At 46.5% G+C, this 144179-nt stretch overlaps 2 protein-coding genes, 1 long non-coding RNA gene and 1 pseudogene across 3 annotated transcripts; 2 read left to right on the top strand and 2 right to left on the bottom strand.

Moving 5' to 3' along the window:
- Positions 1-50366: 50366 nt before the first annotated feature.
- On the bottom strand, positions 50367-65499 carry LOC103655476 (leucine-rich repeat extensin-like protein 1; the record flags this gene model as incomplete). Its single annotated transcript, XM_023302301.1, has 2 exons — positions 50367-50370; positions 64856-65499. Coding segments are annotated over 2 exons (648 nt in total), but the record flags the coding sequence as incomplete, so codon positions are not given.
- A 131-nt stretch (positions 65500-65630) lies between these two features.
- LOC103653633 (uncharacterized) lies at positions 65631-68961 on the top strand. Its single transcript, XR_002268765.1, has 4 exons — positions 65631-66222; positions 66459-66528; positions 66651-67103; positions 68233-68961. It is a non-coding gene; the product is annotated as an uncharacterized lncRNA (long non-coding RNA).
- Positions 68962-113565: 44604 nt separating this feature from the next.
- On the bottom strand, positions 113566-114585 carry LOC103655474 (light-regulated protein, chloroplastic). Its single transcript, XM_008682227.1, has 5 exons — positions 114503-114585; positions 114235-114387; positions 114041-114132; positions 113872-113939; positions 113566-113598 (listed from the first exon to the last, which is right to left on the bottom strand). The coding sequence occupies exons 1-5, from the start codon at positions 114583-114585 to the stop codon at positions 113566-113568; spliced, it is 429 nt and encodes a 142-aa protein (XP_008680449.1).
- An 11989-nt stretch (positions 114586-126574) lies between these two features.
- LOC103655475 (uncharacterized) lies at positions 126575-128316 on the top strand (annotated as a pseudogene).
- Positions 128317-144179: the final 15863 nt, after the last annotated feature.

The following is a 144179-nucleotide window of genomic DNA, read 5'->3' as shown; positions in this document are numbered from 1 at the left end:
AATTTTTGATCCCAAGGTTAGAAACCCTAAACTCTAACCCCCCCTTTTAACTCTCTTAAGACCTCATATCATGAGCATTTCATTCACCATATGCATACACCATGACTTCTAGTAGTACTTCACATTTAATATTTCATTTTGGCACCTAGAAAGCATAAATGAATATTTGTATAGAAGAGAAAAGGAATTAAAGAGAAAAGGAAAAGAGAAAATAAAAAGAAAAAGGAAAACCCTCTCTCCCCTCCTCGGCTGGGCCGATTTCTGTCCACTTCCTCCCCCTCCCTCTCGTGCCCGTGTCCCCCCCGCCCCCTCACGGCCCAGCTCGGCCCAACCGCGCGCGCTCCCTTGTCGCGCCCTCCGCTCTCTCGCTGCCGCCTGGCCCCACCCGTCAGTCGCACCCGCTCTCGCTCTCTCACAACCGCTCCCTCTCTGGCACGTGGGCCCCAGCCATCAGTCCCTTCTCCCTCACAGTGATCGGCATCAACACATTCGTCGCCGACCGTCGTCCGCCCCTTCTCCTCGCCATTACTCGCTCACCAGTGAAGTTTGGCACCGATTCGTCCCTGTACACTATGACCGGGTGAGTGCCCTCCACCGTCTGCACCGAGCCATCCCATCGCCACCACTGTGCTGCCATTATCGCCGCCGCAGTGCGCCTCGCCGGTGCCCTCCAGCCTCCACCCCTCCCCTCCTCTGGACGCCTATAAAAGGGCCGCCCCGAGCCCCTCATCTCCTCACACCAGCCTCGGCCATCCCTCACCCCTCCCCCGAGCTCAATCGAGCCAGCGCCGCCGCCCTCTCCCTCCGCTCCGTTAAGTTCCCCCTCCCCTCTCTAGTAGCCAAAGGTCCAATTGAGTTTGCTCACGAACTTCACCACCTCTCCACAAACACGAGGCACCACTTTCGCCTCCCTCGTCACACCCAGTGGCCTCACCGGCGATCACGGTGCCGCAGAACCCTCCACCTCCTCGTGGTCCATCCCTCCCAGAGCGCCACCAGCCAAATTGGTTACGCCGACGTGTTCGCCTGGGTCTGGCCGCGCTAGCCCACCTCCCCGACCCCTGAGAACCAGAACCACGACGAAGAACCACCGCGGAACCTCGTCGGCGGTCGGTATTCCCCGACCCCGCCCGGTCCTCCCCTCCCCCGTCAGCCGCCCGACGCCGACGACCCTCCCCATTTCTCTGACGCATGGGCCCACACTCGCCCATTCCGTTTCCTCGCTCGTGGGCCGTCTGGGTTGACTCGCCCGCGCGCCCACGCTGGGCCAAAATCCCCCCCGGCCCGACTAACCGAGAATACTTTATCTTTTTTCCATTTCTCTTTTTCCTTTTCCTATTTTCATATATATGTATATATGTTGATATTTATGCACCAAAAATAGTCCAAAAATTTTTTAAGTCAAAAAATAATAATACTTAGAACTTGACACACTATATTAGCCAGAAATGTTTGATGTATTGTTATTGCCTGTTTTTGCAAGGCGAAGAGGGGTCCGATCCTCCGGAAATCATAGCTCCCGAAGAAGGGCAGGAGCCCGACCTCTCAGAAATAGATCTTTCATGCCAAGAGAGCTTTGATGAAGGCAAGTCCATTCTTCCCTTGATGCATAAATTACCTACTCTTTCTACCACTACCTAAGCCAGGATATGGGTTGGGTTCTATGCAGTGTGAGTTGAGTGATAGCCTGCAATAAAGAATATCTTTTGGGTACAAAAACGTGGGTTGAGGCAATGGTTTTTCTAAAAAGAGAATTTTTTTCAAAAAGTGTATGATGGAGGGTATTCACCCTTACCACCAACCGAGAGGGATGATCAAGGACTCCCTGGTTTAGGGGAGGGCCTCAGGTGTTGGCTCACCCGGGTTAGGTGTGAGCATGAAGGATCGTCCCCTCAAATAAGGACCGGTTTGTCATCCTTCACTACCTGTACTCATGGCAAGTACAACCACTCGAGATTTTATGGGTAGTCCACTCAATCTGAACTTGTACAGTCCGAACCCCAGGGTTATGATGGATGGGGAGCACCGGGAGGATAAGGAAGGGGAAAGTTTTGTCTAGTTTGGGCATGGTGGTGGCCTGACTCCTTCCGGTATAATTGTTAAGGTAAGGACGTGCAAGGAAGGAAAGAGTTTCGGATTCGGGTCTCATTGGCCATGGGACCGCAGAGCCGGACTAGTGGGTAAAGTGTACACCTCGGCGCAGAGTTTGAAACCTATTCGAATAGTCCGTGTCCACTTGTATGGACGAGTCTGGTGTGGTATGACGATTAGTGTTTCTTGATCTTGGAAAAAGGAAAATGTGTGGGTGTTTTTGGAAATAGAAGAAATGCCACGGGAGTGGGAAACTCCGTGGTGGTTGAGTGTGAAAATGTGCTACTCCTCTCCTTTGGGTGAAACAACAAAGTATTGCCTTTCTCTGAAAAAGAAACGAGTGACTTCAACTCCACCATACCAAGAATGTACCGTATAGGTCCCTCTCTCTTTACGGGCGGGATGGGCTTGCGGAATACCTAGTGTATTCACCCAGATTTATTTATGTTTTTCAGCTGAAGACTGCTTTTCTGCTATGTTCGACTAAAAGGTGGCTATGTCTGCACCCAGTCTGCCTGTGGTTTGGGCAAGATGATCTTCCACTGTGCTATGTTTCCAGGCTCGCTAGAGCTTGTATTTTAGTATTGTAATAACTATTATTCGAGACTCGGTACTATTTGAAGAAATGAATGTGTTTACTAGCCTCCTGTGACTAGTAATTATATCACATTTGAGTCCCAAAGTATCGGGACGCTTCAGTTGGTATCAGAGCCATAGAACTGGCCGTAGACCGCAGCCCTGACCTAAAAAGCTTTCCTCAAAAGAAAATACCTCTTAACCTCTTAAAGAACCTTCTCTCCTTTCCCCGATATTAAAAACCCTTCTTCTCTTGCTACCAGATGGAGGGCACCTTTGTCCTTAAGACATCTTATTGCTCGGAGGTGGAAGGATTCCCTCACCTTCTTCGGAGTTGTGCGCTTCGCATGGGGATCCGCAAGAAGCCGGAGTATGTCTGGTAGGAATACCGCGAGAACGGGATTGAGAAATGCTCTATGGCAGTCTACCTGGGATAAAGCCAAAGCTACCCGAATCACCCTCCCTTTCAGATCACCGCTACTGGCCACCGCTTCCCAGATACCTGCCAGAATGCTGCCCAAAAAGCCATCCACCAGCTATGCCAAAACTACAACAGGGAAGTCTCTGAGACCCCCCTCCACTACTTTCCACCCAGCAACAAAAATACCCCTACTTGGAGGAAAAGACTCCAGGCTTTGTCAGGAAGAGATCATAATGAAGATGACCCTACCGTAATCTACATGGCCGGATATCTCCACACCCTTGACAACCACTTTGACGACCTTTTCTCCCACTGCACCCACCTAAACTCCTAGGTGGAAAGCCTAGAGCAGCAAATCAAGGAATTGAAGGAGGAAAAGGTCGCTCTTTAAGACAGTCTCGAGATGGCAGAAGGCGAGGAAGCCAACACTCGTGAGGCATACCGGACCCTGAAGATGGACTATGCTAGGAGGCTGAAGAAGCTCGCCCCTGTCAAGAACATCCGAAAGTGTTTCAAGAGCCAAGGATGCTAGACTGACCTGAAGGAGGAAGCCCTGCCCACACTACCTTCCCTAGGGATAGAGAACTTTTTCGACATCGAGGAAGTGTCCATGGCTAGCCTTGATGATCTTCTCAGAGAGTTTGGGGACACTTTAGTGGATAACGCTCATGTGTAGTGTAATCTGTGGGGGTTGTTATGCTTGTAATGAACTGGAGTGCTGAATAAAATAACATGTTTGAGAAAAAATGATGGCATATGCATAGTAGTAATCCTTTCTCCCCTCTGGTAGATGGCCTCAGATAAAACCACGCCTACCACATCAGGAATTGGAGCAAGGACTCCCCTAGGTATCAAAGGAGAAGTCGATGGACAAGGGAGTGAGATCCACCTCCCCGCGCCTCCGGAGCTGCCACTAGACCTAGGTCAAGTTCTGGCCAATCAAACCCGACTCATTGAGGTCCTCACTAGAAGCCTCGAGAACCAGTGCCCGATTGGAGGAAAACCTCAGGGCAGAATGGGGGATTTCCTATGGCTCAAACCTCCCACGTTCGCTGGATCTAGCAACACGCTCGATGCTGATGACTGGCTGCGAACAGTAAAGAGGAAGTCAGAGGCCATTGGATGCCCTGAAAACCAACGTGTTCACCTAGCTGCACATGATCTCTCCAGGATGGCCCTATCCTGGTGGGATACCTTCAGCGCTACCGTAAGAGATGCTACCTGGGCAGAATTTGAGGCTGCTTTCCGAGAGCATCATGTGCCCTTGGGAATCGTCTAGCTCAAGGAAGAAGAATTTCGGGAGTTAACTCAAGAATGGAGATTCATCAGTGAATACATCCACAAATTCACAGAACTTGCTCGCTATGCACCTGATGATGTCAGCACGGAAGCCAAGAAGATGGACCGTTTCTTCAAAGGGTTGAGACCGGAACTCAAGACCATCCTTGCCAGCCAAGACTTTCTCAGTTTCTCGCACCTCTCGAACAAGGCCATCCAGGTGGAAAGAGCACGACAAGAGGAAAAAGGTCACCTCAAGAGAAAAATCCAAATTCTCTGAGCTCAACAATAGGACAGACACCAAAGGGTTCGATCTTTTGGGTTCCCTTCCAAAGGGTCGAATTCAACAAGCCACCAGGATCTGCTCCATCATGACTCAACTAGCCTAGTCAAAGTTCTTTCCACACCCAATCCGTTGCAAGCGACCAACCTCCAACCAATGATTGTTGGCACTGCGGAGACCCCAGTCATTTCAAAAATAATTGTTCGCAGTTGAAGACATCCGTACCTGCCTTCTCTAACTCGGTAAATGGCCCCAAGAATGTTTCGGCATCCGCCTCCAAGGCACCCTCCACCAACAGCCAGTTAAGCAAGACCCGGTTCCATGACAGGAATCGAGTGAATCACGTCGATGCCCAAGAAGCTCAACAAGCCCCTAGAGTAGTACTCAGTGAGTTCCTAGTCAAATTTACCCCCGCTACTGTGCATTCTGGAGCATCTCATTCTTTCATCGCCACTAGTTTTGTGGAAAAGCATGGCATCCCCACTGCATCATTAGAAGTCCCTTTGGTCACCCAAACCCCAGGGTCAGACCTTCTATGCCATCTCAAAAGCTCCCAAGTCAGAATTCTTTTAAGTGAGGTAGTGTTCTTAACGGATCTAGCCGTACTACCATCCCACGGAATTGATGTAATCCTAGGAATAGATTGGTTGACCCAGCACAATGGCATCATAAGCTGCACAGATAAGACTATTTTTCTCACTGACCACTAAGGAAAATCAGTTTTGTGTAAAGCTCGACCACTGACCCAAGATCCAATGGTGTTTAGCCTAGCAGCAGAAAGTATATCTTTGGTAGAAGGATTCATGGATGTATTTCCTGAAGAGTTGCCAGGAATGCCTCCGTGAAGAGAAGTAGAGTTCTACATTGATCTCCTTCCAGGCATCGCACCAATCGCAAAGAGACCATACAACATGGCCCCCACAGAGTTGGATAAGTTTGTCGTAGTCTTTATTGACGACATCCTCATCTACTCCAAGAGTCGTGAGGATCATGAACATCACCTCCGGATTTTCCTCGGAAGACTCAGAGCACATCAGCTCTATGCCAAGCTTAGCAAATGTGAATTTTGGTTAGAAAAGATAGCCTTCCTTGGGCATATCTTGACTGCAGAAGGGATCGAAGTGGACCCATCAGAGGTAGAAGCAGTATCCAAATGGAAGCATCCATCCAATGTTAGTGAAGTTCGAAGCTTTTTGGGAATGGCGGGATATTACCGCCGTTTTATCAAAGGATTCTCCAGCATTGCAAAACCCATGACCGAACTCCTCAAGAAAGACAACAAATTTGTGTGGACCCCGAAGTGTGAAGAAAGTTTCTAGGTCATAAAGAAAAAACTCACAACCGCACCAGTACTGACATTGCCAGATATCCACCAAAGCTTTGTCATCTTCTGTGATGCTTCAAGACAAGGTTTGGGATGCGTGCTAATGCAGAATGAGAAAGTCATCGCCTATGCATCTCGCCTACTCATGCCTCATGAATAGAATTATCCAACCCATGATTTGGAGTTAGCAGCCATAGTGCACGCTCTCAAGGTATGGAGACACAACTTGATTGGGAACAAATGTCACATATTCACAGATCACAAGAGTCTGAAGTACATCTTCACCCAACCAGATCTTAACCTCCGCCAGCGAACATGGCTAGAACTAATTAAGGATTATGACATTGAAATCCACTACCACCCAGGAAAGGCAAACATAGTGGCTGACGCCCTCAACCGGAAACCTTTCGGGAAGAAAGCAACAAACTTCCTGGAAGACTAGGAGAGAGAATCAGCTCACCTGAATGCTTGTTTGGGAGAAAATGGCAGTATAGAAGTTAAACCGATGCTGGAAGACCTCATTCGCAAAGCTCAGCGTTTGGACGCCGAGATGGCAGGACTTGCAGAAAAGGCTAGCAAAGAACAACTCCCGGATCTCAGGACAGATGAAGAAGAAACCCTTTGGTTCAGAAACTGTTTGTGTGTACCGAAGGGAGAGGCACGAGAAATCCTACTAGATGAAGCCATAACTCAGCCTATTCTATCCACCCAGGGTCTACCAAGATGTACCTAGACCTCAAGACCAGATACTGGTGGAGAGGAATGAAAAAGGAGATAGCTCAGTATGCGGCCCAGTGTGATACTTGTCAATGAACTAAGGCAGAACATCAGAGGCCCGCAGGCCTACTGCAACCCCTCCCAGTGCCCAAATGGAAGTGGGAAGAAATAGGCATGGACTTCGTAATCGAACTGCCCAAACCCAAAAAGGGAACGATTCTATCTGGGTTATAATTGACCGTCTTACCAAGGTAGCTCACTTCATTCCAGTAAATACTACCTTCAGAGGAGCCACCCTCGCCCGGATATACCTCAAGGAAATAGTCAGACTTCATGGCATTCCGCGAAAAATAGTGTTAGACAGGGAACACAATTCACGTCAATGTTTTGGTTGAGTCTTCAGCAAGCTATGGGCACCAAGTTGGATTTCAGCACCGCCTACTACCCCCAGTCAGATGGACAGACGGAAAGAGTCAAAAAAGTCCTCAAAGATTTGTTGAGAGCCTGTGTGTTGACCTTTGACAGAGATTGGGCGTCCAGTTTGCCGTATGCAAAATTTTCGTATAACAACATTTACCAGGCCAGCATCAAGATGTCACCTTTTGAAGCCTTGTATGGAAGGAGATGCCAAACCCCTCTGATGTGGTCAAACGTAGGGGAAAAGACCCTAGAAGGACCTGCCTTCATCAAAGAGGCAGAAGAGAAAGTTTCCCTGATCCGCAAGAGACTACTCGAAGCCTAGAGTCGGCAAAAAAGTTACACAGACAACGGGAGGTGAGAACTCTATTTCGAGGAAGGTGATTTTGTCTACCTCAAAGTCTCCCCAATGTGTGGAGTCAAAAGATTTCAAACAAAAGGGAAGCTAGCTCCGCGATTCATCGGCCCCTACCCTATCATCGGCAGAATAGGGCCAGCAGCTTACCGTCTTCAGTTGCCAGAATCCATGTCAGATTTTCATGTATCCCAGCTCCGAAAATGCTTAAAAGTACCAGAGAGTCATATCGTAGAGGAATCAGTTCAGATTCAGAAAGATCTGGAGTATCGAGAAAAGCTAGTGAAGATTCTCGATTCAGCCATTCGAAAGACCCGAAACTCAGAAGTAAGGCTCTGTAAAGTCCAGTGGAGCAGAGAAGAAGAGGAAGTTACCTGGGAGAGTGAGGACTCATTGAGGAAGGAGTACCCTTACCTTTTCCCAAACCTAGCCTGAATCTCGAGGGCGAGATTCTTTTAAGTGGGGTAGGCCTATAACATCCCAATTTTTTATCCCAAGGTTAGAAACCCTAAACTCCAAACCCCCCCTTTTTTAACTCTCTTAAGACTTCATGAACATTTCATTCACCATATGCATACAACATGACTTCTAGTAGTACTTCACATTTAGTATTTCATTTTGGCACCTAGAAAGCATAAATGAATATTTGTATAGAAGAGAAAAGGAAAAGAGAAAATAAAAAGAAAAAGGAAAACCCTCTCCCCCTCCTCGGCTGGGCCAATTCTAGCCCACTTCCTCCCCTCCCCCTCGCGCTCGTGTCCCCCCCGCTCACGGCCCAGCTCGGTCCAACCACGCGTGCTCACTCGCCGCGCCCTCCTCTCTCTCGCTGCCGACTGGCCCCACCCGTCAGCCGCCCCCGCTCTCTCACACCCGTTCCCTCTCTGGCACGTGGGCCCCAGCCATCAGTCCCTTCTCCCTCACCCATGATCGGCATCGACGCATTCGTCGCCGGCCATTGTCCGCCTCATCTCCTCACCATTACTATCTCACCAGTGAAGTTTGGCATCGATTCGTCCTTGTACACTATGACTGGGTGACCGCTCGCCACCGTATGCATCGAGCCATCCCATCGCCACGTCTGTGCCGCTATTATCGCCGCCGCAGTGCGCCTCGCCGATGCCCGCCAGCCTCCACCCCTCCCCTCCTTCGAACGCCTATAAAAGGGCCGCCCCGAGCCCCTCATCTCCTCACACCAGCCTCAGCCATCCCTCACCCCACCCCCGAGCTCAATCGAGCCAGCGTCGCCACCCTCTCCCTCCGCTCCGGTAAGTTCCCCCTCCCCTCTCTAGTAGCCTAATGTCCAATTGAGTTAGCTCACGAACATCACCGCCTCTCCACAAAACACGAGGCACCACTTTCGCCTCCCTCGTCATGCCATTGGCCTCACCAGCGATCACGCTGCCGCGGAACCCGCCACCTCCTCGTGGTCAGTCCCTCCTAGAGCGCCACCAGCCAAATTGGTCCTGCAGCCGTGTTCGCCTGGGTCTGGCCTCGCTAGCCCACCTCCCTGACCCCTAAGAACTGGAACCACGGCGGAGAACCGTCGGGGAACCTCGTCGGCGGTCGGTTTTCCCCTACCCCGGTCGGTCCGCCTCTCGCCCATCAGCCGCCCAACGTTGTCGACCCTCCCCCCTTTCTCTGACGCGTGGGCCCGTGCTCACGGCGTCGTCCCCGCGCCCGTCCGCGTCATTTCCTCGCTCATGTGCCGCCTGGGCCGACTCGCCCGCACGCCCGCGCTGGGCCAAAATCCCCCCCGACCCGACTAACCGAGAATCCTTTCTCTTTTTTCCATTTCTCTTTTTCATTTTCCTATTTTCATATATATGTATATATGTTGATATTTTATGCACCAAAAATAGTCCAAAAATTCTTTAAGTCACAAAATAATAATACTTAGAACTTACCACACTATATTAGCCAAAAAAGTTTGATGTATTGTTATTGCCTGTTTTTGCAAGGCGAAGAGGGGCCCGATCGTCTGGAAATCGTAGCTCCGGAAGAAGGGCAGGAGCCCGACCTCCCAGAAATAGAGCTTTCGTGCCAAGAGAGCTTTGACGAAGGCAAGTCCATTATTCCCTTGATGCATAATTACCTACTCTTTCTACCATTGCCTAAGCCGGGATCTGGGTTGGGTTCTATGCATTGTGAGTTGAGTGATAGCCTGCATTAAAGAATATCTTTTGGGTACAAAAACGTGGGTTGAGGCAATGGTTTTTCTAAAAAGGGAAATGTTTTCAAAAAGTGTATGATGGAGGGTATTCACCCTTATCACCAACCGAAAGGGATGATCAAGGACTCCCTAGTTTAGGGGAGGGCCTCAGATGTGGGCTCCGCCGGGTTAGGTATGAGCATGAAGGATCGTCCCCTCATATAAGGACCGGTTTGTCATCCTTCACTACCTGTACTCATGGAAAGTACAACCACTCGAGACTATATGGGCAGTCACTCAATCTGAACTTGTACGGTCCGAACCCCAGGGTTATGATGGCTGGGGAGCACCGAGAGGATAAAGAAGGGGAAAGTTTTGTACAGTTTGGGCATGGTGGTGGCTTGACTCCTTATGGTATAATCGTTAAGGTAAGGACCTGCAAGGAAGGAAAGAGTTTCGGATTCGGGTCTCATTGGCCATGGGACCGTAGAGCCGGACTAGTGGGTAAAGTGTACACCTCTGCGCAGAGTTTGAAACCTATTCGAATAGTCCGTGTCCACTGGTATGGACGAGTCTGGTGTGGTATGACGATTAGTGTTTCTTGATCTTGGAAAAAGGAAAATGTGTGGGTGTTTTTGGAAATAGAAGAAATGCCACGCGAGTGGGAAACTCCGTGGTGGTTGAGTGTGAAAATGTGCTACTCCTCTCCTTTGGGTGAAACAACAAAGTATTGCCTTTCTCTGAAAAAGAAACGAGTGACTTCAACTCCACCATACCAAGCATGTACCGTATAGGTCCCTCTCTCTTTACGAGCGGGATGGGCTTGTGGAATAACTAGTGTATTCACCTAGATTTATTTATGTTTTTTAGCTGAAGACTTCTTTTCTGCTATGTTCGACTAAAAGGGGGTTGTGTCTGCACCCAGTATGCCTGTTGCTTGGGCTAGATGATCTTCCACTGTGTTATGTTTCTAGGCTCGCTAGAGCTTGTATTTTGGTATTGTAATAACTATTATTCGAGACTCTGTACTATTTGAAGAAATGAATGTGTTTACTAGCCTCATGGGACTAGTAATTATATCACATTTGAGACCCAAAGGATCGGGACGCTTCATGAACAGACCTAGAAATGGCTGATCACGGGAGGATGCCTCACGGCGGTGCGAGTGACCTGATTTGGGGAAAATCCGATGACTGTGGGCTATGGTGCACGACAGAGGCTAACTGAGGGTGGTATGAGCACGTAACAGAGAGGTGGAGTGAGGGTAGTGTTCAATTTAGAGGAACCGGCTACGTGCTTCGCCAATTTGAGACTGTTAGAGTATATGGCTAGGCCCAGTGGCCCAGTAAAACACTATATAGCTACCCTCTAGGGTTAGCCCTAATAGTCAATTATTACCGTCTAACATGGTATCCAGCTAGGTTTTCTCGCTCCCCTCCTCTCCTCTCCAGCCGCCACCATCCAGGCGCCGCCTAGGCAGCCCCAGCCCAACGCGTCGCCGCCAGGGCCACGCGCCCCTGTTCCCCAGGCGCCGCCCAGGCCGCCCCAGCCCGACGCGCAGCCAGAGCCGCGCGCCTTCACCAGACCCAACCGGCGCCCTACCAGGCCGTCGAGCGCGACACCCTCTGCAGCGTCAAGCCAAGCCCCGACCGACGCGTGCAACCCCGTGCCAGGGAGCCCCGCGCCCATGCACGTGCTACCGCGACACCGAGCGCCGTGCCCTGCGCAGACCCACCCACCAGGAGCTGCGCCTGCCCCCCACCCATGGACGGCGAGCACCACTTCCCTCCCCTCTCTTCCTCCTCTTGGGCGCGCGCGTCGCCGCTGCCGCTGCTGCTCCACCCGGCCGCGCGGGCGTGGGTCTGGCACCGCTGCCGCCGGCGTGGGGGGGCACCCCCCAGCAGCCGTCGCTGCCTCCCCTGCCCCTAGTACGTGACCCCCAACCACCGCCGCTGCCTCCTCTGAGCTCGGGACGGTGTGGGGGGCAGGGCCTTGTGCCGCCGCTGGGGACCTCACCGTCGCGAGCGCCACCTCCGCCCTTGTTGCTGTGGCGGATGCGGTTCCTGTGGGAGTTGCCGGTCCGGAGGACCCTCCCCCTTCGATTCCCCTCCGTTGGTCGTCGATCCACATCCTGTCATCGACGAGCCGCCTCCTCCACCGGTTGCCCACCCGAGATACACCGTCGCCGTCCTCACCGCTGCCCGCGCGGAGCACGCGGCGCGACAAGCACGTCTGCAGGACGCGGCCCTCGTGTGGGAGCGCGAGCGCGAGGCCGCTGACGCTATCACTCCTCCGATTGCCGTGGCAGAATAGCTCCTCGCCTCGCCTGCGGCCCACGACGGCGGGGCCACCTCCTCTAACACCATGGGCGGCATGTACGGCGTCCCGATCGCACCGACCGTCGGAACCGAGCCCCGCACCATCCCCACGATGCTCTGGCATGACCCGACTGACCCGCTCGTGACTCAGCTCCACCTTTAGGCTGGGAGTGTCCAGAACATTCGCCTCATGGTTCCTATCGTCCTGGAGCCAGAGTCGCCGTCCTACGCACGCTGGTGGGACTTACTCCTCCTTACCCTTGGCCACTACGCCCTGGATGACCACGTCCTCTGTGACCCTACCGGCGTGGCGCCGACTGCCGCGTGGGTCTGCCTCGATAGCATCGTGCTCACCTAGATCATGGGGACAATCTCCGTCGACCTCCACAGCCTCCTCCGGAACCTTCCTCACGCTCGGGCTGTTTGGCTAGCCATCGAGGGCTAGTTCCTGGGCTACGCCGAGGCCCGGGCTCTCCACCTCGACGCGGCCTTCCGCACCTTCGTTAGGGGGACCTCAGCGTCAGTGAGTACTGCCGCAAGATGAAGACCATGGTGGAATCACTTGGTGATCTAGGCTGCCCCGTGGAGGACCGCATGCTCGTCCTCCACGGCCTCAGCGATCGCTACACCCACCTCTGGTCGTTGATCATGCGCCAGTGCCCCTTCCATACCTTCCTCTATGTCCACGACGACCTTGCCCTAGAGGAGATCACTCTGGGTGCTCAGGCTGCCTCGATCTCCGGCCCGGGTTCCTCGTCCTCCTCGATAGCACTGGCGGCTATCACCTCGACCCGTCGACCTACTCTGTCACAGTCTGCCCTTGGCCCTCATCCACCTGGGCCGAGCAGGGGCGGCGGGGGTCAAGGTGGCGGAGGCGGCGGTGGTGGTGGCCGTCGCCGCCGTGGTGGCCGCGGTGGTTGGGGTGGTGGTGATTCCGACGGTGGTGCCCGTGGCAACGCACCGACGCCGGTACCCCAGCAAGGTGCGCCTTGGCCCACTTTCCACCACCCGTGGTCAGGGCACATCTCCATGTGGCCGTTCCAGGGGCCAGGTTCTGAGGCTCGTCCCCCGGCGGCCCTGTTCGCTGGTGCGTAGCCGGGGTTCACCTCGCGCAGGGGTTCGCCTTCGCCTCTTCGTCGCCCTGGACCTCGATGCTTGCCGCTTTGTTGTGGCCCACGCCGCCGTCTGCTCCACCGTCCGGGGTGGTTGGTTGGGACGCAGCCGCCCTGGCTGCCTTCCAGACTCCCACTCTGACTCTGCCGATGGGTCCCGAGTGGATTGCGGACACCGATGCTACCTACCACACCACTCTCGCCCCTGGTATACTCACCTCAGTTCGCCCTCCTTCTTCCTCTCTCCCTTCATTCATCATGGTGGCAAATGGCTCGTGTCTTCCTATCAAATCTGTGGGTGCCGCCGACCCTCCTGGCTCTTTTCGCATTCCCGATGTTCTTGTCGCTCCTTCTTTGGTCCACAATCTTCTTTCCATTCGCCGTTTTACTGCTGATAATTCTTGTTCTGTCGAGTTTGACTCTTCTGGTCTTACTGTGAAGGACTCGACAACTCGGCGCACCCTCCTCAGATGTGATAGCACCGGCCCCCTCTACACCCTTCGGCTTACGCATGCCACCTCTTCTTCGTCTTCGTCACCTTCCACAACTGCAGTTTTTGCTGCCACCACGTCTTCTACCACCTGGCATCGTCGCCTTGATCACCCCGGACACGATGCCTTGATGCAACTTACTCATAGTGCCACTATCCCATGTACTAGATCACATGATGAGCATCTTTGTCATGTGTGCCAGTTGGGCCGCCATGTTCGTCTTCCTTTTTCTTCTTCCTCGCATGCTACTCATGCTTTTGATCTTGTACACTGTGATTTGTGGACTTCACCTATTACCAGTATGTCAGGCTACAAATACTATCTTGTGGTGCTTGATGATTTTTCTCATTATGTGTGCACTTTTCCTTTGCGTGCCAAGTCTGAGGCTTTCTCGCCCTCCACCACTTCTACGACTGGGTGTCCACTTAGTTCGGCCTCACCATTAAGGCCGTTCAGTGTGACAATGGTCGGGAGTTCGATAACTCCACCTCCCGCGACTTCTTTCTCTCCCACAGGATGTAGTTGCGGATGTCTTGCCCGTATACCTCCTCCCAGAACGGCAAGGCTGAGCACATGATCTGCACGACCAACGACACCATCCGCACTCTTCTCCTCTAGGCGCACCTACCGGCACGCTTCTGGGCCGAGGGCCTCCACACCTCTACCTACCTACTCAACTGTCTCCCTTCCACTGCGTGCCCGGCCCCCACTCCTCACTAGGCACTTTTCGGTACCCCTTCGCGCTATGACCACCTCCGTGTCTTTGGGTGTGCTTGCTACCCGAACACCGCTGCCACTGCTCCTCTCAAGCTAGCACCACGTTCCACCCTCTGTGTGTTTCTCGGGTACTCCCCGGACCACAAAGGCTACCGCTGCTTTGACCTCTCCTCTCGCCGGGTCCTCATCTCTCGCCATGTGGTGTTTGATGAGTCCGTATTTCCCTACTCCTCCACCACCACACCACCCTCCTCCGACCCTGACCTAGACCTCTTCACTCTTTTTCTGACTGACGCGGTGGTCGAGCCACCTATCCTTCCTCTCTCTACAGGTACTCGCTCACCGCCTGCCGGTCCTACCAGCCCGGTGCCTTGCCCTGGTCTGGTGGTGTCGCTTACGGTGGTGTCGCCTTTCCGCGGGCCCCGTCTCCGATCGCCCCCTGGTCGAGCGGGGGTGGTGGGACAGCACCGCCTGCGGGGCCGTCGGTATCGACCCCTCTGACCTGCTTCGCCGAGCCGGTGCGCGTCTACCAGCGCCGGCTGCCGGCGCCGGGGTTCGCACCTCCACCACCGTCGTCGCCACCACCGCCGCCAGGGACACCTACACCTCCGCCTCGACCGCCCGCGGCACGTGTCGAGTCGCCGGTGTACCACCCACCGCTCCTTCACCGCGACCCGCGGCACGTCCACCCGATGGTGACGCAGCACGCGGCTGGTACCCTGCCGCCACGAGTCCTGGCGTCCACGACCGGAGACTCTCAAGTTTCTTCGGTACCCTCCTCCGTCCGCACCGCCCTGCTGGACCCCACTGGTGTCGGGTGATGGAGGAGGAGTACGCGGCGCTCGTTGCCAACCAGACTGTTGGGGCGAAGGCGAAGACGCCACCCTTCGCTCCAGGCCTTCGTCAATCTTCACTGCACCAACGGAGGCAAACCGACCGGCGCGAACCACCCTTCGTCCTCTACACTGCAAGACGAAGGCCTACGACGAGGTCGCCCCGACCCACGCCCTCACCCAACCTGGAGGCCCATGTGGGATTCGACCCATTGTAACAGGCCCCGCACGGAGAAGTGTGTTACAGGCCCGATTTGTAATGGTTTTTCTATAATGACAATCTGTAACCCTCCCTTATGGGAATATTCCGGGGATAGTCCAGGTGCCTGAGGGCACATGCGTCCTTACATCGAGACGTTGGCACACAGGCACCTATAAATACCCCCGTACAGTGCCCTTGAGAGGCTAGATTAACAGAGCAATCGCCATCTCGAGTTAAAACCTTGTTTGCATTCCCTTCACTCCCCTGTTGGATCATCTTGCCCAGGAGAGCAAGTTCCAACATTTGGCGCCCACCGTTCGTGCTACGAACAAACCACCCGCGATGGCACCCAAGAGAGCTAGCTCGAAGGCAGCCCCATCCGTTGACGAAGCAGCGAAGGCGGCGCTGCTAGCCAAGAAAAAGGGCAAGGCCCTTGCAGACACCACCCATCAAGAAGCCTGCGAAGACGACGTCGTCAGCAAGAGACAGCGCAACGACCAACCAACTCCCGAGGGCAGCCTCTGCACCTGCAGCTCTGGAGGACAGCCATAGGAACCCCCACCAGGCTTCGCTCTGCTAGAGGGTGAGGACGCCATAGAGGACGACGAAGTCATTGGCGTTTCAGCAGAAGAACAGCTACAGCTGTGGGCCCGCGCATCAAGAACCGCAACCTCCAGAAGCAGAAAGAAATCCTTGAGGCCAAGCACCAACGTGTTTCCGCGCAGGCCAAGGTGCGCCAGATGATACGAGATGAGGAGCAGAGGGCTTAGGAACTAGAGAAAGAGATTGCGCTCATGCAGCGCAAAGGCCAACCTGATCTGTAGCACAGCCCGCCCCTCCAACAGCGCGCGCCAATCGGAGACCTATTCATTCCTCAGCGCGGATCCTTCATCCTGCACGCCGCAGCATTCCAAGGCGTCAACTACCTTGATGAGCGGAGTCCCCTGACGCCGCAACTGCAAGTGTCACCATGGCCCGCCAACTTCAGGGTAGGGACCTACCCCAAGTACAACGGCAGCACTGACCCAGCACAGTACATCATGAACTATCAAGTCACCGTCGCATCATCCGGAGGGGATGACGCCACGATGGCCAAGTCCTTCAACATTGCCCTCGAGGGTCCGGTCTTGACCTGGTACACCAGGTTGCCCCTGTTGTCCATTGACTCCTGGAGAACTCTCCGAGACAAATTTCTGCTCAACTTCCAAGGGTATCGCCCAGACACCAAAGCCTTGGCCGAACTGTCACTCTGCAAGCAACTGGAGAAAGAAACCCTGTGGGAGTACTACTGCAAGTTCCTGACTCTCAAGTCACAACTGACTTCGGTCGACGACCAAATTGCCATTCACTACGCCATCAATGGCCTTCGAGCTGGCGTCCTTTACAGTCACTACATCAGGGACCCACCCAAGAACCTCCAAGAGCTCTATCAGCTGTTTGAAAAGTATGCCAGATCTGAAGAGCTCCACCAGCGTAAGGTTGAGTCCCAGAGGAAACCCAAGGACCCTCCGCAGTCCAGCCGAACATGGACAAGGCCTTCGTAGTAAGACTCCGATCGGGACAGCCGTAGTCAGCAGCAGGTGCATAACATTGCCAACCAGCACCCCGCCGGCGAGGCCTCTCGCCGTCAAGATTATCCCCCCTAGGGCCACAACAATGGCACTCGTGGTCGGGGCCGAGGACGGGCACAACAGCCGCGCAGATTTTACTGCCTGTTTCACGGCGAAGACTGCGCGCACCCAACAAGGGATTGCCTGGAAACGAAGGCCACCAGGGACCGGATGTCTCAGGCGCAACCAGCCGACAACCCAAGAGTTGTCGCGCACACATATCAACACCACCTCCCACAACCATATAACCATGGCCCCGCTCAGCATCCACCTAACCATGCGTACCAACACCACTAGGAGGTACAAGTCGTACCACCCCCACTCCCGCCTCCGCACCCGCATCAGCCAAACATCCACCACCCAAATCACCCCCAAGCACCAAAACAGGAAGACTTCGCTGATCAGCCGTATCGTGGAGTCATTCACATGATCACTAGGGGGTCCAGCATCGAGTTCGACACGAAGCGACAGAAGAGGGACCACTACCAAAGCATCAACCACGTCGCCGTCACCGGCCCAGTCGTGCAAATGAAGTGGTCCCACGTGCCGCTGACCTTCGACGCCAGAGATGTCGACCTGCACAGCGCACCCCACATTGATGCCATGGTAATCAACTGCAGTGTGGCAGACTAGGACCTGCAAAAAGTCTTAGTTGACAACGGCAGCCAGGCGGACATCATCTTCCTCCACACCTCGACCGCATGGGCATCAGCCACAGTTTACTTAAGCCTTCGGACAATCCCCTATATGGCTTCAGCGGCAAGGGCACCTTTCCTGTGGGCAAGATAGAGCTACCCTTGTCCTTCGGTGTAGCACCCAATGCATGAAGTGAGCAGGTCACCTTCGACATCGTCGACATGGTATACCCGTACAACGCCATAATGGGTTAGGGCTCCATCAACAAGTTTGTAGCGGCCATTCACGGACTTTACCTGTGCATGAAAATCCCGGGTCCGCAAGGCGTGATCACAGTCTATGGCAACCAGCAGACTGCGCGCAACATTGAAAGAGACTTCGTTCCAGGGCAACGAAACGTACACTGCCTTACGACGCAGCGCGAAGTCCCCGAGGCTACCCGCCCAGCCGCCAACGAGCATGAAAAGGCATAGCTGCAGAGCAACGATGGAATGAAGACAGTCCCCCTTGACCAGGCAACGCGCAAGCAAACGGTCATCATAAGCGAAGACCTGACTTCGCAAGACGAGGAGAAACTCATCTCCTGTCTCTCCAGAAATAAGGATGTCTTCGCCTGGTCTGCCCTTGACCTGGTCGGAGTCAGTCGCACTGTCATCGAGCACAGTCTAGGCATCGACCCTTCGGTGCGCCCAAAGAAGCAGCGGCTGCGCAAAATGTCCGATGAAAAAACAGAAGCCGCCAAAGCCGAAGTACACCGCCTGCTGGAGGCCAATTTCATCGAGCCAATCGCCTACCCTACGTGGCTCGCCATCATAGTTATGGTGCAAAAGAAAAGTGGCAAGTGACGGATGTGCATCGATTTCACCAGCCTCAACAAGGCCTGCCACAAGGATAATTTTCCTCTGCCTCGGATCGACAAGATCGTCGATAGTGCGGCCGGATGCGAAGTCATGTCACTCCTCGACTGCTTCTATGGCTATCACCAAATATATATGAAGGAGGAAGACAAGGCCAGTACCAGTTTAAAAATAGTAAACCCCTTAGTACACCAAATTAAGGAAGGTTTTACCAATTAAAATCATTTTTGCTCAAAGTTAAAGGAAATAGAAAAGGTAGTTTAAAATAGAAATCAGGGAGCAACCACATTTTTGTTAGCTCACTTATTTAATATAGTTCACTAGAAAAATTCATTAAACCCTTGTGTTGGGCACCAAATTGAGGTGCGGACAGTTCGGCCCTGAGGCCGGACGGTCCGCTCTTGTGGGCCAGACGGTCCGCGCGCGCGCAGAACAGATTAGGGTTCCGAGTTTTGTGCTACGGTTGTTAGCTAGATTCGCGGAATTAGCTCGGAATCAGTTGTGTAAAGAGTCTAGCCCCCCTCCTCTATAAATAGAGAGGTCTACGACCAATTTATTATCATCAATCGAATCAATACAACTTCTATTTTGCATTTATTTCCAGTACAATTAGGAGTAGTTCTAGTCTAGTTCTAGTTTAGCCTCTCGATCCCCAAATTCTCCGCTTCTCTTCGACTCTACGTCGATTAGAAGAGTCTAGGTCGGCCGGCCCGAGCCTAGACAACTCCTAGGATCTCTCCTCCCCGACGGGGTCCCTCCCGGTAGCGAGATCCAGACGCCGTCGGCGATCTTCTGCCGCCCCTGTGTACGCGCGGACCGTCCGGCCCTAGGGCGCGGATCGTCCGGCCGTCAGGCAGGAGCCCTAGCCTTGCACCAGGTCGCGGACCGTCCGGCCCCTGCACGCGGACCGTCCGCCCCTGTGTAGAGAGCACCGTCGCGCCTCACACCAGGCCGCGGACCGTCCGGCCCCTGCGCGCGGACTGTCTGCCCCTGTGCAGAGGGCACCGCCACGGTTCTTGTTGAGTGTTTGGCGCTCCAAAAAGGCGTCAACATACTTTTTGCGACTCCTCTGGGGATGACATATTTAGACCTATCAAATCGGCCATCGATGGCCGGTTCAAGGGATAGTTCTGAAGTCTCTCCAAGCAACATCATAGAGCCGACTTGGGAAACCTTGCCGGCTAACGAACAACTTCAGTTCGAGGAGCACAAGGAGCAGATGATCCAGGAAGCAAAAGCAAAGTTCTTGGCCAACTTCAAAGTGGATAGGAACAACAAGGTCGTCCGACATCGGGCGACGGATCCGGCTTCACTGCGACCCACGCCAGATATCCCCAATGTAAGTAATACAAACGAGCTGCAATCTCTTAAGAATTATGTAGTTGAACAGCGTGAACAAATGCAAAATATCATAGGGAATATGCAAAACGATTATAGGAGACTAGTACGTGCATTTGATAAATCTAGTATAGCAAATTTTCCTTCACACGAGGTTGAATTAGGGGATAACACACGTAATACATCGGCTAGAGGTTGTCACGACCAGTCACAACCCCTTTATGGGATGCCGATAGACACGTACCCTGAGCAACAGCAAAACGGCAGCAAAACAACCGATCTGCACATGTCCGGACCGTCCGCACGTGAGCGCGGACCGTCCGGGCCAGCCACGGCCGGGCCCATTTTTAATGAGGTACCCAGACACGCACCCGAGCCACCACATATGACACAGAATCTGAACTACCTAGTCGGATCGTCCGCATACAATGACGGACGGTCCGCACATAATCACGGACGGTCCGGGCCAATGCCCGGACAGTCCGCACATGACCTTTTTGAGGAGGATTGTTACCTGAATCCTCACCCATCCCAGCAACACTTCCCATCACACTATGCAATGCACCAGCCCATTAATTCAAGATCCAGAGCCCAGGAAAGCTTTCTGGCCCCACCTAGAAGGCCGGAAAGAAACGATCAAACCTATGAGCCATATAGGGCAAATGGAAATGCACCACGTAGCTCAAACCAATGGGGGGAAAGACAATATGCTAACATCCAACCAACCCCACCTATGTTTGACCAAAGAGCCGGTGGTCTCGCACCGGCTGCCATTGATAGTGAGGGAAGAAATAGCCGGGGCGTTCCGAGATAAGCTTGGAGTAAGCATGGTCCCCAGGGGGCAATCGTATCGGAAACCTTATGACAGCCGATTTGATCACCACCCATACCCACAGGGAACCAAGATTCCCGAATTCGCAAAATTTTCGGGTGATCAAGGAAAGAACACGCGCGAACACATAGGCCAATTTTAGCACAATTAGGAGAATTGGCCAACACAGAGGCATTTCACGTACGTTTATTTTCATTATCTCTAACAGGAACCGCGTTTGCATGGTATGCCACTTTACCTCCTAATTCCATTTCATCATGGGGGGATCTAGAACAAAAATTTCATGATCATTTTTTCTCCGGTGACTATGAGTTGGATTTGGTAGATTTAGTGTCATTGCGACAGGCAAAAGATGAATCGGTTAATGATTACATCCGGAGATTCTGAGATACAAGAAACCGATGCTTCCAAATTAATTTAGCAGAAAAACAGCTAGCAGGATTAGCCTTTAATGGTCTACGATATTATTTAAAAGAAAGATTAGAAGGCATCCATTTTTTTACACTAGCACAGTTACACCAGAGAGCTTTGGCTTGTGAAAGCCGAAGCAAAGAAACTGCTAAAACAATTCGTCACAACGTACATATAGTAGAATGCGACCAAAGTAGCTCAGATGATGAATCAGCAGAAGTGTATGCTGCTGAAATGGTTTGGCCAAAATAGGCCAAATCTTCGGCTTGTTCCTCCTTACAGCCGGTTCAAAAGAAACGACAAGAGGAGGTTAAGTTTATGTTTAATGTTGGTAAGTGTGAACAAATATTTGATGAATTACTCAAAAATGGCAACATTAAAATAAATCACACTGTTCCATCCACCGACGAGCTAAAACGTCGTGCATACTGCAAGTGGCATAACTCATTTTCTCATGCCACTAATGATTGTAATGTGTTTCAGCGATAGATTCAATCGGCCATTAACGAGGGACGATTGAAATTTCAGGAAATGCAGGTGGATACAGAGCCCTTTCCGATGAACATGATCGACTTCGAGGGCAAGAAAGTCCTGGTTCGGCCAAACACAGCCGATAAGGCAAAGGCAAAGAAACAATCATCAACAATGCTAAAAAGGCCGATGGGGATTGTAAAGTTTCTTGCAGGAAAGTGGTGGCCGAGAAGACTCCCGATGGAGGGGAGAACCTGAAGGTGACCATCACAGCCTCTAGCACTGGGGGCAAGCGCAGACAGGGAGACAGTTGCGGGAACCCGTGCTGCGCATCGCGAATAGTCCGCCATCCAGACGCGTGGACGGTCCGGAGAACTCAAGCGGACGGTCCGACCATGCTCAGGACTCGCAGCGGCCACGTACCTTCAAACCACGATGACCAGAGATAGGTACGTGGAAAACAAATACATTTGAAGCAGCTGGTCGGCTGGTCAATTCCGGCCCGACTTTCGATCAATTGCTGTCTACATACGTGGAAAAGAAGGGCGACCCCAGTGACTGGCCAGCAAAGCGACCCCGCTAACCCATTCATGAGCAACGTCAGGTCAGGCCGATTGGACCACCCCACCAATCGGAAGAAATGAAAGGTCATATTGTACAACTGAGACCTAACATACCGACATGGACACCTCCACCCCCTTATCCGTCTATGCCATATCCATACACATACTTACCTCCACCATATGTCCTAAATCAAATGTGGGGCATGCCACCATATTCATTTGGGATGCCACAGTACCCTGCCTGGGGGGCACCCCAAACATCTATTTTCGACAGGTTGGCGCCACTAGTACAAGACCGATTGAGCACCGCTCAATCCGGTCACCAGGCACAGACCCAATAGGATTGCCGGACTACTCGGCCTCCAAGGCCGACCAATCCGGTAGGGGGCATATGCCTGCGGCAACTGAAAGAACGACAAAAAAGGACATTACCAAAATAGGTACAGCAGATGTCGTTATACAAAAAGAAAGTGAAGGGCCAATGATTTTTGGTGAATCGGCCAATACAACCAAAAAAGAAGATACGACTACCATCAAAATAGCCGATCCAAAATACTCCATGCCTCGATGGTGCCTAGCGGGATTGACACGGTCCCAAAAGAGAAAATTACAGCGCCTAAGAGCAAAGGAGAGCCAGGAGAAGGAGGCAGAAAAGATATTCAATGACACACATCCACTATACCCGCCACCACAAAAGAAATGGAGACCAAAGGTCGTTGAGGAAAAACAAACGGCCACAAAAATAGAAAATAAAACAACACTTGTGCAGCACCCTGCAGGTATGGCAGATAGCCTGGCCAACAAGGCCGGACAAACTGCACCAGGCGCGGACCGTCCGCCCCTGGAGTCCGGACCGTCCGCACCACACCAGGAAGCCTCCAACGACATGCCAACATCAATGGAAGAGGACGACCTGCTGGGAGAAGACCTGGTCGACTACGAGGCTTCTCCAGAACGCCCAGGTATGGATGTAAATGTTATTACATTTTCCGCCGATTGTACTATTATCGACGACGATGAACCAGTTGTTGCCCAGTTTGATTTTGGTCCTAAAGAAGCCGCCTTTACTAAACCAAAGGAATCAGTAAATCATTTAAAGCCGCTCTTCGTGCGCGGTCACATTGATGGGATACTGATTGCTAAGATGTTGGTAGATGGAGGGGCGGCTGTAAATCTAATGCCTTATTCATTGTACAGAAAATTAGGTAAACAAGATGACGAACTTGTCAAGACCAACATGACCCTCAGCAGTGTTGGAACTGATAGTTCGATCAAAGCCAGGGGAGTCACGTCCGTTGAATTAACCATCGGGACTAAGACCCTTGCTGCTGCATTCTTCGTCGCTAATGTAGAAGGAAATTACAGTTTAATCCTAGGCAGAGATTGGATTCACGCCAATCAATGTATACCTTCTACATTACATCAAATGTTAATACAATGGGTAGGCGATGACATAGAACAAGTACATGCTGATGTATCGGCCTGCATCGCTGTGGCCGATGCCCCTGTACTCTGGACTTATGAGACTGCTACATGTCTCACAGGAGTAGATTTTTCTGATTATCAATTCATAAGTATAGATAAGAAAGGTTTCATTCCTGTAATGCTAGAGCCAATGGAGAATCGGCTAAATCCTAAATAAAGTTTAAACGATGAATACACACAAAGTTCATGAGTCTTTGGTCACGGACAGTTCGGCTTCCAAGGCCGGATGGTTTGGTCTTTCACAAAAAGGTTCGGACTTTAAGACCGAACATCTATCACAGCGAAAAGACAGTATTACGGATGATCCGGTCACCGAGACTGGAAAGTCCGCCGTCACACAAAGATCATCTAATTCCTATGTGGGGAACATGATAGAGGAATTCAGAGATCTTGATAAACTAGGACAGGGGTTTACATCGACCGATCCTTTGGAGGAGATTGACATAGGAGATGGTAAAACTCCAAGGCCGACTTTTGTAAACAAGACCCTGGAGACCGATCCTAGAGATAAGATGATCGGTCTATTGAAGGAATATTCAGATTTCTTTGCTTGGAATTACACTGAGATGCCTGGATTAAGCCGAGAGATCGTAGAGCATTGGCTGCCTATTAAATCTGGTTTCAGACCTTTCAAGCAGAGAGCTAGAACATTTCGTCCAGATCTTCTCCCACGTATCAAGGACGAAATCCACCGGCTGCTAGAAGCTGATTTTATCAGACCTTGCAGATACGCAGAGTGGGTCTCCAATATTGTGCCAGTGGAGAAGAAGGAGTCAGGTAAGCTTAGAGTATGCATTGATTTTCGCAATTTAAATAGAGCAACTCCTAAAGATGAATATCCCATGCCCATAGCCGACATATTAATCAATAATGCATCAGGAAATAGAATTATTAGCTTCCTTGATGGTAATGCTGGATATAATCAGATTTTCATGGCCGAAGAAGATGCGTCTAAAACGACCTTTATATGTCCAGGCTTCATTGGTTTATTTGAGTGGGTTGTCATGACATTTGGTCTGAAAAATGCTGGTACTACTTATCAGAGGGCTATGAATTTGATCTTCCATGAATTGTTAGGAAACACTATGGAAGTTTACATTGATGATATTGTAGTCAAATCGGCTGAGTTTAGTTCTCATATAGCTGATTTGCGCAAAGCCTTTGATAAAATGCGTCGGTATGGTTTTAAAATGAATACACGTAAATGTGCTTTTGGAGTGTCGGCTGGTAAGTTTTTAGGATTTGTCATCCATGAACATGGTATAGAGATAGACCCTGACCGAATCAAGTCTATTCGGAATGTGGGACCTCTGACCTGTAAGGTCGAGGTACAGAAGTTTCTCGGCAAGGTTAATAATTTACGAAGGTTTATTTCTAACCTAGCCGGGAAGATTGATGCGTTCACCCCTATTCTTCGGCTTAAGAATGATGTCGAATTCTCTTAGGGGCAGAACAACAAGAAGCATTTGATCTCATCAAAAAATACTTATCTTCGGCTCCCATATTAAAAGCACCACGAGTAGGAGTACCATTCCGATTATACATTGCAGCTGAAGATAAGGTCATTGGGGCTGTTCTGACACAAGAAACTGAGGGGAAGGAGCATGTGGTGACATATCTAAGCCGATGGTTGGTGGATGCTGAAACAAGGTACACTTTTATTGAGAAGTTATGCTTATGCTTGTTTTATGCATGCACCAAATGTAGATGTTATTTACTGTCTAGTCATTGCACTGTTTCTGGTCAAGCCGATGTGATCAAATACATGTTGCATAACCCAATTATGAGTGGTAGAATTGGTAAGTGGGCTTATGCACTCATAGAATATGACTTGGCCTATGAACCATTGAAATCTATGAAAGGCCAAGTCGTAGCGGATTTCATTGTAGAACATCGGATTAATGATATTCATAAACTAGACATGTCATACCCCAATATTACTCCTTGGACTTTATATTTTGATGGATCAGTTTGCAATGAAGGGCAAGGAATTGGCATCGTACTTGTTTCACCAAGTAATGTTTCCTTCGACTTCTCTAGCCGATTGAAAACTTATTGCACTAATAATCAAGCTGGATATGAGGCCCTCTTATTCGGCTTGGAACTTTTAAATTGTATGGGAGTAAAACATGTAAAGGCATTTGGTGATTCTCAGCTGGTCGTCTAACAAGTGTTAGAAGAATATCAATGCTTTGATGGTACTCTGAATAGTTACCTTGAAAAATGTTGGAGCATAATCCATTCTTTTGACGAATTCAATATTCAGCATATTTCGAGAGTTGAGAATCATAGAGCTAACAATCTGGCACAAGATGCATCAGGTTATCGGATAAAGCGAGGGAGATTCCACGACACTGAAAATCTGATAACCGGTGTAGGGCCAATTCCCCAGGTCGCGGACCGTCCGCGTCGAGACGCCGGACCGTCCGGGGTTACCAGAAATGTTCTCTTAATTGAATCGGCTGATAATGAAGCCGATGCAAGTGATTGGAGGATGCCTATACTTAATTATTTACGAAATCCCAATATCAGGACGGATAAGAACATTCGGTGTACATCTTTCAAGTATGTCTTGATGAGTGATGAACTCTACCGCCAAACAGTCAACGACGTCCTGCTTAAGTGCTTGGGCCCAGATGATGCTATATTGGCCATGGCCGAAGTACATGAAGGAATTTGTGGTACCCACCAATCGGCTCCAAAGATGAAATGGCTCTTGCAAAGGTCCGGTTTTTATTGGCCTAACATGATAGCTGATTGTTTCAAGTACTACAAGGGTTGCCAAGTGTGTCAAAAATTCGGCGACCTACAGTTGGTCCCTGTAGCCGAATTACATCCTATTATCAAGCCTTGGCCTTTCAGAGGATGGGGATTAGACTTTATTGGGGAAATTCATCCTTCATCATCAAAGGGGCATCGGTTCGTCTTAGTTGCCACTGACTACTTTACCAAATGGACTAAAGTCGTTGCTCTAAAGAACATGACATACAAGGAGGTAATTGAGTTCATAACTGAGCATATTATTCATAGATTTGACATTCCCCAGACCTTGACTACGGATCAATGGACTTCTTTTATGTCAAAGGAGGTACGTGAATTTGCTGAATTATATAGAATTAAGTTGCTTAATTCATCTCCATATTATGCTCAGGCCAATGGACAGGCCGAGTCTAGTAATAGGACATTGATTAACTTGATAAAAAAGAAGATATCTGATAATCCTAAGCATTGGCATAAGATTTTGTCCGAAGCTTTATGGGCTCACAGAATATCTAAACATAGTGCTACTAAAGTGTCTCCTTTTGAGCTTGTCTATGGGCAGGAAGCAGTGTTGCCTGTGGAAATAAGTTTGAATGCTGTCAGGTTCGCCAGACAAAATGATCTAACCGTCATGGATTATTATAATTCAATGATGGATAATATTGATGAGGTGACCGATAAGAGGATGATAGCTTTGAGAGCAATAGAAAAGGATAAGATCAAAGTAGCCAGGGCCTACAACAAGAAGGTCAAAGCAAAGTCATTTCAAGTAGGGGACCTAGTGTGGAAGACCATCCTGCCTCTAAGGAGTAAAGACTGAAAGTTTGGGAAATGGTCGCCAAGCTGGGAGGGTCCATATAAAGTAAAATAAGTAATGTCTGGTAACGCCTATTTATTGCAAACATTACAAGGCAGAGATTTACCCAAAGCCTTGAATGGGCGTTTCCTTAAGCAGTACCATCCTAGTATGTGGCAAGATGCCTAAGAGAACCGATGTAATCACATCGAGTTATTTGTTTTTGGTTTGCTCAACTCCACCAAAAGGCAGCGGGGCATATGTTGGGCACCAAATTGAGGTGCGGACAGTCCGACCCTGAGGCCGGACGGTGAAGGATTACGGGGAGGCTACGCTAGCGCAAAACAAAATTTTCAACCCCATAATACCAAGAACTACTGCGGTTATAGGTCATGGAATTACCACTAGACGCGCAGAGCAGCGGAAGACGTCTCGATGTAGACGAACGCGTCGAGCAGTGCCGTGCAGTCATCGGCGTCCTTCACGTCCTCACACGGTTCGTCCTAGTGCTCCAGATGCAGCACCTCCGAGGTATCCACACGTACAGGGAGGAAGCGCCGCGTACCGAACTGCTAGGTTCGCGACGACGGCTTGGCGAGGGCGAGAGGTGAGCGGCGGCTGCTCGTTTGCTGGTGGCAAATTAGGTTAAGCCTAACCGTGCCCTCGCCCCTCATTATATAGGCATTATGGTGGGCTTCTGACACCGAGGCCCATCATTAACCCTAAAGCCCAGTCTAATTTCGGATCTAATCCGAGTTAGGCTTCCTTCCCCTTAAGTGTGTGACCCTATAGGTTCACGTACAAATAGACATAGCCCGAGTACTCTTACTTGGCCCAATAATTGACAGCGGCCTCTAGCAAGACATGTCAACTCCTATGCGCACGTAAAGATCATATCAGACGAACCATTGCAACATTACATACATGCTGTTCCCTTTGTCTCACGATATTTGGTCTGGCTCTAAGCTGACCTCTCTTTCTCGATATTGTGAATTGGAATCCTTTCAATGGTTAACTCTTAACCCTAGCACGGCCATGCATTTCTTGATACAATCACTCGAGGGGCCCAGAGATATCTCTCTCACAAAGAGGGACAAATTCCATCTTGACTGACCATGCCTCACAGCATGCTTCCTGACAAACCCAAAACTACCTTTATAACTACCCAGTTACGAAATAGCGTTTGATAGTCCCTAAGTAAGTCAATTCACATCTTGAGAACATGCGACAATCTCAGGTCTAAGGATACAATATTCATGTTGCAAAAACAGAACTATATTACAATATCTCACGTTGGGTCGGTCCAGCCTCATGTCATACATGCGCCCACATTATTAGTTTAACATCTCCATGTTCATGACTTGTGAAATGTAGTCATCAACTAATACATGTGCTAGTCATCGACTCTGACTAGGGACATCATCTAGAATAACCATATAAGTAATGAATCTCACAAACAATTCACATAATTGCTAATCAATACAAGGTGCCTTCCATGGATATTCAATTAAGCAATATATATATCATGGATACAAAGAAATATGCTCATCTCTATGATTATCTCTAGGGCATATTTCTAACAGACGGTCCGTGGTCCGGACGGTCCGTGCCTGTGGGCCGGACGATCCGCGCCTGTGGGTCGGACGTTCCGCGCCTGTGGGCTGGACGGTCCACGCCTGTGGGCCGGACGGTCCACGCGTGCGCAGAACAAATTAGGGTTCGGAGTTTTGTGCTACGGTTGTTAGCTAGATTCACGGAATTAGCTCGGAATCAGTTGTGTAAAGGGTCCAGCCCCCCTCCTCTATAAATAGAGAGGTCTACGGCCGATTTATTATCATCAATCGAATCAATACAACTTCTATTTCGCATTTATTTCCAGTACAATTAGGAGTAGTTCTAGTCTAGTTCTAGTTTAGTCTCTCGATCCCCAAATTCTCCGCTTCTCTTCGACTCTACGTCGATTAGAAGAGTCTAGGTCGACCGGCCCGAGCCTAGACAACTCCTAGGATCTCTCCTCCCCGACGGGGTCTCTCTCGGGAGCGAGATCCAGGCGCCACCGGCGATCTTCCACCGCCCCTGCGTACGCGCGGACCGTCCGGCCGTCAGGCAGGAGCCCTAGCCTTGCACCAGGCCGCGGACCGTCCGACCCCTGCGCGGACCGTCCGCCCCTGTGCAGAGAGCACCGCCGCGCCTCACACCAGGCCGCGGACCGTCCGACCCCTGCGCGCGGACCGTCCGCCCCTGTGCAGAGGGCACCGCCACAGTTCTTGTTGAGTGTTTGGCGCTCCAAAAAGGCGTCAACACCTTGTTTAGTACCAAATAAAGTAGATGCCTTTTATTTCATGAAAACCATAAAAACTTAGGAAAATCTTAGAGAAATAATCCTGAGGAGAAAACACCCAAAACCTTGGGATAAATAATACTTTGTTATTATAAACATAGGAAAAATATGAGTTCTGTTGTTTGATATTTTTCAAATAACAAGTTAGTTATAAGTACCTTTTTGGCATTAAGCCTTAGAAAAAGCATAACTAAATAACCACTAAGTAACCCTCTGTTATTTTTGGCACAAAAGCATGTTATTACCCACAGATACCAGCAAAAATAACTCTTAGTACAGAACCCACACCTAGAGGAGAGTTGTAGTGCAAAGTGACCCCTCTGCCCCAACTTTTGTTATTTTTGTCCAGGGCATAATCTATTTATTTTTGACCTCAAATTTATAGGACAGACTACAGTGAGCAATAGTAACCAACTGTAATTTTTACAGAATTTTTGGAAACTTTGAAATCACTGTTGTAGTTCAAACCCACCTTAAGAGCATAAAAAGAGGATAAAAGGAGGAATTAGTAGTGGAGATAAATGTTACCCTGACCAAAGCAGCAAAACTCTTAAGTACCTACTAGAACCTTTAAGGGCAATCCAAGGCTTAATCCACTATGTTCACCTCTAAGCAAAACCTCAGACCTAAATTGATAAGCATAAACCACTAAGAGCTTCTTATAACAAGGAAACCCTAACTTATCAAATAACTTAGTTTTTTCTTCACTACGCATAATGGTTACTAAATCTTGCATATCATAGCATACATATTTCTTATTCATTGCATTCGATAGATTGCAACCTCGCTGACGGGGAGTACATCCTCGTGCCGGAGCAAGGAGTTGCTCAAGAGGTAGCCCCGGATCCAGCACCAGAGCCTGCCATCGAGGATCTGCCTGCCCCAACTTTGGAAGGCAAGCCCCGGTTTTATGCATAACCTACTTATTATGCTATTTTACTACACTTATTGTTTGTAGGTATGAATGTGCACTTAAGTGTAGGAGTTGGTTGGAACTTTAGTTGCATGACTCATGATTCCATTTGAGATGGATAATAGTATGCTAGGTCGAGTAGCTGCTTTACTAATTAGGGATCTCGGTAGAAGTCGAGTGAGATTTCTAGCACTCGCGCGAGGTCTGGAATTGGTTGTATCCATTTTTATATCATAATGATGTTGGTCTGTGGACAACAATCCATGGGGATTGGTTGTCTACGAGACGGAAAAATTGGAATAAGGATTAAGGTGTGGTATCGTGTGTCAAGCGTTTGAACGTACTAAACATATGCCGAGAAATATGGTAAATCGGTAAGCCTAGTACCTGAGTGAACCTGCCCACAGATTGCCCTTCTCACGCGACCTGAGACGTGGTCTCCCATTCCGGTTATGGTGGGTACAAGTGCGGTCACTGCATGACGGCAGTCGGGGTCAGTGAGGCATTGTACTCCATGGCGGTGAGCCCCTTTCTGTTGCCAGGGAATCGATGGGGACAGTTGATGTGTGTGGGGACGGAGTGCCTCGCCACGTCGTGTGTTTAGGTTTACCTTGCAAGGTTGAAACTCGATTCGAATCGTCTGCTTCTCGCAGCTAATGAGACTGCTTGATCCATGCTGCTACATTGAGTAACAAGTGGAAATGTGATGACTTGGCAAAAGTTGTTGATTGCTAAATGTTTGATACCATGTATGACTAGATAGGTACACATTTAGTCTTAAGAGAGTCACACTAAAACTTGACAAAGCTAAAACTTGATTTTTAGACTCAGCTAGTGCTTTTGGCAAACCAAACCCTTCAGCCAAACAGCTGCATGTTTAGAGGTAGAGGAGTAGACTCCTCACACCGGGTAAGTCTAGCTGAGTATTAGTATACTCAGCCTTGCTTGTGGCATAATTTTTACATGTTCTCTGGAGGACATGGTTGCTGGAGTGACTTGGCGGTCCATCTTGCCACCGGGTTGGACTGTCGAGTGGGACCCTACCTCGGCTGAGGAGGAGCATGAGGAGTAATGGGACAGGCTTCCCCGTCTCTCCGTTTACTTATCATTAGTTTTATTCTGCTGCATTCCGAACAATGATCACTACTTTTGCTAAAACTCTGATAATGTTGTTGTAATAAATTTAATACTCCTTAATGTATGGTTTTATGCTTTATTGTATTTGCTCTGTGCCTCACCATCGAGTGAGTACGTGGTACTTGATCCTGTTAGTGGCCTCGTCGGACTAGATCCGAGGGACTGACGGGTTATTCCTATTTAAGTGTGGTCTAGCCTCTAAGGTGGGACTTAGGCACTTAAGTTGGAATAATTCGGGCGGTTCCGCTACAGCGCGCAGCCTTATCATACAAATTACGGTTACATACACACAGCGAGGGCATCATATATTACATTGGCTCAACCTTCGGGATGATACCCATCTCCCTGTAGTTGAACAACATTATCCTCAATTCCTCACCCTCAAAAAGATTTCGTAGCTCCCCTCACCTACACTCGCCCCAATCGGCGAGGACAACAATTCCCGTTTACTAGTCCCGTCCACGCGAAGACGACCACTCTCCATCTCACTACGATGACGCCTACCACTTCGCGGAAATTCACTCACTCTCCATTTCGCCACCGCCCTTCGCCGCCTATACATAGTACTCGCACCTGGGAGCCCCTCGGAACCCACCACGCGCAGCGAAGGCTCCGCTGCAGCCACATCTAACGCAACAAAATAATCTAAGCCTTCGTCCGAGGACTCCTCCGTCCAAGGAAACGAACTCCCAGACTCACCGTCGGACTCAAAACACTCAGACACAGAGCCAGGCACATTATCATCGGCGGACACTACAATTGGAGTCTCCGCCGCAAAATCGGTATTGTCAGTAGTGGTTGCTTGCGCAGGCCCAAACGTCGGAACCTGCGCAGCAACCGAGGTTTAGTATCACACAGGCAAAAAATTCACATACAATCCCTAACCCCTATCCCGCCACCTGCGAAGGCTCGGCCGCCGTCGCGGGGTCTTCGGTAGCTGCCTCGACCACCGTCTTTGAGGCGTCCTCACACGTCGGCGCAGGGGCTAGTGCGGAGTCTTCGCCGGCTGCAGTCGACGCGGGGGTCGCCGAGGGGCCCTCGCCGGCATCAGATGGCGGCACCGGATCGACCTCCGCGGCCTCGGGTGGCGCCCCGTCTAGACCCCCAAGGTCCTCGACGTCTTCGGCATGCGCCATCTGCAGCAACAACACACTCCTTCAGCAAAACCACACATACCCACACATACAACCACACCAAAAATAGCCTTTACATGATCTATTGCCTGGTCGGACCGCTCCCTGACCGCCTCTCAGCCGTGTGGGCCCCACATCCTATCGAACAACGCCCCCGCCGACTGCTTCAGCACAGGGTCTTCGACCTTGAAGATTTCACGTTCAAAGTTCTCGTCCGCTTGGTCGAAGACCTCGTAATGCCTGCACCCCTCGTGGGACAAAGCATTCACGGCCCCCTCGCAGGTGACGAGGGAGGCGAAGGACATGAAACCCGTCACGATGGTCGGGAGCACCCCCAGCTCCTCCTGCAACCATTCAAGGAAGCGAAGGCCCACTTCTTGGCCGGGCACTTCGAAGGCAGCGGTCCGCACACCAAGCTCCCAGTACGCGTCCACAAACTACGCATGTGTCCGTCGACCTCCGCGCGCGTCGAGGCCTCGGCCTTGTCCACGCGGTTGCGCAGGGCGTTGAGCCTCGCCTCCAGCTCATCGGCCCGTTGGCGGGCGAGACTGCCCTCTGCCCGCGCCACTTTGGCCTAGGTTTGCGCAGCCTGTGCATCAGCGATGGCCTTGTTGGCCTCCCTCCTCTCCTCCGCCAGCTGGCGCCGGAGATCCGTCCTCTCGGCCTCCAGGGCAGCCACCTTCTCCGACAGCCTGCGGTTTTTGCTTTCCGCTACCGACTTCTCCCGCACAACATCCACATGCTGCGCCCGGAGACTCTCAACCTCGGCAGCAAAGTCCGCAGTCAAGGCACCCGACGCGACGTGGTCGGCGAAGTCGGTCGCCTGACACATAAACCCATGAGACTCGAACCCTCATAAGAACAACAACGATCGAAGTCCAACACAACTTACTTGCTTCAGCTGTTGTGACAGCTGTTGCGACGCTTGCCTTAGTTGCTGAGACATGGAGTCTGCCACGTCCTTAGCGGCAGCGGCCGAAAGAATCTTGCCGCTCTCGCAGAAGGTGGCCCATGAGTCCCGCGCGGCACCCTTCGCCCCAACCACCACCGTTGACGAAGTGGTTGCCACCGGAGGTGGGACAACAGCCAGTTGCCCCCCATCCGACCCTGCACCATGATACTTGTTAAAGACCTAGTCTTAAAAAAAACTTATCAACAAAATAATCAGCGACACTGATATCCGTGTCGAAGTCGGTAACACGCGACGTCGCCCCGCCCGTTCGCGCCGGCGAAGGTAGCCTTTGTACTTTCACGGGCCCGCCCGGGGGCAGCTTGCTCGCACCAGAAGCGGCAGCCTTCGCACTTGCCGACGCCTTGTTGTGCCCGGGGGCGGCCAGTTTCGCAGCCGGCACTGGTTTGCTACTGCCAGGGGCAGCAGCCTTCGCGCTCCCCTGCACCTTCTTCGCCTCGCGCATAGGATCAGCGATCCTAACGACCGCTCGGCGCTTCTGCGCAGCGTCTTGACGGTCCTTCTCCATCACTGCTGATACAACAGCAGCAATATTCCATCCGTAAGGAAAAACCTTCAAGTCACGAGCCATGCGAGACGTAAAGAAGTCTTCGCCAGCCACGCGGGGGATTGGAACATTCTTGGGCCATCAACCCCCGGTAACCTCCAGCATTCGCGCCGAAGACTCCCGAAGCTCGGGCGAAGACATCCTTCCCCCGAGGGCTGCGCACCTCCCCATCAACTCGGCAGCAAAACTATCAGAGACCCCCAATCCCCCACTGCAGTACCTATTTTTCTCTTCTTAGTGGTTGGGACGGCCTCCTGCGAAGGGCCTTCCTCAGTCACGGCCACTGGCCTCTTCCCGCGGCGGTCGACAGCGTCATCCCCGGGATAGCCGCCTTATGGCAAGCGATTCAGCTCGAAGACCCTATTCAGGCGGACGTTGGATCCACGAATATCTCAACTCTGCAGGGCCTCCGTCCTCGGCACATAACGCCCCACAATCCGCATAGCCCCGTCTTCTGCTTCACGCACGAATGCGGCTGGATCCCGGCCATGCAGATCCAGAGCGAAGGCCGGACTTCACACAAGTTGATCGCCTAGGGAGGGCATCTGGCGAGGGCATACTTCGCCCAACGCCCAGCCGTGCGCCAAGGGCCACACTCCGTAACCGATGAATTCCTCAACTAAATCGCGCCCGCTACTCATGCGGGCAGCACTACGAAGGGCCTCTTCGTCACTATCACCCTCCGCCACCTCATACTGCAGAAACGCCACATAGCAGTGACACTACTAGAAATATGCTTATTTAAGACATACATCTTAAGACAAATACCATTGCATTTTATAGAAGCGTCTTTTATCATATGGTGACGAGTAAGGTAAGACGGTTTGTTGGAGATCCGTCTTTAATGAAGAAGGTTTTTGAGACAGATATATAGTAGGAAATGTCTTATATTGATTTAATACAGATTGATTTTGAAAACCGTCTCAAATAAATATACCTTTTGAGGCATTAAGTTTACAAGAATTGTCTTATATTTTGGTTAGTATATTAGACACTTATGTATATAAAACCATCTCAAATAAAGATATTATTAGAGTCATCTAGACTATACAAAATGTCTTATATGTTAATGAGTATACTAGAAACTTGTAAACATAAAACTATCTTTGTATGATATTTCTGACAAGACACTGTGAAAAAATGTAGTAAATAATAAATTATGCTTAGATTGAACTAAGTATGTTCCATAGTGTTTCTAAAGCGCAAAACATGTTTGAATCATGTTAATATATCCTGTAGAAGTCCCTGTAATTATTCAAATTTTTTCGATTAGTTTTTTTATTTTTGAAAAGAAAAATCTAATTATGTGTTTGTTAATATAATGTTCGTATTTTCGACAGTTCTTTCGAAGAAGTGTCTTAAACAAAACCTAATGTAAGACGGTTTATTGGACAAAATGACGTAACAAATTCCTTTTTTAGACGGTTATAAATTAAAAAATGTCTTATTTAATATCTTTTAAGACGGTTTATAACCATCTTAAAAACGGAACATCTTTTGCGACTCCATCAAATTTGGACACATCATAAGCGTCTTAATAACTAAAAATTAACCGTCTCATATAACACGATTTGTAGTAGTGTGAGAACACATCAAGGCCGCCGGGAGTCCTGGGAGGTCTTCGACTGTGCCTCCCGCCACATAGAACCAGTAATCATGCCAGTTGCCCCACTTGTTGTGGGCGTAGGGAACTAGCTCCACAACTTCCGCCGAAGTCTTCCCAGTCCTCGGCGTAAAGGTGCATGACCCAAACTGCACAATCTTGTTCCCAACTTTCCTCTTCTGCCAGTGCAAACAATAATTCTTGGTGAAGACCTCCACGGAGGGCTGACCGCCATATGAAGTCACTGCCCACACATACTTCGGCAAAGCCACAACGGTGTTAGGTGTCAACTGATGAATCTGCACTTCATACCTCTACAACACCTCCGCCACAAAATGATGCGCAGGTAACCGGAGGCCAGCAGTAAAAAATGCCTCGAACACCACCAACTCACCCTCCGGCTCCGGAATCTCTTCCGCCCCCGGAACTCGTCCAACTCCACTCCCAAAGTACCCCAACTGCTGCATGTCTTGCACGTGGGCCGAGGAGATCCTCGAAACGCCAAATTCCACTGTGTGGCCCGGGTGCAACTCCACCGCCACCAAATCACTGAAAGTATCTTCGGACGATGGTTCGACCAACGGCGTACTCGCAGCGGATGAAGAAGAAGACGACATGGCTACGTACCGTCGGCGGCGGTGCACGGTCTGCTTGACGCGGGCCAGATCTCCGATGAATGAGAGCAAGAAGGCAGGCGAGCGGGCGAACGGATTCAAAATGCTAGGGTTTCGTGACGCGCAGAAAGGTAAGAAAGCCTGAGCTGCGCCGCTTCCCCCCTTTTTATACATAGGACGCGATGCTTCGGGAAGCCCGCAGTCCAATAGTACACGTCCGTCAACGGTCACATCAAAAACCCCGCGCGGAACCACTTCGAGCGAGGGCAGTGTCTCCACCATCTAGCGACGTCTTCGGCACCAGATGACTTAGTCGAACTGGTCCCTCGGAGGGCAAATGTTGGGGCGAAGGTGAAGACGCCACCCTTCGCTCCAGGCATTCATCAATCTTCGCTGCACCAATGGAGGCAAACCGACCGGCGCGAACCAACCTTCGTCCTCTACACTGCAAGACGAAGGCCTACGACGAGGTTGCCCTGACCCACGCCCTCACCCAACCTGGAGGCCCACGTGGGATTCAGCCCGTTGTAACAGGCCCCGCACGGAGAAGTGTGTTACGGGCCCGATTTGTAATGGCTTTTCTGTAATGACAGTCTGTAACCCTCCCTTATGCGAATATTCCGGGGATAGTCCAGGTGCCTGAGGGCACATGCGTCCTTACATCAAGACGTTGGGCACACAGGCACCTATAAATACCCCCGTACAGTGCCCTTGAGAGGCTAGATTAACAGAACAATCGCCATCTCGAGTTAAAACCTTGTTTGCATTCCCTTCACTCCCCCGTTGGATCATCTTGCCCAGGAGAGCAAGTTCCAACACAGACGTGGGATCTGGTGCCCCGTCTGCCTGGCACCAACGTCATCACTAGCAAGTGGATCTGGACGCACAAGCGGCGGGCCGATGGTACCCTGGAGCGGTACAAGGCTCGCTGGGTTCTTAGGGGCTTCACTCAGCGCCCCGGAGTCGACTACGATGAGACCTTCAGCCCGGTTGTGAAGCTGGCCACCGTTCGCACGGTGCTCTCGCTGGCCCTCGCTCGCTCCTAGCTAGTTCACCAGCTCGACGTCAAGAACGCCTTCCTGCACGGCGCCCTCACTGAGACCATCTACTGTTGTCAGTCGGCGGGGTTCGTGGACTCCTCTCGCCCTGACATGGTCTGCCGACTCAACAGGTCCCTCTATGGCCTCAAGCAGCCCCCCGGGCATGGCACTCCAGACTGGCTAGGTTCCTAGTAACACTGGGCTTCGTGGAGGCCAAGTCAGACATGTCTCTGTTCGTCCACCATCATGGAGCAGAGACTGCCTACTTGCTTCTCTACGTGGATGACATTGTCCTCACCGCCTCCAGTCCATCACTTCTTCGTCGCCTCGTCGACGCGCTTCAGCGGGAGTTTCCGATCAAGGATCTGGGCGTGCTTCACCATTTCCTGGGGGTCACTACTGAGCCTTGCCCCTCAGGACTCCTCCTTCACCAGTGATAGTACACTCTTGACATTCTGGAGCGGGCCAGATGAGTGACTGCAAGCCCTGCTCCACCCTAATCGACACGCAGGCCAAGCTCTCTGAGGCCACGGGTGACCCAGTCGAGGACCCCACGGGCTATAGGAATCTTGCCGGTGCCCTTCAGTACCTCACCTTCACCAGGCCGGACATCTCCTATGCTATGCAGCAGGTCTGTCTCCATATGCACGACCCCTGGGAGCCCCACCTCGTGGCTCTCAAGCGCCTCCTCCGCTACCTCCGGGGAACCGTCGACTACGGGCTGCTTCTTCACCGGTCTACCTCCTCCAAGCTGGTCATCTACACTGATGCTGACTGGGCTGGGTGCCCAGACACTCGGCGCTCCACCTCCGGCTACGTGTCTTCTTAGGCAGCAACCTGGTGTCCTGGTCGTCGAAGCGCCAGCCGGTCGTCTCCTGCTTGAGCGTAGAGGCGGAGTACCGTGCCATGGCCAAAGGCATGGCGGAGGCTACCTGGCTCTGGCAGCTCCTCACCAAGCTACACAGTCCCCTCTCTAGGAGCACGTTGGTCTACTGCCACAACGTCAGCGCTGTCTACCTCTCCACCAACCCGGTGCAGCACCAGCGGACCAAGCATGTGGAGATCGACTTACACTTTGTCCGAGATCTGGTCGCCGTCGGTGACGTTCGGGTCCTCCATGTCCCGACCACCTCCCAGTTTGCCGACATCTTAACCAAGGGTCTTCCACCTCGACCTTCGCCGAGTTTCACTCCAGCCTCAACATCTGTAGTGGCTAGTTGAGTCTATGGGGGGATCCTATTATGTGATGTACTTCTTTTCGAGTCTAGTCTGTAAACTCTGCTGGGACGGATGTTCAGACTGCGGGGGGGTGTTAGAGTATATGGCTAGGCCCATGTGGCCCATGTAAAACACTATATAGCTACCGTCTAGGGTTAGCCCTAATAGTCAATTATTACCCTTTAACAGAGATGAAGACGATCATGGCGGCGGTGGGATATTTAACTGGATGAGTTTGTCGTGGCGCACACCGGTATAACGGCTCAAGGGCAGTAACTCCAGGCCTGCCACGGTTATAGCTACGTGGTGAAATGGTCATGGCATGGCGCAATCACGAAGAACGGCGGCCACCACGGCGATGATCGTCCGACCACGTCGTCGTGCAAGTGGGTACGACGAACTGAGCGGCAACAGGGCCCGAGCTCATCCCAACGCCAAGATCTTTCACCGCTAGCAGTTATTCGCACGCTACTGAGCATGAATCACAGCGCCGGCGTTGATCGCGGCGTGGAGATCACCGGCGGCGGGTTCACGGCACTAAAGATCTTTTCATCTACTATACCATCGTGATCTTCATCAGTCATTCTGACAAAGCAACTTGAGGAGCCCTATTCTACAATTTTTATGTGGGAAGCTACCAATCCGTCTGTATCAAAGTTGTTGCTCTACATACAAGCTTTGATTTTGTTATAAAGATCTTGATCAAACATCCACTGGATTGGGTGCTACTTGGTTCTAGAGTTGATCCGATGCAACCGCGTGTCTGAATTTCAGACTGATGCTTGACTGATAGCCCATCTTCAAGTCCATTTTTCTCTAATTTCCTTACAGCTCCAAGGCTTAACCACTTAATCAAACTTAGACTACTATAGTAGCTCTACAATTTTGTTGTAGTGACTCATGGCAAAATCTCCATGGATCAAGAGATACAGAAACCTAAAGTAAGCCCAATCTCACTGTTTTCAGAGTTAAGGCATAGGGGTGCTCTTGGGGACTTTTGCAAATTACTCCAATTTGTTCCACAAAACTTGGAAATATCCAAATGTAAAAGTTGTTTAATTTTTGTTACTCTACCATTTTGATATATGCACTTTGGTCCAAAAGTGTATAGAAATTGATTTCACTTTAAAGAGCACTAATTAGGTTTCTAGAGTCCTTATTAGGGTTTAAGTGTTCTAGGGTTTAAGTGGCACTGAAACTCTCTAAGTTCAGACTTCTTTGAATATCTCCACTAACCTTTGAGATCATCTCAATTTGTTATCACACACATCCACATACTTCTATCCCTTGGTTAAGTACCCTATCCTAGGGTTAAGGATTACTTCAAGTCATCACATCACAACTTGTTTTGAAATTTTAGCCTAGTGGATGCACTCTAGGTGTAGCATACATAATGAAATGTCAATGCATATGATGCCATGCGCAAGTTTTAGTTTTTGTAACACCAGGGGTGTTACACCTAATTATTGATTTCTAGCAACAAAACTGCTAAAGCCCCAAACTACAGAGTGCATAGCAGTTAGCACCTACGTGACACACGACACAGTTTGTCGTATCATAATCATACTAACTGAATTAACAAACTATTGAATTAGTGTGGGCCTGGCCCAAATTAATATTCAATAATAGTCAATGCTAAAGGCCCACTTTAATGCTACAGTGTACTAGTACTTTAGTACCATACCGGAAGTTCAAGGGACAATTCAATCAACTTAAATAGGTGGACCATTGGTGCATCTATTGATAAGTTGAGAAAAGGATGAAGGACTGCCACACGCGCGCGCCCAGCTGCCGGTCGGGCCATGGCCGTGACCGTGGTTGATCGAACCTTGGTCCAAATATTCCTTCCTAATGGTTGTGTATTTTGCCTTCTGGTGAATACACGTACGAACATTCTCATATGCGTTGCATACAACCCATCCCCATCCCACCTTCTGTGAGCACAGAGAGTGGGAGAGCAGGTTTTTGGGGAGCGTACTCGCGACTGCTCGATTCGTCCGCTCGACCAGCGCTGATCAAGTTCCTCATCGCCGGCGCCATTCGAGGGACTGCACTGCATACATCTGCCTTCATCGACTGCGTATGACTAAATCGAACATACACACGAGATGTCTCGTGTGAATGAAGCCACTGATGCCTTGAGCATCGGTCCCTCCGTAGGGTACAATCTGTTCTTTGTATTTGTGCATATTTTATTGTTGTTTACTGCTTATGTGAGTAGTGATACACATATGCACATACATGTTGTCACATACATCAATGTGGTTTTCTGGATTAAATTAAAACTGAAAATGCATATTTCTCTAACAATCCAAAATCCTGATATTAGGCATTTTTCTGTTAGTGGTTTTGCTGCTGCGTTAAAACCAAATGAACCTTTTGATGGGACATTTTATAAGAGGTGACGTAGTAAGATGATATTGTGGTTAACTACAATGAATTGCTATCACGCCGCACAGGGGAAACCTGAACAGTTCACTCCTAAAGAGGAGAGAATGTTCGATGTTGCCGATAACCTGTTTCGAGGCGCCGTGATTGGCACTCTTGCCAACAAGTATATTGATTCTTATCTAACGTGTACATCTGCAAAAGAGTTATGGGATGCATTAGATGAGAACTTTGGTGTTTCTGATGCTGGTAGCGAGTTGTACATCATGGAGCAGTTGTTTGACTACAAGATGGTGGAGAACCGTCCTGTAGTTGAACAGGCTCATGAAATACAAGCACTGGCTAAGGAAACTCGAACAGTTCCCATGTGTCTTACCTGACAAGTTCGTGGCTGGTAGTATTATCGCTAATCAGCCACCTTCTTGGACGGATTTTGCTAACACTCTAAAACATAAGAGAAAAGAGTTTAGCGTGGCTGAGCTTATTGGTTCTCTTGATGTTGAGGAGAGGGCGAGAGCAAAAGACACTCGTGGAAAAGGAGTTCAGACTTCTAGTGCTAATATGGTACAAAAGAAGAACTCTAATGCGTCACATAATAATAAAAAGAAGAACAAGCAACAGAATGCCACGAAGCCCAAGCAAACAACCTCGTTTCAAAAGAAGAACAAAGAAGCAGGTTGCTTTGTTTACGGGAGTACTGATCACTGGGCAAGCGCTTGTCCAGATCGCAAATTTAAGCAAGAGAAAAAAACTAGCTCAAGAGAAGAAAACAATAAACATGGTTGTTTGCGAGACCGCAGAAGGAACATCGAGGTATGGTAATCTTTTACCTACTGTTCTTTCAGTGTGTCAATCCCTTGAGTGGTGTGCTGACACTGGTGCTAACATTCTTGTGTGTGCTGATATTTCTTTGTTTTCTTCTTGTCAATGCAAAGGGGCTAGAGCCTTGCTGATGGGGAACGAATCACATGCGTGTGTTCTTGATGTTGGTACAGTCATTCTGAAGTTTACTTCGGGAAAGACAGTGCTATTGAAGAACGTGCATCATGCCACCTCCATCAAAAAGAACCTTGTTAGTGGCTCACTTTTATGTCGAGAGGGCTATAAACTTGTGTTCGAGTCCAATAAATGTATAATGTCAAAGTATGAGACATTTGTTGGAAAAGGCTATGACAGTGGAGGCTTGTTCCGCTTATCTTTGCATGATGTGTGTAATAAGTCTGTGAACAATGTGATTTCGAATGAGTCATATATTTAGCATTCAAGACTTTGTCACATCAATTTTGGTTGTGTGTCGCTGTCAGCAAATTTAAATTTAATCCCGAAATTTGATTTAGTCAAAGGTTCTAAGTGTCAGGTGTGCATGCAATCTAAGCAACCTCGCAAGCCTCATAAGGCTGTGGAGGCGAGGAACTTGGCACCACTAGACTTAATACATTCCGATTTATGTGAGATGAATGGAATATTGACTAAGGGACTTGGCAAACGATATTTTATTACTTTTATCGATGATTCTACTAGATTTTGTTATGTGTATCTCTTAAAATCAAATGATGAAGCTTTGCATTATTTTAAGACCTACAAAGCTGAAGTGGAAAATCAACTCGAGAGGAAAATTAAATAGTTAAGGTCTAATCATGGTGGAGAATATTTTTCAGGTGATTTTTCTGATTTTTGTGTGAAACATGGTATTATTCATGAGAGGACACCGCCATACTCACCACAATCCAATGGGATTGCTGAGAGAAAGAACCGTACTCTAACTGATTTGATTAACGCCATGTTAGAGACTTCGGGAGTATCTAAGGAATGGTGGGGCCAGACGATCTTGACGGCGTGTCATGTCCTGAATAAAGTTCCCACAAAGAACAAAGAAATCACACCATTCGAGAAATGAGAAAAGAGGAAATTAAATATCTCCTATTTGCGTAATTGGGGTTGTTTGGCTAAAGTGAATGTGCCAATTAACAAGAAGCACAAATTAGGACCAAAAACTGTTGATTGTATTTTTGTTGGGTATGCTTTTCACAGCATTGGATATAGGTTCTTAATTATAAACTCTAGAGTACCGGACATGTTGGTTGGTACTATTATGGAGTCCAGAGATGCTACGTTTTTTGAGGACGAATTTCCAATGAAAGCTACACATGATACGTCTAATGATGAACTATCGATACCCCATGAGCATTTTATTCCGGTAGAACACACTGAGGAATCCCATATACATAATCATGTGTAAGATGACAATGTATCAACTCAAAAGAGTAAGAGACCAAGGATTGTAAAGTCCTTTGGTGATGGTTACATTGTATATCATGTGGATGACACACCAAGTACCATGAAGAGCCATATTCCTCTCCTGATGCTGACTTTTGGAAGGAAGAAATAAGGAGTGAGATGGATTCTATTATGTCTAACGAAACTTGGGAGGTCGTTGAGCGTCCTTATGGGTGTAAGATCATTGGGAGTAAATGGGTGTTCAAGAAAAAGCTTAGGCCTGATGGTACTATTGAAAGGTATAAGGCGAGGCTTGTAATTAAAGGCTATTCACAGAAGGAAGGTGAGGATTTCTTTGATACTTATTCACCTAGGCTCGATTGACCACAATTCATGTGCTACTTTCTCTGGCTGCCTCTCATGGTATTCTCGTCCATCAAATGGATGTTAAGACATCATTCCTAAATGGAGAGCTAGATGAGGAAATTTACATAGAGCAGCTTGTTGGGTTTGTAGCAAATGGTCAAGAAGGCATAATGTGTAAGTTATTAAAATCTTTATATGGCCTAAAACAAGCACCAAAGCAATGGCATGAAAAGTTCGATAGAACTTTAACATCTGTCGGCTTTGTTGTGAACGAAGCAGACAAATGTGTATGCTATTGGTATGGTGGGGGTGAGGGAGTAACTTTATGCATGTATGTTGATGACATTCTAATCATGGAGACGAGTTTTGATGTGATTAAAGAGATAAAAGACTTTCTGTCTAATAATTTTGAAATGGAAGATTTGGGAGAAGCTGATGTTATTCTTAACATTAAATTACTAAGAGAAGGCGATAGTGGGATCACACTAGTGCAATCCCATTATGTGGAAAAGGTTTTGAGTCGCTTTGGTTATAGCGAATGTGAACCTGCTCTAACACCTTATGATCCTAGTAAGCTTTTGAAGAAAAAACGAATGACATCTAGGGATCAATTGAGATATTCCCAAATAATTGGTTCACTCATGTACTTAGCTAGCGCTACGAGGTCTGACATCTCGTTTGCTATGAGCAAACCTAGCCGGTTTGTTTCAAATCCGGGAGATGATCACTGGCGTGCTCTTGAGAGAGTTCTGCGCTATCTAAAAGGTACTATGAGTTTAGGTATCCATTATACCGGGTACCCAACAGTACTAGAGGGTTATTGTGATGTAAATTGGATATCTGATGCTGATGAGATATATACCACAAGTGGATATGTGTTTTCACTTAGAGGTGGCGCTGTTTCATTGAAGTCTTGCAAGCAGACCATCTTAACGAGGTCGACTATGGAAGCAGAACTCACAGCATTAGATACCGCTTCAGTTGAGGCTGAGTGGCTTCGTGAACTCCTTATGGATTTTACCAGTGGTTGAAAAACATGTGCTAGCTATTTCTATGAACTGTGATAATCAAACTGTGATAATCAAGATAAACAGTTCTAAGGATAATATGAAGTTGACAAGGCACATAAAGAGGCATTTAAAATCTGTCAGGTAATTAAGAAACTCTGGAGTAATAATGTTGGACTATGTCCATACGTATAAAAATATGGCAGACCAATTTACTAAGGGGCTATCACGTAGTGTGATAGATAGTGCATCAATTGGTATGGGCCTAGGACCCACCTAAAGTTTATCATAGTGGCAACCTGTTCTATGTGATCGGAGATCCCATGAATTAGAATGGTGAAACAAGCTAGTGGTAGACTGAGAGGAAAGACCCTTAATAAGGTTCATTTCAGATGCACATCTTTTCTTATTGTAAGGTAGGTTGGTGTTTACGCCTTAATATGTTCCAAGTGGCTTTGTGAAGCAAAGATTTTGTCCTACAGAACATCTTTAGAGGAACATACCTATATGGGTTAACTGCTAGTCACAGTTTATGAGATCTGGGTGGTCTCTAGATACCCATGAAAGGCTATGGAGTTTGACTTATATGCTCCAACCAGAGGGGATGCGCTCGGCAATCTAGTACTAGTAAAGAGTTTAGATGAAACTTATTCCACACAAAACTGCCAATTCAAAGCCTAGTCCATTGTGCACTTGTGGTCAAGTGTAGTCTAGATTCTAGGTGGATGTTCAACTTAACAGTCTCCATCAAAACACCAGTTTATCAAACATTTGAGATGATGAGAGCATTTTAGTGTGACTTAGCATTTGGTGGGGATTGATGAATTAGTGTGAGCTTGGCCTAAATTAATATTCAACAATAGTCAATGCTAAAGGCCCAGTTTAATGCTATGGTGTACTAGTACTTTAGTACCATACTGGAAGTTCAAGGGACAATTCAATCAACTTAAATAGGTGGACCATTGGTGCATCTATTGAGAAAGCTGAGAAAAGGATGAAGGACTGCCATACGCGTGGGCGCCGCCGGCTGGGCCGGGCCGTTGCCGTGGCCGTGACCGTTGTAGATCGGACCTTGGTCCGAATATTCCTTCCTAATGGTTGCACATTTTGCCTAGAGTGATGACCGTTCATTACTGTCGTACATTACTGGTCGTTTCCTGTGTTATGGATAGTAACAAACGAGTTGTAATTGTTGTCAGCTAATAACGGGCGTCAGTGATGGCGTCAGTTTCTCACTGGCTGTAACGGTAGCTCTGATGGTGACCGTTACTATTCATTCACCTCCCCTCTGCGTGTGTATATATACGGGGAGGTGAGGCTGCTTCTGGTGACTACACGTACGAACATTCTCAAACGCGTTGCGTAAAGCCCGTCCCCGTCCCACCTTCTGCGAGCACAGAGAGTGGGAGGGCAGGCCTCCGAAATCGTCGTCCATAGAGCTACACTCGCACGGGTGTGCGAGCGATCAGGTTTTTGGGGAGCATACTCGCGACTGCTCGCTTCGTTCGTTTGACCAGCGATGATCAAGTTTCTCGTCGCCGGCGCCATTTGAGGGACTGCACTGCGTATATCTACCTGCATCGACTGCGTACGACTATATCGATCATACACACGAGATGTCTTGTGTGAATGGAGCCACTAATACCTTGAGCATCGGTCCCTCCGCAGTGTACAATCAGTTCTTTGTATTTGTGCATATTTTACTGTTGTTTACTGCTTATGTGAGTAGTGATACACATATGCACATATATGTCATCACATACATCACTGTGGTTTTCTGAATCAAATTAATACTAAAAATGCCTATTTCTCTAACATAAACCCCCAACATTCCATATCATCCTCGTAGGACAACAATGCACAGCTCGTTAAAACAAAAACATTCCTTTAAATCAGGTAACCCATAATTTAGGAACAAAATTGCCAAGCCCTCACAGGGGAACAGACCTACGCCCTTTCTGATAGTAACATGCTTTTCGAGGACGCTAAGAAAACCCAACAAGTGACAGCCTGACAGGACACAAACACAACAACACATCACAAACCAATCCAAACACTATACAAGAAGCCTAACGGTCGAGTAAGAAAAGACAAACTTTTGTACCGTACCCGAAAGGGCTAACGAGCTGAGGGATCAAAAGTGATGGGATAGCCACATGGATGAGGCTAGGGATAGACAGACTTCCTTACCGCCGACGGTAAGGTCGGAAGCGGCGGGTAGGTTCTTAGTACACTTTCGGCCCTGTTTGTTTCGGCTTCTGGCAGCTTCTAGCCACCAAAAGCTGCTGCGGACTGCTAAACGCTTAGCTTTTCAGCCAGCTTCTATAAAATCCATTGGGGCAAAAACTATCCAAAATCAACATAAACACATAATCGGTTGAGTCGTTGTAATAGTAGGAATCTGTCACTTTCTAGATCCTGAGCCCTATGAACAACTTTATCTTTCTCCACACGTAATCGTAATGATACTCAGATTCTCCCCACAGCCAGATTTTCAGAAAAGCTGCTCCAAACATGCCCTTCGGACACTGGGGTGGCGTTTGGCGTGTGCCCGTGTGCGCAGGTGCGTATCCATAGCGGAGAAACCGTACGGTAGATGGGCCCATAGTACTCACGGACCCTTCTCTCCGGCTTTTCTATGCCCATACTTCCTTTTAGCGCTGAGGCCCATGGGTCCGCCTCAAAGGGACCGTGATTCATGGGCCGATTTCACAGGAAACATCGAGAACGACGACCTACCCTGTCTGCGGTGAGAAATTTGCTATTATGAAACACCACGGGGGCGGCTTCGACGAAATGGAGGCTAAGAAGAGGGATTCGCCGTTATGAAAATGCAGAGCAAAGCCTACACTCTGAAATGGACATGAAGACTTCGTTAATAGGTTCAGACCAGTATTAATGTCGTTGACACCGGCTTCCGTCCGCCAGCACCGTCGCCGTGAGTTCTCCATCGTCGTTGTGTTATCCTTCGCGCGGAAGCCGGGCGCCGCTACCTCCGACCAAGAGCACCCCGATTGAAGGGCACCGCCTATCAATTAGAGCACCCGAATGAAGGCCTGTAGAGTCTGCCACATCCGTAGGCTGTCCCCCTTTGTGCCCTCTAGGAGGTACGCAATCCGCGGCGGCTCGCATCGGAGTCGTCAGAGTTGACGGCGGCGTCGTCGGGGTTCTCATCGTCGCTGTCGCTGGCGGTGTTGCCTTCCAGCAGACGGTTCTTGATTCCCGCCTCGACGGAAGGGGGCGCCACCGCCTGACGACGAGCCATCGTCGTCCAAGTCGGTGAGGGAGACCACGTTGAACAAGACCGCTAGTGGAGGAGAGCCGGATGATGGCTGAGGTGCAGAGGCTCCAGAGCGCGGGAGCATCCATCCCAGGGAGCTCGAAGTGACAACGATGTCAGGCAAGTCCCGGCCACTGCCCAAGAGTGGGCGCCTCACGACGGTCGCATCCAAGCGAGGAGGAGGAGGAGCAGCAGCAGCAGCCAGCAAGCAGATGCATAGGCAGAAAATCGAGCACCATTTGGATGACGACATCTCGATTGACCAGCTTCACAAGCTCAGCCAAAAGAACATCTCCGCGTGGAGCATGAAGAGGCCGATGAAGATCGTCTGGTACGGGGCGCTGACAACCATGGACGAGCAGCTCAAGCATGCAACGGGCGAGGATGAGCTGGCGACAGAGATACACAGCGAGTACAAGGCCAAGGTTGCGGCCAAGAGGATCTTCCAGAATGTCGCCAAGCCTGGATCCAAGTGAGAAAAGAATTTGACTACGTACTAGCACATCTCTTCCAAATTTAAACCCTCAGCACACATTTGTGTATATATATAAATCCAATTAACATGTTGTTTGCGCAGCCTTCGTGATTTGGTTCTGAATTCTGAACCTATTGCAGGCACATATACCTGTCAGATTTGATGTGTTTCATGAGGCAGGAAGAAGCTCTAAAGGCGACGAATCTCTTCGAAGGAGCACAGGAGCACAACAGGGTCAGCAAGAGGTCGCTCAAGAACTGGGTGGTAAATATCTCAGACGTACGCGCGACGAGGACAAGGCCCAGCCCCGATGTAGAGCAACGAGGGCGAGATCGCGAGGCCGCCGAGCACGGCCAGCCACCTTCAACACGGCTCCGCTCCTCCCCAGTGAAGCACTTCGCGCGCGGCGACGCTGATCTCTTTTCGGTAGGTGGTGGCAGGTGAACTAAAGCTCTCATCGCGATGGAGAACTCACGGCGACGGCGTTGGGGGACGGAAGCCGGTGTCAACGACGCTAATACTGGTCTAACCTATTAATGGAGTCTTCATGTCCATTTTAGAGTGTGGACTTTGCCTTGCCTTTTCATAACGGCGAATCCCTCTCCTTATCCTCTATTTCGTCGAAGCCGCCCCCGTGGTGTTTCATAATGGCAGATTTCTCGTCTGCGGTCTGCCTGCAACCACACACACTGGAAGAATCGTGCGGGTGCGGCGCAACGAGCGAGAGGAGGAGGATGACGGCGCCCAAGCCCGGCGGGGGAGCGGTGGCAGCGGCGCGGGCGGCGGCGGCGGGGCCCAGGACGGTGCTCATCACGGGGGTGAGCAGGGGGCTGGGCCAGGCCCTGGCGCTCGAGCTGGCGCGTCGCGGGCACGCGGTGGTCGGTTGTGGCCGTTCCGCCGAGCAGCTCCGCTCCCTCGAGGTAGAGATCACATCACCATCGCGCCACTTCCTTACTGTTGCCGATGTCGTAAGGCTCCAGTGCACGTTCAAGTACTTATAGAAATTTTGCTTTACAGTTCCTGTGTGCTTTTTAAGGAGTGACCTGCTGAGCTTTTTGGAACCAAGGTATCACCAAGACTGGGCTCTAGAAAATAGGTATCCCGAACACTGGAATTGGAATTTTAGTATTATAATCCTTTCAACTTCGGAATTTTGCTATCGGGGTATGATTTAGCCGATCTGCAGTCGCTGTTACAGCAGTCCATCTCACTGTCCCGTTTCTTATAACGGATTGGCGTTCAAGCTAGAGTTCGTCTTGTCCTGGCGGGGATGGGTGCGATGGCGTATTCGAGTTTCCTGGCGGGGACAGTGGCTGTGAAGGTCCACCGGGGCCCGACCTAGGCGGGCCGGACATCGGAGGTGCCTGGCATTGCGCCGTCCTGCAGTCGAACGACGCGGCCGCGGCGGCGCAATGTGGCGGTGGGCGATGCGCAGGAGCGCCAGGGATGCAGTTGCAGCGCCCGTCTGCCGTGGCGACCGCGCACCCAGGGCGCGAGGTGAAGAAGTTGTCCTCGTAGATGAAGTTCCCGAGCGTCCCCTGCAGGCCGCACACCGCCGGCAGCACGGGGCCCCTGGGCAGGTTCCCGGCGACGTTGAGCTGCTGGAGGTCGGCCATCCCGCCGACGGCGGGCGGGATGTAACACCCCAGGTGTTACCATGGCTAGGGCACATCTATGCTCTAATGACTATGATCACATGTGGAAGAAACTTAAGGAGAAGAGTATAAGAACCTTGGAGACTAAGTTTTAACCAAGAAATGTGAATGACCAAAAGCATTACCCAAGCTTGTGTGCACTTATCACCATGGACAGGAAGGGAGTAAACCCTAGACCTCTCTTGAACCCCTATCTCCTAAACACCTTGGTTGAAGGGGAGAGATTAAGCAAAGGTGCAAAACATGACCAAGCCTTTGGCATGAAGTTAAGTAACTTATTAATCTACAAACATAGAGAGGAAACATTGCTAAAAGACCCCTTAAGAAACCCCAAATCCATTCCCTAAGTAGAGAAAGAGCTAGAGCTCTCTAATTCTCTCTAAGTCAAAATCTACACCTAATCTAAGAATCCACTGTGTTCACCTTGAAAATGGCACCAAAACCACCTAAGTTCTATACCAAAAATGTGGCATACCACCTAAGGCACCCCCTGGAAAAAGTTGAGACCGAGCCCTTGACATTTGACATGTCTTGGCATCACTTTTGTCGTGCAGCGGGCAGGGGGACAAGCCAGATTTGGCGTCCGCATATCTTCTAACCTAGGGCTTATCTTCCCTTGGAACTCACATATAAGAGATAGCCATAGGTGCCAGGAAGAGGTCTGCGCCGGATTTTTGCCAAGATTCGCACGTTTGCGATCTCTGCAAGCTTTTGAACACGGGCAGATGAACACCTCCACGTGTTCGACGCGTTCTGCGCGCGCCAGAGCACGCCCGCGCCCGACCTCGCGTGCCCCGCGTCGCGCCAAAGCCCAGCCGGTGCCGTTGCCCGTGCTCGCGCCTATAAAACCCCCAGGGACTTCGGCCATACCCCTCCGCGCACGCTCGACCTCACCGGAGCCCAAACTCACTGGCGTTTGCCCGTGCACGGCGTGTCCACGGCTGCCCGATCTCCCTGCCACCGTAGACCGGCCAACCGAGCCTTTCCCAACCCCGTCCGACCCTCGGAGAAGACTGAGCACACCTCGGTGAAGCTCCCCGAGCGAGGAATCGGAGTTTGCTTTGCCGGAGAGGCCAGTCCGCGGTCGCCGGACTCCATCCGACCGCCGGCGAGCGTAGACCGGGTAAGCCTCTACTCCATTCTTCGATTCCTTGTGCACACAGCCTCTACGTCACCCCGTGAAGCTCACCGTGCCATTGGATTGGACTAGGTCGCCATGGTTTGGCCGACACACCCGCCGCCGACGAGAGCACCCGCCTGGGCACGTGGACCGAGCGGTTCCGGCCATCCCCGCCGTCGAGCCGTACACCGTTGTGACCGTCAGAACCTCCCGGAGCCAACCCCGCCCCTCACCGGACCTCTCTCGCCGCCGGTAAGCCGCGCCACCCTTTTCTTTCTCGCGGGTACTGTTTAAACATAGGGAGGGACCGCGGGGGAGAAGAAGAGAAAGCCATGGGGGTTTTGCGCAATGTCAGTGACTCAGATGAATAGTAGCGCGGGGGTATAACTGAGAGAGTTAGTTTAGAAATAAACCAAGGACCTCGGTGCAAAGTGGTTTTCCAGGAAACCTTTTATTAAATCTGATTTAAAATTTGAACAGAACTTGAATAATTCATATCTTCTGTTTTATTCATCCAAATTTAGTCAAACCAATTTTGTCAGATCTTAAATAATATAAACTACTTAAGAAAAATATAAAACCCCTATGTACTACAGAAAACTTTAGGCAACTGATTTAATTATTGTTTTCGCCAAAAGCTAAATAATAGGAAGAAAAATAGTTGCACTACTTGACCAAGGTTAAGAAAATTTGTTGAAGTTTATGACCACCTACTGACCTATTTAAAAATGCTAAACCCCTCTGTCCACCCCATTAAGGTATCTTTGGCCATTTATTTCACATTGTGTTTAAAGTTAAAGAAAATAAGAAAGGTGATTTAATTAAGGAACCAGGGAGCACCCATACTTTTGTTAGTCCCCTTATTCAGTGTAGTTCACTAGAAAAATCTATTATACTCTGGTTTAGTATAAAATAAATAGGATACCTTTTATTTTAAGAAAATAAGGAAAACTTAGAAAAACCCTACAAAAATAACCCCAAGCTGAATACACCCCAACCCTTGGGATAGTTAATGTTCTATTATGAAGAACATAGGAAAAATATGAAGTCTGCTGTTTGACATTTTTCAAATGACAAGGTAGTAGAAAGTGCCTTTTTGGCATTAAAACTTTGGAAAATCACAACTAAATAACCATCCCTTAGCTTTCTGTGATTTTTGGCACAGAAGCTTATTATTACTGTTAGATGCCAACAAAAATAACCCTTAGGACAGAACCCACCCCTAATTAAGAGTTGTAGTGCAAAGTGGCCCATTTGCACAATTTTTGTTATTTTTTTCTAAAGCATAGCCTTTTTATTTTGAACCTCCAATTCCTAGAATGGGCTATAGTGACCAAGGGCAACCCACTGTAATTTTTTCAGAATTTTTGGAAAAAGTTAAACCACTGTTGTAATTGAAACCTACACTAGAATCCATAAATAGAAAATAAAGAAAGGAGAAAATGAATAATGGAAATTAGTGTCATCATAAAACCCTTTGTAAATTGTCCACTGAAATACATAAAGGAAATACCAAATCCACTATGCTTATCCTTAACAAAACCTAAACCTAGAGTGATAAGCATAAACCACTAAAAGCCACGTATGACCAAGAAACCCTAAGTTACTCATTAACTTGGTTTTTCTTCCTTTAGCATAATGTTATTAAGTCCTGCATAATCATGACATACATATTCATTGCATTTCGATAGACTGTAACCTCGCTGACGGAGAGTACGTCCTCGTGCCGGAGCAAGGAGCTGCTCAGGAGGTAGCCCCGGATCCAGTCCAAGAGCCTGCACCAGAGGATCTGCCTGCCACTGCTTTGGAAGGCAAGCCCCGGTTTATGCATAACCTGTTATTTATGCTATTTTACTACACTTACTGATTGTAGGATTGATTGTGCACTTAGGTGTAGGAGTTGTTTGAAACCCTAGTTGCATGATCTCAGGAATCCTGATGAGATGAATACTAGTATGCTAGGTCGAGTAGCTGCTTTATTAATTAGGATCTCGGTAGAAGTCGAGTGATTTTTCTAGCACTCGCGCGAGGTCAGGAAATTGGCTATATCCACTTTCTTATCATAATGATGCTGGTTTGTGGATAACAATCCATGGGGATTGGTTGTCCACGGGATAAAAATTGGAATAAGGATTAAGGTGTGGTACCGTGTGTCAAGCGTTTGAACGTACTAAACACATACCGAGAAATATGGTAAATCGGTAAGCCTAGTACCTGAGTGAACCTGCCCGCAGACTTTACCCCTTACGCGACCTGAGACGTGGTCTCCCATTTCGGTTATGGTGGGTACAAGTGCGGTCACTGCATGACGGCAGTCGGGGTCAGGGAGGCATTGTACGCCAAGGCGGTGAGCCCTGATCTGTTGCGAGGGAATCGATGGGGACGGTTGATGTGTGTGGGGACGGAGTGCCTCTCCACGTCGTGTGTTTAGGTTTACCTTGCAAGGATAAAAACTCGATTCGAATCGTCTTCTTCTCACAGCTAATGAGACTGCTTGATCTATGCTGCTACATTGAGTAACAAGTGGAAATATGATGAGATGATACAAGATGTTGATTGCTAAAAATGTTTGCTACTATGTATGAGTAGTTAGTACATATTTAGCCTTAAGAGAGTCACACTTGAAATTGACAAAGTTAAAACTTGATTTAGAAACTCAGCTAGTGCTTTTGGCAACCAAACCCCACAGCCAAACAGCTGCATGTCTAGAGGTAGAGGAGTAGACTCCTCACACCGGGTAAGTCTAGCTGAGTATTACTATACTCAGCCTTGCTTGTGGCATAATTTTACAGGTTCTTTGGAGGACATGGTTGCTGGAGTGACTTGGCCGTCCATCTTGCCACCGGGTTGGACTGTCGAGTGGGACCCCGCCTCGGCTGAGGAGGAGCATGAGGAGTGATGGGACAGGCTTCCCCATCTCTCTGTTTGTTTATCGTTAATTTCATTCCGCTGCACTTCGAACAATGATGACTACTTTTGCAAAAACTCCGATGATGATGTAATAAATTTAATACTCCTTTATGTCTGGTTTTATGCTTTATTGTATTTGCTCTGTGACTCACCATCGAGTGAGATTGTGGTACTTGATCCTGTCAGTGGCCTCGTCGGACTAGATCCGAGGGATTGACGGGTTATTCTCATTTAAGTGTGGTCTAGCCTCTAAGGCAGGACTTAGACACTTAAGTCGGAATAATTCGGGCAGTTCTGCCACATCTGGTATCGGAGCTTGTACCACCATAGAGGAATCAATAAAATATAAATGCCATCCTTTTCCGAAGTAAAACTTGATAGAAACAATGTTGGATAGATCGTAGGACGGTCAGGATAGACCTAGGACGTGAAGCCTTAGGATAATAGAGGGGTAGTTAGGTGGCTAAGTGATTAAGCCCTACAAGCTACTATAGGGGATGGGAGTTCTTCCCTCATTCCCTTTATATTGATGTGAGGTCGTTTAGGATGAGCATGCATGCATTCTTAAAATTAAACAAATGGATAATTGAGTAAGGACTTTAATACAAAATGATGACCAACTAAGTACCCCAGTACCATTGTTCTATTTAGAGAGAGGCTGAGTTGTGTTTCCTTTTTATAAATTCTTTTTCTTTTACTTACGCTTAACCGTACACAGATGACTTCCCACGGATCCTCAGACGACGGGAATGCACTGTCCCACACTGACAGGCTTGCACGAGAGGGCTTTCCCCGTATTTTGTGGGAGGTACTTCAGGGGGCCGGATACACGACACCTCCTCAGTACGCGGTGCAGCAGTTCGAGAAGCACCGAGTGCCCCGCTGTAGGGTGAGGATGACCCTGGAGCCTCATCCCCTGTAGCCAGGCTGGCGTTCGCTGGACTCTGAGTCCTTTGGATATCGGGCTGAGGATACGATCGAGGCGATTGCTCTGCACGGATTGACCACGTTCTGCGGATTCCATCCCTTGGAGCTATCCACCCATCCCATTGGCTTGTTTCCCGCAGAGAAGGAGGACGACCCAATGTGGAAGGATCGGGTGGAGCATGCCAAGGACATCTGGGCTATCTACCTAGGTCAGACTGCTCACTTGACAGTACGCTGCATGAATGCCCTGTACTGTCTGCAAGTGATGCATGGTGAGGCAATGTCCCATCTGATGGCATTGCTAGAGGCAACAAAGATCACCCTGGACAACAGAGAGGAGCTTGTGGTTGACTTGTCCACTGAGATGGTGGAAAAGGACTTGCAGGTGGAGCAGCTGTCAAATGAGATCCAAGAGCTAGAGGAATTGGTGGGGACCAGAGAGAACACCATTGAGGTTCTCAAGGATCAGCTTATCAACACCCAGCAGCAGCTGGCCGAGGCTAATGAGCACCTGGATATGCATCACCAGGAGATCCAGGACATGGTGGCCAACGAGGACGTCGACATTGAGGGAGGAGAGGAGCCTGCCTCCATCTTGGACACTGTTGGCTCAGGGAGACCACCTTCCCCCGAGTCGAGTGTTGCCTCGTTCGCTCACTAAGTATCAGGAGTAGAGTTAGAAGTCGGTGATGGTAGGACTCCTCACAGCTAGCTTAGCTTTTGCACCCTTGGGGTACTAGGATAGATAGAGTTGAGTCTTTTGGGCCATTGATGTAATCGTGATAAACTCTTTTGGAAACATGATTGATGGATGATGTTAGTCTTAATTTGGGAAGAAAAGTTTATGCCTTAAGAAATCCTTTATATTTATGCAAGAATCTATCAATTTCGCCTTTTGACTCTTTCCCCGCGATTAAACCTTAAACTTGAAGATGTGGTATTAAGAAAATATGTGATTTTTCAGATGGCCGGGAGAGCGCGTCGTGGCCAGAATGAGCGCGTTCCTCCACCGCCGCCACCGCCTCCCACTCTACAGGAGCTAATGGCTCAGCAGAATGAGATCTTGAGGCAGCTAGCTCAGCGTCAGCCACCACCTCATCACTATGGTGGTGGAGATCATCAACGTCACCCCGCGGCAGCTACCTACCAGGAGTTCCTCAGTACCCAACCTCCATTGTTCACCAGGGCAGAGGACCCACTTGATGCAGATGTGTGGTTGAGAGTAGTGGAATCCAAATTCCCGCTACTCCATGGAGTTTGCTCAGAGGTCACTAAGGTCAGGTTCGCCACCCAGCAGCTTCGCGGACCCGCAAGGACTTGGTGGGACCATTTTCTTGCTATGCAGCTAGAGGACCGAGAGGTGGAATGGAGAGAATTCAAGGCAACTTTCAGGGGGCATCATATACCAGCCGGAATTATGGACCGAAAGCTCAACGAGTTTCTGGCACTCACTCAGGGCAACAAGACAGTGTTGCAGTATGCTCAGGCTTTTAATGACCTGTGCCAGTATGCTGGGTATCATGCAGATACGGACGAGAAGAAGAGAGATAGGTTCAGGAGGGGGCTCAGCACTAAGCTCCGTGACCGTCTCAACACCGTCAGGGCCAACAGCTATAATGAGTTAGTCAATATGGCCATCTCCCAGGAGGACTGTATCACAGCTCGTCAGGCAGAAAAGAAGAGGAAGACCCCTATGGCAGGACCTTCAGCTCAGCCACAGCGTTTCAGGATTGTGTCGGACACTCAGAACAGGGGGCCTCAGCAGCAACAAGGGCGATGGGTGATCCGACCACAGCAGCAGCAGCAGCAGGCACCCAACCGCACCCAGTTTCCAGCACAGAGGAACAATCAACAGCAACAGCAATATCGCCAGGCAAATGACAACAAGTGTTTCACATGTGGCAACACCGGACATTATGCCAAGAATTGCCCTAGGAACCAGCAGGGGCAGAATGTTAATCAGAATCAAGGCAAGAGACAGAAGGTGCAAGTGAGGCAAGGCAGGCTGAACTTCACCACCATGGCTGATATTCTAGAGGGAGCACCCGTCATGACTGGTATCTTTACAGTTTTGAATTATCCTGCTATTATTCTTTTTGATTCTGGTGCATCACATAGCTTTATCAGTGCCAAATTTAGTGCCAAGTGTCAATTGCCTTTTCACCACACCAATGGGGGTATTACAATTTCGATACCAGGAGGCAGGGTTGCCACTTACCAAGTCAACAGACATGTGCCCATAATGTTTGGTAGTCTAATAATTAAAACCACCCTCCTCATTTTGGGGTTGGATAGCGTGGATATCATATTGGGAACTGACTGGTTAACCAGGCATCAGGCAGTTATTGATATTGCAGCTAGGGCCATTGAGGTGCACTCACCGACTTGTGGCGAAACCACACTATTTTTGCCCAACCAAGGCTGCACCCGTTCTTGTGCCTTCGTTATGACAGAATCCCCAGTGGAAAGGATCCCAGTGGTCCGTGACTACCCAGATGTTTTTCCGGATGAATTGCCAGGGATGCCACCTGACCGAGATATCGAGTTCGCAATCGAATTGCAACCCGGGACTGCTCCTATTTCTAAGAGACCCTATAGGATGCCTCCCCGGAATTGGCAGAACTGAAAAAGCAATTGCAAGAGTTGTTGGACAAGAGATTCATTCACCCAAGTACTTCACCTTGGGGATGTCCTGCTTTATTTTGTGAAGAAAAAGGACGAGAGTTTGAGAATGTGTGTTGATTACCGCCCTCTCAATGCGGTGACCATCAAGAACAAATACCCGCTGCCCCGCATTGATGTTTTGTTCGATCAGTTGGTAGGAGCCAAGGTATTCTCCAAGATAGATCTTCGCTCAGGTTACCATCAGATCAAGATCCGTACTAGTGATATTCCCAAAACGGCTTTCTCAACCAGATATGGGTTTTATGAGTTTTTGGTAATGTCTTTTGGGCTAACCAATGCCCCGGCTTATTTTATGTACCTGATGAACTCAGTATTCATGCCAGAGCTGGACAAATTTGTGGTTGTTTTCATTGATGACATTCTGATTTATTCCAAGAATGAAGCCGAGCACACCAAACATTTGCACACTGTACTTCAGAGGCTGCGTGACCATCAGTTGTATGCCAAATTATCTAAATGCGAATTCTGGCTGAAGGAAATTAAATTCTTGGGTCACACAATTTCTCAGGATGGAATATCTATTGATCCTGAGATGGTACAAGAGGTGATGGATTGGAAGCCTCCGACTACAGTAAGGCAGATTCAGAGTTTTCTGGGATTGGCAGGGTATTATCGACGATTTATTCCGGATTTCTCCAGAATTGCCAAGCCAATGACTGAACTGTTGAAGAAAGGAGTCAAGTATAACTGGAGCCAGAAGTGTGAAGAAGCCTTTCATACTTTGAGGCAGCATTTGATAACAGCCCCAGTGCTAGCTCAACCTGATAAGACCAAGCCCTTTGAAGTTTATTGTGATACTTCTGGTACTGGATTGGGATGTGTCTTAATGCAAGATAACAGAGTAATTGCTTATGCCTCCCGAGCACTCAGACCCCATGAGCAGAACTACCCTACGCATGATCTGGAGTTGGCAGCCGTGGTTCATGCTCTCAAGATATGGAGACACTACTTGATGAGAGCTCACTGTAACATTTACACTGATCACAAGAGCCTCAAATACATTTTCACCCAGGCAGATCTTAACATGAGGCAGAGGAGATGGTTAGAGTTAATCAAGGACTATGATTTGGAGGTGCATTACCATCCCGGCAAGGCCAATGTTGTGGCAGATGCCTTGAGCAGAAAGGCCCAGTGCAATTGTATGAGCATGGATGCAAGAGTCACCACCCTGAGTGATGAGTTGTGCAAGCTGAACCTGGAAGTTGTTCCTTCCGGTGAATTAAATTATATCTCGGTGGAGCCCACCTTACAAGAGCAAATAGTCCGGGCACAGATTGAAGACAAGGGTGTTCAGGTTATCAAAGAAATGATCAAGCATAAGGCAGAGAAATACAAGTGCTTCCGTCAGGACAGCAAGGGAATTCTATGGTTTGGAGATCGATTGGTTGTTCCCAAGGACCCTGAACTCAGAAAGAGGATATTGGATGAAGCTCACCTTTCCAAATTCTCCATGCACCCTGGCAGCAACAAGATGTACCATGATCTCAGATCATTATACTGGTGGACCAGAATGAAGAGGGAAATTGCCAAGTACATATCCAAGTGTGACACCTGCTAGAGGATCAAAGCTAGTCATTTGAAGGTAGCAGGCCCTTTGCAACCCCTTCCCATACCATCTTGGAAATGGGAGGACATTTGCATGGACTTTATCGTGGGACTGCCCAATACATCAAGGCACCATGATTCAATTTGGGTTATTGTGGACAGATTGACCAAGACCGCTCATTTCTTGCCAGTACACACCACCCACAGGACGGAGAAGTATGCAGAAATCTACATTGACCAGATAGTTCGTTTGCATGGGATACCAAGGAATATAGTATCAGACAGAGGAGCACCATTTGTGGCACGATTTTGGGAGCAATTGCAGGAATCACTTGGGACCCATGTAATACGAAGCTCAGCATACCATCCTCAAACAGACGGCCAGACAGAAAGGGTAAACCAGATTTTGGAAGACATGTTAAGGGCATGTGTGCTACACTACGAAAAAGATTGGGATAAGTGTCTTTCCTTGGCAGAGTTTTCTTACAATAACAGCTACCAGTCCAGTCTAAAGATGGCACCTTTTGAAGCCTTATATGGGAGAAGGTGTAGGACCCCGCTGAATTGGTCTCAAGCAGGAGAGAGGGAAATTTTTGGGCCAGATTTGGTACTTGAAGCAGAGGCAAGGGTCAGAGTCATCAAGAAGAACTTAGAAGCTGCTCAGGCCAGGCAAAAGAGTTATCATGACAAGAGGCGGAAGCCTCTACAGTTTGAAGTGGGAGACCATGTCTATCTTAAGGTGTCACCCACCAAGGGTGTCCAGAGATTCGGGATCAAGGGCAAGTTAGCTCCTCGCTACATTGGACCCTATGAGATCAAGGAGGCTTGTGGACCTGTAGCCTATCAATTGAAGTTGCCACCCTGCATGTCAGCTGTTCATGATGTGTTCCATGTATCTCAGCTGCGGAAATGTGTCCGCCTACCCACTGAAGTGCTGCCTGAGCCAGACATTGAGATAGAACCAGACTTGTCCTATCAAGAGTACCCCGTCAGGGTATTGGATCAGAAAGAGAGGTCAACGCGGGCAAGGTCAATCAGAATGTATAAGGTTCAGTGGAGTCACCATTCAGTAGAAGAAGCTACATGGGAGACCAAGGATTTTCTACGCTCTCGCTTCCCCGACTTTCTGCCCAAAGGAGTCAGTACGTACTCCCAAAACCCCACCCCACCTGCCCTTTGAATACAATTATAAGAAAAACTTAGATAACAAGGGTAGTCTAAGTTGTGGATTTAACTTAAAAAGGACTTCCTTCTGAAGTTGCAAAGAGAATGACATTCGAAGAGCAGTTAACAATAGAAACTTGGGTAAAAGAAAGAGTAGCACACCAACACACCTTCAAGCACCCCTCCAAGGGACTCTACCTGAAATCTCGAGACGAGATTCCTTTAAGGGGGGAGGGCTATAACACCCCAGGTGTTACCATGGCTAGGGCACATCTATGCTCTAATGACTATGATCACATGTGGAAGAAACTTAAGGAGAAGAGTATAAGAACCTTGGAGACTAAGTTTTAACCAAGAAATGTGAATGACCAAAAGCATAACCCAAGCTTGTGTGCACTTATCACCATGGACAGGAAGGGAGTAAACCCTAGACCTCTCTTGAACCCCTATCTCCTAAACACCTTGGTTGAAGGGGAGAGATTAACAAAGGTGCAAAACATGACCAAACCTTTGGCATGAAGTTAAGTAACTTATTAATCTACAAACATAGAGAGGAAACATTGCTAAAAGACCCCTTAAGAAACCCCAAATCCATTCCCTAAGTAGAGAAAGAGCTAGAGCTCTCTAATTCTCTCTAAGTCAAAATCTACACCTAATCTAAGAATCCACCATGTTCACCTTGAAGATGGCACCAAAACCACCTAAGTTCTATACCAAAATGTGGGCAAAAAGTTGAGACCGAGCCCTTGACATTTGACATGTCTTGGCATCACTTTTGTCGCGCAGCGGGCAGGGGGACAAGCCAGATTTGGCGTCCGCATATCTTCTGACCTAGGGCTTATCTTCCCTTGGAACTCACATATAAGAAATAGCCATAGGTGCCAGGAAGAGGTCTGCGCCGGATTTTTGCCAAGATTCTCACGTTTGCGATCTCAACAAGCTTTTGAACACGGGCAGATGAACACCTCCACGTGTTCGACGCGTTCTACGCGCGCTAGAGCACGCCCGCGCCCGACCTCGCGTGCCCCGCGTCGCGCCAAAGCCCAGCCGGCGCCGTTGCCCGCGCCCGCGCCTATAAAACCCCCAGGGACTTCGGCCGTACCCCTCCACGCACGCTCGACCTCACCGGAGCCCAAACTCACCGGCATTTGCCCGTGCACGACGTGTCCGCGGCTGCCCGATCTCCCTGACACCGTAGACCGGCCAACCGAGCCTTTCCCAACCTTGTCCGACCCTCGGAGAAGATTGAGCACACCTCGGTGAAGCTCCCCGAGCGAGGAATCGGAGTTTGCTTCGCCGGAGAGGCCAGTCCGCGGTCGCCGGACTCCATCCGACCGCCGGCGAGCGTAGACCGGGTAAGCCTCTACTCCATTCTTTGATTCCTTGTGCACACAGCCTCTACGTCACCCCGTGAAGCTCACCGTGCCATTGGATTGGACTAGGTCGCCGTGGTTTGGCCGGCACACCCGCCGCCGACGAGATCACTCGCCTGCGCACGTGGACCGAGCGGTTCCGGCCATCCCCGCCGTCGAGCCGTACACCGTTGTGACCGTCAGAACCTCCCGAAGCCAACCCCGCCCCTCGCCGGACCTCTCTCGCCGCCGGTAAGCCGTGCCACCCTTTTCTTTCTCGCGGGTACTGTTTAAACCTAGGGAGGGACCGCGGGGAGAAGAAGAGAAAGCCAGGGGGTTTTGCGCAATGTCAGTGACTCAGATGAATAGTAGCGCGGGGGTATAACTGAGAGAGTTAGTTTAGAAATAAACCAAGGACCTCGGTGCAAAGTGGTTTTCCAGGAAACCTTTTATTAAATCTGATTTAAAATTTGAACAGAACTTGAATAATTCATATCTTCTGTTTTATTCATCCAAATTTAGTCAAACTAAATTTGTCAGATCTTAAATAATATAAACTACTTAAGAAAAATATAAAACCCCTATGTACTACAGAAAACTTTAGGGTCCTGATTTAATTATTGTTTTGGCCAAAAGCTAAATAATAGGAAGAAAAATAGTTGCACTATTTGACCAAGGTTAAGAAAATTTGGAGAAGTTTATGACCACCTACTGACCTATTTAAAAATGCTAAACCCCTCTGTCCACCCCATTAAGGTAGCTTTGGCCATTTATTTCACATTGTGTTTAAAGTTAAAGAAAATAAGAAAGGTGATTTAATTAAGGAACCAGGGAGCACCCATACTTTTGTTAGTCCCCTTATTCAGTGTAGTTCACTAGAAAAATCTATTATACTCTGGTTTAGTATAAAATAAATAGGATACCTTTTATTTTAAGAAAATAAGGAAAACTTAGAAAAACCCTACAAAATAACCCCAAGGTGAAACACCTTAACCCTTGGGATAGTTAATGTTCTATTATGAAGAACATAGGAAAAATATGAAGTCTGCTGTTTGACATTTTTCAAATGACAAGGTAGTAGAAAGTGCCTTTTTGGCATTAAAACTTTGGAAAATCACAACTAAATAACCATCCCTTAGCTTTCTGTGATTTTTGGCACAGAAGCTTATTATTACTGTTAGATGCCAACAAAAATAACCCTTAGGACAGAACCCGCCCCTAATTAAGAGTTGTAGTGCAAAGTGGCCCATTTACACAATTTTTGTTATTTTTGTCTAAAGCATAGCCTTTTTATTTTGAACCTCCAATTCCTATAATGGGCTATAGTGACCAAGGGCAACCCACTGTAAGTTTTTCAGAATTTTTGGAAAAAGTTAAACCACTGTTGTAATTCAAACCTACACTAGAATCCATAAATAGAAAATAAAGAAAGAGGAAAATGAATAATGGAAATTAGTGTCATCATAAAACCCTTTGTAAATTGTCCACTGAAATACATAAAGGAAATACCAAATCCACTATGCTTATCCTTAACAAAACCTAAACCTAGAGTGATAAGCATAAACCACTAAAAGCCACGTATGACCAAGAAACCCTAAGTTACTCATTAACTTGGTTTTTCTTCCTTTAGCATAATGTTATTAAGTCCTGCATAATCATGACATACATATTCATTGCATTTCGATAGACTGTAACCTCGCTGACGGAGAGTACGTCCTCGTGCCGGAGCAAGGAGCTGCTCAGGAGGTAGCCCTGGATCCAGCCCCAGAGCCTGCACCAGAGGATCTGCCTGCCACTGCTTTGGAAGGCAAGCCCCGGTTTATGCATAACCTGTTATTTATGCTATTTTACTACACTTACTGATTGTAGGATTGATTGTGCACTTAGGTGTAGGAGTTGTTTGAAACCCTAGTTGCATGATCTCAAGAATCCTGATGAGATGAATACTAGTATGCTAGGTCGAGTAGCTGCTTTATTAATTAGGATCTCGGTAGAAGTTGAGTGATTTTTCTAGCACTCGCGCGAGGTCAGGAAATTGGTTGTATCCACTTTCTTATCATAATGATGCTGGTTTGTGGATAACAATCCATGGGGATTGGTTGTCCACGGGATAAAAATTGGAATAAGGATTAAGGTGTGGTACCGTGTGTCAAGCGTTTGAACGTATTAAACACATACCGAGAAATATGGTAAATCGGTAAGCCTAGTACATGAGTGAACCTGCCCGCAGACTTTACCCCTCACGCGACCTGAGATGTGGTCTCCCATTCCGGTTATGGTGGGTACAAGTGCGGTCACTGCACGACGGCAGTCGGGGTCAGTGAGGCATTGTACGCCAAGGCGGTGAGCCCTGATCTGTTGCCAGGGAATCGATGGGGACGGTTGATGTGTGTGGGGACGGAGTGCCTCGCCACGTCGTGTGTTTAGGTTTACCTTGCAAGGATAAAAACTCGATTCGAATCGTCTGCTTCTCGCAGCTAATGAGACTGTTTGATCCATGCTGCTACATTGAGTAACAAGTGGAAATATGATGAGATGATACAAGATGTTGATTGCTAAAAATGTTTGCTACTATGTATGAGTAGTTAGTACATATTTAGCCTTAAGAGAGTCACACTTGAAATTGACAAAGTTAAAACTTGATTTAGAAACTCAGCTAGTGCTTTTGGCTACCAAACCCCACAGCCAAACAACTGCATGTCTAGAGGTAGAGGAGTAGACTCCTCACACCGGGTAAGTCTAGCTGAGTATATACTTAGCCTTGCTTGTGGCATAATTTTACAGGTTCTTTGGAGGACATGGTTGCTGGAGTGACTTGGCCGTCCATCTTGCCACCGGGTTGGACTGTCGAGTGGGACCCCGCCTCGGCTGAGGAGGAGCATGAGGAGTGATGGGACAGGCTTCCCCATCTCTCTGTTTATTTATTGTTAGTTTCATTCCGCTGCACTTCGAACAATGATGACTACTTTTGCAAAAACTCCGATGATGATGTAATAAATTTAATACTCCTTTATGTCTGGTTTTATGCTTTATTGTATTTGCTCTGTGACTCACCATCGAGTGAGATTGTGGTACTTGATTCTATCAGTGGCCTCGTCGGACTAGATCCGAGGGATTGACGGGTTATTCCCATTTAAGTGTGGTCTAGCCTCTAAGGCGGGACTTAGACACTTAAGTCGGAATAATTCGGGCAGTTCCGCCACACGGGAGCGGGCCCTGGAGGTGGTTGCCGCTGACATCGAACACCGTGACCTTCCTGAGCAGGCCGACTTGCGGCGGGACGCAGCCGGTGAGGTCGTCGTCGATGAGGGCGATCTCGTTGAGCGTGGCCGCCATCCTCCCTATCGACGGTGGGATGCAACCGCCGAGGCGGTTGTGCGCGAGCACAAGCACCGAGGCCGGCGAGTTGCCGAGGTTGGCCGGGATGGGCCCGCGGAGGCGGTTGGAGTTGAGGAGGATGGCGTCGAGCGGGCGGTCGAAGAGCGGCGGCGAGATGGGGCCCTCGAAGTCGTTGAAGCGGAGGTCGAGGTAGCGGAGCGAGGGGAGCGCGAGCACGACGGCGGGGAAGGCGCCGACGAAGCGGTTGTTGCTGAGGTCGAGCTCGTGGAGGAGTCGCAGGTGGAGCAGCGTGTCCGGCAGCACCCCGCAGAAGCGGTTGGAGTTGAGGTGGAGCAGCGCCAGGTCGGGCACGCCGAGGGGGAGGTCGGCGGGGATGGGGCCTGCGATGTCGGCGTGGTTGAGGTCGATGCCGGCCACGACCAACGCCCCGTCGGAGGGCCGCGGCGCGCAGTAGATGCCGTTGTACGCGCACACGTTGGGGCCCGCCCAGTTGGAGGTGAAGTTGTACGAACTCCAGCTCGACAACCGATCCGTTCTAAGAAACGTGACAGTGAGATGGACCGCCGTAACAGCGACTGCGGATCGGCTAAATCACACCCCGATAGCAAAATTCCGAAGTTGAAAGAATTATAATACTAAAATTCCAATTCCGGTGTTCGGGATACCAAAATTCCAAAGTTGAAAGGATTATAATACTAAAATTTCAATTCCAAGCCCAGTCTTGGTGATACCTTGGTTCCAAAAAGCTCTGACCTGCTGCCCTAGTTCTCCAGTTCGTTGGGGGTTCATTTTCAGTGCTTGCTTCGGTTTGGGTCTTCCCGACCGCTGTGCTTGATTGAACTTGTTGATTTCGATGTCCACTAATAGTGTATTGATGAGCGAACTCTCAATTACTCCCACGAGGTTGTAGATTCGTGCTGCTACATATGCATCCTTTGCTTAGAACTTAGGATGGTAAACTTCGTGTTTTGACTGGGTAGCTTATCACCTGAGTGTCCATGCGTCTTGAATTCATAAGTCAATGCTGGTAATTTAAAAGTGTGTATGATAATACTTCATGTTCTAGGAATAGGAAATCTTTGTGCCCTACGTGTTTACAATGTGATGCATGCAGTAGCCAGTGGAGCTGATTATCGTCTCAGACTATGGACTAGAACACTCTGTGCATGAGTTGCTGGAGCATTCTCCACATTGAAGAACTGGTTTCCACCATATTAAAAATGGGGAGATGAGGTATTATAATCTAGAATTCTCACCATAAGTTTTCAATTTTGACCATCAATGTATAAAGATAGTACATTGATGGCATAAGATTGTAGCTATGAGCATTGGACACTAGTGAGATGATAATAGAATTACAGTTTATCAATGACGCGTTTATTTTGCTTTTTCTAAGAAACAAACATAAATGATCTATTTTTTGCTATGCCAAAAAATATCTTAAGGACTGTTTTACGTTTCTGCGGCAGAGATCTGACAGCAGTATGTCCGAGCTGGCAAAGGCTGTTTTGGAAAAGAAGCAAGTTCCAGATATTATAGGTTTGTAATACTTTGTGTTTGTATGCAGTTGAGCCACGTAATTTATCATGGAATCACATATTTGTATGCTTATATGTGCAAAGAATATTTCCTGTATTCTAACTCCTGATGTATTCTGGCAGTAAACAATGCTGGTACAATAAACAAGAATAACAAGACATGGAATGTTCCAGTGGAAGATTTTGATATGGTGGTTGATACAAATATCAAGGGGACAGCAAATGTGCTTCGTCATTTTGTACCACTTATGATAGCAGGAGACATGGGATTATAATTAATTTAACCTCTGGTTGGGGAAGATCCGCTGCTGCAGAGGTCATACAGAAAGCCACCAAATGCATTATAGTTGATCCTTTCTGTTGAATCAAAATCCTTAGTGCATACTAAATTGCACGTTTTCAGGTTGCTCCATATTGTGCTTCAAAGTGGGCGATTGAGGGCTTGACACGCTCCTTGGCTAAAGAGCTGCCTCCTGGAATTGCAGCCATTGCTCTTAGCCCTGGTGTCGTGAATACTGACATGGTTACTTCATGCTTTGGAAGTTGAGCAGCGTTATATCAAACAACTGAAACATGGTAAACTTTCCTGCCTTATTTTTGTTTCACCTATTTACCTTATGTTGTTTTACCTTGTGCACGTATAGATTATAATCTCAACATTCCGTTATTCACTGTTTGTTGGCTGAGCTGAAAATAAAATCTGAACCAACGGAAGAGGGTTACTTGAGACAAAGGTAATCAGGTTGCAGACACACAGGGATGGGACACTACAATTACATATCTAGTGTTAACACCTAGCATGGTTGATTGACACATAAATGACCTTACTGGATCACCCTCCCAAGATAGTTCTGACCAGGATGATATCGTTGCTATACATATTCCTTTCCAGTCCACCTTTATTGTTTATTGTTATAGAGGAGTCCTGTAGCCATACCAGTGATTTCAATGGTGCTTGTTCCACTCCAAATATGTCAGCACTTAGTCCAACTAAATATACTGTTAGTCATCGTTGACCTTGTTTTTCAGTATTGCACATTTGCGCTTGCAGTGTCCTGTCTCTACAATTCATGAATTCAACTACCATTTTTCCAGACTCATGGAATATCTAACCCCACTTTGTGTACTGTCCTAGTGTGAAGTTTTTTTCTGTGACATTTGGACAACGAAGCTTGATGTTGAGTAGCCTGCTGTTATTTGCTAGATTCATTCTATCCTATTGCATTTTTCAGACTTGAAAACTCTGTATTGAGAAGTCATGCCACTTCGAGATTGTGGTCGCGCGCGCGCACACACAGAGAGAGGCTCACCGCAGGCCTTGTTTAGATTCACTCATATCCGTCACAATCCATGTGCGTTAGAGTGGATTACGGTGGAATTGAATTGAAATATATACGAGCACATCCAAACAAGCGCTCAGGGTTGTAACTCAACTGGATGGAGGACCCGTGTGTGTGGGCTTTTCCTAATTAAATTGGCATATGGTGCATAGAAGTTTGGACTATACTATTTAGTTGCTGCAATGTGTCGGGCATTTTCTAATTAGTTAGCATACAATACATAGGATTGTGATATACTTACCTGTTTCAAAGCGTTAGCTTTGTGTGGCAAACAAATAGTAGGTTGTTTAGACATCGAGTACAATGAACATTTGGCACTATGGTCAGTTAACGGATTAATGAATGGATGTTGCTGTTTTTTTCAGGGCACCGAAGGCAGCTACAATGATACTAAGCCTTTCACTGGACGATAACGGTGCCTCCTTGACTGTATGAAGTGGTGAAATTTTGTGCTCAACTGATTACTGATGGGGGTCTCTATATTTTTGCGAGATTATGGTGATGTAAAATAGTAGTTATAATGTGTGTGCACTCTGATGTCCCTAGCTGCTGCCTGAACGTTATTGTTTAGCCTTACCTCTATGGCCTATGCACATGCTCTTCTTTCATTTGATGTTCAGATGGGGGAGTAATGTGGCGAGAAAGGTGCCGGGCGGAGAGATAGAAGCACGCGTTGCTTTGTTTTTGTGGTGTCTCCACGCATGGTGGCACGTTCTGATTGCGGCCTTGAAGCCCAGCCCGGGTACGCGCGCGTCTGATACAGCAATCAATTGGGCGGACGGGCATGATGCCTGTTGCGTCGCTCTGCTGTTCCCGTGAGCACTTGAATACTTGATCTATTGGCTCCAAGTATATATAATTCTGCATCGCAAGAGGCAGGCCCGCAGGGAGAATTATTTTTTAATTTCTGCTGTTCCAGGAAGGTGAATAAGGCCACTCTCGCGTCTCCAATGGTCTAGATTGGAGTTAGTTGAATTAATTTTTTTTAATTGATGATGAACACTCTAAACTGTAAGAGGATTGGTATGGAGCCAAGAGATAGTCACGTACGTTTTGACGATGCATCCTCAGTATGAAATGATGTTCTCAATAGGTCAGAGCTGGCTCATGCTGTTGGAGACATCCTCAGTAACGGTTTCATGTGTTAAAGACTCATGCGTTGGAAATAATGTTGCTACGTTTTGTGCATACGAACTTATTTCATCCCACAAATTTTTTTTATGAATCTCTTGGACGAAAATGGCTGGAGGAGCCTACGCTCGGCTCGATCCTAGTTTGGATAAATCATCAGCTGTCATGTTCTGGTCTCTCTATATATAGTGGAACTCTAGCCCTTCAAATTTGTCCTCAACTTTCCTGACTGCAGTACAATAATTGCTCATTGATTTCGTGGAGCAATCCCAATCCTGGTTGACCTGGCTGATGATGGCTAGGGAATCTCCGTACACCATTAATCTTTTGATCCCGAGTGATACAACAATATTAAGCCCATCTATCAAGGCTTCATATCCTGTAGCGTTGTTGGAGGCAGGAAATAAGAGTTACAATGCATATTTGAGCTAATCTCGTCCAGGGGCAATGAAAAGGATACCGACCCTGCTCCTTGTAACTTCAACGACCCATCAAAGTACATCTTTCATACCTCCACTGACTCGGGGTTTTTGGGTATCTGTTGTTTAGTCCATTCTGATATGAAATCCACTAAAGCCTAGGTCTTGATCGACGTGCGGGGTCAGAATTTTATGTCCTGAGCTCCAAGTTCGCATGCCCACTTGGTTGTCCGTCCCACTGCTTCTCTGTTGCGGAGTATGTCTCCTATCGGGAAGCCTGAAACCACTATGACTTTGTGATCGTCGAAATAGTGGCTCAACTTTCACGCGGTGAGGAGTATTGAGTATAACAACTTCTGGACTTGAGGGTATCTGATCTTGGAGGACCTGAAGACTTCGCTAATGAAGTATACTAGGTGATGGACTAGATGTGCGTGCCCTTCTTCTGTCCGCTCGACTACTAACATGGTGCTTATCACGTGAGTCGTGCACGAGATGTATAGCAACAAATCTTTAGCTGGTCGGTCGGCGGTAGCTCGATTGGGTGGTTTGAGGACCGGTGGGGTGGTCGAGAATTTTTTTGAGTGCTTCTAATGTTTCTTTAGCCTTGGGAGTCCATTGGAATCTATCCACCTTCTTGAACAATTTGTAGAATGACATGCCTCTCTCGCCGAGTCGTGAGATTAAGCGACTCAGCGCTGACATGCAACCAGTAAGCTTCCGGATCTTCTTCTGCATTCGTGGTGGTTCCATTCCCAGGATGGCTTCGATTTAATCTGGGTTGGCTTTGATTCTCTGGTGACTGACGATGAACCTGAGTAGCTATGCTGGTAGACGCTGTTGCTTGGCTAAGAAGTGACAGGCCTCACATCTCTGGACTAGGTCGACTGCATATTTCTTGGAAGTTGGCCAGTAGAAACCTGCTCTGAATGCCTTCACGACGAGTGTACCCCGCATTGCCCTGTGTGAATTTCCTCCAGTAAACGTTTCCCAGCGCCCAAGTCAATGCACTTAATGAAAACACTTGCAGCCCCCTCTTTTGTACAGGGCGTCACCTATGACTGAGTAGTGAGCCGACTGCCGCGCAATGCGCTCGGTCGTGGATTTATTATCTGGCTCTTCTTCATTTTTGATGTACTTGATGATCGGTGCTCTCCAATCGTTCGGATCCGGTTTCGCTTGCTCTACTGCCTTGCATTCTTCTCGTGGCCCTGTCATGACACTAGGTTGATGTATCTCTTGAACGAAAATGTTCGGTGGAGCCTGCGCTCGGCTCGATCCTAGCTTGGATAGCATCAGCTGCCATGTTGTGGTCGCTCTCTATATGCAGGGACTCTAGCCCTTCAAATTTGTCCTCAACTTTCCTGTGCAGTAATTGGTCATTGATTCTGCGGAGCAGTCCCAATCCATGTTTACTTGGCTGATGACAACCATGGAATCTCCGTACACCATCAATCTTTTGATACCGAGTGATACAACAATATTAAGCCCATGTATCAAGCTTCATATTCTATAGCGTTGTTGGAGGCAGGAAATAATAGTTGGAGTGCATATTTGAGCTAATCTCCTCCAGGGGCGATGAAAAGGATACCAGCCCCTGCTCTTTGTAACTTCAACGACCCATCAAAGTACATCTTCCATACCTCCACTGACTTGGGGTTTTAGGGGATCTTTTGTTCGGTCTATTCTGATATGAAATCCACTAGAGCCAGGCTCTTAATTGCGGTGCGGGGTCAGAATTCTATGTCGTGAGCTCCAAGTTCACATGGCCACTTGTCGTCCTTCCCACTGCTTCTCTATTGCGGAGTATGTCTCCTATCGGGAAGCCTCTAACCACTATGAGTTTGTAATCATCAAAATAGGGGCGCAGCTATCGCGCGATGAGGAGTACTGCATATAGCAACTTCCGGACTTGAGGGTATTTGATCTTTGTAGCAACCCGAAAAATTCAAATTTTGAAAATTTCTCAAACTCGCTCAAAATTCAAAATGAATTTTAAATTTTGTTTTAAATGTTTGTTTGCAAGTTGATCTCAACAAATAAAATATAGTGGTCTATATTCTCCTCAAAATATCCTACAAATATTTCCCTAATGACCCCCCCTCAAATTCTTTCCAAAAATACTGCCCAAATATTCCACCGATAATTATCCAAATATTTTCCTCCTGAGAAATACCTATAGAATCATTTTTAAAGTCCCTGAAAATATTTTCTTCATAAATTTTTTCTCAAGCTCATACGTATACGTACGCCTCCGGTGTCATACAGTGAGCTCTACAAGCTAATTTCACTTATACATGACTAATACATGCTTATCTCCCACTAATCCTCGCATCCTCCCACTAATCCTCGCCTCCTCCCCCTAATCCTCCCACCTTGCCTATAAATAGAGGGGCAAGGGCTTCCCCTAAAGCCACCCCAAGCCATTTCATGGCAACTCACTTCTCCCCCCTCACTCCCATTCCCACACAAGCACAAGGATCTTTCGGTCGTTCATTCGATCGTTCATCCACTTGTTCATAGTTTGTTCGATCGTTCATGGTTCGTTAGTTCGTTCGATCGTTCGATCGTTTGTCCGTTCGTTCGTCCAAATAATCTTTGTTCAGCCGTTATGTTGCTAAAATTCCGATTGTTCGTTCGTTGGTTCATAATCCATTTTCATCGTTCATCGTTCGTTCATTGTCACTATTCATCGTTCATCGTTCATTCATACGACTATTCATCGTTCGTTCATACGAACTGTTCATCATTCGTTCATCGATCGTTCATAGTCACTATTCACCGTTCATCGGATCGTTCATAGTCACTATTCATCGTTCATTCATACGACTATTCATCATTCATCGTTCGTTCATACGATCTGTTCATCGTTCATTCATAGTCAGTATTTGTAAAATCCAAAATTTGTATAAGGAAAAAATAAAATAAAGAAATAAAATAGTAAAGTGAGACATCTCCAATTTATACTTGAGCTTTGAGTTTTGAGAACTGAAATTTCGAAACAAAGAATGAATGTAGAAAAGAAGTAATAGAAAGGTTTTCTATCCAACTAAATGATTATTCATTCCATTAAAAATGAAACATTACATTTATTTAAATGAGCATTGATACATAAGGATAATATTAGATTTAGATGACTCAAATCTAAACTGGACATTTAAAATTTTAAACATAATTTGAAACTAAGAAAAAATAAATAATAGGAAGTTTGCATATTTTTTTGAGTGAATACTCCTTTCATCACTTCTATACTTAGAGGCATTTATTAAAGTAAGTAATAAATAAAGAAGAAATTTAATTATTTAATAATGTGAATTTAATATACGTTTGAAGCATTTTTATTTAAAGAAATAAGAATAATAAATAAATATATATAATTCGCAATATGTTGGATTTTTGTACTGTGCATTTAACTGTAAAGTTGAATTTCCAAAACCACGGTAGAATTTGGAATTGAAATCAAAATTTAAAAACTAGAACGAAACTGAAATTTAAAAGAAAAATAAAAAGCTCACCTTCACCAGGGCCTAAACTCTTCGTTTCAGCCCACCCAACCCATCTCCCCGCGACCCATTTCGCTCCTTCACCCATTTCTGCGGCCTAGTTTGTACCACACTCTTGTGCTGAGAATGACGCGTGGGGCCCGTTCTCTAGACGTGGAGAAGTCCCTGCTGACCTTCTCCCCTTCGCGATGGGCCGCTGGTGAGACTTATCCCCCCTCTCGTGCATGTCACTCCGTGTGGGCCATACCTGGCAGGTGCTCCTTCCCTCTGTAACAAACGCCGACGAAGCCGTGCCGCCACGTTGCAGACTTCCCTCTGCCGCATTGGCCGAACCGCTACTACGCATCCCACGATCACGCGCGAGGGTATAAATTGCGGCCACCTTGACCGCCTTATCCCCTACCCATCCTAGCTGCCAGGAACAAAGGACTTTAGCGCCAATTGTGAGCTCGTGGTTGGGATGAGAGAGAAGAGTCGCCGTGGACGATTCCCGCCGGGGCTGCCGGTCCGACCTCGGCGATTGTCGTTGTGGAAGCAGAGTGCATGGGGAAGTCGTGCGGGGGAAGCTTCAAGCACAAGATCAATTGGAGGGCCGGTGATTTGTCACCGGAGGTGTGATTCTTTCGCGGATGCCGGGCACCGTGGCCAGCTTCGTTGTAGTACTCGCCGCCGGTAAGCCATCCCTCTATCGTGTTTGCCATAATCCCATCTCCCTGTTTCTGGTACCGGGTTCGAATTTGGGACACTTGCGCTCCGGTTGGCCGTGCGCCGGCGTAACCACCATCGTGGTTGACCATGCCGCCGCCGTGCCCAATCGGATGGGGAAGGAAGATGACGTGTGTGCCGTCAATTCCTATGCAGACAACCCTGATTTGATGAGGTTACCCCTTCGGTTTGGGTGCGCTCGGACCGTTGTGATCAAATCCAAGGGCTCGGATGTGATCAACGCGTGGGCGTATTGCGTGACATGGATCTCGGATCCGGTGGCCCTTGGTGAGTATCGGTTCGTTAAGTAATTTGATCTAATTGTGACCGTCAGATAGTAATCCTCCGGTCAGAGTGCAACGATACCCCTTCGGCTACGTAGGTTTGCAAAAGAGTCCCCGATCTTTGCCAGAATGAACCCGGCGTCTTCTGGCATTAAAAAGATATTACGCTGAGGCCCAAGAATTTGCAGATTAGGCCCTAGGAACTCTAGAAAACATATCTGCGGTCCAGAGCCATTAGGAAAAATTCAGAATTAAATCAGAAATTGATTTCTAGTAGAAAAATAACTCCACAAACTTGTTTAATTCATATTTAATTCATCTTAACTCCTTTTTAATCCATTCCAGTTACGTTAATTTTGTTTTAATATTGTTTATCACCTAGTACCTTTGTTTAGCTATGAAACTTGATTTAAAGTTATTCACTTGAATTATGCTATTCTAGGTACTAAATAACTCTAGAAATTCATAACTAGAGAACTGTAACTCCGATTTGATCCGTTCGAATTGCGTTAGATTCATAATAATATCATCTGTATAGTATGACACTAACATTTATCACACCCAATACTTTTATTATTAGAAATTTGTCTAGCCTATGTTAATAGATTGACTCCACTAATCGAAGTTAACCTATCCATAATTATAGTTTGATTAAAATATGATCTCTAGTCAAGTTATAATTAAAATTAAAGTTGAATTAATTATATCCTTATATTATCTTTATAAAATCAAAACAAGACCTATTTTTAATTACTTCGTCACGTAGGTCTTCTGAATACCATAACTCCTTAACCATAACTCGATCTTAGTAGTTCTCGAACGCACGATCTCGTAGCAATGCGTAGATTATTATTATGCAGTTTGTTCTTATGTTTGGTGTGATGTTAATTTTGTCTTGGCACTTGTTCTCAAATGCTATACATCAAGAACAAAACAACACAATTGTTAATAATTAGAGACCTTCGTCCTTCGAAGCATTATCTCCTTTTGGATATAATGATCTCTAGACGAAGGTCATGAAGGGCATACCTTCATCATATCGGTGAACAAATATAAATAAGAGTACATGAAATACAAAAGAATATTAATAATGATTATGAATCACTAGGTTATTTATATTCTCATATCATAAAAATGAATAATCATCAACAATATTCATATTACAATGATACCTTTGGCTTGCCAGAAGGTGAAGATGTGAGAATGACGCAAGAGTGATTACAATCCAGCGTGAACAGTACGGTGTTACTGTTCATCTATTTATAGGCACGGGACGCAGCCTGGATGAGATTACATTCATGCCCCTGACATCTACTCTTAATCATAATGCAAACTATCAACGACTAAGTAGTCTTTTCTCCCCTAGGTCGGTTTTGTCCTTCATCTTCGCTAACATGTCAAGTCGAAGCTCCTTTAGCCATAGCTTCGGCGTCCATCCATGTTGCCTTCGGGCTGTATCCTCATATCACTCACCTTCATCCCAAAGCCGAAGCTTCCTGTAATAGTCTATGTCATACTGAAAACATATGGTTAGTCATGTTTTTGAGGACCTTCGGAAGAGGAAGGCCCCCAACAACCATGTTTGTTTGTATGGCTACGTTTAGCAGTGAGGTCACGAGTCACCTGAAGAGCAAGTTGGTACCTAGAATTTCAAGTCCCAGGCAAGTTGTGCCATTGATCACTTTTATTTACCCAATAATGTTCTTTATAATCATTTATCCATGCATAGGTTTAATTTGATGGGACCCAATAGGTCACCCTAGTCTAATTATCTTTATACCTTGTTTACCCTTGAACTATTTGGGTAGTTTTTGCTATTGCTCTATATGGTTTTGGGATTAATATCACATTATCTTCATGTTCCAATTATATTATTATTTTATTTATGTTCATATCAAGATCATTATTTTTAATTGGAACATGGAGCTTAACTTGATAAACATGTGCCACCACAAGGGTGGAATGGGACGCCCTTGGTTGACTAACTAGGAAAGCTAGTGGAGGACTACCTTACCTGATAAGGGTAAGGGCAGTAGGGGAGTAGGCGTGTAGGGAGGTTCCCAGGTTGATTTTGCTGCGATGGCGGTCAGACGGGGGATTCCTGCATTGCTCTTCCTAGAATCTGTAGCGGGCTTTCTGAAGCTAGTGGAACTTTGTAAAGGCCTCGTAGTGGATCCCTAGCCATTCACCTCGGTAGTGTCTAAGGGTCTAGCTAACCCTGGCGACATGGAATACACGACTTGTGGGTACAGAGTACAATCTCTGCAGAGTGTAAAACTGGTATACTAGCCGTGCTCGCGGTCATGAGCAGCTCAGGACTCTCGCATGATTAAATTATGGAACTAAATTCAATTTGTCATTTGCATTGCATGGGATTTATTATTAATTTTGTTCTATTATTATTATGGTTTGATATTTACTTACATTTAGTAACTGCTAATAAAATTTGACCAACTTATTAAAAGCAATGCTTAGCTTTAACCCATATTATTGATCAGCCTTACACATCACATGAACTCCCACCTTTGGTGAGTTCATGCACATTATTCCCCACAACTTGTTGAGAGATGAACATATGTGAGCTCACCCTTGCTGTCTCACACCCCCACAGGTCAAGAACAGGTACCACAGGATGAGGTGCATGGAGGATGCCGCGATGTGTTCGTGAGAGGTCTAGGTCGTCGTCTCCTAGTCAACTTTGGGTTGCTGGATCATTGTCTTTAGATGATGTAATTAATTATTTATTTTGTATAAAACTCATATTATATAGTAAAGATGTGACATTCATTTATGTACCATGAGTCGTCATATGTGTAAGACTTGGTCCTAGCACACCTCGTGATTATTTCGCGCCAGGGTCCCTAAAACCCGGGTGTGACACTATTCACCGTTCATCGGATCGTTCATAGTCACTATTCCTCGTTCATTCATACGACTATTCATCGTTAATCGTTTGTTCATACAGACTATTCACCGTTCATCGGATCGTTCATCCAATCGTTCATCTTACTATTCATCATTACTATTCATCGTTCATCTGATCACCCAAATATTCAACTACTCATCCATCATGCTGTCCAGCTCACCTAAGACCTGCCAGACCAATATTTAAGTCATACAAACTCCGGTGACTGTGATTTTCCTTCTAGTAAGAACTTTCCATCTGGTCACCCATCCTAGATTTCTCCAAGTTGAGCACGCTTAACTTTGAGATTATTTCAAACCAGGCTTCCAAAAAGAAAGGTGAACAATGTTTGTATGGATACACCGTCAATCCTATAAAACCTAGCCCAAGATACCACAACCCATCTAGACCAGAATACCATAGTATTCCAGCTATTTTGGTCCTGCCTTACTGTTGTCTCATGTCACACAGTAGGTAGGAACAGTTGCCACCAACATAAACTTCTGCCTAAGAAAAGCCCAAAAATAATTCCTGGCACCCCGCTTAAAATACATTTGTATTTTTGATTTTCCAAATATATCTAAATATTCAAATTCTGGAATATTCTAGGAATATTTCTTTTCCCTTTTCTTTTATTCCTATGATTATAAAATCCAAACTCCTCCATCCAAACTCAGAATCCAATAATTCTTGTTTCTAAATTCTTATCAAATTATTCCATATCCAACCATGTTATCCCTTAAGCATGGTTCATATTCCAGAATACTCCAAAAATACTCTTGTCCCATATTCTATCTATAATTTCCCTCTTCAAACTAAGTCAGACGATTTATTCGCCACTATTCTCACCAATAGTGAACTCTACCATACTAGACCACATGTACCCAGCTATAAATACACCTAGCTACCCTCTCCCTCTCCACACACTCAACACCATCAGCCAAGGCAAACCCCCACCTACTCAGTTACCCCGCTCTGCCGGCTACACGCCTAGTGTCGCTTCTCCTCCAATCCACCTTACTGGTAAGCACCTTCACTCCACCACCAGTAATATCACAACACCACATGACACAGATTCTGCTCAAGACTCTACCCATCCATATATCGCCATTCTGACCACTATACTAAATATTTGTTGATATACTTGCTGGTTTGTATGTTTGCTTGTTCATGCTGCATAGTTATCGGAGTGTTTGTGTCATCTCGTGAAGGTCAGTTCTGCAAGTCTACGCTAGACGGTGGAGCCAGAAGCCAGTTTCGCGAGCTCTCACCCTTTCACCGGTTAAAGCACGACAAGCTCACTGGATCTCTTTGATGCATAAATTACCTATGCTTTTCAACCAGAACCCTCAACCTATTGTTTTATGCATGATATGATTTTGCTGCTAAGAGACATGTTAATATGGACACCCAGCCTTAGAACTTTGCCGCAATTCATCTTTATACTCCTCGACATATTTGTTACAATATGATTTGGGAAAAGGTGCGAGTTTTCAAAAGAAAATGTTTTTAAAATGGGTATGATGAAGGGTTGTCAGCCTTATCATCTTTGAGTGGGATGTTCAGGGACTCCCTGGTCCGAATTTTTTGTATTTTAGTCTTTTTATTGAAAAATGTTCACATTTAGATCCTAGAATAACTTAATCTCATTTTTGGACCCTTTCCTCGGCGCCAGAGGCTGTGACACCGAGGTAACACTGCTCGGCGCCATAGATCTTGGCGCCGATGTACGTGCTCCGCTGACAACGAGAGGCTGACATTGCACCGACGTGGCTGAGCTCGGTGCCATGATTCATGGCGCTGAGCTCCTATACTTAGTTTTCTCCTGACAGGGCATGCATGCATGCGCTGAGGCTAGATCATTTTTTATTTACCCTCTAGCTAGAGAAGGTACTGTCATCTGCACATAGTAATAAGGACCCAGTACCTAGCTATCTAGGGGTTGCTTGTACCACTATACTACTGCATGCATGCGCATGCATATAGAGGTGTGCGTGGCATAGTGGCTAGCTACTAAGCTACTTCGTCATGGCTGCATGCCGGCCGAGGGGTACTAAATTAAATGTCGCATAGCTAGATTCCAGGGCACGTCACAATTCACAAGACACGGTTTGCTGGGAGCCGGCTGCAACCATATTAATCTATCTTTTTGACCACACATCTCCTTCCCTGCCTACCTTTATTTTTTTATTCCATTCATCTTGTGTATTGTGTAACCAGATGTTTATGCAGTTTTGAAAAAAAGAATGAGAGTTTCGCTTTTTTGCTGCTACATATTCATCGTTTGGCTATTGAAGTTGCTAGTAAAGAGGCATGGATCAGCAGAATAATGAGTACACATGCACGTACTCATTACACGTACTCAAGTTGGCCGTCTATTTCCTCTGTTATCATCTCACCAACGTAATGAGTACACATGCATGTACTGCACCATGCCAGCTTTCGTCCATTTTCTCTGTTGTCATCTCAGCAGCGTAATGAGTACACATGCACGTACTGCACCATGCTTCTGTCCATTTTCTATGTTGTGCTTCTGTCAGCCTTTTGACACCCTACAGTACAGTATGATACGGGACGACACATCCTACTGCTAATGCCGAAGTTTTTGTATTATTGTGCACCGAGACGGTTGCGCCCGGATGACAGTACATTCTCTAGCTAGAGGGTAAATAAAAAATAAGCTAGTCACAGCGCAACACATGCATGCATGCCCTGTCAGGAGCAAACAAAGTAGAGGAGCTCGGCGCCATGAATCATGGCGCCGAGCTCAGCCACGTTGGTGCCATGTCAGCCTCTCGCTGTCAGCGGAGCACATACCTCGGCGCCAAGATCTGTGACGTCGAGCAGTGTTACCTCGGCGTCACAGTCTGTGGTGCCCAGAAAAGGGTCCAAAAATGAGATTAAGTTATTATAGGATCTAAACATGAACATTTTTCAATAAAAGGGCTAAAATACAAAAAAATCGGCTCCTTGGTTTAGGAGGGCCTTAAGGTGATGGCTTAGCTGGGTTAGGTGTGAGCATGAAGGATTGTCCCTCTCGCCTAAGGACTGGTTTGTCATCACTCCTTACCTATACTCTTATCAAGTACAACCATTCGAGACTGTATGTGTAGTCGCTTGATTCGAACTTGCACGGTCTGTGCCCTAGGGTTATGATGGCTAGGGAGCACCGAGAGGACAAAGAGGGGGAATGTTTTGTCCTGGTTTGGGCATGGAGGTGACCTTGTGCCTTTCAGTATAACCGCTAAGGTAAAGTCGTGCAAGGGAAGTGAGAGTTTCGGCATTCGGATCTCAGAACGGTGGGATTGCAGAAACCGGACTAGTGGGTAAAGTGTACACCTCTGCGCAGAGTTTAAAAACCTATTCGAATAGTCCGCATCCACATATATGGATGAGTTATGGCTTGGATTTGACAATTAGTGTTTTGTTTTCCAAAAATGCTTTTGAAAAGTGGTTTTAAAAGGTCCGGCGGTTGAGCCGTGAGCTATGGTGGACGGGAAGTCCAGTAGTTGTTTTTGAAAATGAAAACCAGTGGAGACTACTGAGATACTTGGATGGTTTAGTCCAGGGTTTTTGTTCTATATTGAAAAACTTCCTTCTCCTTTTGGAGAGGATGTGCTTTGAAAAATATAAAATGTTTTACAAAATAACCCTGCATCAAATATTGCTCTTTCAGCAAAATATCCTGAGCTCCACATAGTCCGTGCATTATGTCTGATTTCCCCATTCCGTGGGTGAAGGTGGGCTGCTGGGTATGTAAGGACTCACTCTTGCTTATTTGTTGTTTTTCAGAGAAAGAGATTGCTGATCGGGTAAGAGTTACGCATGTTCCCAACCATGCCTGTGGCTGTTGGACCGCTGATTTGTTTCGCTGCGTATATCGGGCTGCTTTAGTCCTACTCTGATGATACGTCCCGAGTTGTGGACCCACTCTTAAAGTTGATCGGCACCTTTATAGTTTTGTCTCGTTTAAGCAGATCTGGGACCACCTGATGTATAAATGTGTTTACTAGCCTCCTTGGACTATTAATTGTATCACATTTGAGTCCTAGAGGATTGGGACACTTCAATCTTGGAGGGCCCAAAGACTTCGCTGATGAAGTATACATGTTGCTGGACTGGATGTGTGTGCTCGACTACTAACGTGCTGCTTACCACGGGAGTCATGCATGAGATGTATAGCAACAAATCTTCAGCTGTTTGGTCGACGGTAGCTCGGTTGGGTGGTTTGAGGACCGGTGGGGAGGTCAGGATTTTTTGTGTGCTTCTAATATTTCTTGAGCCTCGGGAGTCCATTGGAATCTATCCACCTTCTTGAGCAATTTGTAGAATGACATGGCCTCTCTCGCAAAGCCATGAGATGAAGCGATTCAGCGCTACCATGCAGTTAGTAAGATTCTAGACCTTCTTTTGCAATCATGGTGGTTCCATCCTTAGCGTAGCTTCGATTTTCTCTGGGTTGGCCTCGATTCCTCGGTGACTAACGATGAACCCAAGTAGCTGTGCTGGTAGATGATGTTGCTTGGCTAAAAATTGACATACCTCACATCCCTAGACTAGGTCAACTGCATCTCTCTTGGCAGTTGGCTAGTGAAACTAGCTCTGAATGCCTTCCCGACGAGTGTTCTTGATCCTGCGTGTACCCCGCATTGCCCGAAGTGAATTTCCTCCATCAAACGTTTCCCAGCGCCCAAGTCAATGCACGTCATGAAAACACGTGCAACCCCTGTTTTGTACAGTGCGTCACCTATGACTGAGTAGTGAGCCGACTACCTCGCAATGCGCTCGGCCGTGCCTTTATCGCCTGACTCTTCTTCATTTCTGATTTACTTGATGATCGGTGCTCTCTAGTCGTTCGAATCTAGTTCTGTTTCTCTATTGCCTTGCATTCTTCCCTTGGACCTAACGTGACACTGGTTTGTTGTATCTCTTGGATAAAAATGCCCGGTGGAGCCTGCGCTTGGCTCGATCTTAGCTTGGATAAAGCATCAGCTACCATGTTGTGGTGTCTCTCTATATGGTGGAACTCTAGCCCTTCAAATTTGTCCTCAAATTTCTTGATTACGGAGCAGTATTTGCTCATTGATTCCATGAAGCATTCCCAATCCTTATGGACTTGGCTGATGATGAGCAGGGAATCTCTATAAACCATCAATCTTTTGATCCCGAGCGATACAACAATATTAAGCCCGTGTATCAAGGCTTCATATTCTACAATGTTGTTAGAGGCACGAAATAAGAGTTGTAGTGCGTATTTGAGCTGATCTCCTCCAGGGGCGATGAAAAGGAAGCCGACTCCTGCTCCTTGTAACTTCAACGACCCATCAAAGTACATCTTCCATACCTCCATTGACTCGGGGTTTTTGGGGATCTATTGTTCGGTCCATTCTGATATGAAATCCACTAGAGCCAGGGTCTTGATCGCCGCCTAGGATTGGAATTCTACGTCGTGAGCTCCAAGTTCGCATGACCACTTGGCCGTCCTTCCCACTACTTCTGTGTTGCAGAGTATGTCTCCTATCGAGAAGCCTGTAACCACTATGACTTTGTGATCATCGAAATAGTGGCACAACTTTTGCGCGGTGAGGAGTACTACGTATAGCAACTTCTACACTTGAGGGTATCTGATCTTGGAGGGCCCGAGGACTTCACTGATGAAGTATACAGAGTGCTGGACTAGATGTGCGTGCCCTTATTCTATCCGCTCGACTACTAATGCGGTGCTTACAACGTGTGTCGTGCACGAGATGTATAGCAACAAATCTTCAGCTGGTCGGTAGGCTAGCTCGGTTGGGTGGTTTCAGGACGGTGGCACAGTCAGGAATTTTTTAGTGCTTCTAATGCTTCTTGAGCCTCGAGAGTCCACTGGAATCTATCCACCTTCTTGAGCAATTTGTAGAATGGCATGCCTCTCTTGCCAAGCCGTGAGATGAAGCGACATAGCGCTACCATGCAGTTAGTAAGCTTTTGGACCTTCTTCTGCAATCGTGGTGGTTCCATCCTTAAGATGGCTTTAATTTTCTCCTGGTTGGCCTCGATTCCTCGGTGACTAACGATGAACCCGAGTAGCTTCCCTGCTGGTACCCCCAAACACACACTTATCTGGGTTAAGTTTCTAGTGGTAGCGCCTCAGGCTGATGAAGACCTGCTAGAGGCTGTCAATGAAGTTATCCGGGTCTGTGCTTCTGATCACTATATCATCAACATAGGCTTCCACCCGCTTGCCCCAATGGTTGGCTAAGCACGTTTGGATAGCCCGTAAATCGCTCTAGTGTTTTTGTGGCCAAACGACATAGACGTACAACAGAAGGCCTCAAAAGGCGTAATGAATGTCGTTTTCTCCAGGTCCTCCTTTGCTAGACTAAACTGGTGATATCCTGAGTAACAATCCAGGAAGGAGAGTGTGGCAGAACCACCCATATTATTCCAGCTTAAGTGCCCGAGTCGCACCTTAAAGGCAGCAACACACTTAAATCGGAATAACCCGTTAGTTCTTTGGATCTCGTCCGATAGAGCCACATACCAAGGATCGAGTACCATTAGCTCACACGATGGTGAGACTAAGAGAGAATACAATACACATGAAACCACAAATTAAAGTACTTGAGTTATTACATAAATCGGAGTTTGATAAAAGATAACAAATTCTTAATAGTGCAATGGATAATAGATAATGTCGGTACTGAGGAATAGGGCAAGGCCTAGCCCACTCCTCCTCCTGGTCCTCTCCTGTCGAGGCGGCATCCCACTCGACCATCCAACCCGGTGGCGGGGTGGAGGGCCAAGTCACACCATCAACCATGTCTTGTAGTGTACCTATAAAAATTATGCCACAAGCAAGGCTGAGTATACTAATACTCAGCTAGACTTACCCGGTGTGAGGAGTCTACTCCTCTACCTCTAGACCATGAAGTTGTTTGGCTGAGGGGGTTTGGTTTGCCAAAAGCACTAGCTGAGTCTAAAACAGTTTCAGCTTTTCCAGTTCTAGCCTATTTTTAAGCTAGGTTTGCTCTTTTCTAAGAATACATGGTAACAATAATTTAGTGCAATCAACACATTATCTCATGAAACCTCATTTCACTTTTTACTCGATGCAGTACAAGGGGTCAAGCAGTCTCATTAGCTGTGAGAAGCAGACGATTCGAATCGAGTTTTAACCTTGCAAGGTAAACCTAAACACACGACATGTAGGGGCACTCCGTCCCCACAAACGTGAGCCGTCCCTATAGATCCCCCGTTCGTGGCCAGGGCTCACTGCCATGGCATGCAATGCCCACTGACCCCGGTCGCCGCCGTGCAGTGGCTGCACTTGCACCCACCATAGCTAGCATGGGAGACCACATCTCAGGACGAGTGAGGAGGAAAGTCCGCGCCTGGCTTCACTCAGGTACTAGGCTTACCAGTTACCATATTTCCCAACATGTGTTTAGTACGTTCAAACTCTTGACTCAGGAATCCACACATTAATCCTTAAGTCCATTTCTGTCTCATAGACAAGGCATCCACCCTGGGTCCATGTCCATGGACCATCATAGATCCCGTTATTAAGATGAATACAATCAATTCCTGACCTCGCACAAGTGCTATAAAAGCACTCGACTTCTACCGAGATAACTAATTAGCAAAGCAGCTACTCGACCTAGCATTCTAGTATCCATCTCAAAAAGGAATCCTGAGTTCATGCAGCTAGGGTTTCAAGCAATTCCTACACTTAAGTGCACGGTACAAGCCTACAAACATTAAGTGCAGTAAAATAGCATATATAACGGTTATGCATAAAACCGGGGCTTGCCTTCAAATGCGGGTGCGGCGGGAGGTTCTTCGGCGACAAGTTCGAGAGCTGGTTCCCGAGCTTCTTCTTCTTGCTGCGCCTCTTGCTCTTGAATCAAGACGTACTCTCCGTCCGCGAGATTGCAATCTAATGAATGCAAATGTATGAGTATGAATGCAACATATTTTTTTTTATTTGTACATGTCCAAGGTGCATACTAGGATTCAAGGATTTCTTTCCCCTTTTAACTCTTAAGGTCTTTTATAGGGTAGGTTGAACTACGCTTCTGATATAGAAATTTCCAAAAAATCCTATAAAAATTACAGTGGTTTCTTATTGGCCCACACAAGTCTTTCTCAAAATTTGGGGCCTAAAATGGAAGTGGTTATCTCTGCACAAAAATAACAAGATCTACGACAGAGGGGGCACTTTAACTACAACCCTTGTGTAGAAGTGGCTTCTGCCCTATAACTTAGTTTTATTGGTGTTTATGGGTAATATTATGCCCATATGCCAGATTGCAGCCAAGGATACCTAATGGTTATTTAATGGTGATTTTCTAAAGTTTGGGGGCTTAGTGGGTGCTTTCTACTACCAGTCTATTTGAAAAATGTCAAACAACAGATTTCCCATTTTTTCTAGTTTCTTCTTTACGCAAGAGCAATCATTCCTAAAGTTGGTTATTTTTACTTATAGGGGATGGGTTGTATGATTTCTTAGAATCTATAATCTTTCTCATGGGGCAGGGGGTGGGGTGAATTTCACTGTATAACTACCTTATTTTTATATTTTTCCTTTATAGCGCACATCACAAGTACTTATGGAAAAATAAGGTTGCTTAATATTTCCTACTGTTGGTCTCTTTTTATTTTCTAGAAGTATTGGCAAAATCCTAGTTTTATTTGTTTAACCCACTTACTGTGATATTCTGGGGTGGTTACTTTTTTTTGTTGTGGTACAATAGTGGTCAAGGGTCTACTAAATTTTTCTTAACACTATTGCATATGTCTTATTATTTTGAATCATTATCTTACTTAAATACTCAATACCTAAATAAAATCATAAATTCGAGGACAATATTGGACTAGGGTTCTATATATTTTTCCCTTGAACTTTATCATTTAATCATGCTAGGAAAAATAATATTGCTCTCTGGTTTCTATTTTTATTGTCCTTTTCTATTTTTCCAAAGTTTGAGTAAAAACAAGTCCTAGGGATAAAATTTGCTTAATCTTGGGTACTGGGGTGCTTAATATTTTTAAACCTTGTAACTATTGGTCAAGTATCTCTACAAATTTTACCAATCCCAGTCCAAAAGTTTTTCTACCCTTTTCCTTATTTCCAAGGTTTAAGTGGTTTTTCTATTTAAATCAAAATCTTAAAAAGTCATACAAGAATATGGGGTCTACTATTTTTGCTTGGTAGATTATATTATGCAGAGTCTAGCAAAATTGGTTTGACCAATTTTGGATGAATAATACTCAAGTTATGCTTTTTCTACGTCTGTTGTTTATTAAAAAGGATTTGAATTTCAAAATGGAAAAGAAAATCCACTTTGTGCTCGGGTCCCTGGCGTAATCTTCCATGGTGCCTTACAAACTAGTCCCTGGGTCAGTATTCCTATGAGTAGCTGACAAGGCAGAAACCCCCTGGATTTCTGGACAATTTAACCCGCACTCCCCCTTTGGCTGGAACAGTAGTCACGATAGGAAAAAGGATGGTGGGGCTCACTGGTGGTCCTGGCAAACCCGTCGATGGTCGGATGGCGGTTGGAGGTGGTCGGAGTCGCTCTGGCCACGCGCTGCGGCGGAAGAGCTCATCAGCGGCGAGGAGTCCGGCCTACACAAGGCGGTTTAGTTCGATTGGATGGCTCGGGGAGGTTCACTGGATGTCGTGGAAGCTGTGTGTGCATGGAATTTGACAATGGTGCAACTGTTTACCTGATCCACGTGCTCCGTCGTGCAGCGGATTCTAGAGAGGGTGATCCGACGCTTCCGGATGAGGTCGTGCTTGGTACGGGGGCTTGGGAAGCTTACCGAGACTCTGGGGAGGCTAGCCAAGTAGTTGGCGCGGGCGAGGGATGGCTGAGATGAGCTGGCCGCAATGGCCGGAGATCGGTCGGCTCGGGCGGGCGGTGGAGCTCTCGGTTCACGGCCAGGGCTCCGGTGATTGAGCGCAGTGGGCGTGCGGGGCTGAGGCAAGGATGTCCGAGGGCCTGACGACCTTTATAGGCACGAGCGCGAGGATGGCGTGTAGGCGGATTGCCATGCGCGGGGGCGAGTGCGCGCGCGGGTTGGGCAAGCACCGGCTTGCCGACCAGGGCCGAACACGTGTAAGCGTTGTTTCTGCTCATGTTCTAGCGCGTGTAGTCACTCGTCCGGGCCTGCTCTTGCCTTGGTCAATGCACAAGACCTCTTCCCCTTCCCTCAAGCTACCGATCTTGTGTAGTGGTTAAGGGATTTCGTCGACTGGATCCAGAGATATGGTGCACTCAAGTGGGATCTGTCTCACAGCCCGAACCAGAGACAAATCTCTAGTTTTGTCGCGTCAAATTTCTGAATCCCGATGCCATCTCCAGATATGTTTTAGAGGGGTTAGTTTAATACAAATTTGTCAATGGGAGCCCACGATTTTGAATTCGAAATCTTCAAGAATGCGGTCGATCTTTGCAAGGGGGGCTGAAATTGAGTTAGGAAAAATCCTGATTTTCTTTGGGGCCCTTGACTTGAGTGGCTTATTTAGGAATTTTGCAAAATCTTTTTGAGCCAACTTTCTTACTATCTTTTGTAGGTTATTTGTTGTATTACAACTTTTATAATTGTCCCAAGTCATGACAATATGATTTTCTTGATCTTTTTATTGAGTTTCTTTTTAGTGTTCCATTGCTCTAAAGAGAGGACTTTTAGGGTTTTGGCACTTCCCTTCTTCCTTAAGCTTCATATGGTTAGCGTATGATTCCTAGGGTGAATAAGACTTGATCAAGGTTTGGCTCCTCAAGTTTGGAGCCTTTTGCTCCAACTAAACCTCATGTGATAATAGGTCACAAATGTGGTTACTGAGGAGAAACCATGAGTAACACTTGGGGTGTTACAGATAGCATGGAGCAGCCGACGGTAGAGTCAACCACTTGACCTATTCTTGGTAGTCCGAAGGGATCCTTCGAGCAGTGTTTGTTGAGATCAGTATAGTCGACACACATGTGGCAATCAAATTAGGGTGCATTACATATCTAACGAAACCTACTGCTACTAGGTGAGCTAACTCGACTCGTATGGCTTCTCTTTTGTCGGGTGTAAAGCGACGTAGCTTCTACCGGATTGGCTTTGCACGAGGATACACCTTCAGTTTGTGCTCGGCCAGCTCTCTATGGACTCTTGGCATGTCCGTGGGTTGTCACGAGAATACATCCCTGTTGTCCTGCAGAAAACAGATGAGCGTGTCTTCCTATTTGGTTGTGAGGCTAGAACTGATGATCGTTGTATTGTGTTCATCAGAGAAGCTGAGGTTGGATCTATTGGTTTCTTTAGCCAGCCACATGGTGGTAGCAGTAGATGCTTCATTCATGGGGATTGTGAGGTCATCCCCTGTTGATGCATCGGTGTTCGTCATTGGAGGTACTACCGAGGGTCCGACGGTAAGGGTCGTATGGATAGTCCACCGAAAGCACCCCTCAGGTCCTTGTAAGTTGTCCTGGAAGGTAATGATGCCTTGAGGTCTGAGCATCTTATGTATTGTAGGGTTAAATGGACCCCGAGCCATTTGGCTAAAATGATTTTGGTGTTTGATGATCAACATAACCTGTGGACTAATGCGTCTGCTAGTGTTTGTATTTATAGTTCACAGGATGTGAAGAGGATTGGACTAAGGAACTGAGGATGCAACACCTCAAAGGAATACATAAAAGAAGCGTAGAAGTCCAAGACTCAAGAACAAAAGAAGCCCAATGAAACAACAAAGAAATCCATGAAGAGGGCAGTCAGCCAGTGCACTGGTGGTGCACCAGACAGTGAACAGTAACCTGTCTAGTGTGCACCAGGCTGTCTGCACAGAGGGGCCCGCAACCAGGCGCCCTCGGGCTTTAGCACCGGACTGACCGGTGTGCACCGGACAGTCTGCGTAAAGGTCGGATCCAACGATCGTCTGCTACAGACCCCAACGGTCGGATGATGTGGCAGGGCACCGGACAGTGAACAGTGCTTGTCTGGTGTGCATTGGACTATCCAGTGTGCCCGTCGATAGAAAGCTGCTGCTTCTATCCAATGGCTATAATTGTGGGGGAGGCTATAAATACCCCCCAACCGGCCATTTCAAGGTGTGGGAACCCAAGCAACATACCACGACATATTGTAGACATTCCCAAGTGCTCAAACACCCAAGTGCTTAATAGAATCACTCGGTGATTAGCGTAGGTGCTTTGCGAAGTGCTTAGGTTAGTTAGACCGCATTAGCGCTTGCTCTAGGTGAATCCTAGTTAGTTGAGTGAGTTTAGAAAAACCACACAACCCCTCGGCTCTAGCGCGAGCCGTTGTAATTGTACCGAGTGGGATGAGAGTCTTGCGAGACCGTGACAACCGAGTTTGTGTCATGGCCGCAACCATGTACTGGAGGGAACGAGGTCCGCGGCGTTTCGGTCGGAAGCTCGATAGTGGAGACTGAGGGGAGCGTTTGAGAAGAGCCTGAAGCGGAGCACCACTTGCGCATGGAGAAGGCCCGCAGCTCTCTACGGAGTTACTCGACCGAGGTGTTTGGCCCTCGTGTGGGCTACCCTTTGCGTTGGGGTACCAACAAGGATTAGTAGGAACCTTGCGTGGTTCCGGATACCTCGATAAAAATACCAGCGTCATCCACGAGAGTTTGCATCTCTACCTTGCTCTTTACCTTCCGCATTTATGTGAAGTATTTAAGTTTCAATCTCGCCTTTCTAGTTAGATTATTTAGGATTGAAACTAAGGCTTTGCGGTAGAGATAGCAACACTTAGATAAAACCTAGTTTGCACATTCTAGATTGTTTATTTGCATAGGTTTTTCTCTAGTGATTTAATTGCGGCCTAGTTTAGAGATAGTTTTTAGAAGTCCTAATTCACCCCCCTCTTAGGCATCACCGTTTCCTACAAGTGGTATCAGAGCCTGGTTTGGCTCATTTGAACATTTTAGCTTCACCGCTAATCGAGCCGACACTTTTTAGAGGATGGGTGTAATACCCAAAGTATAAACCATATAAAAGAGTGGATCTCCTTATGTGATTTGCCATCTACTTCTTAAGACATGGGACTAAACATAATTAAAGAGAATAATTCTTTAGTACAACACAAAAAGAAAAGCCATGCATCATATTGGAGTTTGTTTGTGCATTTAATGAAAATAGTAATCACATTAGTGGAAATAAATTAATGTCCCAATTTGGGGATTTAATGTCTATTTTGAATATTTAGTATTGGGAAATAACAAAGGAGAGGAAAGAAAGGAGAAAGAAATATTATAAAATATAAAGTAAATTTATAGATAAGTAAAAAAACCCATGAAGGCCTGATTAAAGTATACATTCAAAAAAAGAGTACAAGTTCACAGCAGGGTTTAAATTCAAATTTGAATTTTAGAGAAAGAGATAAGAAAGCAAAAGAAAATAAAAAGAAAAAGTGTAAAGTCACACCTGGGCTGAAATCCAAAGTTTGGCCCACTCCCCACTTCATCTCCTGCCAGCCCAACTCCACCATGTCCGGACTCACTTACGCGCGGGGCCCACATGTCTGTTTCCTCACGTAACTGTGTGCTCATCTGTGCGTGCAACCGTGTTTGTGGCTGTCCAGCGGGACCCACCGGGGCAGTGACTGCCGCTCGTCGTCCCCGTTCTTCGGCCGAGCCATTCAGCTCGCGCAAGAATCGGGCATGTTGAGGCCCGCATCAACCTGGGAATAAGAACCCCCCCTGGGTGCCTCCCTGTTCCTCCGGTGCTCCGCGATAGACCCTAGTAGACCTCACCGCCACGAAGAGAGAGAGAGAGAGAGAGAGAGAGCAAAAGAAGGGAATCGACGCCGCCAGGAAAGGTCGGTCGTGCCATCGGTGAACTCCTTCGGTGCAGGTGATTTTGCCTGGGCGTGTGGCCATGTGGGGTCGTAATTGTCCAAGGTAGCCGCCCGCGCCTGCGATTGGAGTCGTGCGTCGGTGTGGTGGGTGAAATGCTCGCCGCCATGCCAACTGCAGGCGAGTTTCGCCCTGTGTCGTGGTCGGGTAACCCCGTGGCACCGAGCTCTGGTGAGGACCTTTCCCCTGCTTTACCTAACTACTACGCAATGAATCACAACGATTAGATTCACGTTTGGATCTCTGTGGCGTCGAACTGGTGTTCGCCGGCGATGGCACCGCCACCGGTGTCCCTATGCGCCGCCGCGGACTAAGCAGAGATGGGGAAAACGTTTCCAGCCGTTGGATGGGAAATAGATGATCCAGATTAGAAACCAGGGTTCGGATAAACGTGAGTCGTGGATTTGGGATCTAAGGGCGCAGATTCGCTCTGGGGTTGGGGCGTTGTGGTCCGTTGATCGCGGATCGTGGGGCTCATATGACACACGGGTCCTTTAACCGCGATAACCTAATCTAAGTCATCCGCGTTCGATCATGTGGCCCATATGCTACGGTACCCCTTCACGGGTACGTTTTATAAAAGGGCCCCTGTCTTTTATATATATCAACTCGCCATCCACCATGCGTTAAAACTGAGTCTAGGGAATGTTTCTAAGTTAGCCTATGGTCTTTCTGGAATTTGATGCACAGTCCAGGGAATGGAAATCAGGGTAAATGAATTAGAAAATGCATTTTTAATACAAAAACAATTCCTATAACTTATTAATTCATATAAAATTCATACCACTATAGGAAACGAATAAATTTTCATGGGCCAAAAACCCACGAAAATAAGCGTAAACTGACGAAAATAGCCTATTTTCGTCGGCATACCGCCGAAAATAGCCGCCGAAAATATATTCGACAAAAATGTGCAACTATTTTCGTCGGTACCGACGTAAATGACTTATTTTTGTCAAACTTCCCCAAGGCCGACGAAAATAGGTGCTCGACTGGGTAGTTTCGTCGGCCCCGGTGGCCGACGAAAATAGGGAGCTTTATTTTCGTCGGCCCCGTGGCCCACGAAAATAGCTGGCTCGGCCTGCAAGTATTTTCGTCGACCTCCGTTCAGGCCGACGAAAATTCATGGTACCCCCAAAATAGATTTTTCTGCACCTTTTAATTCACAACAAAATACACATAACCCACAATCACATATACAATAAACAGTTTCAATACAGAATTCACAAACCACATCCACAAGCAATAGCATAATTGTTTCAAACATAGTCCATACATAGTCCATAACTATTTCAAACATAGTTTCAATACCACAATCATATCCATAATAAAGTCCAGACATAGTCCATACATAGTCCATAAAACAACTCACTCACGGCTCCTGCGGGCTGTGGGAGTTTTAGCCACTCCCTCCTCCGCCACCAGGAAGGTGGCCACTCCCTCCGGAACCATGGACGAGGTAGTCTTGGACATTGACAGCACCCTCCGATCCCTGAGCATGTGACACTGAACCCTGCAATTCATCAATCATTCAAATAAGGTTGTGTTTTGCTATCCCTATACCTATACATTGCTATGTTTGGTCACTATTTGCATAAAACTAAACATGGAACGTCACCTGTGATCCATTGTGATGAGGAGGCTGTGCATGCATCCACGGGTAGTGTTGTGCTGGCCACCCCTGAGGTGGTGGCACCCACCCCGTCGGTGGCGGTGCCATCCACGCTTGAAATGGCTAAGAGCCCGGCGATGGCTGGGAGACCGGTGGCACCCATCCCGGTGCTGGCAGCGATCCTTGGGGTGGTGGAGCCGTCCAAGTGCCTGGAGGTGCCTGCGTCCACCCAACACTGGTCCACAGTGGCTGCGACGCTGGAGCTTGTCCTGGCCACTGTCCCCATCCTTATGCCTGTGAGCCATTTTTTATAACAAAAAAGAGTTGCTATGGAATTGAAGTGTTCAGATAGTGTTACCTGGGGAGGGCGAAAAGCGGGCAAGTTCATATCAGGGCCAAGTCGAGTAGTCATTTCCTGCAAATGGATGAAACGTTAGAATCAAAACATTATACTTTGAATTCAATGAACCGTGATGAGATAGACGAATTACCCGAAAATAAGAAGCCATATACTGCGTCAGCTGTCCGACCTGCTCCTGCGCTGCTCGAGCCTGCTGCTGTGCTGCTTGAGCCTGCTCCTGTGCTGCCCGAGTCTCCTCCTCCAGCCGAGCCTCTCGAGCAGACCTACAGGAGCAAGAACTCCCTGCCGAAGACGATGCCTTCCCTTGACCTATTATCCTGTTATACTCCACAACACCGGTGCCAAAGGCAAACCTGCATGATACACATAGTTGAGCCATTAAGTGGACACATTCTTGTTAATGAAATTGTCGAATCAAACACAAACACCTCACCTACCATGCTTTCTACCCCCACCACTGTGGTACAACGCCGAGGCATCTAAGTACGAATGCATCCAGTCGAAGTCAGGCCCATGGCGTTGAGTCATTTCCTCCCCATATGCATTCTGCAAAGAAAGTTAGAGTTGGAGTTAGACACAAAACATGCAATTTAATTCGTAAATACAAACTTGTTTACCATTTTCTCCCTTGCCGCCTCGCTGCATAGCACATCAGGGTTCGCCGGATCAGGGCCACGGTGGCCACGGACATAAACCTCCATAAAACTTGGAGCAACTCCACTTTCAGCTTCCTGCATGAAAAAGAAAAGTTAAACCATAGAATTTTCATAGATGTAACATACAAGTTTGATTTATATACTTACCATGCGGCGTGCGGTACCAAGGTGTCCATCGGCGCCGTACCTGTGCCCCGGTCCTTCAGTGCCACGGTTGGCACAAAGCTTCTGGGACTCTGCAATCCACTCAGGCGACGCCCATCTCTTAGCCAGCCACCTCCAGGCTTCCATGTCCTTCGCAAGCCAATCCACAACGCTCTCCAGGTACTGCTCCTCTGTGAGGTAGATCTCCTTGGCCCCTTTTGATTTGCTCATGTTCTGCCCCTTTATCTTCTTGTAGTAGTAGTTGACAGCCGCGATGCGAGCATTGTACATGGCATCCTTGATGACCTTATCAGCGCACTTCCGAAAGTGCCTCTTCACACGTGCCCACTGAGCCTGATCCTCCTCGTTCTCATTCGGCAATCGGAACCTCTCCTACATATCAACGGAGATGTTAAGTTAAAGTAAGATTAGGAGAAGCAATAATTCAGTGAATTGCTTATATACGAAAGTAAACTCACCCAGAACTCGTCCCACACAGCCACCTGACAAGTCCTTCGACTTTGTTCCAAAGTTCCCCCTCCGCTACTGCTTTCCCCTGGCTCCCCTGGCTGGACATAGTCCTTCAGACCCCAGTCGGCCCACTGCATGGCCGCGAACCTCTCGCCATTGAGCTCCACCATGCCAGGGTAGTAGAAACGACAGAGGCTACCCAACACCGCGTTCACCTTGGGACGTCTGCCTGTACCGTCCCAAGTCAAGTCTTCCCATGACCTACAAACATTAATAAAACAAGTAAACCAGTGCAATCACGTTCACATTAAAAAATTAACACAACAGAAATAAGCCCCACCATTCTCCATGCGGTCAGATGAGCCTCCTCTTGGCAGGTCTCGGACCAAGTGCATTGCTCTTCTTATACCTAAGTATACAAGTAAATTCAATATGATGAAATGATTAAAAACTAATATGCATAAGTAAGTTGAATCAACATTAATTAATAATACCTGAAGGACATAAAACCATCCGACGCATCGCCCGCGCCGCCTGCCCCCATAGGATCAACCTCCTCATCCTGCACATGAGCCTCCTGCTCACCCTCCTCACCCTGCACATGAGCATCCTGCTGAGGAGCCTCCTGCTCACCCTCCTCACCCTGCACTTCGTCTAGACAGTCGAGAAGCTGCTGCTGCCTCTGTCGGCTCTGTGAGGTGCCCTGAAAAAGCCCACTGCCCGAGCTGTCCTCGCTGGCCACGCTGCCCCCACTCCTCCTCGATCTCTTATGCTTGAACATGTTCAACTGTAGATAAATAAATGTCAAACCACAATATATGAAACAAATAATATGAAGAATAATAATGTGAAAATTGCAATACATAGCTTAATTGATTAACTAAAAGAAACATACTAATCAAAAGTCATCCGCATCCGATGATGCTTCTTCGGCTCGTTGTTTATTCATACGCTCTTGATTTCGTTGGATCCCTACTGATCTTCTAACGACGACAGGTCGTTTGCGCTTTGAGCTAGGTTCTTCAATTAAGTCGCTTGAATTGCTACAGAGATTTTCAAGGCCTTCTCCATTGGTCACATGGAATCGGTGAGCTATGTCTTGATTCGACGCCACTTCTGGTTGAAAAATAGCATCATCGTTGTTCCTGCTCGTACTCACATAGTCAGCACTCTCTGGAGCGAATACTTGTGGGTTGACTTTGATTGCAACCCACCAAGCCCTAAGGCTTGGGTGAGGATATGGCAGGTAGTACACCTGTTTTGCCTGATTTGCAAGGACAACATCGCTCATACTGCTCGGAATCCTAAAGCTATGCTTCACCTCGACATTATCGTACTTGTCGACACGAGTCCCACTATGAGCATCAAACCAGTCACACTCGAAAAACACGACTTTAAGTTCCTTGGGGCCATCGAAAATCAACTCTACAATGTTTTGAAGAACACCATAATAGTCCACTACTTTGTCATCGTCAACATATGAACTTGCCAACACACCACTATTGGTGGTGGCTGCCAATGGTCAACTCTTCTCCAATTTCGCGGTTCGGAAGTGATATCCATTTACATCATAGCGAGTATAGTTCCTGACGGACACAGAGGTATGTGCTATTTGCTGCAAGTCCGGGTGCACAGAGTTTTTGGAAACCTATACAAGGAATTAGTATATGCATTATATCTTCCAAGTCCAAAATTCAAAGATTAAGTATGGACAATGAGAGAACGACAATTACTAACATAATTACGAAACCACTGCACGAAGTTTGGGCCACCTTTCAACCCATCACGTCAAAGATTTTCTAATTGGATGGCCGTAGGTTTACTAGTAGATTTCCAACATTCTTCATCAAACATGCTAGACATATTAGAAACATGGAGATTACACACTATAGAAATTATGAGATGAGAAAATGGACGTAACTATGAGGAAAACTTACTCGAACGCCTCCTGTGTGCTATCAATATTGCTATACATATATAGCATTAGCGTGTTCAAATCTGATGCTTCAATGTGACGTACACCCCCTTTTCCAACTGCTTTACCCGGATTCACAAAAATTTGAAGGGTGCTTTGGGGTGATTCATTTTCGACATGAAGTCGCACTGAAGGCGCAAACACATTGTTGGCTCGAGCGAAATACCTAGTGGAGAATTGAGATATCTCCTTAAGGGCAAAAGCCTCCGCAATACACCCTTCCACTCTAGCCTTGTTGCGAACAGACGCCTTGAGCTTTTTCAACGCCCTTTCTATAGGATACATCCACCTGAATTGCACTGGTCCGCCTACCAAAGCTTCCCAAGCCAAACACACAATTAGATGTTGCATCACATTGAAGAATCCTGGCGGGAAAACCTTTTCAAATTTACAAATAAGAATTGGAATTTCTTTCTCAAATTTCTGCATCAACCTCTTCGATACCGTCTTTGCGCATACTTCCCTATAGAAGTAACTCAGCTCTGCAAATATGCTCCAAAGCTCATCCTTAAAATAGCCTCGAAACATCACGGGCATCAGCCTCTCCATAATAATATGGTAGTCATGGCTTTTCAAACCGATCAATTTACCGGTCTTCAGATTGACTGCCCGTTTCAGATTTGCCGCATATCGATCTGGAAATTTCAAATTCTTCAACCACTTAAATATTTCTTTCCTTTCATCTAGCTTGAGGCAGTAATCAGCTCGCGGCCTACTCTCATGCCCTTTATCGCTTACTTTCAACTCGAGCATCGGCCTCTTACAAATTTTAGCCATGTCTTTTCTTTCCTTCATATTATCTTTCGTTTTATCAGTCACATCGAAACATGTGCTTATGATGCTTTCAGCAACGTTACGCTCTTGGTGCATCAAGTCTATGTTGTGCAGCATGATCAAGGCTTTTGCATACGGAAGCTCCCATATTGATGAAATATGGGTCTAGTTGTGGTCCTCCTCGTAGCCTTGGAACCTATCATTTTCTCCTTGCTTCAGACAAGAATGCCATGCCATTATCTGCAGTGCAATTTGCCTCTTTGGTGACCCATTTCTGATTTTGGCTCCACTTCTGAATGCAGTAAGCGAACTCCTGAAATCATGCTTGAATGGAGTCCAATGTCGATGAGCATCAAAGAATGACACTTTCCCACCATGCTTCAATCTGAATGCATCCGTATCATTCATACATATGGGACAACACAACCGACCATGAACACACCATCCAGACTAATCTCCATATGCCAGCAGATCATGCACTTACCACAAATAAGCAGCGCACATGGTAAACTCCTTTTCAGTATGGCTGTCATAAGCCTTCACACCTCTCCACAATTGTTTCAGCTCTTCAATTAAAGGGTGAACAAACATATTCAACTTTGGCCCTAGATGCTCGGGGCCTGGGATGACTAGTGCAAGGAACATGAACTCTTCTTTATTGACCAACTCAGGAGGAAGATTATATGGCACAATGAAGACAGACCAACACGAGTAAGGGCTTGCACTGCTATTGAAAGGTGTGAGTCTGTCCGTTGATAGACCAAGCCGTACACTCCCAGGGTCATTTGCAAATTCGGGATCAAACTCGTCAAATGCCTTCCACGCATCACCGTCCGACGGATGGACCATTATGTCTAGATCAGTGACGAGACATACACCATTCTTTGGCCACGTCATATGCAGAGTTATTTCCTTGTTGAGGAACAACCTTGAAAGCCGAGGAATGATGGGCAACCGACGAAGTTGCTTAGCTGCGACCTTTGTAACTACCAGTTCACCCTCATCATTTGTCACCTCGACATATCTAGAAGCTTCGCAATGCTTACAACGGTCCAGCTTGTCATCCTCCTCAAAGAATAGCATGCAACTATTGGGACACATGTCAATCTTCTCATATGTCATCCCAAGACCAGCCAACATCTTCTTTGCGAAGTACATATTCTTTGGCAACTTATGATTCTCCGGGAGAACCTCGCCCATCAGTTGGACGATGGCGTTGTAAGCACTGTTTGAAATGTTGTGCTTCGACTTTATCGCCATTAGTCTTGTGAGAGTCCCAAGAACTGACATCTGAGTGTGCTCGTGCAATCTCTCTTCTCCCGCGGCGAGTAGCCGGAAGAATTCCAGAGCATCGCGTGGAAGCTGCCCCGGCTCCTTAGTGTTCATTTCAACCTCCCTACCAAGATCATGCAACATGTCGTCCATCCTATCATGATCGTCATCAAGTTCCACCTCCGTGTCAACGTGTCCAATAGACTCTCCATGCTGGTACCATACAAGGTAGTTCGGCATAAACCAACTTTTGCAAAGGTGTTTCTCCATTTCTTCCTTCTTCTGAGGCCACTTGTTCTCACAGCGATTGCAAGGACACTTCACTAGACGACCAGTTGCATCTTTGAAAGCGTGCTCAAGAAAAGCCTTTGTTACAACCATCCATTCATTCGAATGTGCCCCATCCTTTCTCCACCCGTCATACATCACCCTCCGATCACTGTCCATTTCAAAGGCTAAACAAAAGACAAAGAACATCAACGATCGTCCGTGGCTTAGGTGAACTCCCTATTAGGTAAAGGCCCTAAACCCTCCCAAGAGTGTAGGCCGATGCTTTTGATTTGTGATGTGTAGCCTATGATTGCCGCGAAATTTCAGCAGCATAACCCCGCTGCTCTCCAAGCACACGCCTGAACATGGTGTGTTGGAGAACAACTGGGTTACACAACCAAAATTACACGTCAATCGTAAGGCACATGTCACAAATCACAAGCATCGGTCTACACTCTCAGGCTGTCCAAAATACATGGACAATTCCGGAACGGCGAACCTCACAAGTCAATGTGACGTTCGCCGTTCCCAAACGGGTGACGCATACGGTTCGCTACGGTTAACGATTAAAACTAAACTCTAAACATTAAAAAATAACTCGAAGACAAATATGAATTTGAATTAAAGCAATCATCAGTTAAACTCGACAAGTTAACTCAAATCTTAATCACAAGATGACAAGATAACAATTAATGAAAATAAAAAAAGACCAAGTAAGTACCTTGTTACTGGCTGGTGTGTTTATGTCTGACGACCTGGGTGATGATCTTGCATAGCCGGGTTCTTGCGGATGGCAGATTCTGATGTTTTTTCACACTGTAAAAAAACTCGTTGTGCACACGGTTAAGAGACACTAGTACATGGCAAGGCTAACATGCATAGAACAAACTAATTAAACTACATGTGCCGCCGATCAGAGGCTGTGTTCTAGTGTGTGACCTGCCGATGACGCCGAAGATCTTCTCGAGGCCGTTTCTCGTGGAATCCTGCGGCAAGTTCTCGGCGATGGGGCACGGCGAGGAGGCGGGCACGGTGAGGGGCGGCGCGGCGCGGCGATGGGGCACGGTGAGGAGGCGGGCACGGCGAGGACCAGGCGCGACGAGGGGCGGCGCGGTGATGGGGCACGACGAGGAGGCGGGCACGGCGAGGAGGCGGGCACGGTGAGGGCCGGGCGCGGTGATGGGGCACGGCGAGGGGCGGCGCGGCGAGCACGGCGCAAGGACGGCGCAGGGACTGGTGGGCGGCGGCACGGCGACGGCACGACGGCGGGCGTACGTGGGCAGCGGCGGGCGCGTGTGGATTCAAATCGAGCGACCATCCCCCGATTTAGGGCCCGGTCGCTTTATTTTTGTCGGCCTGACTGAGGCCGACAAAAATAGTGGTTATTTTCGTCGGCCAAGGGCCCAGCCCACGAAACTATTCCGTATTTTCGTCGGTCACGAGGCCGACGAAAATAACTGCCGTATTTTCATGGGCCGGTCGACGAAAATTCTCCGGCCCACGAAATTATATGTGTTTCCTGTAGTGTACTTAGCCCAAAATAATCCATTCCAGTCTCTATAATTTTATAATATTATTGTTTATCACCTAGTGTCTCTGTTTTGGCCCGAAAACAGTAATAAAATTTATTTCTTAGTTAATCTTGTATCAAATACGTGAAATCTTTGGAAATTCATAACTTAAAATCTATAACTCCAAAATTAATGATTCATGTTCCTAGGATCTTATTTTAATGTGGAGAATATTATTATGCATTCTGATCTATTGTTTGGTGTGATGTTAATTTTTGCTATACTATGTATGTTTGTATTGATGCGAGTAGACGAGCCAGCCACTGAGGATCCAGAGGTTCAGGAGATAGAAGTTGTTGAGCAGGAGCTCATTGAAGGCAAGTTGTGCCCTTGATCACTTCTTTTTACCCAGTCATGTTCTTATTAATCATAATGATCTGCATAGGTTAATTTTGAAGGGACCCTTTTAGGTTACTATAGTTTGATTATCTTTGTACCTTGAATCCACTAAACTTTTTGGGTAGTACTTGCTATTGCTTTATGTGGTTTTGGGTATGGAGATACATTATTCATGATTACACTTTTATTATCAGTTTATTATTACTGTTCATGTTAAGATCATTATGTTAATGGGAACATGGAGCGACCACCCGGAAAAACAGTGCTACCACAAGGGTAGTATGAGATGCCCTTGGCTGATTAACTAGGAAAGCTAGTGGATGACTACCTTACCCGATAGGGGCAAGGGTAGTAGGGTGTGGCAGAACCGCCCAAATTATTCTAACTTAGGGCTTGTTCGGTTCTACCCTAATCCATATGGATTGAGGAGGATTGAGGAGGTTTCAATACCTAGCAAGTCAAAATCTCTCCCAATCCATATCAATCCCCTCCAATCCATATGAATTGAAAATAACCGAACAAGCACTTAAGTGCCTAAGTCCAACCTTAAAGGCTGACCACACTTAAACGGGAATAACACATCAGTCCCTCGGATCTAGTCCGACGAGGCCACTAACAGGATCAAGTACCACGTACTCACTCGATGGTGAGGCATAGAGCAAACACAATAAAACATAAAACCATGCATTAAGGAGTATTTAATTTTTATTACAACATCATCGGAGTTTAGCAAAAGCAGTGATCATTGTTCGAAATGCAGTGGAATAAAACTTACGATAAATAAACGGAGAGATGGGGAAGCCTGTCCCATCACTCCTCATGCTCCTCCTCAGCCGAGGTAGGGTCCCACTCGACTGTCCAACCCGGTGGCAAGATGGACAGCCAAGTCACTCCAGCAACCATGTCCTCCAGAGAACCTGTAAAATTATGCCACAAGCAAGGCTGACTATACTAATACTCAACTAGACTTACCCGGTGTGAGGAGTCTACTCCTCTACCTCTAGACATGCAGCTGTTTGGCTGAGGGGTTTGGTTGCCAAAAGAACTAGCTGAGTCTAAAATCAAGTTTTAGCTTTTTCAAGTTTTAGTGTGACTCTCTTAAGACTAAATGTGTACCTATCTAATCATTCATGGTAACAAGCATTTAGTAATCAACAACTTTTGCCAAGTCATCCCATTTCCACTTGTTACTCAATGTAGCAGCATGGATCAAGCAGTCTCATTAGCTGCGAGAAGCAGACGTTTCGAATCGAGTTTTTATCCTTGCAAGGTAAACCTAAACACACGACGTGGCGAGGCATCCGTCCCCACACACATCAACCGTCCCCATCGATTCCCCGCCAGCAGATCAGGGCTCACCGCCTTGGCGTACAATGCCTCACTGACCCCGACTGCCGTCGTGCAGTGACTGCACTTGTACCCACCATAACCGGAATGGGAGACCACGTCTCAGGTCGCGTGAGGGGCAAAGTCTGCTGCCAGGTTCAATCAGGTACTAGGCTTACCAATTTACCATAGTTCTCGGCATATGTTTAGTACGTTCAAACGCTTGACTCACGGTACCACACCTTTATCCTTATTCCAATTTCCCTCTCGTAGACATCCAATCCCCATGGATTGTTGTCCACAGACCAACATCATTATGATAAGAAAGTGGAGACAACCAATTCCTGACCTCGCGCGAGTGCTAGAAAAATCACTCGACTTCAACCGAGATCCCTAATTAGTAAAGCAGCTACTCGACCTAGCATACTAGTATCCATCTCAAAAAGAAATCCTGAGGTAATGCAACTAGGGTTTCAGGCAACTCCTACACTTAAGTGCACAATACAAGCCTACAATCATTAAGTGTAGTAAAATAATATATATAATTGGTTATGCATAAAACCGGGGCTTGCCTTCCAAAGCTGGGGCAGGCAGATCCTCGATGGCAGGTTCTGGTGCTGGATCCTGGGCTACCTCCTGAGCAACTCCTTGCTCCAGCACGAGGATGTACTCTCCGTCAGTGAGGTTGCAATCTATCGAATGCAATGAATAAGATATATGTATGCTATGATATGCAGAATTTAGTAACCATTATGCATAGTGAAGAAAAACTAAGTTAGTTGATTACTTAGGGTTTCCTTGTTATAAGAAGCTCTTAGTGGTTTATGCTTAGCAACCTAGGTTTGAGGTTTTGCTTAGAGGCAAACATAGTGGATTAAGACTTGGATTACCCCTTAAAGGTTCTATTAGGTACTCAAAGGGTTTTGCCGGGTTGGTTAGGGTAACATTAATCTCCCCTACTAATTCCCCTTTTCATTTTCTATTTATGCTCTTAAGGTGGGTTTGAACTACAACAGTGATTTCGAATTTTCCAAAAATTCTGTAAAAATTACAGTGGGTTAATAGTGGTCACTGTAGTCTGTCCTATAAATTTGAGGTCAAAAATAAATAGAATATGGCCTGGACAAAAATAACAAAAGTTGGGGCGGAGGGGTCACTTTGCACTACAACTCTTATCTAGGTGTGGGTTCTGTACTAAGAGTTATTTTTGCTGGTATCTATGGGTAATAACATGCTTCTGTGCCAGAAATCACAGAGGGTTACTTAGTGGTTATTTAGGTTTGATTTTCTAAAGTTTAATGCCAAAAAGACACTTATAACTAACTTGCTATTTGAAAAATATCAAACAACAGAACTTGTATTTTTCCTAGGTTCTTCTTAGCATAAGAGCAGTCATTCCTAGGTAGGGGTGTTTTCTCCTTAGGATTATTTGCTTATGACTTTTCAAAATTTTCTCTATTTTTCATGAATAAATGTGAGTGCAATTTCTTTTCACTGGACTATGGTTCAACAGATTTTTCTTGTGAACTACATCACTTAGACATGCTAGGAAAAATATGGTTGCCCTCTGGTTTCCATTTTCAATCCCTTTTCTTCATTTTCCTAAGTTTGAGCATAAACAAGTTTTAGTGAATAAATCTTCCTTAACCTTGTATACTAGGGTGTTTATTAATTTTAAACAGTGTAACTACTAGGTTATTGTCTCCACTATTTTTCTCAAACATGGTCTAACAACATTTCTATCTTTTCCTTTACTATTAAGTTTTGGGCAGTTTTCTTGTTTAAATCAAAACTCTATAAAACATTACAGGAACTATGGAGTTTACTATTTTTGCTTGATAGTTTATATTTCACAAAGTCTAGCAAAAATTTGTTTGACTAAATTTGGATGATTATTCTTCAAGTTATGTATTTATCAAGTTCTCTGCAATATTTAAAAGAAAAGTAAATTCGAAATGGGAAAAGGAAAACAAATTTGCGCTGAAGTCCCTGGGTTTTCTTCCCCCTTTTCTCTCACAAATCAGCCCTCAGTGTACTATTCACATGAGTCACTGACCTTATGCATAACCCCCTGGACTTATCCTATATCTAACCCGCGATCCTTGGCTAGCTGGAACAGTAACCGGGGTAAAGATCACGACAGCGAGGCTTACCGGTGGCAGTAGAGCTCCGGTGGGGTGGTCGGTGACATCGGGGAGGTCACAGCGGTCACAACGGTATGCGGGTCGGCTTCAGAGGTGGCTGGAGCTCCTCTGGCCACAAGCGCAGGCGGCGGAGGTCAGCGGCGGTACCTGCTCTGGCCAAACCACGGCGGTAGGGTTCAATCAAGGTGCACGAGGAGCTCCATTGGGTGATGTAGAGGCTATGCGCGCAAGGAATCGAGAAATGGTTCAGTGGATTACCCGGTCCACGTGCTCCGGCGGGGTCACGAACTCCGGCGAGCGTGATCTCATTGTTCCGGTGGGGCTGGTCCTCGGCTCAAGCTTGGGAAAGCTTCACGGCCTCTCGAGGAAGCTATCCGCGGGCTCGGATCGAGCGGAGGTGGGCGGGAACGGTTTGGCCACGGCGGGCGCCCTCGGGCAGCTCTGGCGGGTCGCGGGGAGGTTGCCGGAGCTGCGGGCTGGCTCGGGAAAGCTAGGCGCGGTGCGGAGTGGGTAACAGGGAAGATGGCCGCACATGACGGCGGGCTTTATAGCCACTCGCGGGCACGCCATGGGTGTGGGCACGGGGGCGGTCGAGGGCGGTCGAGGGCACGCGTGCGAGCATGCTCTGGGCGCGTCCCGGAGTGCCTGCCCACGTCGAACACGTGGTGGTTTGCTTCTGCCGGTGTTCAAAGGCCTGTTTGGTCACCTTAGCGTGTAGATCTCAGCAAAAATCCCGTGTAAGGTATCTTCTCTGCACCATATCCTATCTTTTCCATGTGAGTTCCAAGCAAAGATATGGTCGGGGTTGAGAGATATTGTGGTGTGATGTTGGCTCTGTCCGAGCTATCCAGCCCGAGACAAAAACCGTGTCAAGTCGTGTCAAAAGACTTAGGGTGGGGTTTAAATTTTTCCATGGTGTTCTAGAGGTCTTTAGGCGCCATTTTGTTAATTGGGCCCTATGGTTTTGAGGTTTGGAAAAATGTGAATATGTTTGATCTTTGAAAGAGGGATGGTTTTGAAAGTGAGAAAAATCTGATTTTTCTTTTATGCCCTTCTCTTTGGTGACCCTTTCTGGGGTTTTCTGAAACCTTTTTGGGGTCACTCTCTTACTATTTTTTGTAGGGTATTAAGTGTACTACAACTTTTATAATTAGCCCAAGTCATGATAATGTGGTTTACATAGCCTTTTTGCTATACTCCCCTCTAGGGCTCCATTTGCCTAAAGGGATTTGAATTAGGGTTTGAGCCATTCTCTCCTCTTTAGGTGCATGATAAGGCCAAAACATGACTTCTAAGATGGTTTACACCTACTTAGGATCTTGACCCCCAAGTTTGGTGTCTTTTGCTCAAATTAAACCACATGTGATGATGGGTTCACTAGTGTAGGCTTGAGTGAAAACCCTAAGTAACACCTGGGGTGTTACAGCCCTCCCCCTTAAAGGAATCTCACCCCGAGATTTTGGGTAGGGATCCTTTAGGGGTACCAAGAAGGTCTGCTAGTGTTTTGAAATTTTTCTTTAACCAAGTTTCTCTAATTAACTGCTCTTCGAATGTCATTCTCTTTGCAACTTCGGAAGGAGGTCCTTTTAAAGTCATTTTCAAAGCTTACAATACCTTTAACATCTAAGTTTTTCTTATATTTAGATTCAAAGGGCAGGTGGGGGTGGGGGTTTTGGATTACGTACCGACTCCTTTGGGCAGAAAGTCGGGGAAGCGGGAACGTAGAAAATCCTCAGTCTCCCACGTAGCCTCTTCTACTGAATGGTGACTCCACTGAACCTTATACATCCTGATCGACCTTGCACACGTTGATCTCTCCTTTTGATCTAATACCTTGACGGGGTGCTCTTGATAGGACAAGTCTGGTTCTATCTCCAATTCTGGTTCAGGTAGCACTTCTGCGGGTAAACGGGCACACTTTCGTAGCTGAGATACGTGGAACACATCATGAACTGCTGACATATGGGGTGGCAACTTCAATTGATATGCTACAGGCCCACAAGTTTCCTTAATCTCATAGGGTCCAATGTAGCGAGGAGCTAACTTGCCTTTGATTCCAAATCTCTGAACACCTTTGGTGGGTGACACCTTAAGATAAACATGATCTCCCACTTCAAACTATAGAGGCTTCCTCCTCTTGTCATGATAGCTCTTTTGTCTGGCCTGAGCAGCTTCTAAATTCCTCTTAATGACTCTGACTTTCTCCTCTGCTTCTAGTACCAAGTCAGATCCAAATATTTCCCTCTCTCCAGCTTGTGACCAATTTAGCGGTGTTCTACACCTTCTCCCATACAAGGCTTCAAAAGGTGCCATCTTTAAACTGGACTGGTAGCTGTTATTATAAGAGAACTCTGCCAAAGAAAGACACTTGTCCCAATCCTTTCCATAGTGTAGCACACATGCCCTCAACATGTCTTCCAAAATCTGATTCACCCTTTCTGTCTGACCATATGTTTGAGGGTGGTATGCTGAGCTTCTTATTACATGGGTCCCAAGTGATTCTTGCAATTGCTCCCAGAAACGTGCTACAAATGGTGCTCCTCTGTCAGACACAATAGTCCTTGGTATTCCATGCAAACGAACTATCTGGTCAATATAAATTTCTGCATACTTTTCTGCCCTATGGGTGGTATGTACTGGCGAGAAATGCGCTGTTTTGGTCAACCTATCCACAATGACCCAAATAGAATCGTGGTGCCGGGAGGTATTGGGCAATCCCACAATGAAATCCATGCAAATATCCTCCCATTTCCAAGATGGTATGGGAATGGGCTGTAAGGTGCCTGCTACCTTCAAATGACTGGCCTTGACTCTCTGGCAAGTGTCGCATTCAGATATATACTTAGCAATTTCCCTTTTCATTCTGTTCCACCAGTACAAGGATCTGAGATCATGGTACATCTTGTTACTGCCGAGTGCATGGAAAATTTGGAAAGGTGAGCCTCATCCATTATTTTCTTTCTGAGCTAGGGGTTCTTGGGAACAACCAATCGGTCTCCAAACCATAGAATCCCTTTGCTATCCTGACGGAAACATTTGTATTTATCCACTTTTTGTTCGATCATTTCCTTAATGACTTGAACACCCTTGTCACCAATCTATGCCATGACTATCTGCTCATGTAAAGTGGGCTCCACTGAAATATAACTTAAGGCACCGAAGGAAACAACTTCTATTTTCAGCTTGCACAACTCATCACACAGGGTGGTGATTTTTGCATCCATATTCACATAGTTGCACTGGGCCTTCCGACTTAAGGCATCTGCCACAACATTGGCTTTGCTAGGATGGTAATGCACCTCCAAATCATAGTCCTTGATTAATTCTAACCATCTTCTCTGCCTCATATTAAGATCAGCCTGAGTGAAGATATATTTGAGACACTTATGATCAGTATAGATATTACAATGAGCTCCCATCAAGTAATGTCTCCAAATCTTGAGAGCATGAACTACGGCTACTAACTCTAGATCATGTGTGGGGTAGTTCTGCTCATGGGGTCTTAGTGCTCGGGAGGCGTAAGCAATGACTCTGTTGTCTTGCATCAAGACACATCCCAATCCAGTACCAGAAGCATCACAATAAACCTCAAAAGATTTGGTGTTGTCAGGCTGAGCTAATACGGGTGCTGTTGTCAAATGCTGCCTTAGTGTATGACAGGCATCCTCACATTTCTGGCTCCATTCATACTTGACTCCTTTCTTCAACAATTCAGTCATTGGCTTGGCAATCCTAGAGAAATCCAGAATAAATCGTCGATAATACCCTGCCAATCCCAGAAAACTACGGATCTTCCATATAGTGGTAGGAGGTTTCCAATCCATCACTTCTTGTACTTTTTCAGGATCAACTGATACCCCATCCTGAGAGATGGTGTGCCCCAAAAATTTTATCTCCTTCAACCAGAAATCACATTTGGACAACTTAGCATATAGACGATGATCGCGCAGTCGCTGAAGTACGATGTGTAGATGCTCAGCATGCTCAGCTTCATTTTTGGAATAAACCAGAATGTCATCAATAAAGACCACCACAAACTTGTCCAGCTCTGGCATAAATACTGAGTTCATCAAATACATGAAGTAAGCCGGGGCATTGGTCAGCCCGAAAGACATCACCAAATACTCATAAAGCCCATATCTGGTAGAGAAAGCCGTCTTCGGAATATCACTGGCCCTGATCTTGATCTGATGGTAGCCCAAGCGAAGGTCTATCTTGGAGAATACTTTGGCGCCCACTAACTGATCAAACAATACATCAATGCGGGGCAATGGATACTTGTTCTTGATGGTCACCACATTGAGAGGGCGGTAATCGACACACAATCTCAGACTCTCATCCTTCTTCTTTACGAACAAGGCTGGACATCCCCATGGTGAAGTACTTGGGCGAATGAACCCCTTGTCCAACAACTCTTGTAGTTGCTTTTTCAATTCCGCCAATTCTGCTGGAGGCATCCTATAGGGTCTCTTGGATATAGGTGCAGTCTCGGGTTGCAACTCAATCGCAAACTCGATGTCCCGATCAGGTGACATTCCTGGTAATTCATCCGGAAAAACATCTGGGTAGTCACAAACCACTGGGATTCTTTCTACGGGTGACTCTATCATGGTGAAGGCACAGGAACGGGTACATCCCTGGTCGAGTAGGTACAAGGTGATCTCGCCATCTAGTGGGGAGTGAATTTCTATGGCTCTGGCTGCGACATCAATTACCGCATGGTGTCGCGATAACCAATCAGTCCCCAGGATGATATCCACACTATCCAATCCCATGATCAGGAGAGTGGTTTTAAATATGAAGCTACCCAACTTTATTAGTACGTGTCTATTGATCTGATAGGTGGCAACCCTGCCTCCGGGTGTAGAAATTGTAATACCCCCATTGGTGTGGTGAAAAGGTAACTGGCAATTGGCACTAAATTTGGCACTGATAAAACTGTGTGATGCACCAGAATCAAAAAGAATAATTACAGGATAATTCAAAACTGAAAAGATACCAGTCAAGACGGGTGCTCCCTCTGGAATATCAGCCATGGTGGTGAAGTTCAGCCTGCCTTGCCTCACTTGCACCTTCTGCCTCTTGCCTTGGTTCTGGTTGGAATTCTGTCCCTTCCTCTGCTGGTTCCTGGGGCAATTCTTGGCATAGTGTCCCGTGTTACCACAAGTGAAACACCTATTGTCATTGGCCTGATAGTACTGCTGTTGCTGTGGCTGATTGTTCCTCTGAACTGGGGGCTGAGAGCGGTTGGGTGCCTGCTGCTGCTGCTGTGGTCGAATCACCCAGCGTCCTTGCTGCTGCTGAGGTCCCCTGTTCTAAGTGTCAGATACAATCCTGAAGCACTGTGGCTGAGCTGATGATCCTGCCACAGGGGTCTTCCTCTTCTTTTCTGCCTGACGGGCTATGATGCAGTCCTCCTGAGAAATGGCCATGTTAACTAACTCATTGTAACTGTTGGCCCTGCCGGTGTTGAGACGGTCGCAGAGCTTAGTGCTGAGCCCCCTCCTGAACCTATCCCTCTTCTTCTCATCAGTGTCTGCGTGGTATCCAGCATACTGACACATGTCATTGAAGGCCTGAGCGTACTGCAACACAGTACGATTTCCCTGAGTGAGTGCCAAAAACCCATTAAGCTTTCGGTCCATAATGCATGCTGGTATATAATGCCCTCTGAAGGCTGCCTTGAACTCTCTCCATTCCACCACATGGTCAACTGGCTGCATAGCGAGGAAGTGGTCCCACCATGTCCGCGCGGGTCCGCGAAGATGCTGGGTGGCGAATCTGACCTTAGCCTCATCTGAACAAACTCCATTTAGTATTGGGGATTTGGATTCCACTACCCTAAGCCATACATCAGCATCAAGTGGATCCTCTGCCCGAGTGAACAACGGTGGTTGGGTGCTGAGGAACTCCTGATAAGTGGCTACTGCTAGGGGACGCTAATGGTGGTCACCACCACCATAGTGCTGAGGTGGCGGCTGACGCTGAGCCAACTGTCGCAGAATCTCATTCTGCTGAGCCATCAATTCTTGCATGGTAGGAGGCGGTGGCGGTGGTGGAGGAATGCGTTCATTCTGTCCATGACGTGCTCTTCCTGCCATCTGAAAAATCAAGGATGTTCTCAATATCACATTTCTGATGTCAGGGTTCATACGCGGTTAAAGATTTGCAAGGGTAAAACCACTATTTCTTTGCATAATTCATAAAAAGATTCTACATGGCATAAAACTTTTCTTTAGAAATTAAAGCTGACATCATTCATCATCCAAACTTCCAAAAGAGTTTGTTATGATTACATCAGTGACCCAAAAGACTCAACTCTATCTAGCCTAGTACCCCAAGGGTGGAAAAGCTAAGCTAGCTTCGAGGAGTTCTACCGCCACACACTTCTAACTCTATCCCTGCAACCTAGTGAGCAAACGAGGCAACGCTTGACTCGGGGGAAGGTGGTCTCCCTGAGCCAGCAGTGTCCAAGCTGGATGCAGGCTCCGACTCCTCTCCTCCCTCGATGTCGACATCCTCGTTGGCCTCCATGTCCTGGATCTCCTGGTGGTGCATATCCAAATGTTGGTTAGCCTCCGCAAGTTGCTGCTGAGGGTTGATTAGCTGATCCTCGAGAACCTCAATGGTGTTCTCCCTGGTTCCCACTAGCTCCTCAAGCTCCTGGATCTCATTGGACATCTGTTCCACCTGTAGGTCCTTTTCCACCATCTCAGTGGACAGGTCTACCACAAGTTCCTCTCTGTTATCCAAGGTGATCTTGGTAGCCTCCAACAATGCCATTAGATGAGACATTGCCTCTCCTCGCATCACTTGCAGACGATACAGAGCATCCATGCATCGCACCGTCAAGTTCGCAGTCTGCCCTAGGTAAAGAGCCCATATATCCTTGGCATGCTCCACTCGGTCTTTCCACATTGGGTCATCCTCCTTTTCAGCAGGGAACAAGCCAATGGGATGGGTAGACAGCTCCAAGGGGTGAAAACCACAAAAGGTGGTTAGCCTGTGGAGAGCAATCGCCTCAATAGTATCCTCAGCCCGGTATCCGAAAGACTCGGAGTCAAACGAATGCCAGCCTGGCTGTAGCGGATGAGGCTCCAGGGTCATCCTCACCCTATAGCGGGGCACTCGGTGCTTCTCGAACAGCTGCACCATGTACTGGGGAGGCGTCGTGCAACCTGCTCCCTGAAGTACCTCCAACAAGATACGGGGAAAACCCTCGCGTGCAAGTCCGTCCGTGTGGGAAAGTGCGTTCCCTCTTTCCGAGGATCCGTGAGAAGTCATCTGTGTACGGTTAAGCGTAAGTGAAAAAAAAGAAAAAGAATTATAAAATAAAAGGGAATCAAAGCTTGGCCTCTCGGAGGTTACGATAAGGTCACTGAATGTACTTAATCTATCATTATCACGTATTAAGGTTTTTACCTAATTAACAAGTAGTTTAAGTAAAGGATGCATGCATGCTCGTCCTAAACGACCTCATTTCAACTTAGAGGGAATAGGGAAAAACCCCCATCCCTTATAGTAGCCTGTAGGGCTAACTCAAATAGCCACCTAGCTAACCCTCTATTATTCTAAGGCTTCACGTCCTAGGTCTATCCTTATCGTCCTGGCGATCTATCCAACATTTGTTTCTAACAAGTTTTACTTTTGAAAAGGATGGTATTTACAGTTTATTGATCCCTCTGTGGTGGTACGAGCTCCGATACCAGCTGTGGTGGAACCACCCGAATTATTCCAACTTAAGTGCCTAAGTCCAACCTTAAAGGCTAGACCACACTTAAATGGGAATAACACGTCAGTCCCTCGGATCTAGTCCAACGAGGCCACTAACAGGATCAAGTACCACGTACTCACTCGATGGTGAGGCACAGAGCAAACACAATAAAACATAAAACCATGCATTAAGGAGTATTTAAATTTTATTACAACATCATCAGAGTTTAGCAAAAGCAGTGATCATTGTTCGAAATGCAGCGGAATGAAACTAACGATAAATAAACGGAGAGATGGGGAAGCATGTCCCATCACTCCTCATGCTCCTCCTCAGCCGAGGTAGGGTCCCACTCGACTGTCCAACCCGGTGGCAAGATGGACGGCCAAGTCATTCCAGCAACCATGTCCTCCAGAGAACCTGTAAAAGTATGCCACAAGCAAGGCTGAGTATACTAATACTCAGCTAGACTTACCCGGTGTGAGGAGTCTACTCCTCTACCTCTAGACATGCAGTTGTTTGGCTGAGGGGTTTGGTTGCCAAAAGCACTAGCTGAGTCTAAAATCAAGTTTTAGCTTTTTCAAATTTTAGTGACCGCACTTGTACCCACCATAACCGGAATGGGAGACCACGTCTCAGGTCGCGTGAGGGGCAAAGTCTGCTGCCAGGTTCAATCAGGTACTAGGCTTACCGATTTACCATATTTCTCGGCATATGTTTAGTACGTTCAAACGCTTGACTCACGGTACCACACCTTAATCCTTATTCCAATTTCCCTCTCGTAGACTACCAATTCCCATGGATTGTTGTCCACAGACCAACATCATTATGATAAGAAAGTGGAGACAACCAATTCCTGACCTCGCGCGAGTGCTAGAAAAATCACTCGACTTTTATCGAGATCCCTAATTAGTAAAGCACCTACTCGACCTAGCATACTAGTATCCATCTCAAAAGGAAATCCTGAGGTAATGCAACTAGGGTTTCAGGAAACTCCTACGCTTAAGTGCACAATACAAGCCTACAATCATTAAGTGTAGTAAAATAATATATAGAACTAGTTATGCATAAAACCGGGGCTTGCCTTCTAAAGCTGGGGCAGGCAGATCCTCAATGGCTGGTTCTGGTGCTGGATCCTGGGCTACCTCTTGAGCAACTCCTTGCTCCGGCACGAGGATGTACTCTCCGTCAGCGAGGTTGCAATCTATCGAATGCAATGAATAAGATATATGTATGCTATGATATGCAGAATTTAGTAACCATTATGCATAGTTAAGAAAAACTAAGTTAGTTGATAACTTAGGGTTTTCTTGTTATAAGAAGCTCTTAGTGGTTTATGCTTAGCAACCTAGGTTTGAGGTTTTGCTTAGAGGCAAACGTAGTGGATTAAGACTTGGATTGCCCCTTAAAGGTTCTATTAGGTACTCAAGGGGTTTTGCTGGGTTGGTTAGGGTAACATTAATCTCCCCTACTAATTCCCCTTTTCATTTTCTACTAGTATAGTGCCCGTGCGTTGCGACGGCGACGACATGTAAATTGTTCGATAAAATGTTAGTTCATAATGATTACAATGTTCTGTGACGATATGTTAGGGTGAAGACAGACAATTTACATTGGCAATACTTTCTTAAGAAGGAAGTTGAACAAGCAGAGGGAGACTGGTATTGCAGCCAAGAAGCAAGAAAAGGGATGCAAAAGTAACCACCTATTGTTTGTCCCCCCAAAAAATACAAGCGTGAAGTATGGAGACCTCTATATATATGCTAGTGTGTTGCTACGGTGATGTATAAGAAAATTGTGTTATGTTTTAGTAGTTACCTTTCGGAAATGGCATGTACAAGTTGTCACAGATTGTCTTGAGGATTCTAGCATCGTTAGAGAACACAAGATGGTTTTCGGAGTCAACACCCTAGAAGAAAGGGATGCTACCATCAATGTCCTACATTTAAACATGGCATTGCAACTTAAGGCTCAAGCCACAACCAACACAGGTAAGGTGAACTTACAACAGTGACAAAGGTGGACTTCGACAGGGTGTTATAAAGGATGAACACAAACTTCCCACCGAGGTCTCTCAGAACCTGGCAGGCTACAAGAACACATGAGTCTGTTTGCGAAGCCATCACAAAGAAAAAAAGCTCTAAACTTGAGCAACAACAGAAGGGCTAAGATGGCAAATTATCTCAGGATCAAACTTACATGAGCTTCTAAGTTAACAACCAGAATTCAGGATACCAGGTGACTGTTTAGTATGAGTTAGAAACTACTAAAGACTACATGTTAATACTGAATGAGACGATGCACGACTGTTGAAATGCACGACAATTGAAACTGATTATCATAATAGTAGAGATTTCTCGGTAATGGTAGGTCAAGCCCGCCATACCATTCTTGCAGCTCGATGCGGCTAGTATCCAGGTCAGCTTAAGCAGCACACACTCCTTTCATCCATTGGCTTGCAAGTGCAGGGAATAAATCGGGTCGTAGCATAGTACTTCCACAACTCTCTATTCCATCTTCTGATATCGTAAAACGATGAATAACACTAGTACCATTTCATCTTAGTTTCTACTACATACCTTGGCAGCTGAGCCAACCCAAGACATGCCTATATACATTACATACACCCTTGGTCTTGCTTGGTCATCTGCTAGAATGATACACATAGGTACATTGTGTGAACATCTATCCGACTGTGAGACCAACTCGGTTCTGGACAAACATGGATGGGAATTAGGATCAGGCTACAGGTGTGCGCCAGTTCCCTAGAGATGCCGACCTGGTATGGCGCATCGCAGAACTCACCATCAAGGTCGTTGCATGCCTTGCCCGATAACACCCTGCGGTTAAGTGGATTCACTATGGTTACAGTTAGCTCAATGACTCAGTGTAGGAATGGATGGTGATGAAACTGGATTTATCCTATGCTGGTTGATGCTTACGTTCTTGGCTTGTCATGCGATAGGTAGTCCCTCTCCTCCTTCTCCACCCTCCTTCTCACTGTTGCTGCCACTGAGGCGAGCTTGGCCTCCGAGTACATCTGTGTGCTGCACGCGTCGCCACCGAGTAGGTCGTAAGCCTCCATTGTGAACACCCTGCAGCATCACCAACACACGAGTGCGTGTCACCGATCCAAACTCTAACCATTAGAATTAGCTAGCTCTACACAGACCGATCGCTGATCAAGGCTAGGGATTAGGGCACACTTACGAGAAGCTCGAGCTGTAGTCGATCTCAGCAATCTCGGCCATGATAACAACAGGGACACAGACCACCACCGTGCTCTTCTCCATGGTCAGCTCTTGATGGGAACACATCCAAGAACCTGACGGGAGTAGCGACATCCTGCATTTTCTGATCTAAACTTCTTGTGTGTGATCAATTGTTCTACTGAAGTGAAGTAGCAGCTTGGTACAGTATGATCTGAAAGGGTTATCGATCTTGTGTGGTGAGATTCTGTTATATACTACAGAGCCAGAGTGGGGTCCTTGACCATTGTTTCTAAAAATAACTTCATTAGTCAATAGTGGAATAATTATGTAAGTGTAATATTCTGTAAGTAGTTGGCATTCATGAAACAGATGTCCTCACCAGATGCTTTTGCTACCTAGGCATAGAGACTTGAACACAAAAGATACAAAAGCACTTACTATGAATTCAGTAACGTCAACAGAGCTAGTAATAGGATCAAAGAGTCCAGCCTTCGTGTACATCATAAGGATGAAAGCCACACATGATGCTCACTGACCATCTTGTGCAGCACCCAAGCTCTACCAACACCCTGCGCACCACAACAAGAGCATCCATTACAGATCGCATAATGCTTAGAATATATTGGATGCACAAGAAAGGGCTAGCGTTGTCCGCGACTTGTGACAGGTTCTTAGCCTTTGGTCTTGAGTTCTTCGAGACCCACTTCAGATAGGAGCTCTTTTGGGTGACAGGCTTCGCCATGATGCTTCCTGGCCCTGAGCTCGCTAAGAGGCTGGGGCTCGACATTAGGGTGAAGAACTCCTCAGGCTCGATGAGGGGGACGAACTTGGTGAAAGTGATAACCACCCTCACTGTTGGCACAACGGGGATTGCATGCAAGCTGCATGAATGGCAAACATGAATAATGAGCTGAATGCAACTCTACATTGCACTTAGGAGTACAGAAATGAGCTATGTGCAACAAGATAATTACAAGAACAACCTTTAGAAAATTATATAATATATTGTGGCAAGAAGCAAACGAAGGTGCACAAAGGCAAACCAATTGATGGCATCCACACTTCGGTGAACACTGAAAGTCGCCTAGAGGGGGGGTGAATAGGATGAATCTGAAATTTATAAAATTAAGCACAACTACAAGCCGGGTTAGCGTTAGAAATATAAACGAGTCCGAGAGAGAGGACGCAAAACAAATCGTGAGCAAATAAAGAGCAAGACACGATGATTTGTTTTATCGAGGTTCGGTTCTTGCAAACCTACTGCCCGTTGAGGTGGTCACAAAGACCGGGTCACTTTCAACCCTTTCCCTCTCTCAAACGGTCACTTAGACCGAGTGAGCTTCTCTTCTCAATCAAACGGAACACAAAGTTCCCGCAAGAACCACCACACAATTGGTGTCTCTTGCCTTGGTTACAATTGAGTTTGATCACAAGAAGAATGAGAAAGAAAAGAAGCAATCCAAGTGCAAGAGCTCAAATGAACACAAATGTCACTCTCTCTAGTCACTATTTGATTTGGAGTGATTCCGGATTTGGGAGAGGATTTGATCTCTTTGGAGTGTCTAGAATTAAATGCTATAGCTCTTGTAATGTGTTGAAGGTGGAAAACTTGGATGCCATTGAATGTGGGGTGGTTGGGGTATTTATAGCCCCAACCACCAAAAATGGCCATTGGAAAGCTGCTGTCGCATGGCGCACCGGACAGTCCGGTGCGCCAGCCACGTCAGCAGACCGTTGGGGTTCGACCGTTGGAGCTCTGACAGGTGGGGCCTCTGGGCTGTCCGGTGGTGCACCGGACAGGTCCTGTAGACTGTCCAGTGCGCCAACTACGCGTGCTCTGTCCTCTACGCGCACAGGCGCGCATTAAATGCGTTGCAGTCGACCGTTGCGCGCGAAGTAGCCGTTGCTCCGCTGGCACACCGGACAGTCCGGTGAATTATAACGGAGCGGCCTCCTGATTTCCCGAAGGTGGCAGTTCAGCATCGAGTGCCCTGGTGCACCGGACACTGTCCGGTGGCACACCGGACAGTCCGGTGCGCCAGACCAGGGTGCCTTTTGGGATGTCTTTTGCTCTCTTTGTTTGAACCCTATCTTGGTCTTTTTATTGGCTTATTCTGAACCTTTGGTACCTGTAGAACTTTATAGACTAGAGCAAACTAGTTAGTCCAATTATGTGGGCAATTCAACCACCAAAATTAATTAGGAAAAAGGTGTAAGCCTAATTCCCTTTCAATCTCCCCCTTTTTGGTGATTGATGACAACACAAACCAAAGCAAGTATAGAAGTGCATAATTGAACTAGTTTGCATAATGTAAGTGCAAAGATTACTTAAAATTGAACCAATAAATATTTTCATAAGATATGCATGGATTGTTTCTTTATTTTCACCATTTTGGACCACGCTTGCACCACATGTTTTGTTTTTGCAAATTCTTTTGTAAATTCTTTTCAAAGTCCTTTTGCAAATAGTCAAAGGTAAATGAATAAGATTTTGAGAAGCATTTTCAAGATTTGAAATTTTCTCCCCTTGTTTCAAATGCTTTTCCTTTGACTAAACAAAACTCCCCCTCAATAAAATCCTCCTCTTAATGTTCAAGAGGGTTTTAAGATATCCATTTTGAAAATGCTACTTTCTCCCCCTTTTGAATATAATAAGATATCAATTGAAAAATTCATCATTCTTTCTCCCCCTTTTGAATATAATAAGATATCATTTGAAAAATTCATCATTTTAAAACCTTTTGAAAATGGGTGGTGGTGCGGTCCTTTTGCTTTGGGCTAATACTTTCTCCCCCTTTGGCATGAATCGCCAAAAACGGATACTTGAGTGAAATATAAGCCCCTTTTACTACTTTCTCCCCTTTGACAAATAAAATATGAGTGAAGATTATACCAAAGACGGAGAGATGCTCGGAGCGACGGCGAAGGATGAGTAATTTGATGGAGTGGAGTGGAAGCCTGTGTCTTCGCCGAAGATTCCAATTCCCTTTCAATCTATGACTTGGTTTGAAATACGCTTGAAAACATATTAGTCATAGCATATAAAAGAGACATGATCAAAGGTATATTTATGAGCTGTGTGCAAAACATCAAAAGAAATTTCAAGAATCGAGAATATTTAGCTCATGCCTGAGTTTGTTAAAGGTTTGTTCATCTAGTGGCTTGGTAAAGATATCGGCTAATTGTTCCTTGGTGTTAATATATGCAATCTCGATATCCCCTTTTTGTTGGTGATCCCTAAGAAAATGATACCGAATGGCTATGTGTTTAGTGCGGCTATGCTCAACGGGATTATCCGCCATGCGGATTGCACTCTCATTATCACATAGAAGAGGAACTTTGGTTAATTTGTAACCATAGTCCGTAAGGGTTTGCCTCATCCAAAGCAATTGCGCGCAACAATGGCCTGCGGCAATATACTCGGCTTCGGCGGTAGAAAGAGCTACTGAATTTTGCTTCTTTGAAGCCCAAGACACCAGAGACCTTCCCAAGAACTGGCAAGTCCCCGATGTGCTCTTTCTGTTAATTTTACACCCCGCCCAATCGGCATCCGAATAACCAATTAAATCAAATGTGGATCCCCGAGGGTACCAAAGCCCAAACTTAGGAGTATAAACTAAATATCTCAAGATTCGTTTTATGGTCGTAAGGTGAGCTTCCTTAGGGTCGGCTTGGAATCTTGCACACATGCATACGGAAAGCATAATGTCCGGTCGAGATGCACATAAATAGAGTAAGGAGCCTATCATCGACCGGTATACCTTTTGATCGACGGATTTACCTCCCGTGTCGAGGTTGAGATGCCCATTGGTTCCCATGGGTGTCTTGATGGGTTTGGCATCCTTCATCCCAAACTTGTTTAGAATGTCTTGAATATATTTCGTTTGGCTAATGAAGGTGCCCTCTTGGAGTTGCTTCACTTGAAATCCCAAGAAGTACTTCAACTCCCCCATCATCGACATCTCAAATTTCAGTGTCATGATCCTACTAAATTCCTCACATGTAGATTCGTTAGTAGACCCAAATATAATATCATCAACATAAATTTGGCATACAAACAAATCATTGTCAAGAGTTTTAGTAAATAAAGTAGGATCGGCCTTTCCGACTTTGAAGCCATTATTGATAAGAAAATCTCTTAGGCATTCATACCATGCTCTTGGGGCTTGCTTGAGCCTATAAAGCGCCTTAGAGAGTTTGTAAACATGGTTAGGATACTCACTATCTTCAAATCCGGGAGGTTGCTCAACATAGACCTCTTCCTTGATTGGTCCATTGAGGAAGGCACTTTTCACGTCCATTTGATAAAGCTTGAAGCCTGGTAAGTAGCATAGGCAAGTAAAATGCGAATTGATTCTAGCCTAGCTACGGGTGCATAGGTTTCACCGAAATCCAAACCTTCGACTTGTGAATATCCTTTTGGCCACAAGTTGGGCTTTGTTCCTTGTCACCACACCATGCTCATCTTGCTTGTTGCGAAAGACCCACTTGGTTCCTACAACATTTTGGTTAGGACGTGGAACTAGATGCCATACCTCATTTCTAGTGAAGTTGTTGAGCTCCTCTTGCATCGCCACCACCCAATCCAAATCTTGAAGTGCTTCCTCTACCCTGTGTGGCTCAATAGAGGAAACAAAAGAGTAATGTTCACAAAAATGAGCAACACGAGATCGAGTAGTTACCCCCTTTTGAATATCGCCGAGGATGGTGTTCACGGGGTGATCTCGTTGGATTGCTTGGTGGACTCTTGGGTGTGGTGGTCTTGGAACTTGTTCATCTTCCTCTTCTTGATCATGGCATCTCCCCCTTGATCATTTCTCTCCTCTTGAGGTGGCTCAACTTCTTGATCTTCTCCTTCATCATTTTGAGCCTCATCCTCTTCTTGACTTGGTGGAGATGCTTGCATGGAGGAAGATGGTTGATCTTGTGCTTGAGGTGGTTCTTCGGATTCCTTAGGACACACATCCCCAATGGACATGTTCCATAGCGCGACGCACGGAGCCTCTTCATCACCTATCACATCAAGATCAACTTGCTCTACTTGAGAGCCGTTAGTCTCATCAAACACAATGTCACAAGAAACCTCAACTTGTCCAGAGGACTTGTTAAAGACTCTATATGCCCTTGTGTTTGAATCATATCCTAGTAAAAAGCCTTCTACAGCCTTAGGAGCAAATTTGGATTTTCTACCTCTTTTAACAAGAATAAAGCATTTGCTACCAAAGACTCTAAAATATGAAACATTGGGCTTTTTACCGGTTAGGAGTTCGTATGACGTCTTCTTGAGGATTCGGTGTAGATATAACCGGTTGATGGCGTAGCAAGCGGTGTTGACCGCCTCGGCCCAAAACCGATCCGAAATCTTGTACTCATCAAGCATGGTTCTTGCCATGTCCAATAGAGTTCTATTCTTCCTCTCCACTACACCATTTTGTTGTGGGGTGTAGGGAGAAGAGAACTCATGCTTGATGCCCTCTTCCTCAAGGAAGCCTTGAATTTGAGAGTTCTTGAACTCCGTCCCGTTGTCGCTTCTTATTTTCTTGATCCTTAAGCTGAACTGGTTTTGAGCCCGTCTCAAGAATCCCTTTAAGGTCTCTTGGGTATGAGATTTTTCCTGCAAAAAGAACACCCAAGTGAAGCGAGAATAATCATCCACAATAACTAGACAGTACTTACTCCCGCCGATGCTTATGTAAGCTATCGGGCCGAATAGGTCCATATGTAGGAGCTCAAGTGGCCTGCCAGTCGTCATGATGTTCTTGTGTGGATGATGAACACCAACTTGCTTCCCTGCCTGATATGCGCTACAAATCCTGTCTTTCTCAAAATGAACATTTGTTAGTCCCAAAATGTGTTCTCCCTTTAGAAGCTTGTGAAGATTCTTCATTCCAACATGTGCTAGTCAGAGATGCCAGAGCCAGCCCATGTTAGTCTTAGCAATTAAGCAAGTGTCGAGTTCAGCTCTATCAAAATCTACCAAGTATAGCTGACCCTCTAACACTCCCTTAAATGCTACTGAATCATTACTTCTTCTAAAGACAGTAACACCTATATCCGTAAAAAGACAGTTGTAGCCCATTTTACATAATTGTGAAACTGAAAGCAAGTTATAATCTAAAGAATCTACAAGAAAAACATTGGAAATAGAATGGTCAGGAGATATAGCAATTTTACCCAATCCTTTGAACAAACCATGGTTTCCATCCCCGAATGTGATCGCTCTTTGGGGATCTTGGTTTTTCTCATAGGAGGAGAACATTTTCTTCTCCCCTGTCATATGGTTTGTGCACCCGCTATCGATGATCCAACTTGAGCCCCCGGATGCATAAACCTACAAAACAAGTTTAGTTCTTGACTTTAGGTACCCAAATGGTTTTGGGTCCTTTGACATTAGATACAAGAACTTTGGGTACCCAAACACAAGTCTTTGATCCCTTGTGTTTGCCCCCAACATACTTGGCAACTATCTTGCCGGATTTGTTAGTTAAAACATAAGATGCATCAAAAGTTTTAAATGAAATGTCATGATCATTTGATGCAGTTGGAGTTTTCTTCTTAGGCAATTTTGCACGGGTTGATTGCCTAGAACTAGATGTCTCACCCTTATACATAAAAGCATGATTAGGGCCAGAGTGAGACTTCCTAGAATGAATTCTCCTAATTTTGCTCTCGGGATAACCGGTAGGGTACAAAATGTAACCCTCGTTATCCTGAGGCATGGGAGCCTTGCCCTTAACAAAGTTAGACAATCTTTTAGGAGGGGCATTAAGTTTGACATTGTCCCCCTTTTGGAAGCCAATGCCATCCTTGATGCCAGGGCGTCTCCCATTATAGAGCATGCTTCTAGCAAATTTAAATTTTTCATTTTCTAAGTCATGCTCGGCAATTTTAGCATCTAATTTTGCTATATGATCATTTTGTTTCTTAATTAAAGCTAGGTGATCATGAATAGCATCAACATCAATGTCTCTACATCTAGTACAAATGGAAATATGCTCAACGGTAGATGTAGAGGGTTTGCAAGTTTTTAGTTCAACAATCTTAGCATGTAAAATGTCATTTTCACTTCTAAGATTAGATATGGTAACATTGCAAACATCTAAGTCCTTAGCCTTAGCAATTAGTTTTTCATTATCATTTCTAAGGCTAGCGAGAGAAACATTTAATTCTTCAATCTTAGCAAGTAATTTAACATTATCATCTCTAAGATTGGGAATTGAAGCATCACAAACATTTGAATCAACCTTAGCAATTAAACTAGCATTCTCATTTCTAAGGTTGGCAATGACATCATGGCAAGTGCTTAGCTCACTAGATAATTTTTCACATTTTTCTACTTCTAGAGCATAAGCATTCTTAATCTTAACATGCTTCTTATTTTCCTTAATTAGGAAATCCTCTTGGGAGTCCAAGAGTTCATCCTTCTCAATTGAATGGCACTAATTAATTCATTTAATTTTTCTTTTTGTTGCATGTTTAGGTTGGCAAAAAGGGTACGCAAATTATCCTCCTCATCACTACAATTATCCTCATCACTAGAGGTTTCATATTTAGTGGAGGATCTTGATTTTACCTTCTTCTTTTTGTCATCCTTTGCCATGAGGCACTTGTGGCCGACGTTGGGGAAGAGGAGTCCCTTGGTGACGGCGATGTTGGCGGCGTCCTTGTCGGAGGAGGAGTCGGAGGAGCTCTCATCGGAGTCCCACTCGCGACACACATGGGCATCGCCGCCCTTTTTCTTGTGGTACCTATTCTTTTCTCTCCTCTTTCCCTTCTTGTCGTTGCCCCTGTCACTGTCACTAGATAGTGGACATTTTGCAATAAAATGACCGGGCTTACCACACTTGTAGCAAACTTTCTTGGAGCGGGGCTTGTAATCCTTCCCCCTCCTTTGCTTGAGGGTTTGGCAGAAACTCTTGATGATGAGCGCCATCTCCTCATTGTCGAGCTTAGAGGCGTCGATGGGTTGTCTACTTGATGTAGACTCCTCCTTTTTCTCTTCCGTTGCCTTGAATGCGACCGGTTGTGCTTCGGGCGTAGAGGGGCCATCTATCTCGATGATTTTCTTTGAGCCTTTGATCATCAACTCAAAGCTCACAAAGTTTCCTATTACTTCCTCGGGAGACATTAGTGTATATCTAGGATTACCACGAATTAATTGAACTTGCGTAGGGTTAAGAAAAACAAGTGATCTAAGAATAACCTTAACCATTTCATGGTCATCCCATTTTGTGCACCCGAGGATGCGCACTTGGTTCACCAAGGTCTTGAGCCGGTTGTACATCTCTTGTGGCTCCTCTCCTTGGCGAAGCCGGAAGCGACCAAGCTCCCCCTTGATCGTTTCCCTCTTGGTGATCTTGGTCACCTCGTCTCCTTCGTGCGCGGTCTTTAGTACATCCCAAACCTCTTTTGCACTTTTTAATCCTTGTACCTTATTATACTCCTCCGGACTTAGAGAGGCGAGGAGTATAGTAGTTGCTTGGGAGTTAATGTGTTGAATTTGGGCGACTTCATCCGCATCATAATATTTATCCCCTATGGAAGGTACTTGTACTCCAAATTCAACAATGTCCCATATACTTTTGTGGAGAGAGGTTTGGTGAAATCTCATCAAATCACTCCATCTAGAATAATCTTCACCGTTAAACATCGGTGGTTTTCCCAATGGGACCGAAAGAAATGGAGTTTGTCTAGGAATGCGAGGGTAGTGTAGGGGGATCTTACTAAAATTCTTGCGCTCATGGCGCTTAGAAGTTACGGATGGCGTGTCGGAGCCGGAGGTGGATGGCGACGAAGAGTCGGTCTCGTAGTAGACCACCTTCCTCATCTTCTTCTTCTTGTCACCGCTCCGACCCGACTTGTTGTGTGAAGGAGATCCCTTCACCTCGTTGCTGGACTCCCCGGATGGAGCCTTCCCGTGGCTTGTAGCAGACTTCTCACCGCCGATCCCCATCTTCTTGGCGTGATCTCCCGACATCACTTCGAGTGATTAAGCTCTAATGAAGCACCGGGCTTTGATACCAATTGAAAGTCGCCTAGAGGGGGGGGGGGTGAATAGGGCGAATCTGAAATTTATAAAATTAAGCACAACTACAAGCCGGGTTAGCGTTAGAAATATAAACGAGTCCGAGAGAGAGGGCGCAAAACAAATCGTGAGCAAATAAAGAGCAAGACACGATGATTTGTTTTACCGAGGTTCGGTTCTTGCAAACCTACTCCCTGTTGAGGTGGTCACAAAGACCGGGTCTCTTTCAACCCTTTCCCTCTCTCAAATGGTCACTTAGACCGAGTGAGCTTCTCTTCTCAATCAAATGGAACACAAAGTTCCCGCAAGGACCACCACACAATTGGTTACAATTGAGTTTGATCACAAGAAGAATGAGAAAGAAAAGAAGCGATCCAAGCTCAAGAGCTCAAATGAACACAAATGTCACTCTCTCTAGTCACTATTTGATTTGGAGTGATTCCGGATTTGGGAGAGGATTTGATCTGTTTGGAGTGTCTAGAATTGAATGCTATAGCTCTTATAATGTGTTGAAGGTGGAAAACTTGGATGCCATTGAATGTGGGGTGGTTGGGGTATTTATAGCCCCAACCACCAAAAATGGCCGTTGGAAGGCTGTTGTCGCATGGCGCACCGGACAGTCCGGTGCGCCAGCCACGTCAGCAGACCGTTGAGGTTCGACTGTTGGACCTCTGACAGGTGGGGCCTCTGGGCTGTCCGGTGGTGCACCGGACAGGTCCTGTAGACTGTTCGGTGCACCAACTACGCGTGCTCTATCCTCTACGCGCGCAGGCACGCATTAAATGCGTTGCAGTCGACCGTTGCGCGCGAAGTAGCCGTTGCTCCGCTGGCACACCGGACAGTCCGGTGTGACACCGGACACTGTCCGGTGCTTCACCAGACAGTCCGGTGAATTATAGCGGAGCGGCCTCCTGATTTCCCGAAGGTGGCGAGTTCAGCATCGAGTGCCCTGGTGCACCGGACACTGTCCGTTGGTGCACCGGACACTGTCCGGTGGCACACCGGACAGTCCGGTGCGCCAGACCAGGGTGCCTTTTGGGATGTCTTTTGCTCTCTTTGTTTGAACCCTTTCTTGGTCTTTTTATTGGCTTATTGTGAACCTTTGGCACCTGTAGAACTTTATAGACTAGAGAAAACTAGTTAGTCCAATTATTTGGGCAATTAAACCACCAAAATTAATTAGGAAAAAGGTGTAAGCCTAATTCCCTTTCAAACACCACTTTGTGAAACATATAGCAAAATTTGGACGAGTGCTCCAAGCTGTATGTCTAACCAATTTCTACTTTCTACAACACCAGAGGTTTAGTTTTTCTCATCAGGTTTTATTTGTCATATAAATAAACTATGAGTCATCAAACAAGACAGTATCAATGCAGGTGAGGTGAGTGCCAATTAAGTAAATTCCCTTAAACCTGTGTCCTAAGTGCTGGCACTGTTCTGGAATAAACTAAACAGTGAAGAACCGTTAAACTATCAGTATAAACAGTTCTCTTTAAGTAAATTCCCTTAAATCTATGTCCTAAGTGTCGGTACTATTCTGGAATAAACTAAACAGTGAAGAAGCATTAAAATATCAGTCTAAACAGTTCTCTTTTCTTTCCCCGGATATTCAGATAGCACTCTCCACAGGTTTCTTATTGAGCAGAAGAGCTATGTTACCTTTACTGGGAAAGTCCTCGGTGGGAACTTGGTGGTCGGGGGGATCCACAGGCACAATGAAATCTGGAATGAGATGCACAGTGTTGGAAATAGTAGAATGATAAATATACCCTCGAGTGAATAAGAAACCCTGTATATTCAGATAGCACTCTCCACAGGTTTCTTATTGAGGAGAAGAACATTACTTATACTAAAGCATTCTGGACAACATCCAAATCACAATGAAATCTGGAATGAATAAGAAACCCTCGAGTGGTTCATCTATTAAGCTCCTAGGAGTTTGGCATAAGATGTATACAATTTATCTCTCAGAAAGAAAACCAAAAGAGGTTAGTTTTACATCTATTCTCTATTGTACCATAGTGATCTGAAATAAAATGAATGAAGAATGCACAAACGGTTCTTATTTTTCTATAGGTATATACCCGTGCGTTGCAACGGAAGACACTTACCTGCACGTCAAAGAAAGGAAATGTTACGGAGATACGTAAAGAACTAAAGAAGTGATCTAATAAAACAAGATTAGTGTGTCGATCAAAACAAGAATAATGTGTACACATTATTCTTCTTTTGATCGACACATTTTTCTTGTTTTATTATATCACTTCTTTAGTTCATATGCCTAAAACTTGGCCTCAAAAAAACCAGGATCAACAACATTTCCTTTCTTCGGTGTGCATGTAAGTGTTCCCTGTTACAACACACACATATATATCTAGTTAGCACATAAAAACGGTACTATAAAAAACATCACGGCTCATCTCATGAACATTTACATCGGTAGATCGGCTTGTCTTTATAGACTGCAGAAGTCCAATTTTGTTTTTATCATAGCCTTTTTCGAAACGAACGAGATATTCACATATTTGCATGCGATTTTAGTGCTTTAGTGTTGTTGCTGCCTCACCAGGTTCCTCAAACACATAATGAAGGATCCGCCATGATGGATCCCGCCATGATCAAAGTATGCCAGCTCCACATACAAAACCCGGTTTTTTGTCACTCGATACACATTTCATACTCCATTAAAATATAAAATGATTGGTGCTGGGCTTGAAAGGTTAGTATTTGGAAAGCCATTGTTTCATCTCGCAAAATGGAAAAAATTCAAGTGGTGTGTGTGCTTGTGAACATGGAATGTATGCCTAGAAACTTTATCACAATATTCAGCTGTAGTGACCACTATGCTGTGAACATTTTAGCCAACCGACATATCATTTTACTGCAATTTATTGTTCCACATCCTTTACCGAAGAACTTACCATTGTACCATTGTATCAATCCGGAGCTTGCAAGTGGATGACTTTCCATTGTCCTGTTCACCTAGACATCATGGCCCGGTTGTATCTCACTCACATTGGTAGGGAGCCTTGTCGTGTAGCGCTCATGACCGGTGAGCCTAAGAGAATCGGCATCCTCACCAGGCTTGAAGCACAGCGGTAACACTCCCATTCCCACGAGACTGTTGTGGTGGTTGTTTGCTTCAAATTAAAGTTAGTTGTTTGGACTCTTGTAGTTGTAAGCCATATAGACAAAACACTATAAAAGTAGTATAAGCCGGTATGGATTAAAGACAAATGAACATGGTTTTGACAAAAAAATATTGCGAATTTCTGGTAGCCAACAAAGAAACGATAGTTGTATGATATGCATCTACCAATAACATTGGTCCCTTGGCAGCCCAATCCCAAGAACTTCCACTCTCATATTCCTCTCCAACCATTACTATATATGATGCCCATCAACTTTATATCTCTAAAATAAGCATAACCAGTGTAATGGCCTAACAAAGAAATACTTATTGATAAGAATAATGATCTCAAACTCATATGCATTTTGAAAGGCTTCTTGGCTAAAAAAAGGGTGAAGCGTATCTTTGGTGTAATTACTTTTGGCTACCAATTAAGGTTATCTCTTCAAATGATAAGGCTAGTTAGTATGAAGTAAAAGGACACTATGTTTCATAATTAATTCAATGAACTGAGCCTAGCTCAGTTGGCTAACAAGGCAAACCATGTTCCTTTTTGGTCTTAATATAATGCTAAATAGTATGATGATGGAAACCTAGCTTGGTAAAGAAAAACTGACCATTGCAGCCTCAACACGAAAACAAGACCATTGCTTGCATGTTCCAGATATCAACCATCATAAGATGTTCAACTCCTGGATGTTGAACCTGGTCCATTCCTAATTCAGTGTGACACATCAAAACAAATATGAGATTTCAAACGGTTGTTCACAGAATCCATAAATGCATTACAAAACGACATTTGACTTTGAAAGTTTAAGCCTGGTTCGATGCACCTAACAAGAAATAGGAAGCAAAGTTTTAATTGAGAAATTATGTAAGAGATCAAGTGAGAAAATAAGTGATCTGTTCTAGACAAGTATGCAATGTTATGTTAGAAAGCAGAAAATGGGTTGCATAGGCCTAACACTGATAGGAACGGTAGAAAGCAAATATGTTAAGAACCCCCGGATTTAACAGATAAAGAGAAGTACCTAAGCACAAACATATGCAGTAAAGAAGACCCGACAAGCTCAACATCCAAGAATTCAACATATGCAGTAAAGCAGATCCGACTCCAGGTCCTTGTTCGTCAGCAGCAGGGCACCCTTGGCCAGGTTGGTCCGCGAACGATGGGGCCACGCGCTGTCGACGTTGTCGGTACCCCATGGCGATGGTGTGGCGCCTCGATGTGGGGAAACACCGAACCGGGGCAGGAATTGGGGACACGAACATCAACGCGCGGAAGCGCTGTCCGCGAACGGGAAGGGAGAGGAACCTGGGATTTGGGGACGCCATGGGTCGAGGGCTCGGAAGCGCCGTCCGCGAACGGGAAGGGAGGGGAACCGGGGATTTGGGGACGCGAACGTCGACGCGTGGAAGCGTCATCCGTGAACGGGAAGGGAGAGGAACTGGGGGCGGGATGTGGGGATGCCATGGGTCAAGGGCGCGCGCGTGGTTTGTGCCGACAAGGAGCCGGAGCGAGATCTGCGCACCGCGGGGATTTCGGGGAGGAGAATTGAGTCGGGCATGCTGTGTGCGGTGGAGATGGTGGAGGGGTGGTGGGGAAGGGCGGGGGAACTGAAGAGCTACTACCTTGGGTTGTGATGACGACCTTGACCTTGTTACCATCATCGTCATGCGGGGTGACATTGGTGGGCAGGGACCGATGACTCCGCGCCAGGAAGGCGGCGACTGACCCTCGTGGGCGTGAGGTATTCGACCAAGCCAATGGTGGCCGGCGGCGCTAGCCTAGACTTATGCGGCTGGTGGTGCTCGACTGGGCCTATGGATGAAGTGACGGAGCTCGAGAGGGGTGCAGAGCGGGATTCCGAGGGGATTGGCGGGGATGACGTGACATACCTCATGGTGGGCGTGGTGGCGGATGGGGGCGAGGGCGGAGGCATCACGAGTGGAGGTGGGGACGCGCGGGTGGGGGCAGGCGGAGCCACGTGTGTGGATTGCTGATTGCTTTGCCTGCGCCTCACGTGGGGACTGGGGACGGGTGTGGATGCGGGCGTAGATGGACTGCGGCGAGGATGGCTTCATCGGCGTCGAAGGTAGCCTGCGGAAGGGCGCTGATGGCTCGGCCTGCGCCATGCGTGGGGACGGGTGTGGAGGCGGGCGTTGATGGGAGGCGCGGCGCAGGGATTAGGGAAGGAGATGAAATGGTGGCGGGGGCTCGGGCGCGTGGTGGCGGACTGGCGGGGCTGGGGGCATGCTGGGTGGTGGATGCCCTCAATAGAGTCATATGGTGTAGTTGTGATTTATGCTCTTAAGGTGGGTTTGAACTACAACAGTGATTTCAAATTTTCCAAAAATTCTGTAAAAATTACAGTGGGTTAATATTGGTCACTGTAGTCTGTCCTATAAATTTGAGGTCAAAAATAAATAGAATATGTCCTGGACAAAAATAACAAAAGTTGGGGCAAAGGGGTCACTTTGCACTACAACTCTTATCTAGGTGTGGGTTCTGTACTAAGAGTTATTTTAGCGGGTATCTATAGGTAATAACATGCTTCTATGCCAAAAATCACAGAGGATTACTTAGTGGTTATTTAGTTATGATTTTCTAAAGTTTAATGCCAAAAAGACACTTACAACTAACTTGCTATTTGAAAAATATCAAACAACAAAACTTGTATTTTTTCTAGGTTCTTCTTAGCACAAGAGCAGTCATTCCTAAGGTAGGGGTGTTTTCTCCTTAGGATTATTTTCTTATGACTTTTCAAAGTTTTCTCTGTTTTTCATGAATAAATGTGAGTGCAATTTCTTTTCACTGGACTATGGTTCAACAGATTTTTCTTGTGAACTACATCACTTAGGCATGCTAGAAAAAATATGGTTGCCCTCTGGTTTCCATTTTCAATCCCTTTTCTTCATTTTCCTAAGTTTGAGCATAAACAAGTTTTAGTGAATAAATCTTCCTTAACCTTGTATACTAGGGTGTTTATTAATTTTAAACAGTGTAACTACTAGGTTACTGTCTCCACTATTTTTCTCAACCCTGATCTAACAACATTGCTATCTTTTCCTTTATTATTAAGTTTTGGGCAGTTTTCTTGTTTAAATCAAAACTCTATAAAACATTACAGGAACTATGGCGTTTACTATTTTTGCTTGATAGTTTATATTTCACAAAGTCTAGCAAAATTGGTTTGACTAAATTTGGCTGATTATTCTTCAAGTTATGTGTTTCTCAAGTTCTCTGCAATATTTAAAAGAAAAGTAAATTCGAAATGGGAAAAGAAAAACAGATTTGCGCTGAAGTCCCTGGGTTTTCTTCCCCATTTTCTCTCACAAATCAGCCCTCGGTCTACTATTCACCTGAGTCACTGACCTTACGCATAACCCCCTGGACTTATCCTATATCTAACCCGCGATCCTTGGCTGGCTGGAACAGTAACCGGGGCAAAGATCACGGTGGCGAGGCTTACCGGCGGCAGTAGAGCTCCGGTGGCGTGGTCGGTGACGTCAGGGAGGTCACGGTGGTCACGACGGTGTGCGGGTCGGCGTCGGAGGTGGCTAGAGATGCTCTGGCCATGAGCGCAGGCGGCGGAGGTCGTCGGCGGCACCCACTCCGGCCAAACCACAGCGGTAGGGTTCAATCAAGGTGCACGAGGAGCTCCACTAGGTGATGTAGAGGCTATGCGCGCAAGGAATCGAGAAATGGTTCAGTGGATTACCCGGTCCACATGCTCCGACGGGGTCACGAACTCCGGCGAGCGTGATCTCACTGTTCTGGTGGGGCTGGTCCTCGGCTCAAGCTTGGGAAAGCTTCACAGCCTCCCGAGGAAGCTATCTGCAGGCTCGGATCGAGCGGAGGTGGGCGGGAATGGTTTGGCCACGGTGGGCGCCCTCGGGCGGCTCTGGCGGGTCGAGGGGAGGTCGCCGGAGCTGCGGGCTGGCTCGGGAAAGCTAGGCGCGGTGCGGAGGGGGTAACAGGAAAGATGGCCGTGCATGAGGGCGGGCTTTATAGCCACTCGCGGGCACGACATGGGTGTGGGCACGGGGGCGACCGAGGGCGCGCGGGGGCGCACGTGCGAGCGTGCTCTGGGCGCGTTCCCGAGTGCCTGCCAACGTCGAACACGTGGTGGTTTGCTTCTGCCGGTGTTCAAAGGCCTGTTTGGTCGCCTTAGCGTGTAGATCTCAGCAAAAATCCCGTGTAAGGTATCTTCTCTGCACCATATCCTATCTTTTCCATGTGAGTTCCAAGCAAAGATATGGTCGGGGTTGAGAGATATTGTGGTGTGAAGTTGGCTCTATCCGAGCTGTCCAGCCCGAGACAAAAACCGTGTCAAGTCGTGTCAAACGACTTAGGGTGGGGTTCAAATTTTTCCAGGGTGTTCTAGGGGTCTTTAGGTGCCATTTTGTTAATTGAGCCCTATATTTTTGAGGTTTGGAAAAATGTGAACATGTTTGATCTTTGAAAGAGAGCTGGTTTTGAAAGTGAGAAAAATCTGATTTTTTATGCCCTTCTCTTTGGTGACCCTTTTTGGGGTTTTTCTGAAACCTTTTCGGGGTCACTCTCTTACTATTTTTTGTAGGGTATTAAGTGTAATACAACTTTTATAATTAGCCCAAGTCATGATAATGTGGTTCACATAGCCTTTTTGCTATACTCCCCTCTAGGGCTCCATTTGCCTAAAGGGATTTGAATTAGGGTTTGAGCCATTCTCTCCTCTTTAGGTGCATGATAAGGCCAAAACATGACTTCTAAGATGGGTTACACCTACTTAGGATCTTGACCCCCAAGTTTGGTGTCTTTTGCTCAAATTAAACCACATGTGATGATGGGTTCACTAGTGTAGGCTTGAGTGAAAACCCTAAGTAACACCTGGGGTGTTACATAGGGGAGTGGTCAGTGTAGGGAGATCCTTAGGTTGATTTTGCTTTGATGGCAGTCAGGCGAGGGATCCCTGCACTGGAGCTGCCTATAAATTATAGCGGGTTTTCTAAAGCTAGTGGAACTTTGTATAAGCCTAGTAGTGTTACCTTGCCTCGCCTCCTCGGTAGAGGTGTATGGGATTGGTCGTCTCTTGGCTGATGGATATCATGACTTGTGGGTAAAGATGCGCAACCTCTGCAGAGTGTAAAACTGGTATACTAGCCGTGCTCACGGTCATGAGTAGCTCGGACCCTCACATGATTAATCTATGGAATTAAAATTCAATTTGTCATTTGCATCGCATTGGGATTATTTTATTAATACTTTTATTTATTATTACTATGGTTTGGTATTTACTTACACTTAGAAATTGCTACTAAAATTTTGACCAACTTATAAAAGCAATGCTCAGTTTCAACCTTTATTTTGTTGATCAGCCTTACACTTCACATGAACTCCCACCTTTGGTGAGTTCATGCACATTATTCCCCACAACTTGTTGAGCTATGAACGTATGTGAGCTCACCCTTGCTGTCTCACACCTCCCCACAGGAGAAGAACAGGTGGTTCAAGAGGAGCCGTCCAGTGAGGAGTTCGACTTAATCTAGGTGGCGTCTCCCAGTCAACTTTGTGGCGCCTAGGAAATAAGATTTAGTTTGTTTTATATTTATCATTTATTATGTAAGACTTCTGCTACATAATAAGTACATTCATGACATTTATGACATTTATCTCTATGCACTCTGTTATTATGTGTGTTGTTCTTCCTTGGCGCACATATGAGATTGTTGGGGACTTGCTCTCAAATGCTATGAATTAAGAACAAGGCAACATAAAATGTTAAATATCAAAGCCCTTCGTCCTTCGAAGCATTATTTCCTTTTGGATATAATGGATTTCGGACGAAGGTTATGAAGGTCACACCTTCATAATCATAATAAAAAGTAAAAGAGATTTATACATAAAACACGGAAAATAGCATAATTACTTGGAACATTATTATTAATGCATTTCTATTTATTTTACTTATATAAACAACAACAAATTACAAATATACCTTCAGCTAGAAAGAAAGTAAGGGTACAAGCGTGATGCTAATGCTAAGTCAGTGTGAATAGTACGGGGGTACTATTCACCTATTTATAGGCACAGGACGCAACCCATGTAAAATTACATTAATGCCCTTTGCTTTTATCAATAACTCTATAGTAATTCTTCGAGGTCTAATTTGGCTTTTCATCTTTAAGTCGGTTCCCCTTTTCTGGTGTCATGCCGAAGCTTTTCTGCACATAGCTTCGTGATCGTCTCATCCTTCGTCATGATCGTCTTCCATTTCAGTCAAGCTTCGTCTTGACCATGGTCTTGTATACTCGCAACCTGATTCCAAAGATACCTGCTCGCATACTTGGAAAACATTGTCAAATTATGTTTTTGAGGACCTTCAGAAAACCGAAGGCCCCCAACAGTAGCCCCTCACAATATTAATTTGCTGTAATAATAAATTCATATTGCGATATGGACGAAGGCCTTAAGCCGAAGGTCCGAAAAAACACCTTCTCATTGCTAGAATAGCAACAGTCTTTGACAAGCGGGACCCTCCAGTTTCAACGCACTGGGCGTATAAATAAGAGCTCATCACGAGTTTATTTGGCACGCTCTCTTGCCAACTGCTTTTACTCACCCAACTTTTAACGTGCGCGCAACAACACTTGCTTGGCCTTTTGGATTTTTTAACCTTCGGTTTCCAGAGCACTTTCTCAGCGTTTGCAAGGATGTCTGAAGATAAAAAAGCTGTTGGTGATTCGAAGCTGAGTCTTTCTGAGGAGATGCATCTAGGCTTTCTTCAATCAATGTCGAAGACTAATACAGAGAAAATTACTAAAGAAGTTTTGGAGGGTTTATCTGAAGATACTGATGACAGTGACAGTTATGATGTAGAAAGTGGGGGCGAAGACTCCAAAGATCGACCGTGGCGACCAAGTCACACAGTCTTCGGCAAATCGAGCATTAAACAGAGTCGTCTTGATACCATGAAAGGAAGGTATTTTTGAGACATGTCTATTGTGAGGGCGGATATTGGGGAGAAAACTGTGCCTACTCCCGAAGAAAATGAAGTCATGGTATTCCGAAGCTTCTTGAAAGCTGGACTACGATTTCCCTTAAGCAGTTTTGTTGTGGAAGTACTGAAGGTATTTGAAGTCTACCTTCACCAACTCACTCCCGAATCAATCATAAGGATGGGCATCTTCGTCTGGGCCGTGAAGAGCCAAGGTTTAGAACCGAATGCTAAAAGTTTTTGCAACATACATGAATTATTGTACGAGACGAAACCTTGGGGTAAAGAGCAGTATCACAACAATTTTGGCTGCTACAGCTTCGGCGCCCGATCTGGGTCAAGTTGCCCCGTGCCAACCTTTCGGAAAAGATGGCCCGACAATTGGATGACAGAATGGTTTTATGTGAAGAATGATTTAAAAATCCGGGAAGATATTAAAGGTATCATTATGCGCCCTGTTTGGCAACGCTTCGGCCTTCGGAGGCCGAAGGTGGAGATGGATGAAACGGCCGAAGAATGCCAAAGAGCCTTCGACGCAGTGTGCTCTTTTATTGGGACAAGGGATTTAATGCAAGAACATATTGCCTTCAGTGTATGGCCACTTGCAGATAACTGGGAAATGCCGAAGGAAACCGTTAAAGAACCTGACGAAGGTGGACTAGTCAGGCTAAAATACACATTCAAGTACGGAGATAAATTCGTTGAGCCAGATGATGACTGGCTAAAAAGCATTGAGACTGTAAGTGATGAATTGCTTGGCGTATACTCAAAGGCCGAAGATACTGCATTATCAGCGGCCTTCGGAGGCCGAAAAAAGAAGAGACTCAACCGAGTATTTGACGCAATTGGGTTTGTCTACCCCGACTACCGTTATCCAGTGCGGGGTCAAAAAAGAAATAATACTTCCTCTGCGAAGGAGACTACCTCAGCCGCTCCTAGTGAGCCGACGCCGAAGAGGAAAAGGGTAAAGGTTCTCACACACCGGCCACGTTATCTTGAACTGGCCACAGTGCCTGAGTTCGCCGGTGAGACCTCTTCGGCCCTCGAAGCTAAAGAATTAACTCTGCTGCCAAGAATCGAAGAGCTGGCCGAAGTGCCAGCAACAAAAAAGATAGAAGAATCAAGGACTGAAGAAGCAAAAACATTAGAAGTTTTAAGTCCTTCAGCAAAAATCGATACAGGAAAAATCCAGAAGGGTCCAACAGTGACCCCGAAAAGAAAAAGGATGGTTAATGTGTTAGATGTTTTGGAGACAATTAAATCTTCAAGCATAACTCCGAAGAAAACTGTTGAAACTTCTGAAGTGTCTACTGAAGCCTTTGTTGCTGAAGCTTCGAAACAACAATTTGAAACTGAAGCTGGGCCTTCAGAGCCCACCAAGGTAAAACCTTTGGAAGCCGAAGAAACAAAAATGACAGAGCCAATTTTGGTTGAAGAAATTGACACTGCCACCCCCGAAGCATCTTCCAAAATACGTGATTATATTGTACGACATGCTTCGGGGAAGAAATTATCTGAAGAGATTTTTGAAGCTAATCACTATGCCCGAGAACTAAAGTATCCGAAGGGGGCCTTAGTGTTCAATGGGACAGACGAAGATGACTTCCTATACTGTCTCCCAGACAACAAAGAATTATCTGTCTGCCGGGAGATGGCTAGAAGTATGGGGTTTCCGAAGCTTGAAGCTGGACTCTGTGCTATGACGAAGGACGATCTTGCGGATAGCCTTGCCTATAATAGTCTGAAGGTGTGAGAATTATATATTTGGAAATTTATAATTTTTGAACCATTCTTTTACTCTTATACTAATTCTTTTTTCATATAGGGTTTAATACTGAGCAATGCTTTGAGAGCACAAAAGAATGCCGAAGACGAGAGCTACAATATTGCTTTCAACAACCTACGAACAAAGGTTATTAAGCTGAGGAACGAAGCTTTGGAAAAAGATAAAATTCTACTTACATTGGTGGATAAAATAAAAGAAGACGAAGCTACCTCTAAGGCTCAAGCTGAAGTCCAAAAGCGCGAGATTGAAGATCTTCGGAAATAGCTAGCCAGAGCTAAAGAAGAACGCATACTTGAAGAGACAAAACGAGAACTTAGTGATCAATGGGCAAATCATTTGGAATAAGTGTTAAATAGCTTCGCGCATCCAAGAAAAGGTGCTATGATAAATCCATAGAATGTGCTAAGAAAATAAAATCCAGCTTCGCCAGCGTTGGCGCATTCTCTAGCAAAGAAAATTTCACAAGAGGGAATCTGGAAGGCTCGATTGAATGGATCAGTCACAAAGCTGAGGCCTTCGAGGAAATCTTGAATAGCCACGGAGACATATGTGCTTTTTCAGGCGCCAGAGGGATTGCTACTGTTTTGGAAAGAGGAGGCTGTGATCATGTGAAATCTTTAGCATAATCTGAAACTGCCTTGTCTTTCGAAGATATAAAGGACCCCTCGGTCGAAGCAAGCCAGGTTGGTGGAAAATTTTTCACCGACATCTGGGACAATGGCGGCCGAGAAATGGCTCAAGGAATCATTCAAAAAAGCGAAAAAGGCATCCATGATGCTAGAAAAGTAGCAGAGGCTGATGAGAAAAGCGGAGAGCCCGAAGGGCAAATAGGTATTAACTAGTGGTTTTTATTCTGTTGTAATTTTTGATTTCAGACTTTGTTCGCGGTTTGTAATAGTAATATAGCCGTATCTTCTCCTCCCTCAGAACCTGCTGAGGCATCTCCGGGCCCCCACCCGAAGGGGGACGATGAAATTAGAAAAATGGTCGAAGCCATCATGGACAAGGTTGTCGATCAGCTACTGAACGAAGCTGCAGAAGTAGTTCTTAGGGAATATTAAATGCTATTGTAAAAACATTTGGAATGTAACATGTGTAATACCTTGTAACTTTGAATGTAATATATAATCTATTTATTGTTCAATTCTTTACGATGCATGAAATTTTGCATACATACCATTTTTTGAGCCTTCAGCGAAAAAACACCTTCCCTTCTTTTCATGCTTCGTGAAGAAAATCTTTTATATATCACAAGAATTTTCATACTTCTCTGATGAAGAGTATCCAAGCTTCGTAAAAACATTCTCTGAAGCCATAAAAAAGTTTTATTTTGTCTCTCTAATGAAGCTACACTTCTTCTCAATTTATCTTGTGCCTTAGCACGATTTTCTCTTTTTCAAAACATTCTCCGAAGATCAATACTGTATCCCCTTCTTGTTCCACATGCAATATGTTGTATGATGCTTATGTTATGCAAAATGATGTAATGATGTTATGTTATGCAAAATGATATTTGTGTCGAAGATACACACATCCCTGCAATAGAGCACACAATCTTTTTATATCAGCGCTGACTTTTCGCTGTAAGCCTCCCTTAGGAGCTTCTTCGCCTTTTACTTCAGCGGAATCAACGTTTATTTTTCGCTGTAAGCCTCCCTTAGGAGCTTCTTCGCCTTTACTTTCAGCGGAATCAGCGTTTATTTTTCGCTGTAAGCCTCCCTTAGGAGCTTCTTCGCCTTTTACTTTCAGCGGAATCAGCGCTTATTTTTCGCTGTAGGCTAACTTACACTGTGCTCCCTTAGGAACGACTTTTTACTGTTTCGAATAAATTGCACTGTGTTCCTTAGAACAAATTTTTGATAATTCAAAGGTCCTTCGTGCCACCATAAATTCTTGTGCTTCGGCGACTCAAGCCTATGGAGGAGATATATTTTCATTATGGCAAAAGGCGAAACTGTTACAAGAATTTGAAAAATGATAAAAGACACTTAGACTTCCCATAATTGTTCCTTACTAACAAAAAAGTAATACTGAATGTGAAAATGCGAAAAAACTGATGTCGAGGTATGATATCTGTCAGTAAATATGCTTCGACTCTAGCACAGTGCTATTGACTGTGCGAGCTTCGGACTCCTCTCTGAAGTCCCTCTGAAGGTGAGTGTGCTGACTCCCTTCTGGCTGCTGACCTCGCTGCGTTGGTGGTGGCGGTGGAGGCTGTTGCCAAGATGCTTGGGGTTGACTTGCCGAAGCAACAAAAGCTGCAGAGTGATTGCCTACATATTCTGGGATGTAAGGCGAATGGTACGAGGCAGTGTGCATGACCTGCTTCGGCTGACTCTGTTGTGCTGCAGCTTCTGCTATCTCCCTTTGTTTCTGGATGGTGACGTGGCACATCCTAGTGGTATGGCCCTTGCCTTCACCACAGAATAGGCAGTAAATTCTTCTTGGCTGATCCCCAAATCTTCCCCCGAAGCCCCTGGCGCCTCTGCCCCTTGGTGCTGGCGGCCGAACAGAGCTTTGCTGTTGCCCCGAAGCTTGTGAAGAGTATTGTGGCCTTTGCTGTTGGCTCCCTCTATCATCACTTTGAGTGGAGTTATGAATTGACCTGACATGCCTCAGATGAAATCTTCCTCCGAAGCCCCTGGTCATTTTAGAGAACCTGAATGCCTCCTCCCTTCTTTGGCGGAAGTCATTGTCAGCTCGGATATACTCGTCCATCTTCTGGAGCAGCTTCTCCAAAGTTTGTGGTGGCTTCCTGGCAAAGTATTGCGCTAAAGGTCCCAGCCGAAGTCCCTTAATCATGGCCTCAATGACAATTTCATTGGGCACTGTTGGCGCCTGTGCCCTCAGACGCAGAAACCTTCGGACATACGCCTGAAGGTATTCTTCGTGGTCCTGGGTGCACTGGAATAAAGCTTGAGCAGTAACTGGCTTCGTCTGAAACCCTTGGAAGCTGGTTATCAACATATCCTTCAGCTTCTGCCATGAGGTGATTGTCCCTGGCCGAAGAGAGGAGTACCAGGTTTGAGCGACACTCTTGACAGCCATGACAAAAGACTTTGTCATGACTGCAGTATTACGAAGATATGGTTGCTTCATAGCTCATCAAGAATTGCTTCGGGTCTGTATGACCGTCGTACATGGGGAGCTGGGGTGGCTTGTAAGACTGGGGCCATGGTGTAGCCTGCAATTCTGTTGATAGAGGAGAAGCATCATCAAAAGCAAAATTTCCATGATGGAAATCTTCATACTAGTCGTCCTCATTGTAGAAGCCTTCCTGATGAAGCTCTCTGCGCGGAGGCCTTCGGTTCTGATCATCTTGAGCAAGATGACGAACCTCTTCTGAAGCTTCATCTATTTGCCTCTGAAGGTCAGCTAGACGAGCCATCTTCTCCTTCTTTCGTTGCACCTGTTGATGAAGCATCTCCATGTTTTGGATTTCCTGGTCCAAATCGTCCTCCGGAGGCGTTGGGCTAGCGGCCTTCCTCTTCTGTCTTCGGGCCTCCCTAAGAGAAAGGACGTCCTGATTGGGGTCCAGCGGTTGCAGAGTGGCAGCCCCTGTCGCTGAAGCTTTTTTCGGCGGCATGACGAAGGTAATGCTTGCCGAAGGTGTTCAAAGCTCAAGAAATGGAAGTGAGTTCACCGGAGGTGGGCGCCAATGTTGGGGACTTGCTCTCAAATGCTATGAATTAAGAACAAGGCAACATAAAATGTTAAATATCAAAGCCCTTCGTCCTTCGAAGCATTATTTCCTTTTGGATATAATGGATTTCAGACGAAGGTTATGAAGGTCACACCTTCATAATCATAATAAAAAGTAAAAGAGATTTCTACATAAAACACGGAAAATAACATAATTACTTGGAACATTATTATTAATGCATTTCTATTTATTTTACTTATATAAACAACAACAAATTACAAATATACCTTCAGCTAGAAGGAAAGTAAGGGTACAAGCGTGATGCTAATGCTAAGTCAGCGTGAACAGTACGGGGGTACTGTTCACCTATTTATAGGCACAGGACGCAGCCCATGTAAAATTACATTAATGCCCTTTGCTTTTATCAATAACTCTATAGTAATTCTTCGAGGTCTAATTTGGATTTTCATCTTTAAGTCGGTTCCCCTTTTCTGCTGTCATGCCGAAGCTTTTCTGCACATAGCTTCGTGATCGTCTCATCCTTCGTCATGATCGTCTTCCATTTCAGTCAAGCTTCGTCTTGACCATGGTCTTGTATACCCGCAACCTGATTCCGAAGATACCTGCTCGCATACTTGGAAAACATTGTCAAATTATGTTTTTGAGGACCTTCGGAAAACCGAAGGCCCCCAACAGAGATGCACCCGGCTTTATCTTTAAATCCAGATGTGACAGAAGTGGTATCATAGCAAATGTTGACTGTAGGACGAAACCTAGATAGAAATGGACAAAACCCTTACCTACTTATCTTACTCTGATTCTTTCTATACCTTTCTTGATCCTGTGTCACCTTCTACTGTTCTAACTGATTACTCTTATCTTTTCTACTTTAAGACAAGATGGATTTCACACCTTGGAATCCTACATTTATGACCTTTTAAGAGATAGGAGGCCTAAGACAAAATTAAAACTATTTTCTATATTTAAAATGTTGGATGATTATTCTGATGATAATGCATGATTTGCTTCTTTCATTGATTGGAATAGTGTAGTTGGGCATTTTAGCATGTACCACCATAAGGTAATGTATTAGCCTTAGTATGTGACACACTTAGCTATTAAATCCTGCAAAATAACATGCTTCATAATTACCTGCCTTGTCTACAATCCTTTCTTTCTTACCATATGTTTCTAACTCAGATGGTCAATACCAGGAAGGGTGGTGGAATTGATCTACCCCCAATCGACACAGCCGGAGGATATATAGATAACCACAATAACAACAAGAAGAGATGAATACTCCCAATCCTCCACCAGCCGGAGCTGATCCCACAGTTGCAGCCTAGATGCGGATAATGCAAGAGATGGCAGATACCATCGCGGACATGCATGTGGCGGAACCACCCGAATTATTCCAGCTTAAGTGCCTAAGTCACGCCTCATGGGCCGTAACACACTTAAATCGGAATAACCCGTCAGTCCCTCAGATCTAGTCTGATGGAGCCACTTAACCAGGATCAAATTCCACAATCTCACCTGAAGGTGAGTCATAGAAGAAATACAATAAAACAGGAAACCTCAATTTAAGTGCTGAGTTATTACATAGATCGGAGTTTTTGAGTAGCAAATAAAAGTTCACAAAATAAAATGCAGCGGATAATCGATGTCGTCGGTATCGAGGAAATGGGCAAGGCCTAGCCCACTACTCCTCGTGCTCCTCTCCTGCCGGAGCAACGTCCCACTCGACCGTCCAACCCGGTGGCAGGGTGGTAGGCCAAGTCACACCATCAACCATTTCCTGAATGGTACCTGCAAAAAATTATGCCACAAGCAAGGCTGAGTATACTAATACTCAGCTAGACTTAACCGGTGTGAGGAGTCTACTCCTCTACCTCTAGACTATGCAGCTGTTTGGCTGAGGGGTTTTGTTGGGACTATGCTTCGTCGCCGAAGGTCTTGTAGGAAGAAGCGGTTTTCGGCTGAAGCTGTTTGTATGGGATGGCCGAAGGTTCCTCTTCATGAAGCTTCGGTATTACAAACCGACTTAAAGATAGAATGATCTTTTAGTCCATAAGGGTCTGAGTCAATGTTGTAAACTTTTATAAGGGGCATAATTGTAATTCTTCACAGGCTGTGTCCTGTGTCTATAAATAGTGAACAGTATTCCTTTACTGTTCACGCATTTCTGGTAACTGCAATCGCATCTTTCGGGAACCAATCTTTGCCAAGGCAGAGGTATAACTATATTCAATGATTCAATACATTAAGAAAATATGATATAATTCGTTTATGATTCATTTACCTTTTCATACCCTTTATTTTATGTTATCTTATACAATCTATTGAAATTTAATTACGAAGATTTAACCTTCGTAATTATATTCTCATCAACCTTCGTCCATGGTTCATTATCCTCAAGGGAATATTGTTTCATGGACGAGGGACGTTAACATTTAACATTTTATGTTGCCTTGTTCTTAATTCATAGCATTTGAGAACAAGTCCCCAACATTGGCGCCCACCTCCGGTGAACTCACTTCCACTTTTTTGAGCTGATGGCTTCGTTCAACGATCAAGCTGGAGCTGCTTCGGCTCCGAGGCTGCTACTCCCAATAACAGGCGGTTCATGTTCAGAGCCAGCCAACAAGAAGCAGAAGAAGGAAGCACAGAGAAGGGTACAACATGTTGGGGTGCAAGGACCCTTCATCAAGTCAAGATGGTCTCACATTCCTATTACCTTCTCTAAAGAGGACATTCAACTCAAGGATTACCCACACAACGATGCCATGGTTATCTCTTGTGTTATCAAAGGATTTCTGGTCCACAATGTCTTGGTTGATACAGGCAGTGCAGCTGATATCATATTTGCTAAGGCCTTCAGGAAAATGCAAGAGCCAGAAGATAAGATTAATGATGCTACACACCCTCTCTGTGGCTTCGGAGGAAGACAAATTGTAGCACTGGGCAAGATCACCATGCCAGTGACCTTCGGATTCATCAACAACACTAGAACTGAGCAAGTTGTGTTTGACATTGTTGACATGGAGTACCCTTACAATGCAATTATTGGTCGTGGCACCCTCAATGCTTTCGAAGCAATTCTTCATCCTGCTTATCTTTGCATGAAGATACCTTCAGATCAAGGACCCATCGCTATTCATGGAAGTCAGGAAGCTGCCAGAAGGGCCGAAGGAAACTGGACTGACTCAAAAGCAATCCATAACATAGATGGAGCTGAAGCTTATGAACAGTACAAATTCAGAAGGGAGAAAGCAGCTTCAGCAGATCAGCCGAAGCCCATGCTATTATGTGAGGACATAGTAGAGCAGAAGGTGATGTTGGGCTCTCAATTATCCGAAGAACAGGAGAAAACCTTGATAAGGTTTTTGTTCAACAACAAAGATGTTTTTGCATGGTCAGCCAATGATCTTTGCGAAGTTAATAGGGATGTTATTGAACACTCTCTCAATGTTGACCCATCCTTCAGACCCAGAAAGCAGAGGCTTCGGAAAATGTCTGATGATAAGGCCGAAGGTGCTCGTAATGAAGTCAAAAGACTCCTCAGCGCAGGAGTTATCAGAGAAGTAAAGTACCCAGAATGGCTAGCTAATACTATTATGGTAAAAAAGGCCAATGGCAAATGGCGAATGTGTATCGATTTTACAGATCTCAACAAGGCTTGTCCGAAGGATGAATTCCCATTGCCAAGGATAGACTCCTTAGTTGATGCCGCAGCTTCGTCAGAACTTATGAGTCTTCTCGATTGTTATTCAGGCTATCATCAAATTTGGATGAAGAAGGAGGATGAGCTTAAAACCAGTTTCATAACCCCTAGTGGAACGTATTGTTACCTTCGGATGCCTGAGGGGCTCAAGAATGCTGGAGGAAGTTTCAGCAGAATGACTGCGAAGGTTCTCCAGTCTCAGATAGGTAGAAATGTGCTAACTTATGTTGATGATATCATTGTAAAAAGCACGAAGCAGGAAAATCACATTGCTGATTTGCAAGAGACCTTCGCCAGTTTTAGGCAAGCTGGCCTAAAATTGAATCCAGAAAAATGTGTTTTCGGAGTCAAGAAGGGGAAATTTCTGGGATGCTTGGTCTCAACAAAGGGAATTGAAGCTAATCCAAGTAAAATTGAAGCTATACTTCGAATGGAGCCACCAACTACAAAAAAGGGTGCCCAAAGATTGACAGGGAGGCTGGCATCTCTTAATAGATTTATATCCAGATCAGCAGAAAGAAATCTACCATTCTTCGAAGTACTGAAATCAGCCGAAGACTTTCAATGGGGACCAAGCCAACAAAAAGCCTTCGAGGACCTGAAGCAATATTTGATAGATTTAACAACATTAACTCCACCAGCGCTAGGGGCTCCGTTGTTATTATATGTGGCAGCTTCGCACTCAGCGGTAAGTGCAGCACTTGTCCAGGAGAAGCTTGATGGCCAAGTCAAGAAGCAGGTCCCAGTGTATTTTGTATCTGAAGTTCTTAGTATATCAAAGAAAAACTATACAGAATTAGAGAAGGTGTTATATGCTATTTTGATGGCATCCAGGAAGCTTCGGCATTATTTTCAAGCATACAATATTATTGTTCCTTCTTCGCAGCCGTTGAAGGATATTATGAGAAATAGAGAAGCTACTGGGCGGATTGGAAAATGGGCTGCAGAGCTCAATGAATTTTGCATTGATTATGTGCATAGATCTTCGATCCAGTCCCAAGCATTGGCAGATTTTATCGTCGATTGGACGCCAGGGGCTCAGGATGAAGAAACAAATAAAGATGCCGAAGTATGGACAGTGTTTTGCGATGGGTCTTGAGGAACCTTCGGGGCAGGAGCAGCTGCTGTATTGGTCTCGCCATCCAAAGTTAAAACTTTTTATGCGGCAAGACTCGATTTTAGTTGCACAAACAATATTACTGAGTACGAAGCCCTGCTTCTGGGTCTTCGGAAGCTAAAAGCAATGGGAATCAAAAGGGCCATTCTTAAAACTGATTCCCAGGTTGTTTCGGGTCATATCGACAAGAGTTGCAAGGCTAAAGACCCGAAGCTTGAAAGATATCTAGACATGGTTCGAAGAGTCGAAGCTTCTTTCGAAGGATTTTCT

This window comes from Zea mays, chromosome 4 (assembly GCF_902167145.1).
Source record: "Zea mays cultivar B73 chromosome 4, Zm-B73-REFERENCE-NAM-5.0, whole genome shotgun sequence".
NCBI classification, from domain to species: domain Eukaryota; kingdom Viridiplantae; phylum Streptophyta; class Magnoliopsida; order Poales; family Poaceae; genus Zea; species Zea mays.
This window is presented reverse-complemented; position numbering and strand designations above follow the sequence as displayed.

Excerpts from the sequence above, each read along its gene's own strand:
- LOC103655474 (XM_008682227.1), bottom strand. The coding sequence starts at position 114,585 with ATGGAGAAGAGCACGGTGGTGGTCTGTGTCCCTGTTGTTATCATGGCC. Across the intron at positions 114,388-114,502 it reads GACTACAGCTCGAGCTTCTC|GGTGTTCACAATGGAGGCTT; the intron begins GTAAGTGTGCCC and ends GTGATGCTGCAG. Across the intron at positions 114,133-114,234 it reads TCGCATGACAAGCCAAGAAC|GGTGTTATCGGGCAAGGCAT; the intron begins GTAAGCATCAAC and ends ACTTAACCGCAG.